Here is a 121,896-nt window from a genome sequence, read left to right as displayed (position 1 = left end):
TCAGATACTAATGTTTCAGCTTAAAACATACCACATTCTGCAGACTGGTCAGCATTGTCTGGCAAGTCATGACAAATTTTAGAGTGAAACAAGTTTTATTTCTCTTATGCAACCACTGCTGTTCCTAACTCAGTAGCGGCAAATATTTCCCCTGAGAATGAAACACTTGTCCCCTTATATCAGACACCTGAATGGCGTTAAGTTCTACTCGTGGTCCTGTGCAAATTTCACAATAAAGATAAGTATCAGATGCGTGCAATAAGCATATTCGCGTATCAGGAATTATTTTCAGCATTAATCTCTTAAACTATGAACATTATTCCCTATCCCCCCCAATAAAAAAAGGCTTTGCTAGGCAGGACAGTTGTATTGAATTCACTTCCTTTTATTGCAGTGACATCCCCCTGGTACAAAGTATTAACTGCAATAATTACGTTAAAACATTAGAAAAGCATTTGTGTGTGACCGTTACAGTACAGTATCAAATCTTACATCTTCAAACCAAGTGGGCCATTACCCACTAACGCTCAAATCTTTAAATTATCTTCAGTTATTTTAAAATGTCATGTCAGAAAAAGCATATAAAAAGAATATATGTAAAAGGAAACCTAATACAAATATAAGTGAACAAATAAATAATTGATTTTCTCCAGCTATTACTGTCTTTCTAAACCCATACAAAGAAACCTAATCTACAGAAGGTATGAATTGCCGTGATTTCATTTTTCAAGTAATTAATAATGATTGGAACATAACTGAATTTGGCGTCAAAATCAAAGCAGAAGTTGGAGTGACTGCCACTAACTGGCATCTGTCGCAAACAATTACCATTAAGTGTTGAAATTTTAGTGTAGCAAATAATCTTGAAACTTGATCACGTGCCTAGCATTAGTGGACTTCTGAGAGTGCATGTGAAAAGCATCCTACGTTATTTCACAGACATTATCTTAACTATCCCCATATGCATATTTAGATATATTTTATATAATTTTATACACATATATGCATGTATACACACACTTCATTTGGTTTCTGTGTTACAGATCACAAGCAATGGTTTCCTGAATGGGCAAAAAACCTTTTAAATAAGTGTACCTGTGCACATTTTTTTATTTTTTTTTTAAGATAGCAGCACTAAGTCCATGCCTTACTGTTCATCTGTTCAAAAGAATGTAACCCACAAAACAAGAAGAAACATGGCAATGATTCCATATTCACAATGTGACATCCTTAACCCTAAAAAACACTGTAAAATCTGTTATAGATACGTTGGTAAGTTTGATCTCCACCCCCTCTACGTGGAAGGAAACAGCACTTTTACTGCAAACTGTCTTGTCTTATAATGTTTATCATAACAAGCTGGGTTCATGCTGGCATCAGTTATCTCACACAGCAGCAAAACATGCATGTTTGTTTTTTTTATTTTTTTTTAAAGTTAAATGATTCAATAGTCTCAAATCCAATTGACAGAAACAGCAAAAAAAGACTTTTTGCAGTTTACCAAGAACTAGACAACAGTGTATACTGCACTGTGTAGAATATTTTTACCTTTAATCACAACAACTTGCCACACAATGATTATGCTTTGTCCTTCAAAAGGAACAGTTACATTTCAATTTGATCTTGTATTTAGCATAAAAATACACCTTTTCTGTGCATCCTTAAATAAAAGTCACTCAACCACTGGTAAACCAACCCAGTAGCATGTCCAATGCTAATATCAAAAGCTTGTGAAATGTTTTTAGGCAATCCTTCCTATCCAAAATATATTAGGAATTTAAAAAACAGTTCACATTACTAACCTTTATACAAAGGCTCAAGTGAAATTGCTTGTGTAGGTGTTCATAGTAGACTAAATTATGAAGTTTTCAAAATATACAATGAAAGGGCACACAAGATTGGCAGTTTCTTTATTGAACATAGAAAATGTATAAAGTAGGATGTATGGAATAGATCTAAATTGCTAGACGATCAAACCTGAGTATTATTTAATAAGACTAAACGTATTTTCTGACAACTCAATGAATTGACCTAAAAACATCTCCCCTAGTAACTAGTGGTCCTTTTAACCATTTGTTGAAAAATGTGAGAGAACTGTAGCTTTTACATTTCATATTGGATAGCAAGACTCCACATAGTGTTTACTGTTTTCTGTTAGATAGCATCACATTGCTTATATTATCCCCATTCAAGCCTTAAGTTGAGTTTTGTCTAAAAATAATTTGAAAGTGACACCAAAACACAATAGGTCAAGAACTAGGACAGGTCTTTTTCTTTTCTTCTAATTTTTAGTGAGATAGAAAGCCTTAGTCAGTAAGATTAATTTGGTTTCATATCAGAGCTACAGAGCAAAGATTGACCAGTATCCTTCACCAAGGTAGCTAATGTAAGCTGTGCATCTCAGACTAGTGCCAAAATAGTACACATTGTCAAATTTGAGAAAACAATCCTCTCTGCTAGTAGAATTAGTTTTTATTTTAACCGTTACAAAATTTAGTAGCATGAAGTCTTGACAATAACATCAGGAATTTGTTTTAGTTCAACTGACCTGCCCCAATTCTCACCTTTAAATCTAACAGATATAATAATAAAAAACCAAAAAGTTTCTGACAATAGAAAACATACAGTACTAAGAACTAATAGCTCAATGGAAGACTGAAAAGCAGCATTCATTTTTATTGTAATATGGAAGAGACTAGAAACTAAAGGAAGTCTAATCTAAGCTCTTAGTTGAAGGCAGATTTTGACATTCTATATAAATTTACAAAATAGGATGTACGGATGAGATTTGGTTAATTTCAGAAGGCACCTCAAGGCTAAAAGGCTTTTATAAATCTATAATCCTTTCATTGATCAAAAATAAAAATTTTATTGCTGCTATTCAAATAGCAAACAAAAAGCTTGTCTTGTTCTTCAGTCTAACAAGGAATCCTCCCCCATTAAGCAAGATTAAATTATAGAAAATATAGAATAAAACTGAAGATGTCACAACTTTAGAAATACAGTGACTTTCCTTGTGTGCTTTCAAGTCAGTGAAATAGTGAAAGAGTCACTTTTTGCCTTTGTGATGTTAATAAACTATAGACCATGTCAGCCACTCTCCCCTGGGGACTGAAGTACCATTTCATCATAGCTGTCCCACGTGCAGTACTCTTAGGAATAGAAGGTAAGAACACTCTGATGATTCCCACGAACAAGGAGAATTGGTGGCAGATCTTTAGAAAGAGCTTCTAACCAGGCCATGTATAGTGCACTAGAAACCGCACCTTTTCGTGCAACTGGCAAACTCCTACAATTCACAAGGGAAAAAAAAGCATTCAACAATTAGAATAACCCAGTGGCGTACAAGTCATATTATACAAATATAAAAGTATGATTCTGTAAAGAGGTAGAAAGTAAGTCAAATTTCCTAACATTTTTAGTTTGTTTTTGTTTTTTTTTCCTCAGAATTCAGTTAATGAGTTGAGAGCTCATATCTTGAGCACCGCAGGACTTTACATCTATTTACCCTGCACTTTTGGCCTCTTACCACCATTTTGTATTCAGGTAGTTTCATGGAGAGCTCTCAGTTGAAGAGAGTTTCTTGAAAGACTCTTCAAGATTTTATAATACAGCTTTTTCTTATGATGCCAGCTTGGTGCAGTCTAATATACCTTCTCACAATCCTTCCAAAACATGCCATACTCTTCTTTTGAAAAAACTACTGTAAGTCTATTTGCTCTACTCAAACTTCACTTGTAGCTGAAGCAGGCTCCTAAAGAAAAACACAGCGAAGAAACCTACATTCTGCTTGTTGACACCAAATGTAGTTCCATGGAAATCCATCAAAAGGATGATGATCTAACTTTATCTAGAGAGACTTCCTAGAAAAAGAACTGAAAGGAAGTATCTGAGAGGGGAATAGTTGGCATGCGGGAGCGGAAGGAATTTGAGAATCCTGAGCTGCACTACAAATATAGAGGTAATCATCTAAAACAGCGTATCAGAAGCACAAAACTACATAGGCCATTTTTCATCACCAGAATAGTAGCTCCATACTTCTCAGAAATACTTTCAGCACTGAAACCTCCTTGATAATTTCTACACTTTAATGCCAAGGCACAGGCTTTTTCCTAACCTGTATTTACATATGTTTATATTTCAAATTGCAGTTCTGTATCAATTAGGATAACAGTACAAATCATTTACTTACATGACAATTATGTTAGCTGTACTTGAATGTTCTTTCAGCAACTCATTTAGCCTAATCTGGCGATAAGTCTGCAATTAAAATGAAACTTGTTAGGAAGAGCTTTTATATAAAACTACAAAAAGTTCAATTATTCAAGAAAAATTAAAAACATTTATTATCAATTGGTATGAGTCATCTAAAGAAAGCATGTAGTTCCACCTCAGTTTGGCAACTTGTTCACTTTTTCTGAAATACATATTGGTGCAAGGCTGGGAGAGAAGAAAGCAGTAAGCTTAAAGTGTGCAAACAAGCAGTACTATGAAGTACTATGAAAGCTAAATTTAAGACAGTTCCTCTAATAATGATACCATCCTCCATAGCTCCTGGAAGCAAGAGCCCCTTATGCTCTCTTCAAGGTTCTTTTAACTTACATAAACTCACAGTGAGCAGGTCTTCCAGAAGTGAAGCCCCATCTTCATTTGGTAAGCCTATCTCTGTAATGGCCCTCCCTTTTTTTTATTACCTTAACCTGTCTTAACGTCTGAGGTAGCTTCCTCAGTAATTTTCAGTTCTCTTTTATATCAACTAACTTTCCAGTAAACATACTAAGTTAACCATTTCTTACAGTTCTGTTGTTCTCAGATGAGTTGAGGTCTAGTTAGCCTGTGGGCTAGTGTCTGCAGAAACAATCAGGCTATCAGCAGACAAAAGAATAAATCACTTCCATTATCTCACTGAAATGAGTTTTGGCAGTGTTTGTAGGCATGAGGAACAGCAAGGCATCAAGCAGTTCACTAACTATAGAGTAACTGTACTTCACAAAAACTTCCCCTCTGGCCCCTTGGTCATATGCAGTTAAGAGATCTCAGCAGCAGCTGCCAGTCAATCTGCACCTGCCTGTTAAAGAGATTCCTGCTTTTTTTTTTTACACTAACAATGCAGAATGACCTACCATTCCCATTTCTTCTCTACTGCAAATCCTCACAGAAGTTGTAAAAACCCAGACAGGAGAAAGAAGATAAGGGTGGAATATACTCAGGACCATCCTGAAGAACTTCAGATCACAGAAACTTTACCCAGTCTTTCTTTAGATACTTGTCTGTATCTGCATCCTGTTAATAGGATGCTACCTGAGTCTTTTCCATACAAGCACTTGAGAAGGAATACCTCTGATGTCTCTACAGTGCAGAACTGCTTGGGAAAACCTTAACACCACGATTAGATGAGGTGTGGGTTTTTTTAATAACAAAGCAAAAAATGTTAGTTTGGTCAAAAAAGTAGTTAAAACAGCTGAATATAGGCTATATTATTCTAAATTAACTTCTGAAATATTGTAGGAAAGCAGTTTACCCCCCCCCCCCCCCCCCAAAGAATGCAGAAACTTTTTTTTTCTTTTTGTTTTTGGTGAACCATCTAAATTGTTTTAGATGCTGCTTTCCATCACCTCTTCATAAAAACAGCTACGGAAGAGACAGAATAACAAGAATGAGCTCATAGATTACACATCCACAAATACAGTAGAAGAAAAAAGTTTAACAACTTTTAACATAACACTATAAAGAATACAGAACCTTTGTTTTGTAAAGCTCAAGTTCATTATCGGTTATCCTCCATGGTTCATCCTCCTTCATTTTATCTGCAACTTCTTGTTCTTTATCATCTTCATGAAGTCGGAAGGGCTCTATCATTTCTTCAAAAGCTGCAATACTGCAATGATTAAGTGAACAGCCATATTAGAACAGATATGAGTCTGTATGTCAGCAATGACTTTCATGGTATCAGAAAGTAAGTTTGATTACCATGTAAAAATACAGTGAACTGAAATTTTTTCACTGCCAACTGCAGTTAGAACATCAAATCAACTACTTGTATACAGAGATATTATAATTCAGCAAACAATTAGGGACATCTGTAGGAGCTTTTCATACACCTAAATAAAGTTTCCACCAGTTTAAAACAAACAAACAAACAAACAACTTTTGCTAGAGTTTTACTACAGTTGTTTGAAAGTTGAAGAGTACTAACTTTGAAAATGTACAGTAACTAACAGTAGCTTCTTGAGAATTAAATTTGAAAGAGAAGGAGTTAATATGTCACACTAAAAAAAAAATACCTATCAAGTCTCATGCTAGTGCCCTTAGGATTTTGGCTTTGGTATTTTTATTTTGCTTCTTTTTAATCTTTCCGATACAGACCAAGAGTCACATTCAAATGCAGATAACCACAGCCATCTTGTTTAGTCTTCCTGTTGCACTTGTTCGAATATGAGGTGTTACTTGGGAACACCCTTCCCTTACAAAAGGGAAAATCCAAATGTGATCTGCTATTTTTTTCGCTGAGCAAAAAGTAGAAGTATTAACAATATTCTGTTATACAGCACGAACTGTTGAAAATACATCATCTTCCTCCACTTAGTTTACAGCTGTTTTTAGTGCCAACTGGTATCTTACAAAGGTTTGGGATATATTGTGGGGAATGTATCCACAGAGACAGAAAAAATGCTCTCGGAAGAAATAACTCATGGATCACTTCTATCAAATAAAAATAATTCCATGTAATTCTACAATCTCAACTTTTTATGCATAAATGCATGCTACCCCTAAGTTTATACATTTACAGTAGCAGGCTCCTAGGAGCAAAGACGTCCAAAAGCATTACAGTGCCAGAAGTACTCTACTGTTTTAGTTGCTTGATATAGTTTATACATTTAAGAAAAGGTGATTAAAAAGCAGGGCATAAAAGAATGCATATTAGCATTTACCATTTACATAAGTGGTAGAACAGTATTTTCAAATTTGCATCACAGTTCAATTTATTCAGATACATGGATATCCATGTAAAAGGTATTTTTACAACTTTAACATATTAAAGAAGACTTGAAGGGAAAGGAGGATAGTTTTTTTAGATCTTGCACATTCTGTTATAAATTTGTACTGAAAGCCATCTACAATTAGTATTTTTTTAAACTTGAAAATCAGAAATATCAGATGCTTGTTCATTCCTGTGTAAATTAAAAGTCCAAGCAATTTACAAAAAGAAAAACTAGATTGGGCTATTTGAAGACCAAGCTTTGTTACACTAAACTAAGACTCCAAGTAAGATAAAGACCATTTAAGTTTTTCTAAGCATTTCTCTTTTTAAAGAAGATTGATCCAGGCAAATGGATTTTTTAAAACTGTATTTTTCTAAATTTAATATTATAGTCTAAGGGCCAGAGATTTAAAAAATAGAAAATTCTATGTTCTTGGATATGGGAGTTATTGCTTAATTTATTTCCTGAATTTTCATGAAACACTGGATGTCATAGGAACTACTCTATCCAAACTGTTATGTAGGAAAGAATGAAGTATTCTACATTCATGAAAGACATCAAGAATTCAACTAACAAACAAGTTGGGGTTTTCTGAGACTTACTTTTCTTTCTTTGGCTTAGTATTAATATCCCCAAGAACCATAATGTCCGAGAAGTCTATCCGAAATTTGCTGAGCAAAGTAGCCATCCTGTGTCAGAAAAACAAGCCTTTATGCATGATAAGATTTTTAATTATTTCACAGATAACCAGGGTAAACAGAAAGGTGTTGGGTAATAAAAACACTAGTTTAAGGAAAAACAAAACAAAACTTAAATGTGATAGGAGAAAAAAAAAATATCAAATTGACCTGGCATATGACTATAAGTCAACAACGTGCTTTGGAAAAAAAAAAAAAAAATTAAAACCATAAAACTAAGAGAAGAGCTATCCCTTAAAGAAAACCTCAGAAAATATTTGAAAAAGAAAATGTTAGTGTTAGAAAATGCTGCAGAAAGTTAAACCTGAGGTATCTCATCCAAAACAATCTGGGGAAAATGGAACTTTTTGGGGAGAAAAGGAATAGAAAATGAATACACCTCAATCAAAGAACTACTGAAAGAAGGCTACCAGGAAGAGAAAGAAATCTACTGTGTAACATGCTCTATTAGCATTTGAAATGAAATTTTTAAAGTTCAACTTACGCTCTTCTATCATGATCAATCCTGTTTATTTTTCCACCAATGAATACTCTGATTTTACAGTCTTTCCACTTCTTCTTGGTTGTAAGAAGATATGGAATCAACAGTGTCAAACCTGCATTTTGACCAGAATTTGGGAATGATTCAGAAAACACAGCATCATGTTAAAGTTTAATAGTATAAATTTATAATCTATATATGAACTGACTGAAAGACATCTATTAACAATTAAGTCAAAATCACTTCAATAATGTTTTTTTCAACATTTGTTTTTAAAGTATAAAGCACATTACCTCCATCATCAAAGAGCCACCAGACATCAATATTGCTTTTGCCTTGTTTCTTCTGAAACTGAGTACTTGCATCAAGAAGTCTTTGGTCAGCCAAGTTTAAAGGAGAAGATGGGCTCTTTGAATCTGGAAAAAAGTAAGATGAAATTTCACTTTTGAAGTGTTTTGCTTAATCAACCTGAAATTCATCAAATGCAGCTTCTTCGTATTTTCTGATATCCCTATGTTTAAATAAAAATTGTTTCTAACCCCCCCAACCCAACTCCAAATTTTGATTGAATAAATATAAACTGAGCTACATTCAGGGAGTCTGAAAACTCCTAACTTCAGCAGTTACAGATTTCAATCTCAAAAGTCATTTAGCAGACATTTGACAAATAAAGGATCTGTAAGATCTTTATAAAGTCATTTGCCTGGACAATTTAACTAACCATGCGTACATACTTCAGAGCATTAGGTCATGCACTGTTGCTACCTCCTGCAAGTGACAAGACTTCCCTAAAAGCGCGTAGGTAGTAATTTACAAGTAAATACCACGTCCTAAGCACTTTTCTTCTTTCCTTAAATCCATTTTTCTTTAAGCATGTGGTGAAAATAAAAGCTAGTTCTGCGTATTGGAATTCTATCTTTTGCAACAAGTACTGTTTTGCACGTGCAAGGCTCTGAAGCACAATATAGACTATTTTATGTAACAAGGTTACTGGATTTGCTGAGAACAAAACAACAATGGCACTTTCAATTAAATCAATATAGGGAAATAGATATTTTTTTTAAGCTACAGAAAAAACTAACCCTTTCCCTTAATTAAAACCTCAGTTTGAACAAGAGCCAGGAGTTTGGTACTCATCTCAGTCCTTATTTTATTAAGAATTTTTTAATTTAGAGTATATCTGTGACTGATTTACATTAATATACTGCTTTACTCCATACTGGGACTTCTTCCAAACTGCCATCTTGTGCTTCAAGATGTAATTTTACATTCCATTATTAAAACACAACAGCTCTGAGCTGTTGAAATTATGAAGAAAATGTCAAAAAAGTTAGATGAATCTTAGTTAAGGAAAAAATACTTGCTTAACTCAAAGTCTGAAACAAACAAGGAAGTGAAAACTGCTCAATTAATCTCTCAAAATGTTGTTTATTTGAATGACTAGTTCACATTATTTCAGGTATTAATCTCATGGAGTGGCTATATTATACCTTAATTTGCAAGCTATTTGACAACTCCAAATAACAGAGCAACAACTATGGCTTTCAAAGATCTACAGAACAGACTGATGGAGCACTTCCACTACACCATTAGATAATATTTCCCCTCACTCCTAAATCAAGTAAGAACCAGACAGATACCTGAGACACAGAGAACTAAGCAAGCTTCTGAACACATCTCAAATGTTACTTAAGAACAAAAGTTTACAACAAAAATATATCCAACATTCATATCTTAGACACACACACAATCCTTTCTCAGTAGCAACTTGTTCTGGGAATTTCCACAAAGTTGCATTTTTCCATAGCCTAATCCCTAAATGTGAAGCACATTCCAAAGCAGATATGAAGAAACAAATTAACATTGCATGGTTCATGTTTCCCTCTCTCTCATATATATGTGTAGAAAGAAGTACAAAAGGAAAACTGAAATTAATAATGTGAAAGAATGATTTAACACAAAAAGGTGGAAAATGCCTGCCTTTTTTCAACAGTGGTTGTGTTGGAGTCTTTCCATCCTCGTCCTCCTCTGGAAGATTTTTAAAGATACAAAATAAAAAGATTAATTTCCTTTGTGATGTTAATGAAAACACTACTAGTGTATATAAAACAAATTAGAACATAAAAATGTAGAATGAAATGGATTTTCATAGAAAGAAAAGCATACAGATGCAGCCTACCAGATCCTGAGAATTATTTGTACTTAAAATAAATAAATTTTAAAAAAAGGAATCACATTGCTTACTTAACTATTAAGTCACTCCAAGCTTTTACTTTAAAAAGAAGAGGAAAGTTCATTATTGTCATGTCAAAGAATCCTGAATGATTTGTGTCTGTTAACATGCATATAATATTCTAGTCTGGGGTGAAAAAAACTTCATAAATTTAGGAGCCTTCAAATCACACATAATATATAGATGTGTGGCAGGATTCTCAAGCAATTTTTAATGCCTGTCAAACTCATTAACAAAGAAAATCCACTGTAGGTCATTGTCTACCACCTGTTTTATTTAGGGGACTACACACGAAAGATTTATTTTACGTACTGGTAAGCTTTAAAACCTAAAGTATTAAGTGATTAGACATCAATGGCTAGAAAAGCATGACACGCTTCTGTTCCACAGACACCAATATCCCTTAAATAATTACTTGATGAGGGGAGAGAGGAACTGAAGAGGGAATGAGAGAGACAAAGAGTGAGAACCCAAATTTCGTTGCTAACTAGCAAGTTACCTTTATGTAGAGTGTGAGTTCTTTCACTAGATGATTGAGCAAAAGCTATCGAAGTGTCTGTCTCGGCCTTCTTGCTATAATCCACTTTTACTATGACATCCTTGGTACATGGAGATTTTTCTTGGGATGACAGTAACTCTTCTTTGAGAAAGCAAAGAAACACATTATAAATCACTTAATTGTTCCAAATGGTATCAATAAAGGTATGTGACTATACAGAGATGTTTCACAATTGGTTAAACTCTAGTGCAACTGTTACACTATGGCAAAGAGAGGGGGGGGGGAAAAGCAGAAAACAACAACAACAAAATCTTATATGAACTGCTTCAGAGTACAAAGAGGCTCCTTCTCTGAGCAGAGCTGTAATTTCCTGCTACTTCCTTCCCAAATTTGGGTGTTGATTGCATTACCACAGGCTACACGTAAAACAGAGCTCGTTCATACTGAGGAAGTATAACCAGGAGGAAAAAAAATTACTTGGTGAAACATTTTTCATTTCCACTCTAACTCCAAGAAGAAGATGAGCCTTGACAAAGCCCAGACCAAGTATGTCTCATAGGCAAGTGTTTTTTCAGGTTTGGCTTCAGTGGAGCTGCTTGGTAGCTGTCAGAGTTAAAGAAACTCACAGTCCCCTGTGGATACTAAGACCCTTCTGACACCTTGGTGTTATATTTCCCAATCTTCTCAGCCATGTTTGTTTTCACGCTGCAGGTTCACTCCTTGCCATTTCTCATACTCTGCCCTCCTGCACACAGTTACAGGCTCTCTGCCTCTCTCCAAATCCTAAGACAGTCATATGTTTCCAGTGAAGGAACAACCCTCCCCTCTTGCAGGAGGATGCCCCCCTAGAGACCTTTGTGTCACAAGCATTCTTCCTCATTGTAGCAATGTTGTATGGAGCAGGCTACAAACAAATTATTCGACATTTTCAACTCAGTAGACAGTTGCCGCCAAAGCTCACAGGCTTGCTTCCTTCAATGTTGTTCGGGAAATTTAACTAAAATTATACCATTGGGCTTAAGACTACTACCTACAATGCATAACCAAGTCTTCTACATGGAAAATAGAAAACCTTTCCAAACTTGAGACAGACTACTGCCGAGGTCTCTAAACTAGTGTGTGTAGGGGTTGGCAACCCACACCAGACCCACAGCCTTCTTGCATCATGCAATATTTGTTGTGATTTTCATGATTTCTAGACTCGGGTCCCAATTACTTGATACCAGTTTGGCAGCCTTTTTCATTTGTTTCAGTAAAATATTAAATCCTTGGGAACCAACTGTATACAACTTACAAATACAGAAAGCTGAAACACACAGAAAGCCAAGTTCTGTTGCTGAACAGGAGTTATTCTTATTTTACATTTCAGACTTGCTAATTTCAGTGATTTTTATTCTGTAAGAAGAGTGGTGGTTTGGTTTGTTGTTTTTTTAATAACTTATCTTCGTTTATTATTTTCAGAAAGCAGTATGAAAAGGGAATTAGAACAGCTATTCACCAGATGAAACAAAATAGATCTTACCTTGGCCCTGAAGGTGAGAAATATCCAGGCCCTCCTTCAGGCGGATGACAACAACACCATACTGAATATCAAAGGCATCACTAAACAAAAGGAACAAAAATAAAATATTCTACAACTTCTTTCCCTAAGGACCTACTTTACGCACTGTCTTTGAACAAATTCCAGTGATTAAACACTGCCATTGAAACTCCCAAATCATAAATTTGTTACAATTTCAGTTTCAAATCCAAATGATCAACGGCATCAGTGAACTGAACACCATATCCTGAAAAACAACCATACAAAGAAGATCTATTCCCTCTCCTCCCTCTCTCCTCTATGTAAACAGCAATTAAATAAAAGCAACATGAACAGGTCAGTCAAGTTCTGCACAGAGAAGTTACACTGAGAAATCTAAATTTTTATCTCCCCCCATCAATGAGGGCATTTATTTTGAGTAATCTCCTTAATCTGAGAACTAAAAAATCCTGATGTCTTGCCCAAACATTTGAGTATTAAAAATACCTATGAAGTTGTAATTTATAATCAAATTAGCTATATGTTAGCTATAATGTGCCTATTCCCATTATATCTGGTGGGGAAGGAACTCAATCCTTTAAAAAATAAAGAGGGAAAACTTCATTATTGTAGAAACAAGCAAAAAGCCTGAATAAATGGCTGAGTAGAAGTGGAATAAAACGAACAACAAACCCTCCCCCCCCAAGATATAAGACAGAAAAACATGAACTTAACCATATCATACTGTTTGCATTAGCCATTAATCACCAGTCCTTTAAATATAAATACCTCATTACAAACAACCACATATCAGAGAACTCCCTCACATGTCATTTCCACAGACAGAAATTTCTCATGATTTCACTCTATTAAACACTTCTCTTTAGAAGTAGTAAGACTTGATTAGAAATGTTCAAAGTATCAACACATTCTATAATAAATGCAAGAAAAATTGAGGTCAATTTAAGAAGAAAATGGTTTGTCCATTCCTGAACATTTTTAATCCATAATTTAATTTGTTAAATCTGTACAGATGTGTTTCTATTGCGTGCTTCAGAAACTTTGAATTTTCCAAGATTTTCCAGAGATACACTTGCCTAGAGTTATTACCTCCTGAGGTTTCTCTTTTGGGATGTGGAGAACCACATGACTTGTTGGCCTTGACAGATCTTTCAGCACAAGCCATTCCAAAATAAAATAGGAAAAAAGTAAAAACCAAGAACTAATGAACATGTTTCCTTATTTTTCACTGCATTTGGTGTTCCTGCTTTTCTCTTAAGGAACTTGCAGAGTGAGGGGGTATGAATTTTTTCTTTTCTAATCTCTGCCTGTAATCGCCCATGCTCTCTTTCTTTTAAATGCACAGTAAATGAGAAGTGTAAAGCACAAACGAAGCAGCTTAAGCAGCACATAAGGAAAACAAAAACCCCTCTGTATAAGTGCAAGAACCAAGTTTTGGTTTTCTTAAGCGTTTGTAGCACAGGTTACTATAAACTTTTTCAGCCAGAACTAGTCTGCCTTTCAGTACTGTCAAATTACACTGGGATTTCCTTTCCCATCTCCTTTTTGGCTACTTTATTACTTCGTGTGTAAGTGCTGTGTATCTTGTAAGTAAAATACTTCTTGTATATGATAGCAAGGTTTAATGAAGATAGAACTTAAGCATAATATTTGATTCAATCTCTATTACACTCTTATCTGTACAGAACTAGTGTAGGAAAAACCCTGCCTTCAACAGAAACTATGCTTTAAAGAATTAAGCAGTGGCACATAAGACCCTAGTTCCATCTCTAAAGAAGTAACTTAAACCTCAGACCACTGCCAAACCCCTTTTTAGATGCAGAAAAAGTTATTATGTTGAAATCTAATCTGCTTAAACTATAAAGATTTGCTTATTAATTTCTGTATCAGAAAAAAACAAGGTATTGAAGACAGCTGGATCAGTAATATGGAAAATCTGAGTCTTCCTGAAAGAGACTTCAGGCAGCTAATACCTTCTTGACTTATTACCAGACATATTGAGATGGAACACAAGAGCTACACCTCCACATTTTCTACTTACTGGAATAAATTGATATAGGTTTCAACATCTCTCATGTCACCTTGTCTCCAGTTTTTCTTAAATCCAACAACAAGAGTGTTAGGTCTCATTCTACCCAGACCAGCAGCCTAAGAAGAACAAAAAGTATTTTTTAAAAACCATGTTATTGAAACAACTAAGGGTTCTATTATTTTCTTAAGCAGAAAACAAAGTATTTTTAATCAAAGTTTTAAGATAACTTTGCAAAATGATACTTCAAACTATAAAAACATTTCCAGTTTTGATGTTCACCTTCACCACTTCCATTAAAAATAAAGTTTGAGAGAAGTGTACCTGCATTAAGTATTGTCCTCCATCCCTCAAGTCCTCTGCATGCACTGGCGCATAGAAAGCCTTCATCTTGTTTTTAATTAGCCATCGCTGATATTTAGCCAAATCAGTTGACAGTTCCTTCATGGCTTGCCTCCGAGGACCCTTTCAAAATAAGAAAATAAAAAGAGAGGGAACAAGAATTAGGAGTAGCAATGCAATACCCCCCCTCTTTTTTTTATTTCACTGCTAGAATCCAATTCATACTTGAAGAACATCAAAACATGCTTCCACACTGTAAAAACAAACCCCAAAACACCAAAATACCAGGCATTATCAGAAGCAAAGAGTGGACCAGATTCTCATTTTCAGGAAGAGGGTTGCTCAAGCTTTAGCAATCTTGTTCCTGCAGAGCACAACCCACTTCCCCAGCAGGTGGCACAAGCTCGTTCTCCAAATCATAAAGTAGTTTTGAAACGGCTTTGTAATGAAACATACACAGATATACGATGACTTAATATTAGGCTTTATGGGAATATTTGTTTCAAGCTGTACAAGTGTGTCTCTCTGTGTACATAATCCTAATCAGAAAGCCTTTGTCACAGTAGCATCACTTCTGCAGTTTTATGTTGCAGTCAAAGTCATCTCCTCTTTAAACACTTTCCTTTTTATTACTTCCACCAGGACGAATCTTTGTGTTCCTCCTAGACATCAAAATGCAGAATACAGGATGAGGTATAAAAAAAAAAAAACAGTAGACCAGTTTTCGCAAATGATACAGTTTGCAAAAGGATACAGACTCTGACCAAATGGTCAGAGTTAGTGAAGAATAAAGTAGTGTCATCCATCTTGCAGGAAAGCAATTTTAAATAGATAGGACATGCTCCCAGAAAATCTCTCTTCAGAATTGCTTCTTCTACAAGAAGGATGACACTACGTTATTCTTTGAAATACACCCCTATTTCTGAAAGACAGTAATTCCATCTGTGATATCTTACCTCTAGTATTACTCAGTTTCTGTCCTTTGCACTCACTGCAATTTTAAGTTTGCATAGATAGGAATTAAAAGAATTAAATTTTCTGAAGACAAAACTGGCTACTATTTGCTTAGCAGAACGTATGTTCTGTGGATTGCATTAACTTGATTCGCTCTTACCTGTTCATTAGATCAGAAGCAAGTCTTATTTAATAACTGTGGTAAATTGAAACATATTTAAGAGTAATCCATCTTTGTATTTAAAGTTACACGTGCTTAAATGTTCTTAGTGATGTGACAGAAAAAGTTTGGCCTTAGGATATGAAGCTAAAGTACACAATCCCAATATGCTAAAACATATTTACCAAAGTTTATCAGAGATGCACAAGTTCTGGTAAACATCATAGTATGACAGCCACCTTGTATCACAGTTGAAAAGCGTGATTTTGAAGAACAGTTGCTTCAAGCTTGCTTCCTTCTGCCCACCCCAAAACCTCTACAGATCTGCCACAGAGGACAGTATTTTTTAACTTTTTTTAAAGTAGCAAGGACTGCTGAAACTATGTCCTTGCAGAATAACCCTCATACACCCCCAACACCTCATACCCTGACAAAAAACTGGGAAAGTTAGTGAAATACTAGGGGCTGGGCAGAAAGGGAACAGGAAAAGAAATACCTGCTCACATTACTGTTTCACCTACCACTGAAAAGAATCTGATAACTGAAGGAATAAAAAAATGCCTGAAAGGTCTAAGAGCAATTTTTAACTATTGGCTAAATTGATACTGAATTTACTGCTCAAGAAGGCTTATTTTAGACCAGGCTTTGTAAGAAATACACACAGGAATACATCTCCCTGAAACAGTAACATTGAGAGGAAATCTAGCTGTATACTGTGCCTCATTTTGATCAACTGCTTTGTCCAAAGCATGAGAGAGTACACAAAACTGCATGACACAAGGCCAGAAAGAGACCCAGGCTGTAATCCAAAGTTCACTTTACTCATACAAAGATTCCTCAGCATTTAAGCATCAAATGATCAAAGGTACTAATTTTTCAAACTTTCCCCTGTACCATACCAAGCTGGAATATTGATGACCCATACAGGAGTGGATCCTACCAGTAAATGTCTTTTTGCACTTCTCAATGTCTAATGATGCTTTCATTTAAAACAATAAAACCAAACAAACACCACCACCACCACAACCCCCCCAAACAAGATCAGGTTAAAAAAAATACAACAAACAAAGTAACTTTAAAGTAAGCACACTTACCATATGTACATGGCCACAGATCATCAAGCCCACATTCTTGGTGAAAGCATGGACAAGGTGAAGCAAAGCTGGACGTGCATTTGGAGCACCTGTCATAATTAAGCACTGAGGTCTAGAATAGTGAATAGATGAGGAGAAAGAGAAGGTTGGAATTCATTTCATCTGGAGTTGAGAATTTTTTTTATTAACAGAGAGAAGTTTCTTCCAAATATTGGCCATAAGAACATAATCCTCACTGGAGAGGTAGTAACCCCATTTACTTTTACAAGACTATGTTAAATTAAGTAAAGATCAATTTTTCCACAACTATCAGCAGACCAAGGATTAATTGGTTCCAAATTTAGTAATCCCACTTGTCCTGAAAATTTACACATTTAAAAAGATTAGAAATAGATTTTAGACACGGCTAGGTCAGAGAGATTAATTTCTTCACCCATTTGTAAGTCACTTCCCTTTGCATGTTGTACCTTAGATTCTTCTGTGCCCAACAGAAAAACTGGAATCATACACTTTTTTGAAAATTACTATCATACAGAAGGCAGAGCCAAACAACTTCAAATAACTTATTCCAGACAACTTTGTACACAATTTTAAAAGATGAAGCATCCAGACTTAAGTATTCACTTCAGGAGATAATTTTTCATATCATAATGGTCACCTAAAGCCATCTGTCTCTATAGCAGCTCCAGTTCATTTTCCATATTAGAATCATATAATAAAATCATAGAATCATTTAGGTTGCAAAAGACCTTTAAGATCATCAACCCCAACTGTAAACCTATCACTGCCAAGTCCACCACTAAACAATGTCCGCAGGTGCCACATCTACATGTCTTTTAAATACCTCCAGGGATGGTGACTCAACCACTTCCCTGGGCAGCCTGTTCCAATGTGTGACAACGCTCTCAGTAAAGAAATTTTTCCTAATATCGAACCTAAATCTCCCTTGCTGCAACTTGAGGCCATTTCCTCTTGTCCTATCTCCAGCCACCTGACAGAAGACACCAGCACCCACCACACTACAACCCCCCTTCAGGTAGTGGTAGAGAGCGACAAGGTCTCCCCTCAGCCTCAACTTTTCTAGACTAAACAGCCCGTTTCCTCAGCAGCTCCTTGTAAGACTTGTGCTCCAGGCCTCTCACCAACTTGGTTGCCCTTCTCTGGACACGCTCCAGCAACAAAATGTCTTTCTTGTAGTGAGGAGCCCAAAACTGAACACAGTACTCGAGGTGCTGCCTCACCAGTGCCGAGTACAGGGGGACGATCACTTCCCTGCTCCTGCTGGCCACACTATTTCTGATACAGGCCAGGATGCCGTTGGCCTTCTTGGCCACCTGTGCACACTGCTGGCTCATATTCAGCCGGCTGTCAACCAGCATCCCCAGGTCCTTCTCTGCCGGGCAGCTTTCCAGCCACTCTTCCCCAAGCCTGCAGCACTGCATGGGGTTGTTGTGACCAAAGTGCAGGACCCAGCACTTGGCCTTGATGAACCTCATACAGTTGGCCTCGGTCCATCAATCCAGCCTGTCCAGATCCCTCTGTGGAGCCTTCCCACCCTCATGCAGATCAACACTCCCACCCAACTTAGTGTGATCTGCAAACTTCTATTATAAATAAATAAATATTAAATTGCTGTGGGTTAGAATGTATCTCTAGAAATCAAAACATTTTTTGCCATAGGTTAGAAACAAGTATCAGGCCAAAAATAGTTCTCCTAAAGCCACTGTGCTTAAAACTGGCTTACATTAAGATCTGTATCTCCTTAGGATAACAAAGTTTAAAACACAGAAAGCTATATACTAATCAGCAGAGCATTTATTTACCATATCAGCGCAAGCAGAAAGTTACATACACTTGATATGAATTTTCCTATAAAGCTTGTTTCTACATTGGAGTTTGTAACCCAAAATAGACTCACCGCAGACACAAGGGAGGTTGCAACACTAATCACAGTTAGGTATTGCAAATTATTTAATGCTAGCCTTTAGATTTGCATTAAGGAAAGTCTGAAAATTGCTGCTCCTGATACCTAAGCAACAAGCAAGTTTCTGAATGTAGGCTGGTTTTTGCTGTTTACAACACAGCTTGATGTAATAGGTAATACAATGTTTGTAAATAAATGAGGGATTTTTAATGTCACTTTAGGACTTAGGACTTCAGAAAGAAGAGCTGTTTCATAACTAAACTTCAAGTTTTCTGGTTTATACCTACAACAGCCAACTCTTTTCAGTTTCAAAGTCAAAAGCCCATTAATACTCATATTAATACATTTGTGATTTAGTTTTACTGTCACATTTTTTGAAGTTGTGCTGGGACCTATAATGACTGGTCGGCACACATAATTTCAACTGTATGTATGTATGCAACACAGACATTTTAAATACCTATCCTGTACTTATTCAAGAAAATTTAGTCACTTCCAAGAGAGGCTAGGGGTCAGAATTGGAGTATTTTCCCAACTGACAGGAAATACCATAGATCTTTTCTTTGAAAAATTGTGTTGCTGCCAGGTTCTACATTCTGGACTTAACCTCAGAGAATGGCATCTGTATCAAGAATCTCTCCCTGAACTCACTCCGTATTAAATTCTGTGCTAAGCACTCAAAGTCTCCCTTCGTACACAACAGAAGATTCTAGTAGCTAGACTTTCTTGCTAATACACCGAGCACAACAGAATACTACTCTTCTTACAGCTGCAAGGGATGATAAGAGATTTGCTAGACTAAGTGTCAACACTATAAATGCTGTGCTGGGCATAGGCAGCATGTAGGAGGTAACTGCTCTATCTGAAAAGAGACAGGTCAACAGAACCTTCATCCTTGGAAATACTCAAAACTTGACTGGATATGGCCCTGAGCAATCTGATGTAACGTCAGTTACATCAAGACCACATAGTGAAGTCATGTTCAATCTATGATTCTGTTTATTTGGAGGAATTAGTTTAAGTCATTACTTTTTGGTAAAATTTTTTGAAGCATCTGTCTTCTACAATAGCTTATTCCAGAAAAGTGGCATAAATACTACAGGATAGATAACTGCCTCCTCGAGTAGGACCTTCCTGGGTAGCCATGATGGCAGACAACAAATCAGTTTTCTTCTTCAGTTGTGTGAAAAACACTCATGTAGCCTGTTTGCAATTACTGAACTGCAACAAAAGAATATGTCTAATGTGAAATAGCTGGTGTTGAGGATAACATCCACAGTATACACATTGTGGGGATTTTAGGTTAGATCAGTTTTATCCCAAGCATGTGGACTGAATGCTCATTAGCAGTTTGAGGCATACCTTCCAATTCAGTTTCATCAGAGGAACGCAATTCTCAGTTCATGATGCAAACCATGAGGCATATAACAATAAGGAGGCATCATCGATAGACTTGCTTCTAAAGTGCACTCAATCAGAAATAAAATGCTAATATAAGCATGTGCAGAGGTTGTCCATGGCGGTGCAATTCAAAGTTGTTATAACCCACAGGAGATGAAGAGGCATTTATGCAAACCATGATAGCAAACATCATGACAGTACCCTACTGAATACATAGAAGTAACTTCCTATGTCTTTAATATTAACTGTTACCTGAAGTTTTTCACATGATCTTCCACTCCTGAGAGCCGAATAGAATGCTGCAGTGCATTCAAGTAAGTCAAAGCTTGCGTTGAGGATCCCCAGTTCACATCTGTTGGAAGATTTGGAGTTCCAGTATTTTATTTAAAGCTGTTCATTGTAAAACTACGTGATCACAAAATCAATGTTGAATACCAACTGAAAACATAGAATATTTAAGCTACATTCTACACAATGCTAGTCAACAAGCCCTAGAGCTAAACAGGCAATTCTATTTAAAGATAACATTTCTGTATAAGTTTTAGCAAACAAGTTAGATTTCAATATTTTACAATTATAGGAAGAAAGAATTGAGGTTTTTTTCCCAACATTTCAAAGATTGTGACAACTTCAGAGTCAAAAAAATAACACTTCAGGAAAAAATGTCATGCTTAGTTATTTTATATCACAACAAAGGAAAAAGTAATCTCAAAACATTGGCTAAACAAAGTCAAATACTTTCAGTGAAAAACTGCTAGTTTAAGCAGTTCCTTTTAGATTATTATTTTTATAAGGAAGTGAAAGGAAAGATCCCAGTATCCTCTCTATTTGTTCCCATATATACACCTTTTGATAGCTACAATGAATTTATCATCCAACTACTTCATAATATTCATAGCCCAGGATGTAGGGCTTTCCTTATTTTCAACTTCAGGAACACTTTTTGGTTCAGTTCTGCTCCATCTTGCATACATGATCATACAGTACTCTTAGAAGAAGAAAGAATGTGTATAAATTGTTGTTTATATCTATCAGAATGGTTTACTGAAAAAAACCCCCCACCACTCAAATCCCTTTTCAATTTGGAAAGGTAAGGGAGCATCCTCTTTCACTTCCTATCAAGACATAACATGCTTTCCTAGTGCCTTTGTTGTTGCAACCCAAGCTCTTTCCGTATGCACCTTTTCCTCCAATTTTCATTCAAATATTCATGTCTAAGGGCAAGGCACGCACCTTGATAATTTGGGAGGAGAACAAACAACAGTAGTGAATATACAGGCATAATTACATTTCAATACAACTAAAAAGCCTGAAACAGAAGTTTGAACTAGTTGGCCAAATGGAAATAAGTTCTCTTTTTTTTCCCTAAAGGCCATCACCTTTTTCGTTCTTCTACATCCCTCTTCCCCAAACAGCAACCAAAAGAAGCCACTATACATACCTGGTTTCTTGTAAGTGACATAAATGTAGAGTCCAAGGACTATGACGTATGTTAGAAGGGCTGCCCACCAATTAATGACAAACATCACAATGCAGCACAGAATAGCTCCAACAAGAGAAATCCACATATTGTAGTATTTGAAAGCAGGGCGCCAACCTAGTCAAAATATAATTTGGAGGATAGAAAAGAGGAGGGAATTAATTTAATCACTACTCCAAGAGAAGGAAGGTGCTATTCCTCTTTTACTTCCCTAGTGTTCTGCATTACATTTCATGTGAATGTGTGACGCTTTCGGTAATGTACAAAATAAAGACTTTGGCACATTTATGATTTCAATTTTCTAACACCTTTCAAATTAATTTGCATCTTTCTTACATAGATATATAAACATTCCTAATTTTGCCCTTTATAAGCGTTATCTCAAAAGGAAAGTTTGAAGATGCTCGTGCCAGTATGTCTATTGAATCAGGCTACAGGAGCCTTTGGCAATAGCTTGCCTGAAAATTGGGTTTTGCTTTTAACAGTAGTGCAACATGAATCATTAGCTCGTGACTTGCTATCTCACATACTACTAATTGTTTCTAGTTGTGTATTTTTACTATATTCACGTGGCCAGAAATTTCCACCTCATGAAAAGGATAGATATACCCAAGTAGAACTTGAACATGTCAAAATACTGGACTGTCACTGTTTTACATCCTTATTTATCACAAGTTTATCCAAAATCAGGTAAATACACATGCATACCCCCACTAACACACCCAAGATTAACAAGTGTATGAGACCTAGCACTGTTGCGTAAACAGAGTTATGCAAATGCTCTGGCAAAATAATGGTAGCTACCAGTTCAGCAACTTAAGAAGCTTTTAAGGGCATTATTTAGTACAAATACATAGTGGACTGGCTACGATACACATCTGTTCTGCAAGTATTGGGTTTTGGCTTATTCCTATAATCTAACTAGCCTCCCACACCAAAGGCTATAAAAATGTTGCAATACCACCTGCAATTCCAGTTCCCTCTGGACTGGAAGATGAAATGTATCAACAGAGAAATCCAAAGAAGACAAAAGGGTAGTTCTTGAATGCCAGATACCTAATTAGCAGGAAAGCTTTCTTCAAGAGTTTCTGAATAAACACTGAATTATCTTGTGTTCCCTCAGCAAAGATGACAAAATTAGTAGCTCCCAAGCTCTACTGGATCACTCAGTCCTCAAAATTTCAAAAGACCCAAGTACACACCATATTATGCTTGTAATTCAGATGCACCAAGAGAGTCAAATAGATACTTATTAACTAAAATAAACTAAACATTCATTATATTAATATCTTTTAAACTGTATTTATGCATAAAGAAATTGCAGGCTGAACTCTCATCCCCAAAATGTAGTTCCTACCTGGAGATTTTGCAAGAGAAGCATGGAATACAGAGAAGTTAATCAAGGCATATGAGGCCAAGAAGAAGTTAGAAATAATTGGAGCAATGACGTTCAGTTCAGCTGTAAAACGGAAAACAAAGGATGCTGTTATGAATGTTATCATCCAATGGCTTTATAGATTCCAGAGTAAAAAAAACTGCTACAGACAACCTTATTTTCTCATGTACTCTAGGGAGAAGCAGTTTGTCCTTTCTGTTCAACAGACAGAGCTATTATCTTAATGGTGTCTTACTTACTAAGTTATCTCCTAATAGTCAGGAAGTGTAACTTTCAGTTTTAAAAAATATAAACATTTTTCCATACCACCAAGTGTTCCAGGACTGCCACTTTTGAAGCACTACATACTTTCTCAGAATAATTAATTGAGAAAATTTCTTTCCCACCATGACATGATAAAACAGGGCACCAACACACTGGGTTCTGAAGAATGTCAGACACAGTAGACAGAGCATTAATTAATCTGCAGTACATCTCTAGCTCAATTCTCAAACAGCAAAGAACAAGATACTAATAAATTTAATACACAATCAACTATGGTGAATGGCAATAGCAGACAAAGTTAGTGTGAGCAATGTGACAAACATGTTCATCTGCCTGCATTTTAAATGAAAAGTTGCATCAATGGTACTAGTATAGTGCATTATTACAGACCAATACCATCACAACACTGATGAGTACACCCTCTTTAGTGAAAGAGATGGAACAACCTGATTCTCTGCTTTTCTTGCAGCAGCATGGTAAAAAACATTTATATGTGTACTTTCACTGTCAAAAAAAAGTGATCAAAATGCAGAATGTGCCATGTTAGCTTGCAAGTTTCTACTTGTATTCAAGCTTCCAATCAGCATGCTGCGGTAGGGACATCATGGGTACACTTGTGCCTTAAGCAGTCTTGGGGGATGGATGAAAGAGCAAACTGGGAAAAGAAGTTTAAAAGCACTGGTACAAGATTCATGGATGGACACAGCACAATTAGTTTGCCATATACACAGAACGTGTGCAATTCTACCTAGACTATCTTTAGCAACAGCATCTGCACTCTTCTCTACAGCACTCATCTCTACTGTTTGTAACTTAACAGAAAAACATACTTTAAAAAGTATTGTTCATGCAAGTTTGCCATTTACTGAAGCTGTGTAATTATTAAAAACCTGAAATAAACTTTCATATTTACAACATATAACATACCTCTACCTCAAGCAAAAGATGTATTTTTATTGATTGACAGTATCTATCTAAAAGCAGATACTTGCAGTTATTAAGAAAAGTGCAGTATTGCTACAGCTCAATGCAAATCTACTGCAGTTCTAGACAGAGTTGTAACTAGAAGATAGGAGAAAGTAACCCTCAAAATAAACAGATTTAGAATGCTGGCTTAGAATTAAGCTGCACATTAGACCTCTAGGACACTGTCATCGAGTCGTGATACAGGATAGAATGCGTTGTAAATGACAAAAAGATATTGAGAGTTATTGTAATTGTAAACTAACCAATTAGTATGAACCCAAGAGCAATTAAAAATGTTAGAAGATATCCTCTCAGTGGTTCATTGTTCTTCCCATAGCCTTTAGCAAACATCTGAAATCCTGGATAAATGTTGTCCTTGCACAAAGCCTAAGAAAAAACAAAATTCAAGAGTCAGCATGCATTTTGTTCAAAATGTATCATTACTAATGCTTACTAATACTGTCTTCCACTGCATATTATCTTCCTGAAAGAAGGTTTATAGCCACCATGTACTAATTCTATTTTCAATTGTCTTTGTATCTTGACATTTTGCTTTTCCAATATTATATCCTTCAGTAATTTCCATCTATAAGAGCAAGCTTTGCTCTTCTGTAAGTAATTGACTATTTTACTTAACTTGGTGTCTTAGAATCACAGTCTTTCTTTAGAAACGAAGTTTTCTCAGAAAGTGGAAAGTTTGCCCAGTGTATGCACTAGTTCTCTGAATCAATACTTGCATTCTGCAATAAAATCCCTTCTACATTTGACTCCCTACTGAACTTTTGGGAAAGAAGGTCATTAGAGGACACTGAAGTTTTATCCAGTTAAAGAGAACTTGTAAGACAAAGAATGAGATTAAATGGTTAAAAAGAAGGTAAAGCGATACACAATCAGGAACACCAACAAAATCAATATAAATAATTTATGCAAGATTTGGTAATTTTGGTAATATATTCCCTGATGTCCTGGGTTCAGCTGGGATAGAGTTAATTTTTACAGGAATCTGGGAGGTGGGGGCATAGCCGGGGCAGCTGACCTGAACTAGCCAAGGAGCTATTCCATACCATGGGACATCCTGCCCAGTATATAAATGGGGAGCGGGCCGGGGGTGCTCTCTGTTTTCGGTGGGGGAAGTGGCGGAGCGTCGGGTCCCGGGTGGTGAGCAGTTGCACTGTGCATCACTCTTTTTGCATACTTTTTTTTTTCTCATTAGTGCCGTTGTTGTTGTTGTAATCTCTTTGTGTTTGTCCCAGTAAACTGCCTTTATCTCAACCCTCGAGGTTCCAGTTTCTTTTTCTTTTTTCTCTCCTCCGTCTCCTCCCCATCCCACCGGAGGGGGGCGGAGGAGTGAGCGAGCGGCTGCGTGGTCCTTTGTTACCGGCCGGGCTGAAACCACGACAGTCCTTTTTGGCGCCCAACGTGGGGCAGAAGGGTTGAGATAACGACAGATCTGGCCAGGGCGTGTTGAAACAAATTTGCCAAACGCATTTCTTAGATATATAGATGTTAGTCACAATGTTGTTTCATTTGTTTACATGGTGGCGTTTTGTAAGCTCTTATATGCTCTATGTATTGCCTGTAGTTGCGTATCTCATCTCTGGGAGAGTGATTGGGATTATCATTTTGCTGTACTGGGCAATGTCGACTTATGAAATGATTACATCACTGGTCATGAGGTTAAGCTGGTATCTGTATGAGGCAGTGATAATATTTCCATACTTTGGGCGCCTTCTGTCGGATTTTATTGGTAATTACACCCAATCCATGGGGAAATTAAGGGGGGGATACCTCCCCCCGTCCGTTCACCTCCCTTTTCTCCTTCCGACTAATTACAACAGCTTTTGAGAATTTTTAATATCCTTGGGATGCGCAAGCCAGTGTGCTGTTAGTGCTATGCCTCCTGAATATGTTTCAGGTCTTCTTTAGGGCTACAAAAAGGCTCTTTAAGAGTACCACTCAGAGATCTCCCCCAAAGCTGGATACTCATGGGTGGCACGGCATGTGGGAGCATATGGGCAAGTATCTAGAGAACTTCTCACCGCCAGTGACTTGGAAGTTCACTCCCGAACAACTACAGAACCCTTATGAAGTGACAGAATATTTGAAAGAAAAATGCTGTGGCTATTCCAAAGACATACAACTCGCCTCGCTGTGCTGGGCCCTGGCCAGTATCTACCAAACACTGCTTGATATTATGCAGCACCCTCGGGGGGAAAAGGGGGAAAAGATGGAAAACAGGACAACATGCACCGTGGCTACCCAAACCCTAACAACAGACACCGTGGCTGCCCCTACCCCGACAACAAGCACCGTGGCTGTCCCTACCACGACAACAGGTACCATGACTACCCCTACCCCGGTGACAGACACTGCAGCTAAACCAGAGAACCAGCCTGTGCCAGTATCAGTCGCCCCTGTACAGAAAAAGAAACACACAAAGAAATCAGTTCGCTTAGCGAGAGATGAAGATGAACCAGGGTCATCGCGAGAACAGGAGGTAGAGGCAGAACCTGAAATAATTACCCGATCTCTATCCATGAGTGAGTTGTGTGACATGCGAAAAGATTTTAGCCGCCACCCAGGTGAGCACGTTGTTACCTGGCTGCTCCGATGCTGGGATAGCGGGGCTAGTAGTGTGGAATTAGAGGGTAAGGAAGCCAAGCAGTTGGGATCTCTGTCTAGGGAAGGGGGCATCGACAAGGCGATTGGAAGAAAAACACAAGTCCTCAGCATCTGGAGGTGATTTCTGTTAGGTGTAAAGGAAAGATACCCCTTCAAGGATGAAGTTCCATGTCACCAAGGCAAGTGGACCACCATGGAGAGAGGTATCCAGTACCTGAGGGAATTAGCCGTGCTGGAGGTGATTTACAATGATCCAGAAAATGCGCAGTCACCCACAGATCCAGATGAAGTCCAATGCACACAACCCATGTGGCGGAAGTTTCTACGAAGTGCACCACCAACCTATGCCAACTCATTGGCAGTAATGTCCTGGAGAGAAGGCTATGGACAAACGGTGGATGAATTGGCTGTCCAACTCCGGCAATACGAAGGGAGTCTCTCTTCCTCCCTACGGGCCTGTGTCTCAGCTGTAGAGGAGTTCTCCCGAGAGTTCCAGCAATTCAAAATGGATCTGTCCTCCTCCTCACCTGTACAGGCCCGCATCGCAGTTATTGGGAGTAAGCGTTCCTCTGCCCAAGAGACAGGAGAGAGAAAGTACACTCGACAGGCTAACCTGTGGTTTTACCTGTGTGACCATGGAGAGGACATGAGGAAGTGGGATGGAAAACCCACTTCAGTCTTGGATGCACGGGTACAGGAGTTGCGAGAAAAAGCAACCAGAAAAGAGAATTCTTCTTGGAAAACTGCTGCTCCAGTTTCCCGTGAGCAGTCCCCCAGACGCAGTAGATGGGCCGATCTCATTTCTGATCCTCTTGAAGGGACTTCTGATTCACGTGTGCAAAAAGTGAGTAATGGACATTCTAACCAGGATTAAAGGGGCCCTGCCTCCAGCCAGGTGGAGGAGAGGGACAACCGAGTCTACTGGACAGTGTGGATTCGATGGCCTGGCACATCAGACCCACAGGAATATAAGGCTCTAGTGGACACTGGTGCACAATGTACCCTAATGCCATCTAGTTATAAAGGGGCAAAACCCATCTGTATCTCTGGTGTGACAGGGGGATCCCAAGAGCTAACCATATTGGAAGCTGAAATGAGTCTAACCGGGAATGAGTGGCATAAACACCCCATTGCGACTGGCCCAGAGGCCCCGTGCATCCTTGGTATAGATTATCTCAGGAGGGGGTATTTCAAGGACCCAAAAGGGTACCGTTGGGCCTTTGGTGTAGCTGCATGGAGACGGAGGAGATTGAACAGCTGTCTACCCTGCCGGGTCTCTCCCAAGACCCTTCGGTTGTGGGGTTGCTGAAGGTTGAAGAACAACAGGTGCCAATTGCTACCACGACGGTGCACCGGCGACAATATCGCACCAACCGAGACTCCCTGATCCCAATCCATAAGCTGATTTGCCAACTGGAGAGCCAAGGAGTGATCAGCAAGACTCACTCACCCTTTAATAGTCCCATATGGCCCGTGCAGAAATCCAATGGGGAATGGCGACTAACAGTAGATTATCGTGGGCTGAATGAAGTCACGCCACCGCTGAGCGCTGCTGTGCCAGATATGTTAGAGCTTCAATATGAACTGGAATCAAAGGCAGCTAAGTGGTATGCCACAATTGACATTGCTAATGCATTTTTCTCCATTCCTTTGGCAGCGGAGTGCAGGCCTCAGTTTGCTTTCACTTGGAGGGGCATCCAGTACACCTGGAATCGACTGCCCCAGGGGTGGAAACACAGCCCCACCATTTGTCATGGACTGATCCAGGCTGCACTAGAAAAAGGTGAAGCTCCAGAGCACCTGCAATATATTGATGACATCATCGTATGGGGCAACACGGCAGAAGAAGTTTTTGAAAAAGGGAAGAAAATAATCCAAATCCTTTTGAAGGCTGGTTTTGCCATAAAAGAAAGTAAGGTCAAGGGACCTGCGCAGGAGATCCAGTTCTTAGGAGTAAAATGGCAAGATGGGCGTCGTCAGATCCCTGTGGACGTCATCAACAAAATAGCAGCTATGTCCTCACCGACTAATAAAAAGGAAACACAGGCTTTCTTAGGTGTTGTGGGTTTTTGGAGAATGCATATTCCAAATTACAGTCAAATTGTAAGCCCTCTCTACCAAGTTACTCAGAAGAAGAACGATTTTAAATGGGGGCCTGAGCAACAACAAGCCTTTGAACAGATTAAGCAGGAGATTGTTCATGCAGTAGCTCTTGGGCCAGTCCGGACAGGACAAGATATTAAAAATATGCTCTACACTGCAGCTGGGGAGAATGGCCCTACCTGGAGCCTTTGGCAGAAAGCACCTGGGGAGACCCGTGGCCGACCTCTGGGGTTTTGGAGTCGGGGATATCGAGGATCCGAGGCTCGCTATACTCCAACTGAAAAAGAGATCTTGGCAGCATATGGAGTTCGAGCCGCCTCAGAAGTGGTTGGTACTGAAACACAGCTCTTCTTAGCACCTCGACTGCCAGTGCTGGGCTGGATGTTCAAAGGGAAAGTTTCCTCTACGCATCACGCGACTGACGCCACGTGGAGTAAGTGGATCGCACTGATCACACAGCGAGCTCGCATAGGAAACCCCAGTCGCCCAGGAATGTTAGAAGTGATCACGGACTGGCCAGAAGGCAAAGATTTTGGAATGTCGCCAGAGAAAGAGGTGACACAGGCCGAAGAAGCCCCACTGTATAATAAACTGCCAGAAAATGAGAGGCAATATGCCCTGTTCACTGATGGGTCCTGTCGCATTGTGGGAAAACATCGAAGGTGGAAGGCTGCTGTATGGAGTCCTACACGACTAGTCGCAAAAACTGCTGAAGGAGAAGGTGAATCGAGTCAGTTTGCAGAGGTGAAAGCCATCCAGCTAGCGTTAGACATTGCTGAAAGAGAAAAGTGGCCAGTGCTCTATCTCTATACTGACTCATGGATGGTGGCAAATGCCCTATGGGGGTGGCTACAGCAATGGAAGAAGGGCAATTGGCAGCGCAGAGGTAAACCCATCTGGGCTGCCGCACTGTGGCAAGATATCGCTGTTCGGATAGAGAAGCTAGTGGTAAAAGTAGGTCACAGAGATGCTCATGTACCCAAGGGTCGGGCCACTGAAGAACATCAAAACAACCAGCAGGCAGATCAGGCCGCCAAGATTGAAGTGTCTCAGGTGGACCTGGGCTGGCAACACAGGGGTGAGCTATTTATGGCTCAGTGGGCCCACGATACCTCAGGCCATCAGGGAAGAGATGCAACATATAGATGGGCTCGAGATCGAGGGGTGGACTTGACCATGGACACTATCACACAGGTCATCCATGAATGTGAAACATGTGCTGCAATTAAGCAAGCCAAGCGGCAAAAACCCCTGTCGCATGGAGGGCGATGGCTGAAATATAAACAGTGGGAGGCCTGGCAGATTGACTATATCACACTCCCATGAACACGCCAAGGCAAGTGCCATGTGCTTACAATGGTGGAAGCAACCACTGGGTGGCTGGAAACATACCCTGTGTCCCATGCCACTGCCCAGAACACTATCCTGGGCCTTGAAGAGAAAATTTTATGGCAACACGGCACCCCAGAAAGAATCGAGTCGGACAACGGGACTCACTTCCGAAACAACCTCGTAGACACCTGGGCCAAAGAACATGGCATTGAGTGGGTGTATCACATCCCTTATCACGCACCAGCCTCCGGAAAAATTGAACGATACAATGGACTGCTGAAAACTACATTGAGAGCGATGAGGGGTGGAACTTTCAAGCATTGGGATACACATTTAACAAAAGCCACCTGGTTAGTTAATACTAGAGGATCCGCCAATCGGGCTGGCCCCGCCCAACCAAGAGTTCCACATACTGTAGAAGGGGATAAAGTCCCTGTAGTGCGCATGAGGAGTATGTTAGGAAAGACAGTCTGGGTTAGTCCTCCCTCAAGCAGAAGCAAACCCATTCAAGGGGTTGTTTTTGCTCAAGGACCTGGGTACACCTGGTGGGTGATGCAGAAGAATGGGGAGGTTCGATGTGTACCTCAGGGAGATTTGATTTTGGGAGAGAATAGCCAGTGAATTGGGCTGTATGATATTTAACTGCTAAATAACCTGCCAATGCATGTCATTGTATCTATAGTGTCTATATGCCATATCAAGGGTATTATTGTGAGAATTATCCAAATGACTACAGGATGGACTTTTGAAACTGAGCCAAGTACAACAGCGACAGAACTTGAACTGGCATCCACCAATTTCCTCAAGATCAACATCTTCGACCTGCAGACCAAGGGCATGAGTTACACCAAATGTACTAGCCACAAGTTCCAGAGGCAGCGTACAATGACCCAACATCTCACACCATCTCTCTATTATCCTGAAGAACTGTTACAACAGATAGAGCCCCAAAATCGATGGACACATTAGAGGGATAGCCCATAGGCTAAAGGAACACCGTGTGTGTGTGTGCGAGGTCAGGGGGTGGAGTCCATATACTTATATATAAGACAAGGAAAGTTGTAGTGGTTGATTGGAAAAAAAAATGTAAGATCTGGGCATGATGTAGATGGTATAGAATAAGGGGTGGATAATGTCCTGGGTTCAGCTGGGATAGAGTTAATTTTTACAGGAACCTGGGAGGTGGGGGCATAGCCGGGGCAGCTGACCTGAACTAGCCAAGGAGCTATTCCATACCATGGGACATCCTGCCCAGTATATAAATGGGTAGCAGGCCGGGGGGTGGTCCCTGTTTTCGGTGGGGGAAGTGGCGGAGCGTCGGGTCCCGGGTGGTGAGCAGTTGCACTGTGCATCACTCTTTTTGCATACTTTTTTTTTTCCTCATTAGTGCCGTTGTTGTTGTTGTAATCTCTTTGTGTTTGTCCCAGTAAACTGCCTTTATCTCAACCCTCGAGGTTCCAGTTTCTTTTTCTTTTTTCTCTCCTCCGTCTCCTCCCCATCCCACCGCAGGGGGGCGGAGGAGTGAGCGAGCGGCTGCGTGGTCCTTTGTTACCGGCCGGGCTGAAACCACGACACCTGAGGATTAAGATTCTACAGCTACAGGTTCTACTTCATGCTGTCTCCTTCTGTGATTACTTTGAGAAATGAACTGATCTGTTCTCTTTGTACATGCTCCATGGTTACTTACAACAAAAATATCTAGGAGGAGTTTGTAGATTCCTATAATGTTAGTTACACCACAACTAGTTTCTAAACTAACCAGAAACACGAGATCCAGAACAAGTTATAGTCTAGCTACGTTTAGTAACAGTAACACAACTGTTTTCTCATTCTAAGCAACAGGTAAACATTAGATCTTGTCAACTGGTGTGAATCATGACGGCAGTAAGTCAAGAGTACCCTTCCAAAAATTCTGATTCAAAAATTCATTGAAATTATTAAAGATTATGGGTTTCCTTCCATTCTTACCTGGAAGATCTTAGGGGCACTCACAAGAGATGCTAATGCAGAAGACAGAGTGGCTGAAAAAATACCTGCAGAAATCAGTGGTGCAAATCCTGATACCATGCTCATCACCTGAAAACAAAATACTTATTTTTTTTAAAAGAATATGAAAAAGTATACTATACAAATGGATAGCAACATTAACTACACAAACAGAAAAATAAAATACTATGTATCCTCCACTTAAGAGCTGGTTGAATATCATGCATTCATATTAATGAATGAACTAGGGACAACTCAGGGGATATACATGGATCCTAATTTCAGAACAGAATGTGGCTTTTCACACAACATATAGTCCAACCATGTAATTCTCAGGTCCAAACAATCAACAGCAAAAGTCTCCATGGGCTCATAAAAGGATTAGAAATATGTCAATGGAAGAAAAATACATTGGAATTTGTTACATATTTTGACTAGTCTACCACTGAGTAATATGGTCTCAGAAAGCCCAAGTGACAAAACAACTGAAATTGGGGAACATCTTAGGAAAGCTGATTGTCTTTCTCAACTTCTCCATCACTTTAAGTTAGGTTTGTTTCCCATTCAAAACCACAAAGATAGGACAAACTTGCTTCCTGTCTCCCCAAGATCACATCCTAGGACATCTTTGTAATCCCAGTGAGTGAAATACAATATGCAATTCCTGGTAGACTGGATGACTAACAAAATGATAAATGCTTAGTAAGCCAAGTGTAAAAACACAATGTTGATAGACATTTAAAAAAAAAAAATAAATCCCAAATTAGAATGAAAGCAGTTTCTGTCTAATTGCCATACAGCCTAAAGACCCTCTTTACCATTCTACCAATTATTTCCACCCATAGCTGGATCCAGCTTTTCATGTGTCAAGTGAATTAAGATACAGAACTGTGTATTTGAAAAACAATCATGGTTTAATAGAGTACTTTTCTTTAAGAAACAAAAGCCTAGCTACTTGAAGACAGCCAGTGAAGAATTTGATACAGTCTTGAAAAAGCTGATGTTTTTAGTCAATGGACCAAACGCAGCACAGTGTCTTTCAAGCACCATGTGTCAGAATGACATTCTCCATCATTTGCACTGATTACTACTTGCCTCTTTCATCCTGGCAACCTTACTGAGAGTATCAGGAAAGAGACTGAACAAAGGCAAGAAAGATCATGCAGAAATGTCCAGTTTTTAAGGTACTGTCACGTGAAGTTGTAAAATCTAGATGTCTAAAGCAATCCTACTAGGTAGGACATGCTCTCAGAAACAATATACAGACTAATGAAGTTTTAGTCATATTCCTAGGGCTAAACGAATGATAAAATTTAGTGGTTTTCTCCAGATCAGACTGACAAAGACTGCTGGGTCTCTCAGTCAACTGAATCTCTATGCTACAACGTTTCATTCATCAGTTCAAGGCATGCCTGGCCTAAAGAAAGAAATTAAATAATTGCAGGTGCTTAAGATGAGAGTGAAGTAACTGTCATAGTAGCGTAACAAATGAAGGAGAGAATCTCCTGAAGCATATTTGTAGTTGACAAGAAAAAAAAGGCAGGACAGGCCTTTCTTTATTCATAGATGAGTAAAACTAATGACACATACATCAGGCTATCCCTCCTATGCCCAGGTTTGAGTCAGTTTTATAATCAACAGAAAAAGTTACAGTTGTAAATGCCAGTTTGCAATAAGCCTACACTATATTTCTAGAAGAGAAGTTAAGGGTGCAAATGCTTTACTGACAAATATTTTAGAAAGAAACCTTTGCTATAGAAAGATAATAAACAAGTATAGAATAATCTTTGTAGAAGCAGTCTGAAAATCTTCTTCCCTGCAAGGATGGCTTGATCAATCTTCCCTGGAACAACTTCTTATGGACAAAATCTATGTACAGGCCTCCATCACTTTTCTTCCCATACAATTTAAAACATTGTTACTTCAAGACCTTCACTTTACTACACTCACATCAACTTCTTGCAATTTAGTTCTTAAAATCTACAGATTTTACATTCTCTTTCTAGGTTCTGTTCATTGCCTCCATTTATTTACACTATTTTTGAATATTACATCTGTTTTATAAATTTGAAAGAAATCTGAGTAAGATGCATGCAGATAATGTTTGTCCATTTTAAAAGGTAGTAAGTTAGGTTACTAATATAAGATACATTAGGAAGCTTCTTCTAAGCTAGAGGAACAAAAGGAGAACCAGTTCCAGCAGAACCAGTATGCCATGATGTTAAACACCCCTCTGCTGCCCCGCCACAACATACACACCATAATCCAAACCTCTTGACCACAAAACCAAGGAGCCCACACATGCAGTTAGCTATAGCACTGAAATTTTCATCCCTGAAAGAAAAGACAAAATTGGAAGGACAGATATCTAGTAAGAATTGCCCTGTTACCACTGGTGTGGTGAGATAGATAAATATTTACTGCTGATAAGGGACTCATTATGTTTGCTTGGCATTTACTGTTTAGACAGTTTCTTAAATTTTAAACACCTGGGATAATGAAACATCAAATTTTGACAACAGTCACAGCTCTTTGGTCCAGACATTGTGGAACAGAAAAAAAATGTCACATGAAACGAAGCAGCAGCTTCTTTAAAGTTAGATTTTTATAATGAATACGGACAAAGCATTGTTCAACTCTCCCTTCCCCTAACTTTTTTCAAATGTTTTATAGCTGCCTTCCTTTGTAAGAGGAATGTTTTAGCAGAACTTTTACACTGTTTCTGGAATGGAGTTTCATGGTACTTTCAACTTTCATCCAAAGTTGACCAAATACTGCATTTAAATTACCCAAAGCTGTAACTTATTCTAGGGAAGTTCCAGGCTGAGGCTACAGAGCCCAAACCAAGTTTCTGAAGTTACCCTTCTACCAGGTGACAGCCTGGGCACAGAAATGTCACTGACTCTGAGCAGAGAAATGCCTGAAGCCTGTGAGGACCTGCAATTCATTTGCATTGACTACAACAGAAACTAAAGATGGTCTTTCCATGCAAGTCTGTCTAAGCCTGTCTCACTAACTGTTCTCATTTTAAGTTTCTTAGCATCATCTAAGCTTTCCATAGGTAAATCATACTACAAGTCATTCATTTGCTGCCCAAACACATTCAAAGCCTGAGCCGCCTAAGCACTAACTTCAAATCAATTCTTTGCTGTAAGAACTGAATGCAGCACAAAGTGTACCAAAGTGGTGAAGTCATAAGGCTGTTCACACACATAAGCTGGCACTTTCAACCTCAGAACCTGCATGCTAACAAGCTGTAAGACAAATACAACAATCTTTGCTCACTTTAGGGATTCATTTATGTTTGTGAAGTATTTGTTCTCAGTTATTCAACCTACAGAAAGAAGTTATGCTTGTATGAAGAGCTTGAGGTACACAAGCTTGGAGCTGCCCCCAGTCCCCCCAACACACTGTGACTTGCATATGTAAAAAAAAACCAAAACAAACAAACCAAAAACAACTCCTTACAGCTACTATTCAGAGCTACTAAATTGAGGGCAGTTCAGTTACAAAATGGACAACAGTTTATCTACAGGCAGACAGCAAAGGATTTCCTACTGACATCTTCTGAGAATCAGACTCTTCCCAGAAATGCACAGCAAAAGCTATAAGGATGCAAGAAAAAACAAACAGCAAGGGAAAGTCCAACTGGGTATTAGAAGAACAAAATTCCACAGAGAAGGTGGCTAAGCACTACAGCAGGTTGCCCAGAGATGCTGTGCAGTCTCCATGATGAAGTTTCAAAACCCCAACAAAAAGGGGGGGTGTAAGGAACACTGCTTTCTCTGTGCAGCCCCTGGCCTTGAAAGTGACTTTTGCTATTCAGAACCCACTGTTTTTTCTACAGAGAGAAGCAAGAATAATTTGGGAGATTGAAGTACTCTTTCAACCAAATGCTAAGAAACTAGAACATTAATGACTAACTTACTAGAAGTACAATCAACAACTATGGTAAGCAACCTTACCAAAGTTATGACTTAAAGAAAAAAGATACAATCAGAGGAAACCAGTACTACACCATTCTCAGCTGTACATTTGATGATACACTGGGCTCTTTCGAGCTTGATCAAATAAGGAAAGTCATCAAATTTTGCAGAATAATTATTCGCACAAAAGCAACTCTGATGTTTCTAAATACAGACTTTTTCTAAAGCAGAACAAAGTAACACCACATAGATACTCAAATTGTTCCACTATGAAAATCTATTTTACTCTAATAGAATGGTCTGCACTGCAACATTATTTCAGCATGTACAAAATCGGTTTTCCACCCAGCTTTGCAGGTAAGGCTGTCAGCTAACATCTAAGTAGTACATATAAGGAGTACACGTACTACATGTACTTCTGATCAAAACCCACAAACCAGACACCTTTTTCATTAGTGGATTTCAGCTTAATCTCTAGTCAACTTTCTGTATGAAATTCAATCAAATTCAATTGGCAATAAGTATGTTTTCCTTGATTTCTTTCAAACCCTTACCAATAGTTCATGGATATCTCAATTACCTGTGAAGTGTAAGTTAAGACTATGAATTACCCCATGACTTCTAGAGAATTTTTAAATACAATAACATCAGGTTTTATGAAAATTCACAACATTCTTAACATTAAAGAGGATACTGTGACAAATAGGTAAAACATTTTTTTAAAAGTCAGCATATTTTTTAAGCAACTTAAATTAAGGAATGAGTCATTGACAGAGGCTACCTATGATTACTATGCATCACTATTGAACAATGAGTACTTCTATCCACATCACTGAATGACGACATTCAGACATCTAAAGAAAGTTGCAGTCCTACCACCAAACCTAAGCAGTTTACTCAGAAGAGGACTAAATATTTATACCACCTGTATATAAACACCCAAAAGTTTTTAACATAGTTACCTTATTCTTCTACATACTAGCTAGAGTGTACCACTTCACTATTCCAGGTAACCCTTGTACTTATGGAGATGGGCATTTTTAGCCTATTTTTCTTAATACGCAATTCAAAAAAAGAACAAACACAAAAGCCAATAAACAGGTTTAGGAGAAAGTTTTATACCTGGAAATTGTTCATCAGCCCATACTGACACCCTGTCTGACAGGATGAGAAATCATAGTTTAATTTGCAAGCTGCAGTAGTACAATTTGTCAGCTCAGTAACAATGGTGTTATTAAGGTTCCCTGTGGCATCTCGAACAACACAGGAACCTAGAATGGACATAGTCACAAAAAAAAGGCATTAACAGATTGAACCTGAACTTAAGGACACATGTCAAGCTCAATTCCCTTTTTATGTAAGCATATTCTCACAGAGCAACATTAAAATATGGCATTTACATTTTTAACAAATTTCAGTATTAAGCACATCTTCACTATGAAGAACAAATACAAACAAGCAAACTAATTGTTCTCTTGCCTGAGATGATCTTCAGTTTTGAATAGATCAGAGTCTAATAAGAAAAGGAAAGTTTTAGCACAGAGGAAAACAATGTCAACAGACTTGCAGAAATTTAACAGCACAGTTTTAGCTCAACATATCATTTCACTGAATCATGAGTTTCCGCACAGCTCTTTAATTGAAGTGAGTATTATGCACCATCACTTAACTTTATAGTTTCTCTTTTTGTCAGCTTTCTTAGAAGAGTGCATTTTTGTAGTGTATGTACAGATGTATGTAGACAGACGTGCACAGTGTTGCAGTTGTTTGTTTTCCAGTCAATATGACCCAGGCATTCAAAAAAATTAAGTAGTTTGTCATGAAAGCCTGCTGCAAGCCATTTTCCAATGCTTAAACAGGCCACCTCCTATGTTACTGTGGTATTTCAAGTTGGTTTCTTGGTGAAAAACAAAGCCACACAGTCCCATTCCTACCATATTTTTTTATAATTAGGTTTATCACTTAAACTGCTGTCTTCAATTCATCTATGATTATTTGTAATTTCACTGGTCAAGAAAATGCTGAAGACACAGCATTTCAGCCCTTAAGTACTAAGAAAAACTGAAAAGTACTAAAAAGCCTGCAAATTCTACTTCAAGGGGTTTTGTCTCATAAAGGACAAAACAAACCAGAGCACACTAAATATTATTTAACTTTCTATGGTTTAATATTTGAGGTAGTCACATTGTTTGGCCACCAGCAAATATTTCCAGGAACAGGAATTAAATAATGAATGGAGAAGAGGAAAGGGACGTCTACAGAGTGGTAGCCAACAGAATTCCCTTAATTTGGTCTTTTAGGAACTTGAATGACAAGGAGGTCCTGGGAGCAGAACCATGTAACTACTGAGGACTTAAATAACTTCCTTGCAAACTAAGGAGGAGGGCACAGATATGCTGCAAGCTTAAGTTTAAGTTTCTCCAATAACAGTCCCTGTTACCTATGTAATTTGTCTCTCATTGGGAAAATTAATTCCTAAATACCTATACCATATTTAGATTGCTTCCAAGCCATTAGAACTTGATTAACAGTCCACAATAACACCTGGTCCTGGTAGGTAGACATTATTTAATCCTTCCATTTTTCAGATTTATTTTTCAGTTACTTATTAGGCCCAAATGGTTAAATTTCAGTAAAAGTTTCTTATATTGATCACCTGTCTTATGCTTTTCTTGCGGGTACATGGAGGGGCTGGGGTTTTTTGTTGCTGTTGTTTTGTTTTAAATGGGATTAAAAGTTCTGTATGAGGAAAAGTTTCTTCTCTTCCACTACACAAGTATTCACCCCAGCCATTTAAGCAGTATATAATGGATGTGACAATATACTTACTAGTTGAACTATTTGTAGATAACATTTTGTTGGTAATAGATGGCAGTGGCAGACCCATTAAGCTTAGCAACCCATTAAATAGCTACAGTGCACTATCACATCCCTCCTCTTCCTCATTCCCTTTTTCACAGTTTAGATCCAACTGTCTGGCAGGTCTTTCACACATGGAATCAAAGTATGACAGAAAGGGACAATGGCACCATGAACAAACTTAATGTGAGCCTTACTATGACAGAATGCAGAACAGAAGTGAGCTGGGCAAGCAGAAGACACTTAGATATAAGTAAAAGTCCAGACATTTTATTTAACCCTCATTCAGAAAAGTTTTATTTATTTCTAAGATTCTGGCAATATTTTCCCTAAAAACCTTTAGGTCTTCTTTCCTGTAAAAACAGGATTTCACCTTTTCATAGGCATTTATAAGCATGTTCCTGCCAAAGTAAAACAAGGTTTTACCATGCTATAAGCCTGAGAAGGTTAACGGACCATCTATACCAAGTTATCTCCTAGCTACATACAACCAGCAAGAATTCTAGAGATACTACCCTGAGTCCTTCAGACTGCAGTTGGGAGTGCTTAACTTCTCCAGTCCTACAAGCAGCTAGTTAGGTTCTCATTAATTGTTTTACTTCCTGGTGTACAGAAAGCACATCTGAACCCTATTCAGAAGTTTGGGTCTTTTATTAGAGCTTCCCTTGGTTTTAAAGCAATAAATGTTATTCTTTGAAATATCTTTCAAGAATTTTGATATAAAAGTTCTTATGCAATCATCCTGCCACCTGCACATCTGCATTAGTCCCTTGCTAAAATATGAAACTGCACACTTTCTTCTCACAGCTGTTTCTTTTTGAAATAGGCTGCCTAGCTCTAGCAGTAGGACTAGTTATTCTTCTCTTCTAAACCTTCTCTACTCAGTTTCTTAACCTCTTGCTTTCTGCAGAGCATGCAAATACTGAGCTAAATTCAGAATGTCATCTCCCCCTTGAGACATGATTACTCAGTGACATTTACCAGCCCCTTCAAAGTTTTAATGACTTCCTTATCACTACTCTGGAAACTTACAGTGGGGAACAGTGTGTGGGGAAAAGAATAAAAGTATTTGTATTTGTCTGATTCCTGACCCAATGCCTCAAAAAAAGCTGAATTTCACTCATGCCATAATTTCTGACTTCTGCAATAGCACTGGCCTTTTCTAACTAGCACAATTCTAAGTGTAAGTTATAGGAGGCAACTAAGGCAGGACATTTCTGATGCATCAAACAATTTCATGTTCAGTTAGTTTTGCAAGCTGTTCCTTTCGCAATATGAAAAATTAGGTTTTTCATGTTTGAAAGATGATCAAAGTATTCCATTAACAAATTAATATTAATGAGCATTTTCCTCTCATGTGGGTTCAAGTTCTAAAGTATTCAAATTTGGTAGCAGAGGTCTATGCGGTCAATCTAATTAAGAAATAAGTGTAGGTCATTATGCTGCATAGAGCACAATCACTACAGAGCAACTATTTGGCAGAGCTACAGTACAATGTAAGCCAACAGAGGCAGACTAGCAAGATTTGTATCTTTGGAAAGGAAGTATCATTAGTGGCAAGATCATTGGTACTCCTATAAATGAGAATTTCATTCAAAATGCAGCACAGCTAAGATAAGGCAAGGTTTTTCCAACAAGAAAACTGATTACTGCTGCTGGAAACTAATTTATGTGACACAAATAAAAACATTTCCAATCATAGGCAAGAAATATGCAAGATATGATTAAAACTTATGTTCTTAAGGTTACTAGAATAGAATTATGTTATGGGAGGGAAAAATCTGGTTGATCATTAGTGCTCTAGAGCAAAACTGATAGAGCAACAAACCCCAAGGCAACTTCTAGAGAATTTCAAACCACTGTGCGGTGAGGAAGACCAGAAAGAGAGGTTATACAAGTCTATGATTGTTTTTCCACTTTTCACATTAAAATAAAACTACAGACAACGCTTCTGAACACGGTAACACTTCCAAAAGTGGGCTGGCCAGATGAAGGTACCACTCACTCTCCTCCCCCTACTGGGGAATTACTGCTCATGCACCCTCACCAAAGGGCTGTTTGATCATCCCACAGTTCACTTCAGATAAGTAGCTGACTACCATCAGGTGTTTGTTCAGTGAGTATTTTCTGAAAACACACTTTTCTAATCCATGGATTATCCCACTGCTAAATTGTAAATCTTTCAGTATAAATAACTGCAACAAATGAGGAAACATCCATGTTAAGTCTTTTGTCATCTTTAGTCTGAAGCAGCCACTAGTCTTCGGAAAACTATCACTCATTTTAGGAAATTATAAAATGAGCTGAAAATTGAACCTCCAGCAATAAAAATTAGAAACCTCTGGCTATTACTTTCCCATGCGTGAAAGTCAATTACATAATGACTTTACATAATGAATTACACAAACTATATCAAAACACACCCTCAGAATGAATGTGAAAGGATAAAGTTAAAAACATGCTCTATTTACCTACAGATACTGCAATTCCTATGTAAACCAGTGTAGTAATTAAGATGGCCAACAGCGTTCCTTTAGGTATGGCTGACTGAGGATCCTGAAAGAAAAATATCAGTAGACATTGACGACAGTGATAAATGTACACTCAAGTGTTTGTGAACAGTATTTGCTAATTCACTACTCACCGCAAGATCACCTGAGATATTTGCACCAGCAAGTATGCCAGTTGCAGCAGGGAAGAAAATAGCAAATACAGAAAAGAAAGTTTCCTCGTGTCGGAAATCTGGTCCAAAATTCTCCATAAATATTTCAGCTGTAGAAGAAGATTTAAGTCTATCAATATTCATATAGAAGCTACAGTATTAGCCCATTCCAGCCATTATTAGCTCCATGAAAAAGCTGAAAGTCACAGCTGTATGACCTTCTAAAAATTAAGCGTAGAACATTTGAGTCCTAATTCATCACTTCGACTCAAAATAAAAGTCAACACAGTAAACATAAATAGCCTTTAAAACCAGAAAAAGTACCTAAGAGTATTATCCAGCTTTCTTAAAATTTAATATAATCGATACTAAGCAGGCAGGACCAAGTTTTGGCCCAATAGCTTTAAGAAACAGTACTGCAGAAGTTTGAAATAATCAGGAAAAAAATCTCTATAGTTAAATAGGACTATGAACTATTTTAGATGTTTAACTTAATTATGACAGCATGTCTCCTCTTTGTAAAAATATTATTTACAATTCTAACTGTTCCAACATACCTTTATAACCAAAGAAACCTTTAGGCTTCTTGCTGTCCAGAGGAATAAATGTTCCTATGACAAAGTCTCCAATAGCAAGTATAAGGATCACCAGTAAGACTATCTGTGCCTGAAACATAATGATTCCAGTCAGACAGAAGAACTTGCTCTTTTTCAGTTTCAAGCTTCAAAGTTGTGTTCTAAAAAGTCAGTATTTACTTGATTCCAAATTCAGTTTAGCCTTCTCTGTTTTCTACAAATAAATAAGGCAAGCTGGAGAGAACAGGTACCAGGATTTTACAAAGAAATAAGAATAATTTGTAAGTTTAACCTCCATTCAAAAGAGAATTTATTACTGTAACTCTCAAAATTATACTTCTAAAGACAAAATACTTAAAAGAACTATTTTCTCTATAAGCCTTCCAGGAGGAATGGATTTGTGTAGATTGAAGAAAATCACAAGGAAAAAGCTAAACACACACAAATGCCAGGAGTATTGCCTTATTAACCATGATCATAATACTTTGCCTTATAATTTAGTATGCGGTATTTACTTCACTAAGAATTTGTTTACATCAGGAATCAAAGAGCCTTTGTTTGCTATTTTATGCAACAGACTACATTCTCAACCCTTATTTATGAAATTAAATCACAGACTAACACAATTACTTGTTAATTTTCAGTTTTCTGGAGACTTCTTTCATTACAACCTAGATTTTTAGCCACTGTTCAGTAAAACCAATATAAGCCCTACCCTTGGAACAAGAAGTACTTCAAACCATCCCATGCCTCAAAAGTGTGAGCAAAGATAAATCTAAGCATTGAAAAGATGGTTCAGGTTTCACATTTAAATAAGCAACGACACTGCCCTGTTATCTTTTGTGTTACTTGATTCCTTATAAAGGCATATGCCAGTGGCTCAGGAAAAGCTGTTAGCAGTTTGACTTTTTTTTAGACCTAGGATCAGAACTTAATATGCAATAGCACTGTGGCATTGCTGATTGTTACAGAACAGTTTTCAGCTCCACACAGCCTCGCAAGAAAACAGGGTAGTACAGTGATAAACAGAGCATGACAGCCAAGAGCAGAGTTAGAAGACTACCTGAAGAAACCAGTTTGTGCATCATACTTAGATCTCTCCTTTGCCAAGCCTAGACAATAGGTAAGAGGTGTAAGGATGCAGCTAGGTGCTTACAAAAGTCTTCAATAAGCCCAGAGAATTCAACATGAAGTTACCACAGAGCAATTGGCACAAGTAGATTTATCCAGTAACAAACCTAGGCTTCTCCCTGAAGCTAAGAGCATTTCCTTACTATCTTCCTTACATTCAAAAGTCTCAGACAAAGAAAAGGCTTCTACAACACAAGGAGCTGAGTCGTAAGAGATCACAAACTCTGAAAACCCATTTTTTAAGCAGGCTTCCCAGGTATCCCAGTCTCTCTTAGCTTTTAGATCTACTTCAGAGGCATTATTATAGACTCCCCTTGTCCCATTTTCCAAGGCATTCTTGTAAGTCATGGGGAAGGAGTAGGAGAACATTGTAGATACTTTAATCAGGGGGAAGTATTAGTGTTTTGCTATGCTAAGCTGTTAACCCACATGAAGTGCTTGTCTGACAGGTTCAGTTGCTTACTATCACTCCTACCTGCCTTCTTCCATGATGAAAAAAGCAAGTCAACAAGCCTTGATTTTTGCATTGAGCACCCGATTTTTGAAAGCTACCTATTTCCTAGTAAGGACAATGCTGCAGTGATACCACATTCAGGTTTGATATAGAAACTTTAAACAACAGGGATATTTCTATGCAAGCTATTGTTACAGAATTGCTCATGCTACAGAGCAAAACCAAGGTATTTCTTGTGACTTTAAGTGACAGTGGCCAGAGGGTTAATAACAATTTATTCGAAGGAAAAACTAAATGGTTGAGATTGAGGACAGTATTGTTCGAAGTCAGATACATAAAGATATCACTACAAATTGAAGTTACAGACAGTGAAGGACTACCTGAGAAAGGTAAACAATTTTTACAGAAGTGTGCTGTTCGATTTAAAAGTACGTGCCAACGTCAGTTTCTGTAGATTCTTTTCTCCCTGTGGTAGATACAAGTAATGCAATTGATCTTCACTTCCTTCTTCTCCAAACTCTATTTCTAGGGCTGGAAGCAACAATGAGAAAAAACCCTCTCTCGTTTTGATTATGAATATCATCATCATCTTGATGCAGGAGCTTAAGAAACTGTTATAACACTTACATGAAGAAGCTCCTTCAGCTGCCTCTCACTGCAGAAAATAGGAGCTACTGTGAACCAAATATCAAATGGGAACGGAGACCAAGTGAGGCTTTTCTCAATTATTTTTAAGCATACTATGGATGGATATTCAGAAAAAGCCTACCAGGTGCAGGAAAACAGTGAGCAAGCTGCACTGCTAGTAATGCAGAGCAGAAAACTAATACTGCAACCTCTGTATTAAGGTATCCTATGATCTGTACATGTTTGTTTCCACAACCAGAGTTGACCTAAGACCGTGCAGCCACAGCAAGATGAGGAAAGTAAGTTCCCCCTTCAACACGTTCATTACCACCAATGTTCATAACCCTCCTCAATGCTGGGCCTAGTGACTGCATCACACTGTCTGGCTGTTTCCAAGTGAAAGCAAAACCAGAAAAGAATGGAAGGGAAGGTAAGAATACTGGTTTTGAGTTAGCAGAAACTACATAACTTTAGATTGGCTTCAGGTCCAGCCCTGTATTTTTCATCCACAGAGCTCATGTGAAGTTCCCAGTGAGGGAAAATTCCTGTGCTAATGCTCTTATGTTCTCCTGTTGTGCTGTAGTTGCCCAGAAGAGGGTAATACCGCCAACCTACTTGACAGTGTCATTAAGAGTAGATTATGCTGGTTTTTAGTTTCTCACAGATGCTTAAGCATCCAGTAGAGCAAAGTGATCTAACGTCTGAAATGCAGCTAGACAGACCTATTACATAAAAACTGCCCACTGACTGATTTCTAACATACCATGCATGCAATATTGAGTACACTAAAAATATTAAAAATAAATCAAACAGCTAAGGTGGAAAATGGAATCAGAATTATGAAGCAGAGAATAAAAGGAAAGGTGATAGTTCCTTACTTTTGCTTCCCATTCCATTCCAGCAACAGAAATACCCAGCAATATAACCACTGTGATAGCCCCTATGATTCTGATATCATTCATTTCATCAATCATCAACGTTCCATTTTCCTAACAAAACAAACAAAACAATACACAGTCATATTCTTTATCAAGTACTTATCTTCCCCACTACAGAATAGCATTTTATTGACTGTAATTTATTAATAGAGTTAACCTCTATACCACAAATTTACCCATTTTAAATTCCCTGTATGGACACAAGTAATTTGGGTTTTGCCTTGATTTAAATTACTGAATCTTCCAAATTGAAATGATCGTTCCTATTCATAGCCTACACCCAGAGAGAACAGCTTGTCTTCAACTGCCAGGGAATCAGATTTATCAGCAAGGCAAATGCTACCATCTTGCACCAAACTACATGTATTTTACTTGTTGTTCACTATTAATTCTTTTAAGGTATTCCAAACTTTTTCCCATCTACAAAAAGTATGGCTGAGTTCTTCTCAATATTGCATTTAATCAAAATATTACACTTAATCAAAAAATCCAACAGACAAATAATATTTGGTTGTGTTTAACTTAAGGAATAGTTTTTAATACGCAGAACTCCTTTGAAAATGAGCTTAATATAAATGACTATCATTTACAAGGAACAGTTCACTAGTAAGAAAGTCAGCATTAAAAACTTATGATTCTGCGTCATGTACCTGTACTGCCACTCTTCTTCTCAACAGACACCTTGGACTTTAACACAAATTATACATTTTATTTTTTCAGGGAGGTAAACAGTATGGGAAGTTTCCATTTGACACCAATGATAATTTGTTTTTTACCAAAAAGCTACTGAATTACAGTAGTATTTTACTGATAGATCAGTAGTAACCTTGTACCTCATTCCATGTCTTTGAGCTGGTCAGGGCAAGCCCTGGTATCAATACAGGCTGGGGCATGAAGGGATTGAGAGCAACCCTGCCCAGAAAGACTTGGGGGTACTGGTGGATGAAAAGCTGCACACGAGCTCCAATGTGCACTCACAGCCCACAAAGGCAACCGTATCCTGGGCTGCATGAAGAGAAGCGTGACCAGCAGGTCAATGGAGGTGATGCTGTCCCTCTACTCTGCTCCCATGAGACCCCACCTGGAGTCTGTATTCAGCTCTGGAGTCCTCAGTACAAGAAAGACATGGACCTGTTTGAGTGGGTCCAGAGGAGGGTCACAAAAATGATCACAGGGATGGAACACCTCTCCTATGAGGAAAGACTGAGAGAGTTGGGGTTGTTTAGCCTGGAGAAGAGAAGGCTCCATGGAGATCTTGTTGCAGCCTTTCAGTACTTAGGGGGACTTACAAGAAAGATGGGGACAGACATTTTAATAGGGCTTGTAGCAACAGGACAACAGGCAATGGTTTTAAAATAAAAGAGGGTAGATTCAGATTAGATATAAGAAATTTTTTTACAACGAGGGTGGTGAAACAGCGGAACAGGTTGGCCAGGGAGGTTGTAGATGCCCCATCCCTGGAAACATTCAAGGTCAGGTTGGACGGAGCTTTGAGCAACCTCATCTAGTTGAAGATGTCCCTGCTTATTGCAGGGGGGTACGACTAGATTACCTTTAAAGGTCCCTTCCAACCCAAGTCATTCTATGATTCTATGATTAGATGACAGCTCAAACTTGCATAAAGGACAGTCTAATCAATAGAACTACTATTATCCATATACCTTGAGCAGCTCCACAACTGTCTCTGCAAAGCCAACAACATACATTGCTACTGCAACAGCATTGGCAAATGCAAAAATTAGACCTATGGCACCACCAAACTCTGGTCCCAGACTTCTGGAAATTAAGTAATATGCTCCTCCTGAAAGAAAAAACAGAAAAGACAAGAAAAACATTACGTGAAAGAGCCCAAAAATAGACAATCACCAGCAATTTAAAGTTTACACGAACAAGATGCTATTTATTCTTTCATCTTCCCTGTTGTATTAGAAAATAACCCAAAACTCAGTAGTTTAGGAACAGGCATGATGAATTTTCAGGAATACATTGCAAGTTTTTAAAAGACACCAGTTGGAAATAATCACCTGACTCATGTACCACACCATATTATTCAGCTACGCTACTAGTTCTATGGTTAAAAAAACAAATTGTGAAACACAAGCAGCGGTATTCCTGGGTTCTTTATTTCAAACTACTTAAAGTATTTGTGCATAGTTCTACTATTACACATTTTCATTAGCTATAGCTCAGGAAACTGGCAAAGTAGACTAATAAACCCACTCAAGTTCCAAACCTCCATGAACTGTTTCTTAAAGCTCTGTTAAAGGAATTTTCTGCCCTCCAATAGGACTCAAAACAATCACGAGGCCGCTCTGTTTTTCAGAACCTATTATTTGTATTTTTGAGCTTGACAAATACAACATCTCAAACTCCACGTGACAAACAGAAAACTGAGTATCTAAAGCATTAAAGAGTAAAATTTTAAAAATGTAGCAAAGGCACATTCCTCCAATTTAAGGCTAAGCTTTCTAGAAGCAACAAAATCCAACAGCTCCAGACTGAAGTAATGGAGTGCATATTAAAAAGTTGCAACAGGAAATCCTTAATTTCACTGCTTTACAGTTCTTGTGCAAAATATATGTAGGTACCCACCTTTAACATAATTTGTAAATAAGAATGTTAACATACAAAAAACATTACTGTAATATAAGATTTTCATAGGAACAACTGTGATTTTATGCTACAGTTCTTCCCATTCCGCACATCAAATTTTCTAATGAAGTCTTATTTTGCAAGAGTGGCTTTAAAATAATAATAAAAAAAAAAAAAAAAAAAAAAAAAAAAGGCTCTTATCCGAAAAGGAAAATCCGATATGTATAATGCAATTTAAAAAAAGAAAGGGCATTTAGAAACTAAGCTTGACATAATGCTAAGATTCATAGGTGATCCTTCCTGTTGGGTCTGTTTACTCTGTGATAGTGAGGTTTTTCTCTTCACTCCTAACCAAGAGAATTTTATAAGCTTCTATTTTAATTCCACCACATCTACTGCTAGTAGCACTCTTGTAATGTCACGAAGCAGTTTGAGCATGTCAAAGGCACCAGCCACTTACAAAACTACTTTATAGGAATTGCTGACAACAGCACACAAACTGTGAAAGAGAATGAAAACCATCACCCTCAAGGAAACTGGAGATAATCAAGAGTTTGGAGAATTTCTTTTGTGTTCAAAAAAAAATCGTGACAGAACAAGAACATGTCCTTTTGTATGCTCTCATATACATAAAGCTTATCCTTTTACAGGATGTATTTTTTCATTACTAAGTTTTATTTCAGGACATGAACACATACAAGCACACATGCACACCCTTAACCAACCAGATGCCAGAGAATATTAAGACCCTATTCATTCCTGGATATGCGTCTCTAAAAACGTTTGTATTTCAAAAATTAAGAATAGATGTTTCATCCACAGTGGAAAAACAAGCCACTAGTCAAATCAAATTAGCAGGCCAATTATTGATTTTTCATTAATTACATGACTGCCTAGTCAAATAGAGATCACAGGGTAGGCTCTGCTCCTCAGAAAAATAACTCTTCTCTATATTTTATCCAGGCCGGTTTTTTCCCTGATGCTAAGAAAATGTAAAATAAATTAGAGGTTCCATCCTTAAGGTGTACACTTCAGAGTGATGAAAGCTTTAAAAGTTTTATGGAAGTATGTTTACCTCCTCTTACAAACCCATTTGTGGCTATTGCTGAAGTAGACAGTCCTGTAATAGTTGTCACAACAGTGGCCATTCCAATAACCAAGACAGACAGACCTTTTTGAAAAAGAGGGGGGAAAAAGGTGTAAGATCCAGCAGTATTAAAATGTACAAATCTTCAACTTAACTTGGTTTAAAGAATTAGTCTTGCAAATAAACACAAATTTACTGTGTGTGGTCCCGCACATTCAAGCAAAAGGCTTCTTCACTCCCCTTTTGTACAGAGTAGTTTCCAGGATACAAACAAAACTGGATAAATGTTCTCTTTAATCAGCAGGGTAAAAGCTGTATCCTAGAGCTTCAAGGAAACACATGCCTTTTGTAGATGAGAGATCTTCTGCAGTCCAATGCTAAGTTAAGCCTTTGAAGGAAATTGTTTCTATACTACAGATTCTTTATGCAGATTTTAATAACCAGACATCAAAAGTTTATCTCTACAGTACACTGAAGACTTACAAATGTCAATTTTAAATTACATACCTTATAGCTAAATGAAAAAGGTATAAGTAACTTCATAGGGCTTAAAGTTTTTTAAGGTAATTTACCCTTATCAAACTGGCAATACTATGGTCATTTTAAACCCCTGTTTAAACTGTAAGCTCAGGATCACCACACTGGTTTTGGACCACATTTAAAAGTCACTGAAACATAATTATAGCATTAGTACACATACCTATCCCAGCTTGTCCTACAATCCATGATAGTCTGATGAAGAGCATCACACCCCAAATATTTAACATACATCGTACCTAAGATAAAACAGAAATTTTACACAGGTTAGGTCTTACATGTGCAGTCACTTCCACTAATTCTTCATTTCAGTTTTTAATGTTGGTGAAATTATCTTGCCATCTTTCTTCACCGCTTTTCAAATTATTTCACAAGAATAGATTTTTTAATTAGAAAAGTTTAGGTTTGATTAAAAAAATAATCAAGGGAACCTACATATGATTAAAAAGTTACTACCTTGAACACAGATAACGTTACAGTACTTCAGTATCTGACACTTGTAGTATGTCTTGACCAAACAATAAAAATAATTTAGACCCCAACCTTTAGGACCCAAAATTCATACTAAAGAATACATGACTAAAAATAAGATTGTGAGCTCTACAAGCCCAGTTCAGATCTCCCAAAAATCTTCTTCCAAAAAATGCATTAAAGCAATACTCTACTAAATAATTTATTCTTTTTCAAAAAACCAAACATCCTCCACAACTTCCCAGTCCTAGAACTTTTCCATCTTACAACACAGATGCACACTAACAGGACAGGGGGTGGTTGGGTTGGTTTTTTATCCTTCTATTTTAAACTCTTAGTCCTCAATAAAATAGAGTTTGCACTGTACAGAATTTAGACAGAAGACTTAACAGTAGGTCTTAGGTTTCTCTCTTACCTAAAGAGCACGGTATAAATCCTACAACAAGTTCAGCTGGCCATTAGAACTACAAGGGAGACAAGGCCTTCTCCAAACCACGAAAGTAAGAAGCTTGGGGAGGTTCAAAAAGTCTTTGGGAAAATGTAAATTACCTGAGCTGGAAATACTCACCCAGGGAGCTTATGTCTATGTGCTGGTGTTGGCTGGGGTAGAGTTAATTTTCTTCATAGTAGCTAGTATGGGGCTATGGTTTGGATTTGTGCTCAAACAGTGTTGATAATTCAGGGATGTTTTCGTTATTGCTGAGCAGTGCGTACACACAGTCAAGGCCTTTTCTGCTCCTCACCCCACCCCACCAGTGAGTGGGCTGGGGGTGCACAAGAAGTTGGGGGGGGGAGACAGCGGGGACAGCTGACCCCAACTGGCCACAGGGATATTCTAGACCATATGATGTCATTGCTTAGCATACAAAGCTGGGGAAGAAGAAGGGGAGGGCGAGGGGAGGACATTCGGAGTGATGACATTTGTCTTCCCAAGTAACTGCTACACACGATGGAGCCCAGTTTTCTCGGAGATGGCTGAACACCTGCCGGCCGATGGGAAGCGGTGAATGAATTCCTTGTTTTGCTTTGCTTGTGTGCACGGCTTTTGGTTTGCCTATGAAACTGTCACCATCTCACAACCCAGGAGTCTTCCCACTTTTACTCTTCCAATTCTTTCCCTCATCCCACTGGGGGGGAACTGAGTGAGTGGCTGTGTGGGGCTTAATTGCTGGCTGGGGTTAAACCATGACAGCCTAACGAGGAACTACTAATTGCAACTTTCAAACCACTGAAAAGGAGATCATCCTTCTTGAAACTTTTAAATTGACTTTGGAAGAAAATGGTCAGCAACATTTACCCTGTAACTCTTTAATACTTAGAATTGCTTACAAAAATAGTCCAATACAGCATTTGAGTTTGGAGAAATTCAAAGTCAGCTTCATACCTGCTTTAAAATTAACAACTCTGTCCTTGGTTGGGGTACATCAACAGAAGTCTGTAACAGCTGCTTCACAGCTACCACAGGCACTCTCCTTCTCCCAAGGTAGAGAATATGGCTACTTCAAGACTTGTAAGGAAGTTGCTAATACACCGTGGAAGCTTGCTGAACTAAAGTTACGTATTCTGAATGCTCAAGTTCAGCATGTTTTAACCAATTGTTGCATTTCCAGCCACCACTATAAATTCTTATAGCTTTGGAGAGTACGTATTAATCATGGTACCTCATTTCCAAAATATTAAATTAGAATGTACTTGTAATAAAATCCCCCATGTCACCTTTAATTTTTCACTACTCCAAATGGGGACAGACTCAGTTTTTTCCACCATTACTATATTGTATTTAGTGTTAAGACTTCCACAACTTAGAAGAAGATGACTTTTTGTAACAGGTTCAACAAAATTTAAATACTTAATCCTGGTCAAGTTTTGCCATATACAGGTAGGTACCCTCCTCAAGACTTTTTTTTTTTTTTTCCTTACTTCTCTATAAATAAATATATGTTTTTCTAATACTTCAGCCCAAAACTTTACAGATCCAAAGTGAGCACACATTAAGTGTATTCTCTCCATTTGCATTTGTCTTTGTCACTTAAGATTAATATGTAGTTTTTCTACTACATATGAACACTTATATAACCTTTTTCCTTCTTGGAAATCACACAACTTCAAGACTGTAAAACCTGTGCTAAGAAACCATGATCTCTTCAAAACCTGAAGTCCTGAAGTATCTACTTCTTTAAAATGCAGTACAAGTAAGAGCAAGTCTTCCTAAAATTATGGTATTTTTCACATCTCTCACACATATTTTCTTTATGCAGCGCTATCACAATTCCTCTCAAAAAAGCTTATTAGAAAGATCATATCTGTAAGAAACTGAGGCACAATACATCAAACTTACCAATACACCTTTTATCCAGCCAAACTTGACCACCCCTTTGCTATCAGGTGTGTAAGTGGCAGCTGCTTCCCCAGCTGGTGTGCCTTCCTCACCATTTGCATAGCCATCTTCAAAAGGCTCCTTGGGGGTGGAAATAAAGTTTGTTTTATGTGATTAACAGAGTAGAGAGGGCATTTCATATTCATGTTGTTAAAAAACCCATCTGCTCGTGCAAACAGAAAAATTAAAGAATGACACGGCACAAGGTTTGAACTTTTCCTTTATGTTCCTTGCATGAGGCACATCTCACAGATTTCAAGGAATATAAAACAAACTTACACAGATGACTTGGGTATTCTGCTTCAGTTAGAGCAAACCGTTAGCCGTCAAAGTAATAAATATTTTTAAGAATCACTTCTACAGCCCTAAGAAATAAACATCTGGTCTTTTAGAAAAAGAGCTACAAGATTTCAAATTCAGCTACTTCTACAGCCCAGAAAGTTTTACTTCTTAATCTGAAAGTGCATATAGTTCTACCACAAGTTACTGGTCTCAGCTATAGCATTTCCTGTAGTTCAGACTTAGCTGTCATTTGATCAATTTTTCAGGAAATAAATTATTCACTTCCCTGCAAACTATTCTACTATTCATTGTAAGGTGATGCTGCTAGAAAGGAGGGTGGGAGAGTGGCATTTCAGAGAGAAGGAGAGAAGTCTCTTCCCAAACACTCTTCCCTGTTTAAAAGAAGGGAAGGATGACAGATGCAAAAAAACATCAGCCCCATGAACAAAGACCAGCTTGTGGATTTTCTTTACAACTCTCAGCCTTACAATGCAGAAATCTTAATTGTTTGCTATATATTAAAAATGTGTATATGAACATACTTGTTGCATGCTTGCTTTTCAAAAGGCAGTTTTGTTTTGCCAAGCCAGGAAAACGCCTAAACATTTAGACTCAAATATTTCCTACACTTGCTGCAAGAAATCTGCAGGAAGCACTCTAAGCAAAGTATGTTAGTTATCCAAGGCAACAAGTGTAAAGAATGAATATACCAGAAAGACCCTGAATACCATTCAGAGAATACTATTCAGCAAACCAGCTCAAGCAGTATTTGTGAGGCAGCCTGCATCCCAGAGGGCTTAGAAAACATTTAAGCAATTAGAGGTTCAATCCCAACGAGGTAAAGGGCAAAACTCCCAATTGCTAAATAACACACAAAATAGACTGGACCCACATTATGCTTTCAAGAAGTAAGTTCCATGGTGAAGATACACAGTAAAAAAGTTTATTGTGAGATACTGTATTAAATTCCTCCTCCTGATACATTAATACCAAATACACCATCAGCACAGAGTCCAGAGGAAATATTTATAGAACTATCACTTAGGAAGAGTGTCATCCATATCCCCTTACAATTGCAGTACATATACAAACAAATAAAAAACCCCAAACAGATTATGTCAGCCTTATCTGAAGGTCATTAGCACTGATTCATGGCAGTGCTTCTCTCACTGACTCTGTATTATGAAATTCTCATAAAAACAGCTGTAACTGCAACACATCTGGAGAACCTGTATGGATGGGCATAAGCTTTCAACCATTAAGCAGAATCATGATCAGTTTGCAGATCATTAACTTTAACAGACAGCTTTCTTAAATAGTAGGTTTTCTTGTTTCCAAAAGGGATTAAAAAAAAGAAGATAGTTATCTACGTGTTATATACATATATAAGAATCTATTGATTTGCTGATTATTTGTATTCATGCACTCAAACCAAATCAAGCAAGTAGTGGTATGTGATCCACTTAGAGTGGTAAGAAGAACGGTGAGGACCAAAAAAGAGAATTACCATGCTGCTACATTTCAGATTTTACACAGAATTAACTCCAGCATCTCTATTTCAAGAAGCAGAATAGTAACTAACTAGTTTTAATTTAATACATACAGCTACCACTCATTTGCTGAGCCTATGCTGACCTGCCTAAGCCAGAACTGAGGAAACAGACAGCCCTCTAACAAGGGTCCTCACCCAACTCAGACACACCTGAAGCTCATGACAGAAAAGAATGAGCCTACATACGGCCCTGCTCTGATACCCTTGAGTATCCGTCCTTCAGATGACTTTTCTAGAAAGGCAGGAATAAATCTCAAAACTCTTTCTAGGTATTTAGGTCTATCTATGTCTCCCTCATCAGATTCTGCTGTTTCCAACAGCACTTACTAGAAGTTTCTCCCTGCTTCTCCCCCACCCACATTCAAAAGTGGGGAGGAAAAAAGAAAAAAAAGATAGATTAAAACAAAGGACAGATTAATAAACATGTTCACAACCATGGCAACAAAACCTCTAATCAAGCATGCAACAGTGTAACTATATATTATTATTCCTTCATACAAAATACATTCTTATTTCTCATAGAAGAGCATCACATTGTACTTACAACAATTTTAAAGCATTGCATAAAGGGAGTCACATTTATATTATCCAAGCAGATTTTATGCTCTGGCCAACAAAACAGCCAACATTTGATAACATCTTCTGGTATTATAAAAAGGCACGTCATGTCTCTATTAAGAAACAATAAAATTGTTTTTTGAAAAGACTGGTCAGGGAGGATCAAGGAAGGGCTGGTAGAAATCTGTATCTTCATGTCCTAAAATACTGAAACATTATATGCTACTAAAGTAGTTAGTGCTGTAATACCGAGTCACAACACTTTTTTTTTTTTTTAAACAAGCTGGAAGTTTTCATTTACTGCACGTTTAGGTTTTAAGAGAAGGTGATGAATATCCTAATATCTAGTGTAAGAGACAATTATATACTTCAGCATATGACCATGGCTGGCCAGGTACTGGTAAAACCTGCATGCATCAACAAGATGACCCCCAGAGGTCACTTCCAACCTCAACCATCATGTGATAGCTACACATTTTCTATAGTGCTCAAACAAGCCCATAGCTCAGCCCGTTGTGTTCTGGGAAGGAGATAATGGCTCGCAACTGATACCTTGAGTTATCAGTTACCAGATCAGCTCCAAGATACACACACTATGAAAACAAGAAAGTTTTGTTCTGTGTGTCTTGTCTCTCCACACTATGCAATATTTCTTAGGAAAGTATTTTGAAGCACGCGCAAAATGTAATAACTGAAAGGTTACTGCTGGTTATTAGTGCTAGTGGGTGCCCAATAAAGCACCAGTCAGAACAGATATTAGAGTGTGGGCACAAAAGAATTCCACTACACAAGGCTCCAAGTTCAGCGTTTTAATGTGAGATTAAGAGAGCACCACTGTGGTCTCAGCTGTAAATAAAGCAGGCGTACTATTTTTCATGCTTGTGCTCATGAGGAAACAATGCTTCTTCTCAAGTCACATACTGAATGGAAAAAAATGCACTAGCACTATTTTAGAACAGCAATACATGTACGATAAGATCTTCATCAACAATAAAAAACACTAACACACTGTGGATTTGGAGGGGGTGTAACAAAAAGGGAAAGAAAAGAGAAGGTTTTAGCATTTCAGATAAAAAATGCTGTTACTAACACAACTTTTTAATCAAAACAGTGTATTTTATCTAATCAGTCCAAAGGACACTGAGTTATGGTGTTCAAACGCACTGTTAAAGGAAAAATAAGATACATTTACATGTTGACAATTCTATCATACACTGATAGGAATTCAGCCAAGAAACAGTTAAATTCTGTTCCTACACAGAAATTTCCATTGCTGTATCACAGTGCACTGAAAAGTACAGATAATCTACTATTTCATCTCCAGTACTGGATCGTAACAATAAGTTATTTGTGCCAATTGTGAATAGCCTCCACATTTATTAGAAATGGATTAGTAATGAGAAAAGACTTGTTAGCCAGAAGACATCTAAGATTTTTCACACACAGCTTAAAATACAGTGGTGCATGGAAATTTTCTCATCAGTAAAAACTGCTGTTTAGTTTTACTGAGAGTTCTTGATAGTGGTCTGTGTCATGCAGCACGTTTATCTGTGGTGAACTTATCTAGATCCCATCTTAAAGGCAACATCGTTAGGCTATGTTGAATGGTATGAGATGACACGAGAATAGATGATGCACATGAAGTCTTCTGCTCTTTGTTCAAGTATCACAACATGGAAGCCCCAAGTAAAGGACAGGACAATCAGCAAGTTTGTATCTAAGACTATGTGGTTCTTCAGACAGACTGCTTACTTTGCAGTCTGCCTGATTTGGCAAGTCTCAAGTAGTAACTTCTTTAACTAATCCTTCCTATTGCCATTACTCTTGTGCAAAGGGAGAAGGCCAAAGAAGCACCTAGGAGTAGAGCATTTATTTAACTGTTCTTTCTCCATCTCTCAAATGTGATCAGTTACAGGTTTAGCACATGGCATATAGTATGGGCTTCTCCTCATACGAATTCCTTAGAAAGGTTTCAAAACAGTAGCTTTTTCTTATCTTAGTAGGATATAGTACTGAAGCTGATTTAAATAGCTAATACTATCAAAATCTTAAAAGAAAATCAAGAACCTAGTCTTTTCAAGCTCCAGTTGCTGCAAGGAAATATAAAAATGGCATTCCACTATATTTAATCAACAGAACAGCTGCTTATATTTCAAACTGCTTTGTACTTACATATTCTGACACTAAGCACGGTGCTCTCATCATTTAACACACTTACGAAGGACAGGAAATAAGGGAAGCTGCCTGAGAACCGTATTTTACCAACAGAGGTACCAACAGAACAATTCTGTTCAGCAATGGGTCTATGTCCTCACCAGCTACAGTCGAAGCCTCAACAACAGGATCATGCTTTTACCTGCTAGGAGCTTTGTGGTTAGGGATGTTTGCAGCAATCATCACGGACAGTGGAACCGTTCTTCACAAGAGCAAGATACCTGCACACATCTTCAGCACTCCTTCACTGTGGCTTCCAGCATTACTACCAAGCTGTTCACTACACCTTACCATAACAATTTCTTGTTTCTCCCAAAGGTTATCTTCATAGGCATCACCATTTTTAAGAATTTCTTTTTGTGGAAGGAAGCAACCAGTAATACGTATTGATCCAGATGTAGCATGCCAGCTGTCTCAACAGTGGAAAAATCATTACTTGTAGAGATGATACTCCTAAATAGCCCAACTCTATAGCTGCACACAGTTAAGACTATGGCTACTCAAGTACAAAACTTGACAGTACAGAAGATTTTCAGAGTTAACACAGCTCAAAACATACATCGAAGAAAGCTTATTAACATTTGGGTTTGCTTTTCTAATTCAAACATACTTTACCCAGAGTGTAGATAAAATAAAAATGACAGATTGAAGGAAGTTATCAACAGCAGCAGAATTACTAAACATTCTTCCCAGAAGATGCTAACACTTCCCACGATTTTTAAAGACTACAAATCTTTTTTTGGATAAGCAAGCATTCCACTTTGCCTCCTGGAATGAACTTTTGGATTCTTCCTCCCACCTCACCTATGAGACTTCTAATGGCCTGAATAAAAGGTTTAGAAAGTGCTAGATGTACGGTATGCATAGAATAATCCTGCTGGCATAGGTGTTTACCTCTGATGCAACAGTGACAACTTCTGCAAACAGTTTGTACTGGTACAAATACATTTAAGTGTGATACTGTACTACCAAAGAATAAGCGAGCTATTAAATGTTGTCTGTAGAACACTAAACTGTATCAAACACATGTGTTCTTTAAACACTGCTTTTGCAGCATGCTAATGTTTGCAGTCATAAAATTCCCAGTTTGTGCCTAAGAGTCTTTGATAAGCTGTTTTTATGTTTTCATGCTTTTATCTAACCAGTGCTGAAAGAAACCAAGAGCACTGAGTTTCCTTTCCAAAATGTCTAAATCTCTATGGAATGGTTTTAAGCATATTGTTGTCCAGGGACACAAGATTGAGTCCTGTGATTAATACTCTATCAAGAAAAGTCTCAAATTTGATTGTCTGAGAATACAAAGTATTTCAGTACTTAAGTATGTGAGAGGAAAAGTAAGTTCTCACCAGTCTTTGACTTGATCTGGTGACACTAACTATTGTTTGTAAACTTTTTTTTCAATGTACCACTGTTCAAAATGGCTGAGATACTCTTCTTAACTTTGCTCTGTAGACTAACAACAAATCACAGCAAGTTTTTAAACCTAAGTTTGGAAAACACCTCTGCCAGATCTGACAGTTTTCAAGTGTTTTTTGTAAGGGAAACAAACATCTCTAAGAGTGAGTAAGTACTGTAGGTAATTGCTTTCAAAACGTCTTACTCTACAAAACACTCTCTTAAAAGACGGTCAGTACTGGCATGGACAGTCTATTTTGTAAACTAGTAACACTAGTAATACTGTTGTTGACAAACAGCTATTTTCATCTCTATACTGATCTATTTCACAAGTGCTAACTTTAAAACTTTGTTAGATAGCCTCATTGCTTTCATTTATGCCACAATGAATATACCTAAGCCTCCCTTCCATTAAAACCCCAGAAGCAGACAACAAGTATCATAGCCAAAACTGACTGAAACAGCTATTCCTTAAAAAAGGCAATTGGCTACTTAGACCTATCAAACAATGCAGAAGAATCTTGTTAGACCTAGGAACTGGAAACTCAATCCCTGTGAAAGCAAAATAAGGAAAAAACCCATATGCTGTCTACATCTCTCACTACCCTTGAAAGAACTCTTTTTCTGGCCTATCCTACATATCTTCAGAAAACTATCACCTTGTTACACAGTAACAATTTAAGAGAAATGATCCTAAACTAGAAAAACAATTCTGTAATTTTAAATATTGCATGCAGTTCTAGTTCTTCATCACCCGTCCTCTGCTGGGATAAGGATGGCGATAGGGTTATCATGAGTTAGTAGGAAACTAAGAATTAGCGTGCCCCACTCTCGATTAATTCTTCATAATAGCCCTCATTCTGATGAAAGAGCAGTGAAAGTGCAAATTCTAAAACTGAAAGTAGATTTTCACTTTCTACATCTTAATTACATCACTAACGTACATCTTACTAACAGATGTAATAGTCTGAATCTTTGGTCCTTCAAACAGGGTGATTATCCAAGTAAACACAGATTGCTACTCATTAAAAGAGTAGCTTCCACGGACACCTAGAGCTGTTTACAATTCACTAGTAATTCGTTAGTTAAAAATAAACTTGCCAAGTTAGCAAAACAGATTCAGGTGTTCAGGTTTTTCATGAGTTAAGTAAGATAGGAAGCCTGAGTGATTAGTATTGCTACCAGTGGGAAAAACCCACTCAGGTAGCACATGCAAAAGAAAACATGGCAGAGGACACATTCAAGACATCTCAGTCTGCCTGAACACCTTCTTAGCATTTTCTTTAAAAAACAAACTCAAAAACCACACACTTTCAGGGAACATTGCTAGTCATTGTGCAATGACTAGCTGTTGACAGCAGTTCAGAAAAGTCAGCAGTAATATTAGGTACTTCACTGTTTGGTTTTAAATCAGGAATGAATTATAGCAGATTGGCTAACAGAATTTATAATTCACACTCCTTGTTTGAAGCACATGTAAAATGCTGCTACTGTACTGTGGCTCCAGTATCTTTACAGTCATGACCTAAAAAAAGCCTACTAAGCCATTAAATGTCACCCAGCAGTTATCTACAGCAACAGGAGATAAAATTACCCAGATAATACATGATCTGTTCTTAAATCTCAGGATACCTTGGAATCAAACATGAACAGCTTCAACCATTGGTTACTCACCTCAAAGGAAATCCTTTTCAGGTTTGCAATCAAGAGACCAAAACTTAAGTGCTTTGGCTATATTACGTTCTCTACAGTTACGAATTTAAAATATAGCAGCAAATGCTTTTGGCATCCACTTGCAGAGATTTTAAAAGAGACTGCATCAAACACAAAACGTTAATGTTATCTTAAGCTGAAATTAAAGTCTGTTGTACTTTGATTACAGCAGAACCATTTTAAACAGAAGAAATTTATAGTTACAATGAACATGTCAACTGAAGAATTAGCCAGGTACATGCCTCTGCCATCAGCTTGTATTTCAGTGTCTTGCAACCCAATACTGCTTTTAACAGAGAAACATTAAGCAATTTGTGTGTGCATGTGTATTTTCTGATTTTAAAAGCTATTTTTACTTTACTTCTTTTAAAGGGATAGAGAATCATCCATACTTCCTCTCGAATCTTACAAGTAGTATGATGTACTAACCAGGCTAGCAAGACTGTTAATCAAGAGACTTACTCAGGTATTTGATTTCAGCTTTGGAGCAAATCATCTTTTTTTCAACATGGTATACTTACAAAGGACAGATAGAAAAACCTTGTTTATAGAGCTCACCACCACTTAACATCTTACATGCATACAATGTTTTTTTGACTGATGTCTCAGCTTACTAACCACACAAAGGCTATGGACTTTTCTCTTTAAGGAGGTGATTATGAACCTCCCCTCCTAATACAGGATGGGTACAAACTGAAATCTGGTAGACTTTTGCTTGAAGGGAAAAGCCTGGAATGAATTCAGAAATGAAGAAACAGCAAATCTGCCCACACTCAGGAGTACTTTCATGAAAATAGACAGAATCTGGTCCTTGACTGATCTTGAAGAACTTAATTGTCACAGCAGTATCCCACCGCCACTAACTCATCATGTCACTTAAGTAATCCAGGCATTAGAACATCATGTAATATTCTAACAGTGATCTTATCCCCTCCTCTACCTGCCTTCTCTACTGCATCACCAGGAATTTTGAGTTATCAGCCCTTTATAAGCAAAAAAAAGTTGTAATGCTTTCCTAAGCATCACATCAAAATAAAGCCTCTCTCAACGTAGATTACTAATCAGTGACTCTGGAAACAGTGACAGTGTCAACACCGTTTGATCTAGTTGTCACAACATTAGCATAGGAAGTTCAGATTCAAATCTTTGCATTCCTAACAGAGAAGGACTAGCTGTATTTACAGAAGAAAAGTTCCAGAGGAAAGCACTTAAGTCTAGATAGCCATGCAAAGGCTGAGATTTGAAAGCCGGCAGCCAGTATGGTGTGACCAGATGGAATCCTTTCAAGTGGCTTTTACACATGACATGGCAGCAAAGTTTTGTTGACATATGCAGGTCTGCAAGAGCGGTATCCTAGCTGAAATAGAAATAGTATTTTTCTTCCTCCATACCAAAAACAGCACTTCAAGAACATTTTAAGATAAAGAAAACTCTCTACATCTTCACAACTTGATTTATACATCCCTCCGTAAGTACAGGATGACATGAATACTCTCAGCAAGCTGATCATGAGAATTAGAGACCAATGAGAAAAGAACTCTGTTCAGCAGCTTTGCAGTGTAGCTACCCCATGGTAGGCCCACAATGCTTATGTTCTGCACCCCCAGAAACACTGTAGGCAAAGTGAAGCCTTCCTGTCAAGGAATAGTCAACATGGTCTGCCACCATAAAAAAAAAAAAAGAACAATCTTCCTTTGCCAGTCTCTCTAATTCTTCTAGTTAGCAGGAAATTGCACCATTAACATCTAGTCACAAAAAAGGAGGCATGACTTCCTGCAAAAGTGTAGGGGCAACCAATCCAGCCAGCTTAAGAGGAAGAAATACATGTAGTCTATTTCATGCCTCAAGAATACACATCAGTTCTGGTTTTGATGGATCACTCCTTTCTTGCCCTCTCCAGAACCAAGATATTAGTTTCCCTAATGCATCAATGTATTTGGTCCTTTCCAGAAGAACCATTGTACTATAAATGATTATCAAGGTAATACTTATCAAATTAATTATTTATTACTGTACAATGACCATCATATTCCTTTTGAGATCCACTGGCATGAAAAGAGGAATCATACTTCTCAGGAAAACAGATCCAAGGCTCTGAACGCAGGTAGTTTTCACTTGATTATATTAAAAACATAACTCTGATACACCTCTAATGGTTAGAGACCTTTTAAGCGTTTCATGTCATTTTCTTGTTCTCCAGAATGAAGCAGATGCAGCATCTGATTGCATAAGAACTGAATTAAGTCCTATTAGCAAGGCTCTTGCATAGCAGTTTACATATTCAAGTATAGTCTGAGAAATACAATGTTCTGTAAATAAGTACAAAAGAGAATCCATTTCAGTCTTTCTCAAGAACTTGTTTTCAGCACAGCAAGTTCCCAAGTCTTCTACACTCCATCCCCCCAAAAAGGTTAATTTGAAGCATTCTTGCTTGTAACACCTTCCAGTTTTCATCCACTTTTGCAAAACAGAATGATGCACTTTCCATTCAAGAGGTGGAGGATGGAGAGCAAGTGTACCACACTATGCACCAGTAATCTTTAATAAAACTTTCCATTTTAATTAGAAGTCTAGTTCTAAGTGTAGTAAGGTCATAAAAAATTACATTTAACCTATTTTCTTACAATAGACTAAACAGCCCATTGAAATAATCTTAAAAATCAATTAAATACTGATTGAATTTTTAATGTCATGCCATGAAGTGATGGATACAGCTACAGGCACAGCCCATGAGCAAGCACTAAGCAGGGCTGGTACATCCATGCAGCACAGCACTTACTTGTACTGGCACAGCACTACGTTCAAGCCAAAGCTGCCAAATTGCTTACAGCTCAAGAGCAATGTTACTTGGAATAGTCTTCAGAGTCTCTCTACCACTACACCCTCAGGGTAAGTTGAAACACTAACCTAGCATGACAGTTTCTTTACAGCTGAAACTGACATTGCTGTTTTCTTTGACTTAAAAAAAAACCCCTGAATAATGTGAAATAGAAGCAATTCATTTGAAGAAAAGTTAACTAGCAAAATGAAGATGCAAGAGATAAGCTTCCTTGTCAAAATGGAATTTTAGGAATTTTTTACTTTTTTTTTTTTAAACACCTCATCCTTAAGTCAGTTAAGTTTACCAGGCACAGATAACGCATCTTAGTTTTTAACGCATAAAAAGAAATTTTCTTAAGTTGATCAGGCCTAATCAGCATGCTGAAGTGTAGAAATAAATCAGAGATGTTCCATACACTCAGGCTGCAAGAACTGGATAGCTTCCAAAATACTGAAAGGCAAACAGTTTGAAGTCAACTATTTAAAAAAAATTCTCAGAAGTGAACAAAACGACCATATTGTGATTGCCATTACCTATTGACTTTGGTTTGTGTGGTGGGGTTTTTTGGTAGCGGGGGAGGGGGCCGCAGGGGTGGATCCTATGAGAAGCTGGTAGAAGTTTCTCTGGCTTCAAGTCGGACCTGCCTCTGGCCTGGGCCAACCCAATCAGCAACAGTGGTAGCGCCTCTGGGAGAACAGATCTAAGAAGGGGAACCTGCAGTGAGTAGTGGTTTGGGAATGAGAGGAACCCCTCTGCAGACACCGAGGTCAGTGAGGAAGGAGGGGAGGAGGAGCAGGGGAGGAGGGGATGCCCCTGCAGCCCCTGGTGAGACGGCAGGCTGTGTCCCCCCCAGCCCGTGGAGGGGAGCGGGGGAGCAGATGCCCACCTGCAGCCCGGGGAGGACCCCACACCAGAGCAGGGGGATGCCCCCGGAGATGGCCGTGACTCCATGGGAAAGCCCACGCTGGAGCAGCCTGTGACTGAAGGACTGCAGCCCGTGGGAAGGACCCACGCTGCAGCAGTTCATGGAGGACTGTCTCTGGTGGGAGGGACCCCACGCTGAAGCAGGGGAAGAGCGAGGTGTTCTGTCCCTGAGGTGGCAGGAGCAACAGAGACAACCTGTGATAAGCTGACCCCAACCCCCATTCCCCTTCCCCCCACACTGCTGGGGGGGGGAGGAGGTAGAGAAAATTGGGAGTAAAGTTAAGCCCAGGAAGAAGGGAGGGGTGGGGGGAAGGTGTTTTAAGATTTGGTTTTACTTCCCATTACCCTTGTTTTTATTTCATTGGTAGTAAATTAAATTGTTTCTTCCCCAAGTTGAACCTGTCTCTTGCCCATGACCATAAGTGACAAGAGATCCCTCCCTGTCTTTGTCTTGACCCACAAGCTTTTCTTCATATTTTCTCCTTCTCATCCCACTAGGTCCAGGGGGTGGCAGGGGGGGAGAGGACAGAATGAATGGCTTCACGGTGCTTTGTTACTGGCTAGGCTTAAACCACAACACCTGTACCACAAAGAGGGGGAAAATGTGTGTGTGGTTGTTGATGTATAAATATTATATGCAGCTTTAAGAAAAAAATCTAAAGGACGCAACAGAAGATGTAGTACACTGGTTTGAATTACTTCAAGATACCGATCTTGCCAACCTCCTCCTCTGCAAGAATGTTCTTCAAGAATGAAAATCATCTAAGGTCTAATCAAATGCAGTACCAAAAGGGAAAAAAGTTAAGATGAAAATTAATTCTGCAGCACCTTCCTCTTTAACCAGTTCTGAAATAGCTTACGCTGAAAGAAAAGCTGCCCAGCTAGAGAGAAGTTATTGCTATCCTTTCAGGTTCTGGTCTTGAACTAGTCAGTGATACTAACAACATGTCAGCAAAGAATGGTTTATTAAAAAAAAAAAAAAAACAAAAAACAAAAAACCTCCAAACAGGCACTCCCTCCTTCCTTCCCTAGTTGTACTCTTCCAGCAAATTACAAAGCCTTTTCTTCCGACATGAGCACTTAAGGCGTTCATAGTACACTGCAGTGCTCTCCAAGGGGTGCACAAGACAGTCCACGGGGAGTGTGGGAAGAAAATATTTTTTGTAATATTAATAAAGTACAAAAAGATTCCTGAAAATGTTTATTTCATCTTTATCTCATCCTTTAATTTTTATTTTGTACCATACACAATATCAGTACAGTAGCACAAGTATATAATTGATAAGCAAATAAATAAACATATATTAGGTGTGCATCCTGAAAAATTTTTTTTAGATACAAGTGTGCAGCCAAAAAGATTGTGGAGGCCACTGGTGTACTGGATCAGTGAACTGACTCACAACATCCAGTGCAAGATTTTCCAGTTGGAGGGGCGTGTTTGCTTTCTGTTAAAGCACATCAGTTCCCAGATCCATCTCAAAAATACAAACATCACTATAAGAGAAAGCACAAGAGTTTACCCCTTTCAACAGGAGCCCACAATTTTGCTGTCAAACTACAACCCATTAACAGTTATTTCCAGCTTCTCTGGAACAAAATAAAAACAAAGCAGTAAGAACAATGTTAGCAGTCTGCTGAACACAGTTCAAGGGTTTCAGTATTCCATAGGTGTTTTGGACTAAAGACTTACTGCAAAGATCAGATAAGAGATTCAAGCATCAAAGGATGTAAAATACACATGGTCCTTATAAAATATAAGCTCTGAAGGACTAATGAACAATTTACTGCTGCAAACAGAACAGTACAGTAATTTTTTCCCTTGATGAAGATGGTGGTAATTAAGCACAGTATCAGGATAAACAAAGTGAGAATTCTCCACACAGATTGAAAAAAAGCATAAAAACACCACTTTGCATGATGCTAGTAAAGCCTCATCTGAGCACAGGTGCATTGAGCTCACTGTTTTTCAAAAGCAATGAACAAGAGCAGTTACAAATTAAAGGCTTCTATGACATCCAAGAGCACAGAGACTAAAACTAAAAGAGTTTCTCTTGCTTTATTTTAGTACAATGAAGTTCCGAAAGAAAACTTTAAATTCTGCTTACAAATACAAAGGACAGCAAGAAGGAAAAGAAGCTATCCAAATTAAATCACACTGACTCAAGAACTAAGAGACCTACTGATTGTAAGCAAGATTCAGCAAAGTAGTACAATAAAAAACTATCTGCAAGAGGGTCTCAGTCTTCAGCAGAGGGAGAAGAGAGGAAGGAGGTTTTAAAAGATAGACCTTACATAACACGGTCAGCTAACTTGATAGCCAAGAATCATCTGGAAACATCTTTTAGCCTTTTATGCATCTTTAGCTGAGCTGTTTTCTTTACAGCCTAAGCAGACACAAACCAAGAACTGCAAAAAAAAAAACCAAAAACTTAGAGGTGCAGCAGTCATTCAACATTTTCAAGAGAGAATACATTCTTTGTTAAAAAGGAGTGCCACATACAGCCTTTTCACTGTGATTAAGTTAAACATTTTAAGTTATCACAAAACTGCAATGCTCAGGAAAACACAAATCAAAGCCGGAAAGATAGTTTAAAAGAATTATAGCCATCCAACTTGAGTAAAAACAAACAAAAAACCTTAATTCTGCATCAAGACTATCAGTAATGTGTTCTTTCTTATTTCTGTCTCCAAATTCAGAGGACAGGTGCATGAATTTCTGTGTGGGAGGAAGAAAAGCACACTTGTGTTTTTAAATGCCTTTGGGGCTTTGTTTGTTTTTTTTTAATTTGGGCTGGCACGGTGAGGGTGGTGTAAAAATCTGTCTCCGAGATGTCTACCATCTAGCCTGTCAAGGGAATCAACTAGTACTTTCAGCAAGTGTTTTAACAAACAACAGAACAAGGCTACCAGCAGGGGGCTTAGCTGACATAATATCTGCTTACCAAAGCTTAAGTGACTGCATAAGAGACATACCAAATCAGGATCACTCACGTACTGTGAATTTTATTCCTCAAAAAAATATAAGCTTCCCAATTAAGGCAATGCTATACACAAAAATTATAAATTAATGCATAGCAGTGGATTACTAAAACACAGTGCAATTCTGAATACTTCAGAAGTATTAGTCCTCCAGAACCGTAAGGTCTATGACATTACAGCATGGTAATTTTTACATTGAAGAAGAGAAAGGCAGACAGAATGTCTTCGACAGGCTATAGCTTTACTCAGAGGTAGCTGACCTAGGCAAAAGAGGTATTACTAAACTGTGTGACAGAAAAAAAAATAAGAAGAAAAGCTAGGACACTTTTGATCTTGCTACTGTCTGAAGGCAGATCCCCTCAAGAGGGCAGGGGACACCACTGCAATTGCAACAAAAACCTACATATGGTGGTATGCTGTTTCCTTCCCACTTCTTTGTTCCTAACCATCCCCTCACCTCTGCATCTCTGGAGACTAATGTTCCTGCAAAGCATCCCTTTTATCTATGAGATTGGCAACTGTAACAGCATCACCAAATTCCCTCTGTCATCTCTATAAAGAAGAGTAAAACTAATGCACAGCATTGGGTAATGAAGACAAGACCCCTCACTCGAAATTTACCATGACAGACCAAGATCAGTAGTATGCAATTCATCCACTTCAGAGTACTGCAGCATTACCCAGCTGTGTTTCCACAAACAGCTTCAAGAACAAACCCTTTCTTTTCTACTGGGAAAGCCACTGTTGGAAACAGCCACATGAAACCTGAAGTGGTTAGACACCTATCCTACCAGGACAGCAAGACAAACCCTTAGCAAAAGGCACCCCCTCTATATGTGAATGCGCATCTTCCTCAAACACTGCATCTTCCTCCAATAGTGTTTTCTTTTCTGTGTGAACAGAATCAGTAGAAGAGTTAAGACAGATGAAACCTGTAAACAAAACTAAGGAAAAAAAGAATCTGTTCTGTAATTGGCACTAGCATCAACATTACTGCAACACTGCCTCACTATTTATTTACCTTTTAAAAGGAAAAAAGAATAGCACAAACTAACTGCAGGATGAAATTACTACATTCAAAGCAGTGAACCACACATCTAGTGAACACACTTTTGGATCAGCCTTAACACAAAATAACTGCCAACCTTGATGCACTGGGTCAAGAAGCAGGGGCATAACAATAGGTCTTTACAGAGTGCAAATTTTATGTAAAGGTACTAGGTAGGTTGTTTATACCAGGTGCCCTAAGTCTTTGACATACATGCTGTACAAGATAATTTAGTACATAAGCCACAGCTAAAGAGCAAGCTTAATTTTTCAAGTTCTTGGAAGTCAGTGAAATATCCTCCTTAAAGCATAGTATTATTCAACACTAGAGACCATTACTGTTAGTCAGCAGGTACTGAAGTAATTTTGGGAATGGAGACACTAAGCCCCCTGAAACACAATGGAAAAAGCACAATGGCTTTGTGAACATCTTTCATATAAAAGTATGGCACCATCATGATTTAAAAGTTACCAGCACTCTGTGGCCAGAAATCAAGCACATAATCATAGATGTGGTATATTTTATACTCCAGAAACTGGGAAAAATATAAGTATCCAATGTTACTAGAATGCAGGACACACCCTTATTAAAAGCTTTTGTGTTCTCGACTTTATCTTGCAAACTGTTTTGCTAAAGTCTGAAGTGAAAACAATTGCTTCCCTTCTTCATGTAAGCCTAAATGCTAACACGCTAATTGCTTTGGAAATGAAACATCCTCCTACAGAACAGCTGAGTTACTATGCAGAACTTCAACTTAACTTCTTAAGTTTATACTATGAGTTTTTAAAATTTATACTTAAGTATAATATCAAATGTAACTGAAATTGCATATTCCATCCCCAATGTTGGGTGGTTTGGGGGGAGGGGAGGGGGGCACAGCAGACAGGACATGGCTAAAAAAAAAATCTTCATTTAGACACCTATCTATACTGCAGAACAAATTCATGACATTTCAGGACATTTGAGAAATTAATGCTCACAATGAAACTGTTCTGATAATGATCCTGTAATTAGGTCATCTACAGCTCCTCTATGCCACAACCTACCAAGAAAATAGCTTACCATGCATTTATCCTTTATGAAGAAATTAAAACTTTTAGAAACTATAGTTCCAGAATAAGTTAGATTCTGCAATATCTTAATGGGGTCATAAAGAGCCTTCTTGACTGCTGCAATATAAACACACCAAAAACATATCTGCTAAGCTTGGCAATTCAAGTAATGTTCTGCTTACAGAACAGAGTATCTAACAACCTGGTCATCCCATCATGGATCAGGACTCAGAAACTGGGGGGGAAGGGGCGGGGGTGGTGTCAAAAAAAGAAAAAAAACAAGTATGTTTTCACATATGCTATGTGGCTTATTTATAGCATATCTAACTCCATGCACAAGACAGTAATTGCCAACTTCCATTCCATACTAACTTAGGATCAGAGTATAGAACATTATTTAACTCCATTCGGAGTGGACCTGAAAGGCAAAAGTAATTTGCTGTTACAGTTAGTAATTATTTAGATATCTAATCTTAGATGTTGCAAGGAAGTATCTCTATAGCACACCAAGCAGTTATTTCTACCAAAACAGATGAAAAATCGGTTTCGAAAGACACACTTCAAGAATCACCGAAAAATCCCCACAGACCAGTGCAGATGCACTGAGCTGCCTAAAAATGGCGTGAAACAAGACAGTCTCAAAAGAACATATATTTTCTCATGGAACTCCACCTATAAGGAGTAAAAGGTGGGATGAAAAAAGTTCTGGAAACAGAATATTCTTTGCTTCATTAGGATGTGGCCCACGTGTTCCTTTATTTCCCTAAACCCAACAGAAAAATCTATATAGAACACAGACTTCTTAGAGCGCAGCTGAATACCAAGAGGCGGTTTTCAGACTGCAAGAAAACAGCATTGCAATGGTTTGATCTGGCTTTAGTTTAGTCATGATAATTTAATAGCTTAATCATGATCTAAAAAATACATCAAATTAATTCCAAATTCAGCTAAAGCTTGCCTTTAATAAAGACTGCCTGCAATGCAAATAAGCTTTCACTGCAACTTGTCTCCAGTAACATACTGCATAGTTCAAAACAGAAAAAGCTTGACATGCACAGATTCAGAATTTCTGAAGCCTTGACCGTGACGCCCTCACACGCAGGGCTACTCAGCACGACTGAAAAGACTCCTTAAGGAGAAGGAGCCTCGGCTGTATCTGTGCAGCCTTCTGCATCACGCCAGAAGGCGGTTTGGTTCGGCACTGCGTGCACAGGGAAGAGGCATGCGTTTCCAGCTCTTGTCACTACCGAAAGTGAGCGCATCCTTCTTTATCCCACCCCCCCACCCCACCCCCCCGCCCCCAGAATCTCTTCCAAAAATTTCATTCCCCTTCCCAAACTAGTACTTCTTGCAGATCCCGAATTCCCTATCTGGTGAAGGCGATATGGACCAGAAGCAGAAAACCGCTGCGTCTGTTTCAGTTACAGCAAAAACGTTTGCCCCGCAGATCTCCAGCTGTAACTGCCTCTCACCATGGGGACCATCTCCCAGAAATATGCGGGGGGGGGGGGGGGGGGGGGCCGGGGGGGGGAATGGACACGACACCTCACTGCGTCACGAAAACAAAACAAAACAAAAAAATAGACGCAAGCGACCCGATGCATCCGCGCTGTTTGCGCCTCCTCGAGGCTCAGCGAGGTTTCAGGTTTTTTTACCTCCCACCGCTGCCGACCTGCACCGAGCACCCGCACGGCCCGGGGCGCACAAGCGCCGAGCGCAGCCCCAGGGAGGCGGCGGGGGCGGACGGGACACACAAGGCCAGAGCCGGGGCCGGTCCCCGCCCGGCCCGGGGACCGCCGGGGATTTGGCGGGGTGATGGTGGGGGAACGGGACGGGACAGGGGGGGGGGGGGTAGGCAGCAGCCGCTCACCTTGTCCAGTTCATCGTGTAGCTCGGCCAGGCTGGGCCGGAGGAGCTTCTCGCCCAGGTCGGCGGCCGTGTGGCGGTAGTGGTCGATGCGGGGCACGGCGTCCATGGTGTTGTGGCCGAAGGTGCGCAGGTAATAGGTGTTGGTGTGGGTGTCGTAGTAGTAGTGGTGGTGCCCGCCGGAGTGGAGGCTGCCCTCGCTCAGCACCGTGTCGCCGCCGTTCTGGAAGCTGACATTGCCGCCCTCCGAGCTGCCGCCCCCCGGCTCGCCGGGGCTCTCGTCGCCGGCCGCCGGGTCCACGAAGTTCACCCGAAACCTGCCCTTGGCTTCCTCGCTGCCCTTCCCCGCCGCACCGCCTTCCCCGCTCGCCTTGCGGGGCTCCTCGGCCGAGCGGCCGGCGCCCTCGGCCACCAGGTCCACCTGGAAGCGGCTCTGGCTCGGCGTGGGACCCAGCGGTCTGCCCAGCGCACCGCCGCCCGCCGCATCCTTGCCCTCCTCCGGGCGCCGCTCCTCGCCAGCGGCTCCCGGCGCGCCGGAGGCGGGCGGCGGCAGCTGCTGCTGCTTGCCCTCCATGCCTGCTCCTCGCCGGACGAGCACTGCGCGCGGCGGCGGTCCCCGCTGCTCTCAACGCCCCTCGCGGCGGCGGCTCCGCTGCTTTAAACCGCCAACCAGCGCCCGGGGCTGCAGCGCCGCAGACAACGCCAGGCGCCGCGCCGCGCCCCGCCCCCCCCGCCCCCCGCCGCAGCGCCAGGTGATGATGCCTCCGGTGCGGCCACCGCCCCCTGACCAGGGCCCCTGCCCCGCCGCGCGCCCCCTCAGGGGAGGACCCGGCCCCGCCGCCGCCGCCGCCCTCTCGCCCCGCACCGGCCGCTGGCTCCCGCCGCTCCCGCCGCCTTCCTGCCCCCGCTCGCCTTCCCCCGAGCGCGCCCGCTACGCCAAGGCGCCGCCCGCCGCTCTGACAGCGACACGCGAGGAGGAGCGGCCGCGCCGGGCGAGCCCACCGGGGCTTCAGCAGGAGGGAGCGGCGCGGGGCCGGCGGCCGGCGTGGGGTGGCAGATCCGAGAAGGAAGCGGCCCCCCGGTGCCCCCCGCCTCCCCGCCCCCGCCCTCCTGCCGCTCCACCTGATCCCCGCTCGGCGGAGGCAGGAACTCGGAGGCGAACCGGCCGGCGTCGCCTCGCAGCGCCCGCTCGCTTCCCCGCTCGGGCGGAGGCGAGATGCGGGGGGGGACCGTCGGCGCCGCCCGCTCCCCAGGCTCCGCCCGCTCCCGGCGGCGGCGGCGCTCGCGGCTCCCCGGCCCGCCGGCAGCGCTCGCGGGGAGGGCGGCGACGGCGGCTCCTCCCGGCCCAGATTATGGCCGCCGCCGCCGCATCCGCCCCGCGGCGGCCCGGGGAGGGGCGGGGGGGCCGCGGCGCTCCGGCGCTCGCCCGCCTGTCAAAGCCTGTTAGCCCGCCGGCCGCCGCCGCCACATCTCGCGAGAGGAGCGCCGGCTCCGCGGGCTGCGGGTACGCTTGCGCTTCCCCCCGCCCTGCTGCCGGTCACCCCCGCCCCGCGCCCCCGCCGCCGCGGCGGCAGCCTAGCAGCCCCCCCCACCCCCCGGCCGCTCGGGGCGTCGCGGCAGGAAGAGCGTCCCGCCGCACATGGCGGGCGAGGCGGCTGCCCGCTCTCCTCCTCGCCCTCGGTCGCAGCCCGAAGCGCTTCGTGGGCGGGGGCGGCGGTCCACGGGATGGAGGGTAGGCGGCCGCGGGGCTCCGAGGCCCGGGTAGCTCTGGGGCCCGCCGGGGGCCACGGCCGGCGGTGCTGGTTCCTCGCCTGCTCACAACCCTGCAAAAACCCCAGTCCCGCTGTGAGCCGCCGCATCTTGATCTTTGTCGTACGCCACCTAGCTGCTCCTTGACGTTGTCCGGGTGTAAACCGTCCGGATGCGCGGCTCGGATGAGCAAGTGTAAAGACGAGATGTCTGCCTGCGCGAAAGCGTGGACCAGTAAATGCCGGGGATGCACAGGAATGCCTGCCCACCGGTACCTTGAAGGAGGAATAAACGAGGAGAGCAAAAGTAGGTGGTCGGTTGAGCGCTGTTCCACCTTCCAGCCTCCAGATCTCTCCCGAGGGTGCTGTAATAATGTCTGCCGTGCGCCTTTTTCTGTGTCTCTGTCGCAACTCTTCACCCCTGTTCTCTTAAATTTTACTCTTTCTCCAAAAGTATACGTGGTTAGTTCTTTTAAAAAGGCAGTCTTCTGCCTCCCCTCTCTTAGCGGAGCCTAATATGTCTGGATAATCCATTAAAGCATGGGAGGTTAGCCCTGACGCTGTAGAAGAGAAACCTCAGATGCAGGCAAAATCTTTCAGCTCCCATAGCAAGAAATCAGAAAGGGATCCACCAACAGTTTTTCATCATGCTTTTTTATTGTCTTTATACTTGAAGGTAGTAGCTCACAGAATAGCAGGAGAGGTGGGCAACAGTTGCCAAAACAATTTTACCGTACTTAGTTGCTAAATCAAGCATTCACTTAAGTTAGTCCTCTCAAGCAATGGCATTTCTTTATTTCAAAACATTTTGGTTGGTAATTCTGGGTTCCACATCTTTTTTCCTAATGATGTGCAGTTTTGTATATTTTCCCCCTCTGTCTACCAAAGTCTGAGTGCCAAAACATCCAGTTTCTAGCTCAACACCTCTCAACTGTTTTATTTAAATTAACAGCAGACTTGGCGACATAATCCAACAGAAGAGGACCGGAGTTATAAAACAAAGCTTGCTTTTTCTTAACAGTTACGTAGAGGAAGAAGCATTTCAATTTTGGGGATGTGTACATGCATAAAAGAGCTGAGGATATTTCAGTAGATTGAAAAGATGGGTATGCTGATCATGATTTCCTGTTCAAACACTGTTCTAGAAAAAGAACAAAAGTCACATACTTCAAAATTGTTTGGGAAATTCCTTGATGGACTCCAAAACTGCCAAGAGTAACAGATTAAAAAAGACAGGATTCAGCAAATTTTCAGAGTGTGAGTGAACTGGAAAATAAAAGATTAAACCATGGTGAAATTTTTACTTTTGTCAGGGAGCAAGGACTTGAAAAACAGTGGATGGTAAAGAGAACAAGTCAGAATAAAGGATTTTGGTTCAGAATTGAAAGCAAACAGCACTAGAACAGCAGATGATGTGCAAAGAAAATCTTCCAGTGTACGTTTTGCATAAGCGGACACTGCATGATCAACACCTGCATAGAATGTCATATGGTAAGGTGTTTGGAAGCAATTTGGATTTGGAAATGGTTATTTCTGTCAGTTTCCTGTATAAATAAGTAATAATGGGAAAGAGGAGGGAAGCAGTTTGTGAAATCCCACACTCATGATACAGTTGATGGTGGGATTGTGTTATGATGTTTAGCTATTTTAAATGAAACAGCATTCTGTATGTATGGCTAGGCATGTATTGGCTACATCTGCAAGGCCCACACCACAGCCTGCCTGATGTCCGTTCCTCTTTCATCTTTGTTTGTAGTATTGCAGTGCAATGCTCAAACATTCAACATGTCCCGCAATTCTACATCCCCAGAATCGGTGATCAGCCTGGCCACACTCATACTGAGGGAGGCCAAAGCACTGTTTTGAGCGTAAGAGGTGGCAGTTGGAGCCCTTGCACTTCAGGCTTCAAGAAGAGGTTCCTTCTTAGAAGAAGGAAGAGGGAACTGGGTGGGAAGAGTATACTAATAGGAAGAAAATGGGGCACAGAAAAGCCCAAAGGGAGAAGAGTACATCATCCTAAGTGGAAAGGCAGCAGGGGCTGGTGATTCTGCACGAGGAAGAACCTTACAGAAATGAAAGAAAAAGATAAGGTGTTGCTTTCATAGCAAATAAATTTTGTGATGTGCATCCATCTAATGTAATGTGAGATAATGCTAAATACTGACTTTGAAGAAAGCAAAGAATTGAGAATGCTACCACAGTCCCCATGAAAGACAAGGAAATAGAGGCCCCAAGAATGAGAAGATGGATGAGGAAAATGCAGGCCTCAGAACCAAAAGGTTCAAGGAGGTTAAGAAATGGCACTCTATGGGAAACTGAGAAGAGTAAGAGGAAAATGGACCAAGTCTTCATAAAGGTCCTGGGACTTCACATGGCCTGTGAGAAGGGTGAGAGAATCTGTAACAGTAAAGGAGAATAAAAGAATTACTGCCAAGTAAAATGCCATTGATACTAAAAAATATAGTTTGAAGACCGGGGGGGGGGGGGGGGGGAATAATAGTCACTTTAAGCTGTTAATTTAATGGTTTCTGACATACCGCTACTTAAAATATTAACACAGTGGAGTCTGGGTGTACAAAAACATAACACATTAACTGAAAGTAAGCGGTAAATTACTCCAATTCTAGATAAGATTATTTACAGTAGAATGTTAACAATTATTTTTTTTTTCATTACAAAGTGTGGCAGGAGGACCTGTGGGTGGTTTCGGCGTCCTGTCAAAGACATAAAAGCACTACTGAAAATCCCAATTTTGGTTTTGGTAGTTTAAAAACTTAGGAACATTGGATCTGCATTTATTTATACATGTATAATATGTACACTTACTGGAGAAAATATGAGATGGCTCAATGGCTTACTTGCCAATATCAGAGGTACCTTTCATCACCAGACATACCCTCCTGGCGCTGGGGGGCATCAGAAGGGTCTATGAGAATGGCTGTCAGCATCGGTAAGAGGAGTTTAACATTTGTACGAACCTCCACGTGACAAGATTAGAACAGAACAGCTGTTTGGGGTCAGACAAGGAGTTTGTTTAGTCCAGTAACCAGCCTGCCACCAAGCAAAAGACTGGCTAAGAACGGGGCAAGTACAGGTCTTACAATTACTTTCCCAGCCTCCAACATTTTGCAGCTAGGGCATGACTAAGCAAGCCAGAGGGGCTTTCTCTTCCACGAACTTGTCTGTTTTCCCCCTGACATTATGCAGCTTTCCTAATGTCCTCTGGCAGGGACTTCCTGGTTCCTGGTAAAACTTCCTGGTAAATGTGGTGTGAGGAGCTGCCTCCTTTTTCTGTTGTGAACTTGCTATTCGCCAGCTTCACCAGATACTCCATAGTGCTCATTTGATACGTAACGTGAAATTTTGAAAAATGCAGCCACTTTATGAAATTGTGACTATCGTGGCCATTTAGACCTTGACTAGGTCTCCCCCATTTGCCTCTTTTCCAAGCAGAAGAACTCTAGTTAAGTCCTTGCTCCTGTGGACACCGTTTCACACATTCTTGCTCCTCTCTGGTTCTACCAGATCCTTTATGAGATGTGCACACAGTGTTCAGCTTGTGAGTGCTCTGTGCATCTCCTTTCAGTGTGTAAACAGACCCCTTAGTCCTATTCTCTTTCATGTGTTTAAATCAGCTATTTATGAAAACACGGACCTTCCCTCTTATTTCATTGATCCTTAGTTTCCTTAAAAGCCTTTGTCAAGAGATCTTGTCAAAAGTGTTTCAGAAAACCATGTAAATAGTTTCAACTAAATCTTACCTACTTGCTTGTGAATGCCTTCAGAAAACTCTGGTGTACTCATAATGTACAAGAGCTGTGCTGACACTCCCAAAATCATATTTGCCCATGTGTCCACTGATTCTATGCTTTGTTATAGTTCTTCATGATTTGACTGATGACAGGCACCAGACTTACAAGCCTGTAGATTGACAGCTCTCCCCTCAAATCATCAAAAATAGGTATCTTATTTCCAAAGCTCATGTCCTCAGGGACAAAGCTAGCTTTAAGATGCTGTGCATCAGAGTTAATGCAGCAGTTTCGTCCTTGAGTTCCTTTACAGCTCAGGGCTGAGTGCCATTTGGACCTGTTGCCTTGTTACTGTTTGGGCAGACCCCTCCAATTTATGCCTTGCAAAGAAGGGCTCCAGTAGAGGAACATCTCCTGCCTCTTCCACAGTGCGGGCAGATGACAAGAACTCATTTTGCCTGCCTGATAGGGCCTTATCTTCTCTGAGTGCTCTTTTTATATCTTCGGCATCCATTGGCCTTAGACTCTTGATGGATTTGCTATTCCAGATACATGTAAAGGATGATTTCTTAATCATTTTTTGAATTTTTCTGCATATTCTATTCGGGCAGTCATCTCATGCTTATGTTCTGTTTTGGTTTGGGTTTAATATATTTGGACACAACTTCAGCTTTTCGAGGGAGTACTTCTTTCTTCTAGTAACTTGCCTTGTTCCTGCTGTTTATCTGTACCTGCTTCCTCTCAACCGTTCTGAAGTCATTCTTGATTGGTGGTGTAAATTTGCTCTGTCTTTCCAAAATTATATTTTTCAGCAATCAGCACCTGTAAGAACCTAACTCTTCTTGGTCTTCTCTCCAGCTTTGTCTTTGACCAACTTCCTCATTTTGTATTTTTTTCTGTTGATCATACATCTGGTGGATTTGGGGGGTTTTACATACTTTTAGTTTCTGCGAGGCAAGATAGTCACTGTTGCAATGTGGTTCTTCGGTGCTAAAATTTTGGAACAGGTACTGTGTGTGGACTGCTTGAACCATGAGGGTTATTTCTTTCCTTCCTTCTTTTTTCCTTCTTGTTTCATAACAAATAGAGGCATAGTTAATATTGGTATTCTACTACTGTGCTGTTTATTGTGTCCTTTATAATTATTACAGGTGTTAATCCAAATCAGTGTTTAAGTAATACTGTCCTTTTCCCAGAAATCTGGATAAAGTCCTAACAAATGCTGTATTGTCATGTGGCAACTTACCTGTATTTGTATTATACTAATCCTAGCTTACAAGAAAAAAACGTAATTGCAGCAACACTTCTGAAAGGCTGCCAGATAAATCCTATGATTAAGACACTTAGAAATGAAACCCATTTGCTGGCAGCTGGATGTCGTGGTGGAACAATCTGTTTCAGGGGCCTTTCTTGTTCCAGCCATGCTTTTAATGTGTCTGTGTGTGTCTTCAATATTCCTCTGTCCTAATACAACACTGCCTTGTTTTTACTGACCAGGTGGTAATGAGAGTACCTCCATAATGACTCTAGTTATTTCTAATATTTGAGTATTTCTAACATTCTCAGTTTTAAGACTGACATGCAAGGTAAGTTTTTGATAGCTTCTTCAAAGGACTTCAATTTTCAATACTCTCTTAGCAATGTATTTATTTAGGAGGGAGGTCGAAGTATATCTCATGTCCATCCAGAAATGGAAGTTTTTACAAGATGCTGTGCTCTTTTGGTAGATGGAGGAAGAACATTCAGCACCTGCTCCCTGCCCTGAGTTTGTGAGTTACCATGTCTAGTTTTAGGATGCTGGTTTATCTTTAAGGTTCTGCCTTTCATCCTGTGCCCCTATCAGTCCAGTTGAGACCAGCGAAGCCCCACAGGCTCTAGAAACCGTTGCCAAGGTCTACATGTGACAAAGTGAAATTAAATGTAAAGACCTTATAATTATGGACTTTAATTATCACATATCAACCAAAGCACTTAATGTCTGACTCATCCCTTTTTTTGCCCAGCATTTGAAAATTGCAGTGTGTATGTACATGCATTAGGAAGAAGAAATCGTTCAAAGGGGAGATGGAGTTTGTTATCTTAAACTGCTGTGGTTATAGGCAGTTACATCAAGAAAAACTTGAGAATATAGATGAACATATTTCAACAATTCTGGAAATGTAAATAAGCAAACAAACAAACAAACGGGCTTTTTGTGCAGTCCAGTGTATCTTCAAAGGAAAATGATACTCTTCATTAATTCATTTTGTTATGTTTCTAGTTTTAGTCACTTCTAAATGTGTCTGAATCTCTCTCTAAGAAATTTTATGGTAGACAAAGCTGCAGGGTAGCACTGAGGTTGCTGCTCAAATGTAAAGTGGACAGCCTGAATGCTCAGTAACTGTTCAGTCCAGACCACAGACTACTAATTCTGATTCCAAACCTTGCATGCAGATTGCAGACAAGTAGCTCAGGACAGAGCTTACAGTGTCTCTCTCACCTGAGATCCTCCTATCTAATTTCTCTGTGAGGTAGGAACCTGTTCTGATACTTCCTTCCTGACTTCTCTGCATTAACTGAGTCCATTTTGCATGATTCAATTCCTTCTTAAGTTCATCTCTTTGCTCTGTAGAACTATGTGCAAGAAGTCATCTCAAACATTAAACTTCTGGAGATCATTCTCCATACATAGACATGAGATAGCCAGAATACAGGGATGAGGAACTACTTTACGCTTCAGGGGTGTATCTAAGTGATTTCTGTTTCTCGTTTTTTCCTTTTCAAAGTGCTATTTTTTTTTGTTTGGTTACTTAATTGTTTTTCTTGAAGAAGAAATAACTTCCACATCTTTGTATCCCATTCAGTGGCTTCTGAAGTGGATGTCCTTTGGAGTAGACATCCACTATAGAAAGAAGCCTAATGAAGTAGGTTGGCCAGCAGCCCACCAGTGCCGACAGACAAGATGTGTATATTTCCAGAAGCTCAAGCCAGCTAACCACATTCTACTCATACAATTAATTTTCAGTCCTTTTATTTTCATTGTCCTTGTATTATGACAGTCAGTCCATTAAATTATTTTTAGAGTTTTTTTCTTTAATGTTCTATAAACCCTCATTATCAAAATTGAGTGGAAGTTAGCAATAATTTATGCTGTAGTCATCCTTTTGGTTTTTTTCTCACCTTGCCTACTTCATTTAGCATTTGGAAAACACTTAGTTTTTGTTGTGCCTTTTTATAATATGTTATTTTAGAATTTTTTTTTTTCCTGAATATTTCTTATGGGAAACCAGAGCAAATATATCCTGCTGGATCCAAGATCCTGGGAGAGGCGAGGCTGCTCAGCTACACATCCCCGGGTCCAACCAGCAGCAAGGCTGGAGGTGCGTTCCCAGCAGGCAGACGCACGCAGAGCACACGTTACATACCACATAGGTACCTGTACATGTGTCCGGACACACGGATCAGACAGACACCCGGAGCACTTGCACGGACACAGTCTGCCCCAAGGGCCTCATCCTGCTCCCCTCCCCAGCAGAGCAGGACAGGGGTCCACAAGTGACAACATGCACATACGTATGGATGAGGTGGATCCCTCTGGCAGCCCGCTCAGACTGTCAGCCTGACCAGGAGCTGCCCCTTGATCCCAGTCTCCCCAGTTGCTGGCACTGGGACATAAAATCGCTGAGGCTGCAGCTCTAAACCAGCTGCTGCGACAGACTGTTGCACACGCATACACACACATGCGCACACGCATACACACACGTGCACACACATGCACATGCACACAAAGCTGGCTGTGCCTGTCTTGTGCCATAGCCAAACCCCTTGCACTGTTGCCGGCAGGCACCCCTGCACCCACACTCCTGGCCATTTCACCAGCCCAGCACCCCATCCAGCACAATCCTCGCTGGTGCTTGCGCACCCCTACCCACTGTGGTCGCTGCACCACGGACATGGGACTCCCACCCACCCTCTGACATCAGCCACTGCACTCGGACCCCATATGTGTGCACACATGTGTACATGTGCACACACACACACACGTGCGTGCACACACACGCGTGCACACACACGGAGCCATCACCCAGGACAGAGTGAAGAAGGACTGTGGTGAGCAGCCGGGACAGGCTGCGCTGGCCGGGCGCAGGGCATGGCTGACAAGCGTACCCACCCGCCAACTACTTAGCTGCCACCGGCCCTTTTTGCCCCCTTGCCCCTCGTTGTGCCACTCCTGCTCCTCCCCAGATCACCTCAACACCCTTGTCCCACCTTTGGCTCCTCCCCCAACATCCCGTAATAAATCCCGTGGGAACCCAATCTGCTCTTCCCCTGCACCCACAACGTCCCCCCCAGCTCTGGGCAGCAACCCTCCTTAGTCCAAAATGATTTGATTTTTATTTTGTCAGATCAAAAATGAGTGAAATACATAATTTAAACATTGATCAACTGTTGTACATCTGGATGATTACAACACAGTTTTCTCCAAAAAAGGAAAACAAGAAAATCCTAGGATTCCAAAGTAAGGTTATACTTGTAAACAATAGTCCAGAACTAATGGAAAGTACAGAAATCAACAGAACATTTTGCATTCACGGCCTCTGTAGTCCAAGTGATGTTGACAGGTTTGTGTAGACTTACTTTACTGGTTTTTGAACATGGCTGTTCAAACAATTTTACTACCTCTCATGTTCCAAACTGTCATGATTTGCTTGTAAAGTGTCACTACTAGCTTGAGTGTTTCTTAAGGAGTTTTTCACTGTTACTGCTTGCTGTTACTTGATTCCAGTCATAGCTCGATACTTGCTTTGCATTATATTCATGTGGAAACAGTAGACTCTATATGCAGCACCCCAACAGCTTAAACTTGCCAAGTCCTGTATGCTGTCCTTATAGAAGTTAAGTCAAATTGAGTTAGATCTGAGATCTACCACTCATCAACAGAAGTTCTAACATGCATTTTAACAACAGTGAGAACCTGAGTAGGCACTGCCAAAGAGATTCATGTGTGCTACATGTTCCTGCAATGCAAGAATATTTCATTCCTTTCTACTACCAAATTTATGCCAGGAAGATGGTTACTCATTAATTCTAGGATGCTATTCAAGATGGTTAGAAATCTAAGCAGAATTTTGCTCCAGGCTCTCACTGATAGGTGCTATAAAGGTATTTGACAAAGTAGAGTAAAATAACTGCTTAAAACTGAGTAGTTCAGACTGGAGGAAAAAGTCTAATTGTTTGAATGGAAATCTTTGTACCCTCCTCTGATATGGCAAATGAAACATCTCCCATATGCCAGCAGCATAAAATGTGATTTGCCTTCTCATTATACTTTTTTTCATGTTTTATGAGTTTAAAGAGTTTACCTGTTCAGGAAGTTAAGGTTATGGGAAAGGAAGATTACACTACTTCTATCATATGTCACCAATATCCTCTCTTACTCATTTAACATTAATTCATATTCAAATACTTGGAGAAGTATGGTATATAATTGTGATGCTTATGATTTTTGGTAGGCATCAGAGGATAAGATGCTGGGTGACTGCTCAAGGATGATAGACTTTTACGGCATCTGTGAGGATGGCTGTATAGGGGTCCCCTGTTCCAGCATGTGTACAGCCTTTGGAGTGATAGCAACCTAGGAGCACAGCCACTGGGAAGAAATCAAGTAAGCTTGCTCATAAGCAGTTTTAATAATGATTTCTCTCCTTTCATCTTCAGAAGAGGAAATAAATATGGGAACACAAGGGGATTAAGGTGGTTTAATAGTGGTAAAAGAGCATATTCTGACTTGAACCATTTTATAAATGGGAAAACTGAGGCACGGAAAGATGACAGCTTGAATCAAATCTACTCTGTGTGAGTGGAGGTGGTTATTTTGAACATACAATACCCTCTCAGTTTTCATTTCCACATTTTTGTTCCACCCACAGATTCATTGGGGAAATTACTAATACCAAAGGCAGTCAAATCCATTATAATCTTCTAAGTAGTGGGAGCTGAAAATGCAGGTTTGTAGTAATGCACTTGTTTTTCTCTTGCTTTCAGTCTTAGAACTACAGACTGCATTATAGATATTAGTTTTAGGTCCTTTGTGTGGCTTTTTAAGATATGTTGACAGGATAAATTGCTGTATAATTTGTTGTATTCCTGAACAATGCTAAATATTGTGGTCAAGTGTTCTTTTTTCTTGGGGTATTTTTGTATGTACTTTTGAAGTCTTTAAATGCTTAATAGTGACTCACCTGCATCCTTTCAAAGAGTTTGTCACTAAGCTCTGAAAATCATTACACCAAAGTTCTATAAAAAAATGTAGCCCCATGTCTTTATATTGGGTAGAATCCAATCATTTTTCTTCTTATCCTTAAAAATATTTTTGAACTTTTTCCCTGGGATAAGTTCAGGGTGACCTGAATGAATGGTCCCTGGGAGAGCTAAGGAAATTTAATGCTGATGAAAATTCACTGGAAAAGATAGCATGTACATGGTACTTCTAAGTAAACATGAATAAATCAAAGAAAAAAAAATCTAAATTATGTTAACATAGCTTAATGAAAACCCCTATCATGGTGCAGCAGCAGTTAAAAAAGGAATAAAACCACAGTAAATTGTTATAATAATAGTTAATCGGTCACTCATCTCCATTTGAAATCACACAGTTCTGATTGATTAGTCTGCGTAAAAAAATACAGCAATAGACAAAGATTTCCAGTTTTAGAGGAATAAAAATACTTAGAAGTGGGGAAATGGGAGACTGAAAAGGCTGTGGTTCTTCAGAGAGGTCAAATAGAAAGGGTCTTAGTATGTGTGTGCAGCATGCTGGGAGGCAGTGGAAGAGAGAAAATAGGGAGCTACAGTCTACCTTTCTGCTAGAATGAGACAACCAATTAAGTTAAAAAGTAATGACACACAGCATAATGAACTCGTTGATGCTGATGTCATAGACAGGTAGGTGGGAAGAAAAGATTACCAATTCAAATGACCAATAAAAAACATCAGCAGTTTTCAGGTAGAAGAAAATTTTGAAGATCTTCATCTGTTTCTGTGAAAGTATAAGTGAACTCTAACAAGAATTAGAAAGAATGTCTCCGCACATCAGTGTATTAATTGCTGCTCTGAATTTCCTCATGTCACTCCTGGCACCGGTCACTGTTAGGGACTAGGTTTCCAGATGATGTTTGCATTATCTCAATTTATACAGTGCTTTTGCTCCTGGGAAAACACCCCTATTCAAAGGCAGCTGGCGGCAAAAGTGGTCATCAGTTACCTTTATAAATTCTGGAAAACTAAACTGGCGGTACAAAATCTGATGCAATTCTGGTAGGAATGTTCAAAACAGAATCTACTCTTTTGATTTTCTTCCCCCTTGATGAAAGGTAGATAAAACTCCGGCAAAAGAGATACCAACTTGCTCCTGCCTTGACTGGTTAACCTGTTCATATTTTCAAAACATCCTGTAAACAGTTCATTTAGACCAAGAAGGAGAACTTCTGCTGTAACTATAGCTCATTTCTATCCCACTTGTCATATTGTAACATTTGTTTTATTCAGTTTCAAAAATAGCTACTTCAACCCTGTCAGAAAACATATGGCAAGCATCACCCCTACACATTGCAGTCTATTGTCATCATGCATTTATGTCAAAGGGAATTAATATCACAGGCACTCCTTAATCTTTCAGAATGAGCTGGAAGGAAATGCAGTAGAAATACTTCCCTGCAGCTGTCTCTGCACATGCTCTAATTGTGAGATCTGGTTATCCTTCTCAACTAGAATATAAAAATGCAAAAATATCTAAATTTGTCTCTTTTCATTCCTCAATATTTCTTGTTACCTCTTTAGTCTGGAGCAGTTGTTTTTCCTCCTATCCCTGCATGGTATGATGTCTTAAAAGACTATTTTTGTTTTGTAATGGAAATGAAACTGATTCTTCATTATTTTTGTCCTCTTGGTTGGCCCTGAAATGACAAACCTCACAAGGTTGATCTTTGTGTAACCAGCTACCTCCCATAGCAAAGACACACCTAAGAGGAGAATTTGTCTCCATTCTGTCACTGTCTTGTCTCATTGACAAGTGAAATTTTGAATCCCTATCTGATTATTTCTCCTAAAGCTATTGCTAGTATTCTCTTTTATATTTCTTACGTTGTTTTGCTTCTGTCTTTCTTCTTGGTCTTTGTCCAGTAATAACAGCTTGGGTCTTAGCAGGCTGAAGGGTAGCAGACCCCAGATTATAGTTGTCAGTATTCCTCTAGGCCACTGAATTTTAAAAACTGCTTAATGACCTGTATGGTATTGAAATAAATGGATGTATAATATAGCTTTTTAATTGAATAGCTATATTTTATACATAGCTAGACACCCAACTTAGCAAATTATGTAAGTGTGTGTTTATGTCCTTTGCTATTCAGCAAGGCACTGAAGAGTGTACTTAGCATTAAACTTGTCCACGTCCACTAAGGTCAAGCAGTTTGTTTAAGCCATGCCAAACAGAGGTAGATTGCTAAAAGAAATCCCTAATTAATCATTATTTTGCAGTTTTGTCCACAGAAAAAATGGTAAAAAATTTTTAAAAAAAAGGAAGCTAACGAGGAGTTTTAGAGTTCCAGATTGAAATATTTTACCTCTCACCAGCCATGTTTAAATATTTTCACTGAGGGTATTTATTTAGTTGCTCTTTTTTGTATGGAAGTGTATTTAATAGAAACTGGAAATAGCATTGAGTAATGACACCTACATTGAAGTTCCTTGGATTTATTTTTCTAGCAACTGAGCCTAGCTGTAAGCCACAGACAGTGAAGTCCATAAAAGATTCATACAAGTTTTTCTATTTGACACTATAACTCCTCGTCAGATGAACATACACTGTCATGTGCAACAGAACTGTCCATCCATAGGCATTGTAGCTTGTTCTCATATTAAATATAAGGAAATCGTCTGCATATTATTTGGGGGAAAATCTTGGTAAATTTTAAATTCTAATTACAGATATTGCAGGAAATAACAGCCTATTTTGTGTGAAGGGGAATATAAGCTTCAGAAATATAATATTAGGCCAAAAAAAAATTTTTTTTCAAAATTTCTACTTCTGTTAGAACATGGATGCCACCATTACTTTGCTAAATTGACAATTGTATCTATTCAGTTAGACTATTAATGTACCAATTTCATGTTCCAACAGGAGAGCAGGTGTTTTCTTGTTTTAGCATATCAAATAGATAGATGCTGAATATGGCATTTTGGAAGGCAGTGCTTGTAACTCCACTCGTTCCTTGATTCCCTGTCAATAGGTTGATCAAGTGTGGACATCTCAGACATTTGGCAACTATACACAAATAAATGGCCTTGACAATTTATGAAAGATTACCATGGTATTTTGGTACTAAAATGTAGGCATTATTAAATATATGGAAGACACTAGAAAGGCCTTCCCTAATAAGACTATCTGAAAACTTATACTTAGCAGTGCTCTGTGAAACCTGCAACTTTTATTTCATAGTTGAATCATCTTGCGTGCATTCATATCTTCTCTTCAACCAGATTTCTTACGCTATTTCATTAAACCTTTTTCAATTAAAAAAACCACAATATATCAATTTATTCCCAAAGAAAAGGGATGAATTTTCTCAAAGGAACCAGGGTGACTTTAAAACATCATATATTGTAATGATTTTACCACTGAGGACAATGAAATTAGAAAACAACTTTACATTAAAACTGTTGTTAGCTGTGAATACTTTGCATAATGTAGTCCGTCCTTTTCTGGAAAAAAAATAGTCTTTTGATAAATAATATTCTTTTGGTGGATGAATGAAAATTCTTTTAAGATAACTGACTTATAAATACAAATATGATTCGCTGAGAGTTCTGCAGTACAAATTTTATTCTTTGTTTATCCAATATGCACAGGAAGGAAAGGTCAGGGCCAAAGGCAGAGAGTTTAGAAATCCAGGACGAAAAGTCACGGTACATAATATGTTTTAAATTTTTGCAGCTGTTTCCATTCCTCTTTCTGTACTATCCAGATGTACCAAAATTCATGGTTTTAATCAGGCTAATGTCATATTGAACATTAAACATTTCAGACTCACAACTGAAGGCACTCTTGATTTCTTCACCTGTATTCTGACTTGGACATAGGTCAAATTTCAGAACTATTTTTTACCAGCGCAGTCATTCTGCAGATACTGTGAAAAACACAGTACTGAGATAAAACATAGATTCTGCTGGCTGATTTTTTCTATTATTCTGTAGTGAGATTGTTTCAGTTCTAACTTACATTTATATTGTGCTGCCTTTTTTAACCTAATTGATAAAAATTGAATAATGCTGAAATCCTTGGCTAATTTATTATTTAAAAAAACCCACAAAACCCAAGGTCAAAATTTATTATCAATCTGTTTATTTCAGTCCTGCCCTGTCTGTGAAATATTATCACCTCTTTTCAAATTCTCGTCAGGTTTGGAGCCTGGTTTGGTAGTAGATACCCTTTTGCCTTGTTCTGAATCTGGTTAGTGGGCCTGTAAGTTGTTATCTTTATGCCAGGTTTATTTTCCTAAGATTTATTTTCTCAATATGAACAGCCATTTCTTCAAAATAGTGATTTTTCAGAAATAGCTGTAGAGGTTCATCACAACAATACACTAGCTGAAACATATGCCAGTAACTCATAGGCACTATGGATAAGTAAGGAAAATAAAATATCAGCACTTCTGCATTAAAACTTTGCTCGAAATGCAAACTGAGAAAAACTATTATTTATTTATTATGCAGGAAAGTAGGGATTCTTCAGTTAAATATGAATAAATTATGGCAGTTACTCTGATTTGGGCAGTACAGTATTAGAAAATTAAATATGTACACATATATATTTGCCCAAAACATTATAAGCCATGTGATTAACTGGGTCTCAGTCATTTGTTATCTTCTTAATTTCATGGCAGAAATGCTGTACTTTGTTTTTTCATGCCTGGTAAATAGAGGTCTTACTACCTTGTATGTCAAATTATTGCCAAAGATTCTAGGGTGCAAGCGGCCTTCAGAGAACTAAATCAAATAGATGCTTCCTCAGTGGTATTCTGACTTGGGAAAACATGCAGGGAAAACTCTTTCCCATTTCTCTCCCAAGTCTTTTCTTGCTAGCATAAGGCTGTTCCCTTTCTTCCATTGCTTCCTCTCTCTCCCTCCCCACAGTCAGTTAGAGCCAGGTCTTCCTTTTGCTCCCCACTGCCGGGCTTACAAAGATATCAGCATAAACATAACTTTTAGCAGGCAAAGAGCCATTCTCTGTATATAAATTTAGTGCTTTTATTCTTCATTTCTCCTTGTGGGTAGTGTGCATTGCAGGACTAGTCCAAGTGGGAATTGCCCGAAGACAGCAGCAGAACAGCCTCTTCCAGAGCTTCCATCTGAACTGCCTCCCAGTGCCAACATCCTACAGCCTGACTGTGCCAAAGCACCTTCTCTTCCACTTCTTACAGAAGCACTGGGAACTTGCCTATCCTTGGTATACACAACACTGGTTTAGCCATTCAAGTTAAAGGTTAACTCCAAGAGTCCTTTAGTTTTGCAATCCCGTTCTCTGAGGAAATTTGTTTATTTTACTGCACAGAAGCCTCAATTCACATGAAATGAATGGATCCATTCAGATTGGGGCACCTTGTCTTCCCAGAATCAGCCTGAAATTGGTGGGGAGAGCACTTCTGGAAGGCAATTGTCCTAGCCAGGGTCTAACCACCCCCTGGAGGGTCATAACTCCTTCTGCTAGCTATGGAGAGCAGATAAGCCAGTCAAGTTCTTAAAATTTGTAAAATTAGGTAGCTGGCACACAAACCCAAGAGGTGTGTTGGTGCTTGCATCAAGACCTGGGATTGCACAGACTGTCAGGCAAAGATAGGAGAGGGCAAGTTTTGTCACCCGGTTTGTGGGAAGAGAGCTGTTTTACACAGGATGCTACCACTGGAAAATAAAACTTTTGCCTCTGGATTCAGTGTGTCCAAGTTTCTTCTTGATTCTTTTTCTCTCTTGGAAGGAAGCAGTAGAGTTATTACAGCCCAGAGTTCCAGTGGCTGAAGATGACCTGGAGAGGCAAATTTGACAAAGAAAAAACCACATTGGGCTAAGATCATGAGAACAATAACGGACAGGGTGGGGAAGAGAGAAAACAGATTTTGAGCAGGTGTGTAAGTTTTGCTTTGGAGTAAGACAAATCAACTGCATCAGTTATATTCATGATACATATTTGTCTAGCCTGCTAATAAAACCTGCAATGGTAGACTTCCCACTGGCTCTCTTTCTTCTGGTGTTTAACTAGCTTTGATGCTGTGCCCTTGGAGAGCTCATTTGAGCAGACATTTCTGTCTGCCCTACCCTCACACCACATAGTTCTCCAGCTCCTCACATGAAAGCTTCTTTGTTAGTGTTTGTTCTGCCTTTTCATATCTAGACAATCTTTCACCTAGCCAGGGCAGGTGTAATGTCAGGCTTATTCTGTGCCAAAAGTAGCAGATACATGTTCCTGGATTGGTTTTTACATTCTTATCCAACTTGTCAATACGTACGTAATATGTTTTTATGGAATTTTTTTTTATCTGTACCACGAGTTGCAACATGTAAATGTTTGTGTCTGCAGTGAGTATATACTTTTCAAGGACATTTTCGGAAAAAACAGGGAAGACTTCTTAAGAGGCTATCTCCTGGTTATGCAGAAAGAGAAATTAATTTAATAGTATTACTTACACCATAATTGTAATAGTTTATGAATAAGTACTGTAATTTTTAAAATATATGGTTTTATCATAGCAATGTTACATCTCCTCAAGAGATCATTCCGTAGCATTTTCAGGATTAAATCATTGTTGCTCTCATTTACATCTTCTTACTTTTCAAAATATATCTTACATTTTCTATTGGAAACACTCATGGGGAAGTAGGTACTTCATCATCTTTTTCCTCCTCCTGGGTGTAGAAGGAGATGGGAACTTAACAGTGATGGTGGGACAGAGTATTTGAGCTCTTGTAATATGGACTAGTTGTTACATTCTTAGTGGTCCTAAAACTGAGGAGAAAACTTGCATACCTTTTGATTTAGCCAGTTCAGTAAAGCTGAAGAGATAAAACAAAAACAGACCCAAGCTTTTGTCAGAACTTTCTGAAATTCAATAGTCGTTATCAAAACATTGTGTAAATGTTATAGCTCCACAGTTCCAGGTTTTGGCTCAGACTCTGATTGCACTTGAATTGTTTCCGAGTGATCAAAAGAGAAATTAATAGATGCCTAGTAAGAAAGCTCACTTTATGTTATTTACAGTCTAGTCTAATCTCAAGACATTTAGATAACTACGATAAACATCCCTTTGAACTGAACCTAACCTCTTCCTGAAGGATTACAGAACATTGAAGTCTATAAAACCATTAGAAACAACTGCTGCTCAAATTAATTAGTTTTCCAGGTTTCTTGAGTGCTCACAAATGGTTTCACAAAACGTAGAGGACTACACATCATGCATTCACATGGATATTCCATATATATTATGGGAGAGCAGCAGTTTGTTGTATTTTATTGAAAGTAGATGATCTAAAAGAAGGGGACTTGCTGTCTTAAGTATAAAGAGGCTGGATAGGACAGAGGGGTTTTTATGCTTTCCAAAGCAGGCATCTATTAATAGAAATCAGAGCCTGGAATATATCCTCTAGTGTAGCCATAAGGAATTCAAAAACATAATTAACAAATAGCCAGCGGATGTCATTTGTGTTTTAGGTTGTTAATGCCAGAGACTATTGTTAGGGCTATGAAATACTTCGGCAACTTGCACTTTGGGGAATACAAGATTTTCCTTGGAGTTTGAATTGTGCTGCTTATTAAGTTTTGGTGGAAATTAGATTAAAACATTATCATCTCCATTGTTAAAAGTTAGAAATCTGCATCAGACAAAACCTGTTCTTTTAATGTAGCCCTCACTGTGGACTGAAATACGATTTTTATTCTTTTTTTTAATTTAAAATATAAATCTAACCCTCAAGAGTAATTGATAGCAAAACTGAGTCATTTCAGTAGAGCAGCATCAAACTAAGTGCTGTATGAGTAAAGTTAATTTGAAAGTGATCTATCAAAAAAATCCCCAGAGTGAAAGAAGTCTGCTTCTGTTTAATTTATGGCATTTCTGTTCAGGTGACGTAAAATTCCACGTTTGCTTTGAGCAAAACATTTAGACTTCTAATTTTCATGCATATTTAATTTCTGTTAAAACTGACTAGATGTTTTTGTGAGCAGGAATAGAATAAGTTGGTGCTAAAATGTTGGCATATACTAAAGCACTTTGTGGCACAGGAGGCTAAGTGGCTCTGTACTGAAACACTGATTTTAATAATAATAAAGCCAGAGGCAGTGCCATCTTTTCCACATGTTCATGAACTGATAAGCACTTTCACATTTCTTTTCACCTCTGGAGTGCTAAGTTTACATGTTTTGTACTAAAAATGTTAAAAATGGAACAAGCTATCACACATCCAAACAAACCACTTACAAATACCTGCCAGGCAGAATTGTTAAGATTTTATATGGATTCTGCTGTGTTCCGAATATTGTGTTAGATTTGCTGTATTGCTGTGATCCAAATATGAACAATTCACTTGACATATCTTGATAGAATTTTATATACTTCAGCAGAGCTTAAAGTTACATTGTCTAAGGTAAATGCAGTATAAATATTTCCATGCATTGTTATATTTTTATAATGTAGGAATATCTTTTCTGTATGCCCAATTTCTGTAAAGTGGATCGCTGAATTTTGAGAATTTAATTTTTTTAATATATTTTTTCTTATGCATATATTACATTGCATTTTAATTATCAGACAGTAAAAGATTGTGATAATTGTGTGGATTTTTGCATATCTTTGTGAAAATACCCAATATGCTGCACAGTGATTTTTCTGTGATACAAAATGTTTAAAAGTCTTCTAAAACAGAATTAATGAAATATTGTGTGTCTATAAGGTAATGGAAATGCAGACACCAGGATGTGTGCATGCTTGTGTCAACTGGACGTTATGCTGTGAACCAGTAATTAAACATTTACAGAGGGAGACAAAAGAATGTACCTTAGGCTGAGATCTTTTGAAGTTGTATATGTAGTAATATCGAGAGTACTAAACTATTCAGAAGATGTCCATAGTGGAGTAGCTGGAAACAACACTCATGTTTTGATAGTGATATTGACAATAAAGTGGTCTTAGAGCCTTGCACCCCTGGACAGATGGTTCCCTTGCAGCCGGTTGCCAGTACCAACATTTCTGTAGCTGTGCAACTGTCTTTGCTTGTCAAGCACCATGAGTCCGCTCCCACCACGTGCGCACAGACAGGGCCATTCAAATGGTTACCACAGCTCTCCAAACTAATAGGTGAAGCAGCAGTAGGAGCAAATACTCTGAAAATTTGCCTGAGCAGAAGTTAAGCGGGTTTTTTTTTCCTGTTGCAGGGACCCTTCCCAGGAGGATCAATTAAGTGTTCATATGAACAAGGTGGATCTGGAGAATCACATCACACAAGGTGTTGCTGAGCATTTTAAACTTCATTTACCCTGACCTGTGTTGAACAGAATGATTCTAGTAATTTAGATTTTGTCCCAATCTTCATACCATCTTGCTTCCACATGAACAAGATCTTTCATATTTCAGGATATGCATGTTTGTGCACTAGTGAATTGCTTTCAGCCTAATGTTTAGAAGGTGCAATGTTACCAGAATAGCAGTTTTGCATAGCACAGAATGCTTGTTCATCTTACTGACTGGCTGCAAGCAGGACAACATATACCTCAGAGAGCCTCCAAATGTACTTTAGATATAAAGCACTAAAAAAGCAACAATATACATTTCTGCATATTTAACTTTGTACCATGATAAGTGAGGCCTTGTTCATGTTTACTCTTTAGTCATTACTGGAACAAACACAATTAATAAAAAGGCTAAGAGAGGCTGACATGCAAGTTATGATAGCAATTTTAGGTTTTGTTCCCATCTTGATCCAGCACAAAACCTCAGAATTACTCAGATGACTGTCTGCTACCATTTGGTTTTCTACCTTTTCATATTTAGAAGCCACTGCGTGCCTCCCCAGGGCTAAAACATTATGCAGAACACAACCTCAGAAAGTCCCAAGGCCCCTGAAGTGGATTATTTCATTAGACTGAAAATGTACAATTCCTTAAGCCAATCTTCCTGATGTTATGAACCACCCATCAAAATGTTCACAAAAGTTGGACCTCAGAAAATGCATGGAGGGGCCAAAAGGAAAGAGCTCTGGGAGTTTAAAGGCAGATGACAGGAACTTCCAATGGATTTAGTTTGGATGTTGGCTGGACTGGATATGTCTGACTGTGCAGCTGGGTCTCATGATGACCTAGTTCCTGGCACAGCTGAGGATTAGGACTATCCAGGAGCTTTCAGTCTAGCATATACGTCCATGTGAGATAGATTGTTATGGGTGCCACAGTTGAACTATTCACAATGTGAGCCTCAGGCAGCCTTTCCTTATCATTGACAGTCCTACAAGGACTGTCCTACAAGTGCCTGATAACTTTTACCTAACCGTATCATGATAGAAGACGGGTCCCTAGTAGGTGAGAGACAACACAGGATTCATGCTGAAAACACTTCGAATTTAGGGAATAAATGGGAGGAAGCCAGCGTGAGTGAATGATAGGTACTGGGGTTTAGCAGGTCCAAACTAAGTTTCTTGAATGATTACTACCACCAGGAAAAGATTGAGGGCTGATTATCTTTAGAAGGAGACATGCCTATCAGCTGGCTGAATCAGATTAGTCATAAGCTCCCTTCCTAAGCTTTTCTTTCAAGCTCTGTGCTCACTTTATATTCTGAAAGGCCATTCCTTTGAGAACCAGCTCTCCCAAGTAGTATGTAGGAACCTCAACCCTCAGCAGAACATGGAAACGCCTGTGCCTGTGGGATCGCCTGGAGTTTGTGGTGCACGTTTTAGCTATCCTTACTCTGAGCTGCAGCCTGGAACATAAAGGCATGAATTTTGGAAACAGCATCTGAATATCCGTGGCCAAGATTTTGAATAATAAAAGGCTAAAGCAAAGGTCTAAACCTGTACTCAAGTAGATTAACTAGAAACCTACTAGCTGTTAGTGTTCTAATTTCTGAAAAACAGGCCATAAAAATGCCCGCATATATAATTATCTTTGCCTTTTACAGGAGGTACTGATGTACAAAACATCAGCGAAAGCCTGTCTAGTGTCCAATGCCCTCCCACTTAATGCTTCTCTTTGGGTAGTGGCCATATTTACACAATGCATATATTTAATGTATTGATTTGGGCCCGTTTCCAACTTCTGTAAGTCAGTCATGGGAAACATAAACAAGAAAATATTTAACTTTAAACAAATCTTCAAGTGTTTGATGTTACACACATCCTCCAGTTATCTCTCCTCTCAATAACATTCCAGACAAAAAAATGACTCTGACAAGTGTAAGGCAATGTGTAAATTAACTGGAAACACGATTGCTTGTGAAATGTCATGAAAGCTGGAAGGCAGAAGGGAGAGAGCTACCAGGTTAAGAATAACTGTGTAGTGTGCTGATTCTCAGACAAGTGCTTTGCATTTTCCATGGCATCTAAACCCTATGTATGTTGGAATAGATGTTCTATTTTAAAACACTAAGTAAATATTAAACTTCTACACTCTCTGTCTTATTGTTTGCATTCTTTGACAGTTGGCTGTAACTCGTTGCAAATTTCTCAGATGAAGTCACTTTTGAGCAAGATGACAGATAGCTCCAAAGTAATACAAACAATAAAAACTTGTAAAAAAAAAAGACATTTCCTAAATGTTACAGTGCTTCTCACTTAGTGCACTTTTAGGGATCAACTGATGGTAGTAGCATCCTCTCAACTGCAAGAAGAAAAACATTGCTGTGCTCTCTGGGTCTAAGCTCAAGGAATCAGTCTTTCTCTTGCTCTTGCCTTATAGAAAGGGGGGGAAACCTGTGTCAAAGCACATGCTTTTTGATGGACTGAAAGGCCACACTGCAGAACTCACTGCTGAGGCTCTTCCTTACTCATTTTATCTCCCAGCCACTTTCTAAAGAGACATGATAGCTCTGTGAGGCTTTCTTTTCTTTGGGTCTATGTACATGTTTTAGTTATGTAGCCGTCAGCTTTTGCTTTGTTACCTGAGCAAGGTCATGAGTCAAAGTCATGATCAAATAATGTTTGCTTTTTTTCAGTATTGGTAAGAAATGAATTCCTTCAGTTAATGATTTACAAAAAAAGAAAATGTGTGAACTATGGAGGTAAACAAAACCAAGTATTACACTGATTTGTGGGTGTCTCTGGGAATTTCATCTATGCATCCAGGACTCCCTTGAATACACACTGCATTTAAGGGACAAGATGTTGGCATTTTGTAATTATAATCGCTCCAATTTTGTGGTAGAAAGCTAATCCTAGAAACCAGAAAAAAAAAATTTGAAACAGCAGATTGAGAATAAGTAAGCTTTGTTTCTAGATTTGCTGCTGTCTTTGAGGGTAACCTCGAATAATCATTCATATCAGAACTTTCAAAGGCATCTCCTGATCCTGCAAAGTCAATTATAGATATCTAGGAACTGATTTTCCTGTGATAATCAAAGATCCTGTGCACTTCAACAGGAGTATCAGAGCTCAACATAGGAAAATTAAATGGCATGTATCTCAAACTGAGCACTACCATTAAACAGAGCTTTGATTAAAAATTGTTGTATTCCCCTTTCTAACTCTTGCCGATATAGGCAGAATGGTCCTAATAATGACCAGAAAAAAAATTGTCAAGTCAGTGTGTTCTGAACATCTTCTGGACATTAATGTAATTAATGGTAAATATCTTTAAGAAAGAGTGTTTGGCCACAATGTTTTTTTGAGACATTACAAAAGCTATTCACTCACAGACTGATTCATTTGAACTGCTGATAATACAATATTATAATATGTTTATAAATTAGGCTCACCCTCCCATAATTAACTTCAGCAAAACTGAGTTCTAACCAAAGCTCCAAACACGTATTTCTTCAACACTAAGCTACTATTCAATTAGTATCTGCAGCTTGAAAACATGGCCTCTTCTGTAACACAGCAATCAGGTGTGCTAAATTTTGTTAGGAGATTCAATCTACAGAACAATGCTAATGAAGTTTAAATATCTCCCTCTGTTACAAGAAATTGCCCCACATCAGTAACAGATTTCCCTTCTGTCCATAAATGCCATTAAAGTCTTCCAGGGAACAAAAAAAAATTGGCTTGCTTTTTCTATTCTCAAGGAATATTTATAAACTAGTTTCACATCTGATTGCTTTGGGATCATCTGCAAGAAATGTATGGCATCAGCAATTGGAAACATTCCTAAACTGTTCTCATTTGGAAATAAGAGAGAGAGAAGTGTGACTTTAAGTTGCTGTTAAAGTCTTTAAGGGTGGGTCTTGTCACCCCTAACTTTAGCCATCTAAATTTAAACATCAAGTTTAAATTACTTGTCTATTCTCACCCTACACTAATGGAGAGAGATAAGCACCTGCAGTGGATGATTCATGCCACTTTAAGATAGAAATCTAAGACGGATGGGAAGTGCCTGTCTTTCCATTAGAGAAGTCACCTAGACAAGGAATTTATACAAGACATCTAACTTTCAAACAGGTAAAATTAGTTGAAAGAAATCCCAAGAAACAACATACTCCAGAACAGGAAAACCATAGAAGAATTTGGCAGGGAAGACAGGGAAATTACTGTCACCTGATTATGAGACTACAAAACTAAAGCAATAAATTAAAAAACAAATCCTTAGACTATCCTTGAGGAAAGAAGAAATATTAAGAATCTTTGCCAGCTTTCTTTAATAAATACCCTGATTTCGGTGTCTAACAGTGAAGTGCTGGAAGGAACTGTATTCATTATAATTTTGTGATTGCTTTACTGTATTCCATGCATTTATTCTTAGTTTGAATTTTATGCATATACAGTCAGTGGCTAGAGACACAATGCAGTCAACTGCTGTCAGCCATCTGCCTTGGACTTCTGGCCCACATGGAGGAGTCACTATGCTGGAAAGGGATTCAGACAAGGCTAAAAAATCCTGCATTGCTGGAAGAGTAGCCAAGTCAGGTGTTGAAGGGCAACAGGACTGACACCGAGCCTCAGCACTAGAACTAAAAGAAAAAGGGGATGCTGCAGTACTGCTTCAGTTCATTTCCTGACAAAAACAGTCGTAAAATTTATGAAGCTGTTACCTCTGGCACGGAAGGGATGCAGATAACAATAAAAGCATCATATAATTTGAAAATATATTAGCTTGTCTCTCTTTTTCTGTATCTAACTTCAGAGGCATTCCAAAGAGGCTTTTGGATCTAGACAGACTCCCCATGATTTCTTCTCCTTTTTTCCTGCTTCTGACTTTCTCAGAGATCCTGGCTTGTAATCTGCTGTCCTCCTACAGTTCCTTATGGCACTGTCTTAGTGCTATCCAAAAATATATGTGTTCCATAAAGAAACCGCCTATTTGCTTGGAACTGGTATCGACATCCTGGGTGTTGCTAGATTGTACCTTCAACTCATTAATTTCCTTCCAGAACAGTTCTTTTCCAATGTAATGATCCAGGTTCAACGAGTCATTTGGACAGCTACTTTAACCCAAACTGTGCCAAATTACAGAGTTCAGGTAGAATTGAATCTCTAGGAAATCTGTGGTTGTTCCCCCTCCCCCCCCCCCCTTCTATGAGTTGTTACACATGGATGCTCATTTGCTTAAACACCCAATTAAGTTATAAGAAAATTACTTCACAGATGTACTAAGGTGTGTTTTGGAGCCAAGCTAATATACAGAGGTACCAAATTCTTTCCCTGCTACCCACTTTTAGCAGTACTCGGGGCTACATGGTATATTCAAAGTCACAGTTTGTGTGTAAGTTGCACCAGACTGCATTTCCTGGTGCCAGTGCTTTATAGTGTGGAATGGCATTGACCAAAGATGCACAGAAATTTTATTTGGAGTTATAGAGGAGTTTTAAGATTTCTCATGTTTCTTTTAGTTTCAGACACTATTCTCCTTTTCCTTTGGCGTTATGCATGCAGACAAGCGCACTAATACCTTTATTACATAACTGTTCAGAAATGCTCCCATTTCACAGGAAAGATGCATCTCATTCACACACCTTATGCAAACAAGATATAAATTGCTGCACAAGTGAGGACACGCAACGTTATGCTTGAAAAGGCTATTCAGGTGAAGTCGTCATGGCCCTTCCCTTGTTTTCCTCTCCTTCTGGGACTGACAAAACACTGCTTCTTCATCACTAATGAGGAAGAGCTGTGCAATGAAAAACAATGCCCCCTTCACGTTCAAGGTTGGGTTGACCCCTGCCGAACGTACTCTTATGCAGCAGATTCGATGCCGACTGGACAGTTTTTAAAGAGATAACCCAAATGATGTGAATCACATGAATAAGCATATGGGTTAGCTTAAGCTCTTGTAAACCTTTATCATCACCCTCACCTTTGCCACAATCTAAATGCAGCTGTAGAAAAGCAGACTGCTCAGCAAACAATAGGATGAATGAACTACAGTGGATGCTTGATTTTGATGTTTAAAAAGGTACTTATTCTTCCAGCTGGAGGCTTCACACAGCTGGGACACATAAGCAGTTTGTCTCAACTGCAGATCTGTAGTCAAACCACAGGTTTTTTCCTCAGCTGGGGATTCTGTCCTCTCAACAACCCATTTGCAAAGCCTTTGAGAAATTAGTGACTGAAAGAGCTTTTCTGACTGGTAAACTTGTGCAAAAGTTACTGGGGTAGAGGAGGTAGGCAGATGGTACGATTATATTTTGACAAGAGTCTGGAGTGTGATAATTGCAGAAGATTTTCCTGTACTTAGTACCTAAATGATAGGAGTTGAAACTAGATCGTATTCCTAGATTTTTAGACACTGAAAGACTACAACCTTTAATTACAGTCTGAAAAGCACTATTTCTCAGGAGAGCACTAGAGTGACAAAAAATTGTCTCAGCCATCAGTGGTCTTGTAAGCTATGAGTATTAGCTCAGGCTAGATTCCTGGCAATGAACGTGCAAGTTGAGAGAGGAGCAATCTTCATTAGTAGTTCACTATTCTTAATAGTTCATTATTTCTAAGCTCTTCAAGTTCATTATTCTAAGGAAGTTTCTATATGCAGCAGAAGATATAGTGATACTCTCTAACTTAATTAAGTCAACTTTACATTAAATTTAAGTCAATTTTACAATACGTTTCTTGAAAGGAAAGAGGAAGTACACTGAAGAATGGAGAATAGACATAGCAGGTAAGATGCTGACAGCTGCATTCCCCTATTCTTTCCCTATTCCCCCTCCCCCTGTCTAACTCTTGTACTTTTCCTATAATGCTCCTCACTGCAGGGCAGCTTAGGAGTGTTTTGGCAGGGAACAGTCTGCTTATTCTCCCTGGAGACTGCGCAGATCATAAATCCTTTTGGAGTTCTTAACCCTTATATGTAACTGACAGCTTTAACGTTCTGCATTACTAAATTCTACCAAGAGGCAGTGCCAGCGTGTGGAGAGAAGGCACACATGTTCGAATTACTGGGTAGCCAGTCACAAACTTTCTCCTATTGTTATTTAATGGATTTTGCAAGCAGAACCTACCGTGCACTGGAAGTACTCCATTTGAGACACACCAGTGTCATAATTAATACTTATGATAGAAATAGGTCACTGAACTTTCTTTTGTTAAGGAATTCCTCCTTTTAATCATATTAGTGACTTCTGTCCCCTTTTCCCTCAAGTTGTCCTTTGTGTTACACTCCTTCCTCTCTTTTTGTTCCTCTTGGCATAACTGTCACCTCTTTCATGCCTTTTACTGTTAGAGTAAGAGGGAACCAGGTGCCAATGTTAATAATTATGGCAAGGTGATATGTGAATGCTGATGATTTTCTTCTAGAAAAAAAGGAAATAATGACCTGTTAAGCCAATCAAGTCAACTGTTTAGATCATAGAACATTCTGTGCAAATCTTTTTTTCCAGCTGGCTAAATAAAATATAAGAGAGAAACCTACCCTTACATACCTTACTTCTCACTTATCTTTAGACAAGTATGATTATGATACCATTCCAATAATGTTTTTTACTGACACAGCACTGCTCCACATATATTTCAGAGCATTTTAATGCACAAGGAAACATTTATCCTGCATATAAAACAGAGAAAATAAATTACACGTTGCAAGTGGCATATGATTTTATTGTTAGTTACGGAGCAGATTGATGTCTTGTGTCTTCTTGTCGCAGGAGTCCAAAGCTGCAAGAACCATTTGTGAAAGACACTGGAATGCTGACGTATAATGCTTGGGGTTTTTCCACTGTTTTAGCATGCTTGGCATTAGTGTTTGACTGACTGTGTGTTTCTGAAGATGACAGAACATTGTCTCTTTCTTCATTTACAGGAGGTTTTTGCCTCTTTTACATAAGGATTGCTTTCACAGCACTGATTGCTTAAGGCAAGTGCTATCTAAATGTGTGTGAATGTATGCAATCATCAGAGGCATGTTTTGCAACTTTCTGTCAGAATCCAATAAATATACAGCAATTAAAAGAGAGTTTATGAGAATCTAGTAGGCGGGCAAACAAGTTTCTAAAAAGAGCACTTTCCACACTTAAATATTTGCCAGCATAATTTTTAAAAGAATCCAGCAGTTCATAAGCTGCTGTGAGGCTCTATTGTCTGTTAGATGCCATAAAAGCACATTTTATTCAGATTTCAGAACCAGAAACAACACGTGAAAGTTGGTACAGTGGCGATAAGGTTAGATGTGACAATTTTACCAAGGCCCAATATTTCATTTAAACGCATGATACCCTCTGATTATCAACAAAGCAAATCCAAACATCATGACATTTAAACAACTCAAATTCCTTCAGTGACAAGCTAGACTGGCAGTCAGTAGTACCTAATGAGGGAGCAATAAGTGGTATAGTTATAAAGCTTGCCCTCTTAGGTACTCAACAGATCAGCTAGCTCTCATATGATTTCAAGTGAAGGTTTTATCTTCCATGGTATGCACAGGGAAACATACAAATAAAGCATCTATTCCTGATTCTACAATAATTGGCTAAAGCAACTTTCCCAAGCACAGTAAAGATGTAGCAGAGCTGTCATGGTTTAACTCTGAATGTCTGTAAGATTCTCAGAGTTTGGCTTGATTCTGTGTAACTGTCCCCACTTTTCATGGAGTGTTAGTGATGGGAAATTGCTAAGCAGGTCCAGTTGTAGCTCAGTGGCAGTTCTGGGATGTATTAAGTGCTTTGAGAGTATTTCATTCTTATTCACTTAGGGCTTATATCAGAAGTTGAATTCCAATCTACAGAAACATGTGAGTAATGCACCATGTACCAGAATAGCAGTGATTTCCTATGAATTTCTTAGTTTTCTTAGTAATGTATATGGTATTAGGATGGTGCCTCCACCTGTTCTAAAGATTTTAAGTTCTTACTAGAAAAACAGTAGAAAATGCTATATTATTTGCCATGCATAATCAGGCTCTTGTGACATGAAGACAACAGGTTATCAAACAGTAACTCCAGAAAATGGGTAGGATATTTAAGATGTAGATATATATTTATAAAGGACAGTTTTTTCCAGGTTGTATGTGGGAGGTTTTGGATATTATCCAGAATGACTCAGTTTGTCTGGTTTTTCAGAGTCTGTGACAACCGACGTGACGTAAATATGAATTACAATCATAACAAGCCAATGCTGCTTTTTAAGGTCTCCAATGTGCCCTACAACACTTACTTTCCCTTAAGCAGCACAAGTGTCCTTAAGATACTATTTCTTATTTTATTAAACAGCTTACTGATATGACAAGTCAGAAAGCTTGTTTGCCCATTGACAACAGCAATGCAAGCAATTAAATCAATCCTATTTCTTGTCCCAGAATCCTCGCACCCCAGTTCATTGAGCTTTCTGAAGGTGCATAGATTGCTCTCAGTTTATAAGGACCAGTTTTAAAAAAACTGTTCAGTAAATGCCTCTCCATCCATATAACCAGAATGAGGGGGAAAAAAAAAAATATCTGGGAAGTATTCCAACCCACATACACTACTTAAGTTGCTCCAGGAAAAATCAAGAGTAAGTAATAATATTGCTTATGACTCTCAAGCTTGACCCATGGGAGGTTCTGGGAACAAAAATGTCAATCCACAGTATTAATATTTCCATGATCCATAACTTGGTGTTATGAGAAAAAAATTTCCATAAAATGTTCTTAGCCTTCTACACCATGATGTAAACACTGACATTGCAGAGAAGCTATTTCTTTAACATCATCTTACAGATAATTACCCCTTCTGAATAATGACCATGAAAAATTAAATGTCTTCATCTCACTTTATTAAACAGTGAGTCTGATGGAGTTACGGAGTTTGGAATTCAGTTCCTGAAATTACAATGTAAGGACAGACTTTTCAAAAATTTGAGTTAAATACTCAGTTCCCACTCAGTCTTTTAAGGTATTACCAATATCCCTGTCGAAGGGGCTTAGACTGCAAATTGGGTTCCTTCATAATTGTCATAAGTCTCACAGATTAAATGGACTGTGGAAATGGTCATTTAAGGGTGTACCTATGAAACTGCAAAACTAGTTTATGAAGCAAATGCTGAAACAAGTTGGTCTCATCTGTGCTGGTGCAGAAATAACAATGTTTCAGGCCTGTTCTATAATAAACACTCATGTGGAATTGAGATAGACTTTAAAACACAAAATTCAACCTCACCCTTCCACTCTCTGCTTTGTTTCAGGCAGGGACGTTTCTGGTGTACTCCCTGGGCTGGAATGAAACTGCAGTTTGTGTTTGGAGATTTTGCCTTGAAATCTTTTGTCCTTTCCCAGCTCCCTTTCCTCTTCTCAATGTCATATCTGTAATGAAATGAGAAGTTGAAAAAGCTGGTGACTGACAGTTTCTGAAACAGGTGGCATTTATGATAAAGGCCTGGTACGTTGTTTTGTCTCTGGTATGCCATATATCAGCAGTCAGTAACATGCCTTGAGTCAGACATGCAACTGCTCTTAATATTTGAGAGAAAAAAAAATTCTGTGATGATTTTTTGCATGTAAGGACTTCAAAGGAACATAAAAGAAACACAAAACTGTTCACCACATGTGAAATGTGAATTTAAGACACGAGATGGGCTTTTCAGTAAGTTCATTAAGATGTTAATAGAGCAGTGCTATTTATCTTTTCAACACTCGGCATATTCTGAACATCAGGAATCCAGCTCCCCATTAGAGAAAAAACATTTTTAACCTTGTGTGCATTCAAGCTACCAAATGATGTCAAGTAAAAGAACTGTTTCTAACTGGCAATGGAAAGCTGTCTAGGATGCTATAGAAATGGCAGTCTTTGGAGAGGGATTTGAAATACTTTAGGAAACTTATAATGTTATCTTTAGTCTTCTAATTTTTAGTCTTGACACAAAAAATGGTAAAAAAGGTACACTAGACTCGCAGACTATCTGAGGAAAGAATCTGCCTGCGATGCTTATATTTTCAAGGTAGTGATAATGCTTGGGGTTCTGTATACATGATGGGGTGAAGGAAGATCTGATGGAAGTAGGCTGTTGCTCAACTCCAAGGAGCCTGTACTTTAACCCACCAATGCAGCAAAAGACGGCATTCTGGACAACAGTTCAGGAGCCTGCAGGCCCCTGGATAGTCATCTGAAGCCATTGGCAGAAAAAACTACATAGCATTTCTGTCACCAAGTTTATACCAAATAGGACAGCAGTAGCTGCTACACACATGATTTGTACAGTGAGTCAGGTATATTTCCTGCATGGTAACTATTGACCAATTTCATCTTTATTTCAGAACTTTTTATTTTTTTTCTCCTTATGGGACAAAAATTTAGAAGAAAACCATTGAAAACAGGAATAAAAACCATGAGGCAATTAAGTTTTTGATACAGAAGAGGTAGGAAAAGAAAAGCAAAATCAAGAAACTCATTAAAACAAAACAGGATAGCGTGGTATGCTAACACACTGTAGCTTTGGAGCATCCCAAACACACTGGAATTCCACAGTACAGCCCACTTGACAGATGCCCCTATCAGTGTTATCGCCATGTTTAGGGACATCACCGAAGAGCACTCCTATTTGTAAAGGAACACAACATTTAGTTCAAGTTGAGTATCTCAAGACTTTGCACAGCTCATACCTATGTTATATTCTAGAAACTCCACACCTTCTGTAACTGGAGTGGTTAAAAAAAAAAGAAAGAGAAGGGTTTTTTGTAAAAAAATGTTCTGATTTTCGTTCCAGAATGCTATGATTATTTTAATGCAAATGAAATTTTCTCCTTTTTTTGTTCCCTTTTGCAACTTAGTGTGGCAGAATAGGTAACTCCCAAGCTACAAAAATATGAAAATTGGAGGAAAAATAGAAATAATCTGTTTTTCTTTCACCAAACTTTCCTCACTTTGGAAAAGATTCAAATGGAAACTGGAACACAGGCCCCCCACCCCCACTTAATACGACATTGCATTGTCTTCAGTGGGGGGGAAAGAATAATGGGATAAGACAGAAAGAAGAGAAGAGAGAAGGAAAATGTATCTGAAGTAAAATATATCTAGCTCTTTTCTAGTTAGGTTTCCAAAATCTCCCATTTATCAATGAAAGTTTTTGTCAAACCATCTGATTTTCCTAAAACTACCAAAACCACACCTCCTTATTCCCTCCCCTGGATTTGATCATCTTGCCTGCCAATTTATCACAGTAGCACATATTCTAAAAATCAAACAAACACCCAGACTGTCATATTCATTTCATGCTACATGAAAGAGAGGTCAAATTGAATGTCAGCTGTGAATCAGGGCCTTCAGGTATGTCTTTCTCTCCCTTTCTGCAGAACACCAGCAGGACAGCTTGATTCATGGAAGACTGTGTATTAATTCTAAATAACTGGCTTCCTGGGTGTATCTCACTCAGCCATGCACAATCTATTGTGTTCTCTGTAATGAAACCCACAGTGATTATATTTAGAAAGTTAATAGGTTCAAGCACTGAAGCCATTCATTCCCATCCAAGAACTTAATCAATGGGACACATTTTCTTCAACTGTGATGCCTCATGAATTAATTAATGCAATTCAAGATTCTTGTGTGTTGAAAATCTGCTTGATTATTTACAGGCTAAAGCCAAACGCTTTCAACCAAAAAAAAAAATTATTTGCTCTGCTGATCTCGGGCATGGTTAACCCAGTGCTTAGTTGCTGAAAACAAATACCATTCTAATAACTTTCTGTGCTGGGGGTCAAGAAGAATATCACATTTTCTTTTTTGAGCCAAGAGTATCTTAATTCCAAAAGCACAGTGTCTTGTAGTCCTGAGAGAAAATAAAAGCATAAAAAAAGGTGAAGCTACATCCTTCATGAATCATGGATTCTCTTTATTTTGCTATCCTAATTTTGTGGAAAATTCATGTTGCCAGACTTACTTTCTCCTTAAATAGACAGAAGGCCAAAGAGAACCTAAGGAATTTTCACTTCTTCTATTTTTTGTAATTTTTACCAGCTGCACAAATTTGTCTGGTTTACCTTGTATGAGAAATGAAACTCTCATGCTCCAGTCAACCTGCTGCAGCAATGTGCGAGTTAACTGCTAATGCATGTTGCAGAATTCATACAGTACTACTTTTATTAAGGCAAGCATTTAAACCTGCCCTCAATGGTTTCAGGCTTTTTTGTAACAAGCATGGATAAACATATTTTAATTAGTTATCTGTAAAACTGCTTATTTTCTTTGACAGTCGTTGGTGATGAGAAGCTCTGTAACAGCTCTGTAACACATAAATAAAAATTAAGCTAATCAGACGTATATAAACACATTAAGATAATCAACAGCTGGCTATATAACAACTAGATACCACATTTTTTTCTGTGACTTTTTATCTTCTCTTCATGATACTGCTATTGTCTCAGGTTAGACCAGAAGTTTTTCAGTGGACAGGCTGTTTCTTGCTATGTTTGCACAGAGTAAGAACTCAGTCCTGCTTGCAGTCCTCAAATACTGCTATAATATTAAAAAACCCCACCACTATAAGCAAACATGAATCAAGAAACTGTACTAGTGCTTATTTATAACATTAAAGCTACAATATAGCTCTCTCTTCCCCTCTCCTTCCTCACCACCATCTTTAAGCCATACACAGTTGTTGGGTTGATCAGCTGTTGTTAAACAGCTTTCTGGCTTTCAAAATAAACTGGTAAACCAGAACATGTTCTCAATTCAAAGGTGGAAGGAGAAGCCTGGCATCCATAGCAATTAAGACTGAAATGTGATTATACATGGAAATTACCCATTTTCAAAGGAGCTTTAGAGAAATTATTCTAAAACTCTCTAGGTTTTCACCAATCAATAGCTAAAAAGGCATATATATTGGACAAACAGGACTTTAAAATCAGAGATTTGAACTGGATTTGGCTGGTGGGAATTCAGAGGGTAAAATAAATTCTTTTCTCTGTGGAAGAGAAATTTCACCAGTACATGACCTTTAAAATGAAAACTGTACCCATTTTGCTCAATCCTGTATCCTGAAAGTTCACATGGTGGTAAGAGCACCTTATTATGACTAAACTCTTGAATGTATTTGTTGATAAGCTGATTCTTTTCTTTCTTTTCCTTCTCATTAATTAATGAGACCTACTGTTGTTTCAGCTACATGGCTGAAAGAACAGCATAATCCATTATGTTAATTTTAGGAGAAGTTTGTGAAATACTTGGCTTAAACAGGTGTTTCAGAGACCAGGACTTTGGCTCCATACAATTTCATTTGCATCCAGATGTGCATAGAAATATACATTAAATCATTTTCAGTATTTAAGAATCATACATCACAGAATTAGAGATGCAAACTTAAGTTTATTCAAACTCAATTATCAAAATAATATACATTACTAGTCATCCATAGGCAGTCACTGAATTGTCAAAGTTTTCAAATGTGTTCCAATAATGAATAACTAGCCTAATAGCAGAACTAAATTTAAATTTTATCCGAAGTCCAACATGTGAAATGATTATTCAACAAATAGTAAATCTGTACCAGTATACATAATGCAAACATTACATTGCTAATATCATATACTTGTGTTAGTCTTTCAAGCTATAAGAAATCTACAGTCCTCCTGTGTAACTTACTGCATGTAATCGAAGGTGGGTAACAAATCAAGCAAAAAAATTCCAGGAAAAAAAAGAAGTTTCAAATTCATGGTACTTGAATATCACCTTGAATAATAAGATGGTATGCAGTGCTGGCCAAGTCATGTTTACCCAGATACTATGCATTTCTTGCATTCTGGGAGCTAAACTTAAAACACATAGGGTCTGATCTGCAGTTGAGTCAAGCAATGACTGTTGCAGTTGAAGTCAAGAGTTTGACTGTTCAATGATCATGCTAAACATTCTGAAAAATAATACCTGTTAAGTATTATAAAACTTTCAATTCTGAATAAATTTTAAGTTTAATGTTTTCCTACCCTCCTCCCCGTTCCCAGTTAGGAAAACTACAAACTAGCTTCACAAGATATTATTAAGCAACATTTATAAACAACAAAGAGGCAGGTCATTAATGGTAATAAATACCCAAAGATGAAATAGTCATATTAAAAACTTGCAAGAGCAAACAGACACAGGACCTTGGAAAGGTCATTCAGTCATGTTAAAAGAAGTCCTAAAATCGTGAGACTACTAGAAGAAAATCTAGAAGGAAATTAATCTTTGTGTACAATGTAATTTCAATGATGGGCAGTAAATAATGCACAAGGTCTCACACCAGATGATAGCATAACAATACTGGCTGGCTATTCATTTTGTGATCATCACCCATTCTGGGAACAATAAAAGAAGGGATTGAGCTGTTCTAATATAAAAATATTCTAAGTACTTATTTTCAATGAATAATATTTCTAAGGGAACACTGACTATCTAAAGTATAGGTTACATATCTAAAATACTTTTCTGCAGTTTTGGAAAGACTGAAATAAACTAAGAAGAGTACAGAGAATCAATTAGGTACTTTTCTGCTTGTTTTGCCAAATCACAATATGGGACCATCACACAATGGAAGATAGTTATTCTGTCACAGTCAAAGTTGGAGATATTTTTAGGCAAGAGTAACTCTGGATTTAAATATGCATGTAACTCAATTATTGATGCTGCTTTTGGGGAGCAGCAGCAAATATAATCTTAGTAATTTAACCTAAGCAAACCTGTGTTAAAAAAACCACCAAACTTCACTGGGAGCATTGGGTGCATGGAGCTCCACCTGGGGATGGATGAGGAGCTGACCAAGAGCTTATGGGTCAGGATTAAAGGGAGGGCAGGGACAGGTGACATTATTTATAGTGGGGGTCTGCTACAGGCCACCCAACCAGGAGGACCAAGCAGATGAGGCCCTCTGTAGACAGACAGGAGCAGCCTCATGTTCACAAGCGCTGGTCCTCATGGGGGACTTCAACCACCCCGATAACTGTTGGAGGGACAACACTGCAGGGTGTAAGCAATCCAGGAGGTTCCTGGAATGTGTTGATGACTGTGATGGGTTGACCCTGGCTGAACACCAGGTGCCCACCAAAGCCGTTCTATCACTCCCCCATCCTCAGCTGGATAGGGGAGAGAAAATATAACAAAAGGCTTGCGGGTCGAGATAAGGACAGGAGAGATCATTCACTATTACCGTCACGGGCAAAACAGACTCAATTTTGCAAAACATACTCAATTTATTACAAATCAACCAGAGCAAGGTAATGAGAAGTAAAATGAAATCTCAGAACACCTTCCCACCACCCCTCCGTTCTTCCCGGGCACAACTACCCTCCCGGATTTCACCACCAAGCCCCCCCCAGCAGCACAGGGGGACAGGGATGGGGTTTATGGTCATCACACGTTATTTTCTGCCGCTTCACCTCCTCAGGACGAGGGCTGATCACACTCTTCCCCTGCTCCAGCGTGGGGTCCCACCCACGGGAGACAGTCCTCCACGAACTCCTCCAACGTGGGCCATTCCCACGGGCTGCAGTTCTTCACGAACTGCTCCAGCATGGGTCCATTCCACAGTGTGCAGTCCTTCAGGAGCACACTGCTCCAGCGTGGGTCCCCCACGGGGTCACAAGTCCTGCCAGAAAACCTGCTCCGTGGGCTCCTCTCTCCACAGATCCGCAGGTCCTGCCAGGAGCCTGCTCCAGCGCGGGGTTCCCACGGGGTCACAGCCTCCTTCGGGAACCCACCTGCTCCGGCGTGGGGTCCTCCACGGGCTACAGGTGGATATCTGCTCCACCGTGGACCTCCCTGGACTGCAGGGGGACAGCCTGCCTCACCAGGGTCTTCACCACGGGTTGCAGGGGAATCTTCGCTCCGGCGCCTGGAGCATCTCCTCCCCCTCCTTCTTCACTGACCTTGGTGTCCGCAGGCTTGTTTCTCTTACATGTTCTCACTCCTCACTCCGGCGGCAGTTTCTCTCTGTCCCAACTTTTTTTTCCTTCTTAAAAATGTTATCACAGAGGCGTTACCACTATCACTGATTGGCTCGGCCTTGGCCGGCGGCGGGTCCGTCTCAGAGCCGGCTAATATGGGCTCGCTCTCTCTCGAACACAGGGGAAGCTTCCAGCAGTTTCTTACAGAAGCCACCCCTGTAACCGCCCCCCCCCGCTACCAAAACTTTGCCAAACAAAACCAATACATTGACAACTTCCTTCTCGAAGTGATGGAGGAACCAATGCGGAGAGGTGCTGTGCCGGACCCTGTTCTCACCAACAAGGAGGGGCTGGTGGGGAATGTGAAGCTCAAGGGCAGCCTTGTGACTATGAAATGGTGAAGTTTGAGATCCTTAGGACAGTGAGGAGGGCACACAGCACGTTTGCTACCCTGGACTTCAGGAAAGCAGATTTTGGCTTCTTCAGGGATCTGCTTGGTAGAGTACCACGGGACAAAGCCCTGGAGGGAAGAGGGGCCCCAGAAAGATGGTTAATATTCAGGGATCACCTCCACCAAGCTCAGGAGTGATGCATCCCAGCAAAGCAGCAGTCAGGCAAAAATGCCAGGAGGCCTGCATGGATGAACGAGGAGCTCCTGGACAAACTCAAACACAAAAAGGAAGCCTGCAGAGGGTGGAAGCAAGGACAGGTAGCCTGGGAGGATTAAACAGAGAAATTGTCTGAGCAGCCAGGGATCAGGTTAGGAAATCTCACGTCCTGATAGAATTAAATCTGACCAGGGACATCAAGGGCAACAAGAAAAGCTTCTATAGGTACGTCAGTGATAAAAGGAAGACCAGGGAAAATGTGGGCCTTCTCCAGAAGGAAAGAGGAGACCTGGTTATATGGGATATGGAGAAGGCTGAGGTACTCAATGACTCTTTTGCCTCAGTCTTCACCTGCAAGTGCTCCAGCCACACCACCCAAGTTGAAGAAGGAAAAGGCAGGGACTAGGAGAATGAAGAACCACCCACCATAGGAGAAGATCAGGTCTGAGATCATCTAAGGTCCATCAAGGTGCACAAATCCATGGGACCTGATGAGATGCATCTGTGGGTCCTGAGGGAATGGGCAGATGAAGTGGCTAAGCCACTATCCATCATATTTGAGAAGTCATGGCAGTCCAGGGAAGTTGCCACTGACTGAAAAAGGAGAAACATAAATCCCATTTTTAAAAAGGGAAAAAAGGAAGACGCGGGGAACTACAGGCTGGTCAGTCTCACCTCTGTGCCAGGCAAGATCATGGAGCAGATCCTCCTGGAAACTGTGCTAGAGCACATGGAAAATAAGGAGATGACTGGTGACAGCCAACAAGGCTTCACTAAGGGCAAACCACACATGACAAAAGTGGTGGCCTTCTGCAATGGTGGTTATAGCATTGGTGGATAAGGGAAGAGCAACGGATGTATCTACCTGGACTTGTGCAAAGCATTTGGCACTGTCACACATGACATCCTTGGATTGCAAGCATGGATTGGAAAGACATGGATTTGAGGGATGGACCACTTGGTAGATAAGGAATTGGCTGGATGGTTGCACTGAAAGCATTGTGGTCAATGGCTGGATGTCCAAGTGGAGACCAGTGACAAGTGGCATTCCTCAGAGGTCAGTATTGGGACCGGTGCTGCTTAATATCTTTTTCCATGACATGGACAGTGGGATTGAGTGCACCCTCAACAAGTTTGCTGATGACACCAAGCTGTGTGGTGCTGTCAACACACTGGAGGGAAGGGATGCCATCCAGAGGGACCTTGACAGTCTTGAGAGGTGGGCCTGTAGGAACCTCATGAAGTGCAACAAGGCCAAGTGCAAGGTCCTGCACATGGGTCAGGGCAATCCCAAGCACAAATACAGGCTGGGCAATGAGTGGATTGAGAGCAGCCCTGAGGAGAGGGACTTGGGGGTATTGGTTGACAAGAAGCTCAACATGACTCAGCAATATGCATTTGCAGCCCAGAAAGATAACCTTATCCTGGGCTGAACCAAAAGAAGTGTGACCAGCAGGTCGAGGGAGGTGATTCTACCCCTTTGCTCTGCTCTCATGAGACCCCACCTGGAGTACTGCGTTCAGCTCTGGGACCCCCAACACAAGAAAGACATGGACCTGTTGGAGCAAGTCCAGAGGAGGGCCATGAAGATGATCAGAGGGCTGGAGCACTTATCCTATGAAGACAGGCTGAAGAAGTTGGGGTTGTTCAGCCTGGAGAAGTCTTTGGGGGGACCTTATAGCAGCCTTCCAGTGCCTAAAGTGGGCCTACAAGAAAGCTGGAGAAGGACTTTTTACAAGGGCATGTAGTGATAGGACACAGGATAATGGCTTTAAACTGGAGGAGGGTAGATTTAGATTAGTTGTAAAGAAGAATTTCTTCACTATGAGGGTGGTGAGGCACTGGAACAGGTTGCCCAGAGACGCTGTGGATGCCCCATGCCTGGAAGTGTTCAAGGCCAGGTTGGATGTTCATAGAATCATAGAATCATTTAGGTTGGAAAAGACCCTTAAGATCATCAAGCCCAAACATAAACCTAACACTGCCAAGTCCACCACTAAACCATGTCCCCAACTGCCACATCTACATGTCTTTTAAATACCTCCAGGGATGGTGACTCAACCACTTCCCAGGGACAGCCTGTTCCAATGCTTGACAACCCTTTCAGTAAAGAAATTTTTCCTAATACCCAATCTAAACCTCCCCTAGTGCAACTTCAGGCCATTTCCTCTTGTTCTGTCGCTTCTTACTTGAGAGAAGAGACGAACACCCACCTCACTACAACCCCTCTTCAGGTAGTTGTAGAGAGTGACAAGGTGTCCTTTTCTCCAGACTCAACAACCCCAGTTCCCTCAGCCACTCCTCATAAGATTTGTTCTCTAGACCCTTCACCAGCTTCATTGCCCTTCTCTGGACAAACTCCAGCACCTCAGCATCTTCCTTGTAATGAGGGGCCCTAAACTGAACACTGTATTTGAGGTGTGGCCTCACAAGTCCCAAGTACAAAGGGACAATATCTTCCCTAGTCCTGCTGGCCACACTATTTCTGATACAGGCCAGGATGCCATTGGCCTCCTTGGCCACCTGGGCACACTGCTGGCTCATATTCAGCCGGCTGTCGACCAGCATCCCCAGGTCTTTTTCTGCCGGGCAGCTCACCAGCCACTCTTCCCCAAGCCTGCAGCGTTTCATGGGGTTGTTGTGACCGAAGTGCAGGACCCGGCACTTGGCCTTGTTGAACCTCATACAGTTGGCCTCGGTCCATCGATCCAACCTGTCCAGATCCCTCTGTGGAGCCTTCCTTCAAGCAGATCAACACTCCTGCCCAACTTGGTGTTGCCTGCAAACTTAAGTCTTAGAATTAAGACTTGCTCTCACTTGTTTAGCAAAACAAAAATGCCTCATCAAAGGTATCCTTAGTATTCCTCTGTCCTTCATTCACCTGAAATATCTGACTAGAAAGTAACTTTTCCAACTTGGTCTTAGCAAGAGTCTCATAGACTCTTTAGTATCTTTTTGATACCAAGGAAAGGGAGAGTTCAGAACGCAGGAAGACATCCATCCTGTGTATTGCCACATGTGAATGGCAAGTCATTCCAAAAGAATGTACTGGATGATGCTATTGAAATCTTCCTTCCCTCAACTAGAAAGACATTTCTTTGAAATATCTAAGTTTAAACAGTGTTACTTAGTGATTGTATGCCCTGATACCTTCTTTAGAGCAAATTGAAGAGTACAAAGTTGCCTTTTTTTCCAGCCTTCAAACTTGCTCCTACACTTTTAACTCTCCTTATTTTCTGCATTTTATTTACCAAGATAAAACCTAGAAATAAGTAAATATTCTTTTCATGAACCTTCTGGATTCCTCCTAGCATGAAAAACTATAGTCACTACATACCAACTATTCTGTTATTTTGCTTAGCATAGGAAAATGCATTCTGCATTGCATATGAAAAACTCCTGAAGCAGCTTTCAGAAACCTTTTCTGTGCAGTGCTATTGATATTTCCAAAGAAATTCAGAAGCAGAGCAAATTACTTATTCAACTTTTATTCAGTGTCTGCATCAAGGAGTCTTTAATATACAGAATAAAGCCAAACAATTTATGTCCTTTGCCTGTTTTACCCCTTGGTGCCTAGCACTAGAAGTTTAAGACAAAGCTGGTATGCAGCTAAGAAGGAAGTTAGGAATTTGTGATTTGTAACTCCTATTGATACATTTCCCCTTCCTTTCTCCATCTGAAAAAAAAACCCAACCCAAAAAATTTTGGACATTTTTTCAGATGCCTGTAAGATAGCTATTTTTTTCCTGAGATTCTGACTCATTTCCTATCTTCCTGTAAATAATTTTACCCAAGAATTTTTCATCCAGTATTCTCGCTACTAACAAACCTTCAGCCTGTTTACATTCAGAAATATTGCAATATGCTTAGGCTTGAGAGTAAAAAGATAATGAATATTTAGAGATTCTTTCCAAAGTATTCTATTCTATATGCTTTTCTGAAACTGAATAATTCAGTCCTGGAAAAATAATGTACTTAATGAACCTTTCAGTATATATCAAGATAGGCGTTCTCTCTGCTTACCTGGCTTATTGTCAACACTGTCAGAAAGGAAACGATGGAAAATAAGAGACTGCACTGTAAAGTTTAACTAAGGTCATGGATGCATTTAAGAACATGTATTACATGGCTGTCTGCATGAAATGGAAGATAAGCTCTGTTTGGATTAAATGTGTGTGTATATATATAATATTTTTTTTAAGGAAGTGGATGTTTAGAGACTAATCATATTTGATCTAGAGATGCCAAGTAAGTTGTTTTACACCATTTTTAAAGGAGAATGCAGAAATATGGAAAATTCCCTGCAAAGGAATACATGTTTGCAATATTTCTCTTTTGTGATAAATACCTGTCAGAACTATCATTATGTATTTTGGAAAGTTACTCATGAAAAGCAGCTTTTAGAAATAGAAAATAAATAAACCACAAAATATTACCTGACTGTACTTTTTGTATTTTAGTTCTCTATGTTATGTTTAGGAAAAACTACCCCAAAGAAGTTAATGTCTTACCCAGGATGACACCATATCACATTTACTGCCTTGGCTTCTGCTCTTCATCAAAACCCTTGCTAGACTGCTGCAGCAATATTAACCAATGTAAGTATTAAGTCACTTGAGAGCTACTTGATGAAATAATCCCAGTTCATATGCAGTAAAGCAATGCTGGATCTGCTTTAATTTACCCTAGGAATTGGGTTTACCTCTGTTATTCCCTGAATGGGGCTGAAAAACCAGAAGGTAGCATTGGACCAGCTCCTTGCATGCTATGCCATGGTTTAACTGGATATATGGAAGTAGTCCTTAGTACAGAGGTCTCCTTTAAAATATATGATAAATTTTCTTACAGTCCAGATACTTAAAAGCAACTTCTTTAAATTAGGAATATCAACAAAAATAGCCAAATCAACTTCACAGTTAAAAAAGGAAGTGTCCTCATTTTTTACACCATGTCTGTTTGTTGGTCTTATTTTGGAAATTGCTTGTGAATGACTGATACCAAAGCCACCCAGAATAAATCTGATAAATCTGATTAATTCAGAGGATTATACGACTTAAATAAAGCACAAGTACAGATTGCCAGCAATGTCATTAGTTTTAGAAAAGGCATCTCTAAAATATGGCAAAATTCGCAAGCATGCAGACCTAACTCACTTTTGTAACTACCAGTTTATTTCAAATTATCCACATGAAGTTACATGTTCTGATATCCTTTTTAATGGTACAGGACAATTAGAGGTGTTACTCTGTATTTAAAGTATGCTGATAATGAAGATCACAGACTGGACCACAGAGAAGATAGAAATATCAGCATGATTCACATGAATTAGAAAAATCCTACACTTTACATCTGTCTCAAACATGATTTAATTTCACTGATATGCAACAGCTGTTGCATTTAAAAAAACAGGCTCAGCACAGCTACGATCATAACAAACAATGACCTTGGCTTATATCTCGTAGCCATGGTAGCAATTGAAAGGACTCTTCCCACAATGTGTTAGGAGGAGGGTCTTAATCGCTGTTTCCCATGATTAGGTGTCTCAACAGCAGAACAAGGCTGAAAAAGAAGAGTTCCACAGTAAAGGAGGTTATTCTGAGGCACAAGATAATTTGTGATCACACCATAGGAATTTTGCTTCCGTCCTGTGGGGAATATGCATGCTTTAGAGGCTCTGCTTGCAGCTACTTTTGGAATCATAAAACTGCACCTATAAATGGTGGTGAAGTTTTACTGTATTTATCTATATTTATGTTTATGCTTATGTTTAATTTTATGTTTATTTATTAAAGGAACAGAATAATCTGTATGTGAGACCATTTTTCAGTCTTTCCTCTTAGTTTGGGCAGGGTTGTCAAGTCAAAGTCAAAACTCTGGAGCTTGTTCTCAGTCTGACTTCTGGAAATGTCTTTCTGCCCCTTTCATTAAATGTATAAGAGGAGCGCTATTACTCTATTTACAGGAATGTGGAAAAAATAATTCATCCCCTTCAAAACCAAAAGAGTTTCAGGAGGCTTTTCTGTCTTTCCCCCAGCAGGTAAAGTGAATGGCTCACTCTTTTAAGTGGGCTAGCTGGTGCATTTTTTCCTTATATCCTCAGGATCTGCAAAAAACACAAAGACAATGTCTTCAGCTTGATTACCATGTTCATAGATGGCAAAGAAAATTTAAAAAATGGGAAAATAGCAACTGGGGAGTTGCACAAAAGTTACATAACATTAAATGTAGGATTCACTTCTGTTCCAAAATATCAAAGCACTGATCTTGAAGCAAGAAAAATTTCACCTCAGTAGATAGTTGGGCTACAATACTGCATATACTACAGGTTAGCACAGATGCTGGCATGCACATGTTGTACTTGAAAAACTTAGACCCTCTCCAGTCACCTCGGGCACAGTTTCAGAAACATCCCCCTAGCCTTTTGCAGGGAAGCTCAGAAGAAATCTGTGTGCCTCCTCTGTGGATTTATACTCACTAGTTTTTGATGTGTGTGTATGGGAAGTGCTCAAGGCTCCACCATGTAAGCTACCTGACTTGCTTATTTTGGCAGCTGCCACCCTATTTAATCCAGCTCTTGGGTCCTTCCTCTTTCCATTGGATCCAGGGCTCCATGTAAGCACTCAGCTGAAGTCAGTACCAGCAATAGGCAGAATTTTCTACTTAATTACAGTTGGTCTGTCACACAGCCCTCCTCTTAGCTCACTGTAAAGCGGCTTACTTAACCTCCTTGGCCAAATAAATTACTAGTGTTACAATAAATAACCAAGTTTAACTGGACTGAATTCCACAGTAGCCTCTCAAGCTGTGGTCCTCCAGCCTGCGAGGAGGAGAAGCTGCCAGCAAGAAGCAAGGAGCCGAGTTCTGCCTGATCCTACCTGCAAACAGGAGAAAACCCACCATGTAATATGTACATAATCCCTAAAATGTGTAAGAATAAATATGCTAAAGAAATTCAACTTGATTTATTGTGAAGGGAAGCTATTATGTAACCGACAGTTCTTGACTGTAAGGCATGCCTCACTGATTTTGCTAGATAAGTATAAAGCAGTCAAATTTAGCGTATCGAATGTAGCAAAATGAGGAGAGAAATGGGGACTTCCCAATTACCCTGAGGGATGAGGACAGCTATTGCCAAAAGGCTAGAGTGAATCAAACCTGCACTGTTGGGAATCCCTCCTGTTTGGAAAAGAGTTTTATATTTAGTATACCTTCAGTGACAGAGTGCTGCAATCACCCTGACAGATGCAGTGATACTTGTGGAAATTAAAAACAATGACAGCAACAAGCAGCATCAGTGTTGTCGTTTCAAAATCTTCAGAGAAGCACAAAACCAACTGGAGTAGTGAAGAGTGTGCAGGAAATGGCCGCCAACATCAGATGCCTAAAATAAGAACAGAGGACACTAACATCACTTAGTGATAATACTTTCCCAGAAAAGTCACAGTCTCCAGTAACTGCCACTCCAAGGACTCCCACAGTATATTTAACAGACCTTGCTAGATTTTTCTTCCATTATGTTCATATGGTCACTTTGTGATGACATGAAAATTTTCATCGTTCTCTGCTTCCTGTGGCAAGAAGTTACCTAACATCCCTCCCTTTTGTTTTAGCTGAACCCGTCAGACCGTAGTTTTGTTAGATGTTTCCTAATTCTTGTGTTTGAAGAGGCAATCAACAGCCATTGCCTACTTGCCTTTTCCCTGTCCCTAGTGATTTTTATGGACCGCTGTCTGGGTCCCTTTCAGCCTTTTCCAAAGTGAGGAGCTCCAGTGTACCTGTGCCTGCATCCATGCCACTCCTGCTCGTGGATCATCTGCCTTGCTTGGATTATGTGAACCTTTTCTGGTCCTAGTGCTTCTCAATATGGAGCACTCAGAGCTACATACAGAATTCAGTATGTGGCAGCTGCTGGCTTCACACCGTGCCACCACAATGCTTTCCATGAAAGCAGGGGCCGGAGGGAAGGGGGGTGGGGGGCGAAGACTAATAATCCTAATGGTGTATTTTTAAAATCATAGCTATGATACTCAATTCCTGGATTCTGACTCTTTGAGAGGTTAATGAGTGAGTAAGCAATGCCACTTGTAAACATTTGCCCTTAAAACTGGTTTTACAGCCAGTCTTGCCGAACCTAGCTAGGCAGGACTGTGCATTGTGGAACAAAACTACTGAGAAAGCTAAATGACATGTCAAAGAATTTGTCTTAATTCCTTATTGGGAAATGCACAGAGAGTGTGTAGTAACTGTTGTCAGCATTTGGGGGTGGGTGGTCTCTTGAGAATGGAAGCTGCATGGAAATTCCCATGTTTTAGGCAAAGAAGGAAAAGAAGGAAGAGGGACCTATTGCCTTCTAAGACATGTAGCCAAGAGGGGAGTGTCCTTACTGACTGCTGTGTGCAATTGAACTGCATGACACTGGTGACTGAAGTGAAAATAATTTCAAGTGCATTAGGGCTAAACTGGGAAATGATCATTCATTCCAAGTGCTGTTAATATTCCATTAGTACTTTCAGGTTTAAAACTCAAAACGTAGAAAAACCATAACTTCTTGAACTTCATCTGGGGAGAAGTTTACAGAGAGACAAGATGTCCTGCAAATTGCTGGATTATTGCAGATCCACAAAGATGACAAGCAGGAATAAAGTTGTCACTTGATGGGAGCTGTTATTTAGTTAGCGTTCCATCCTACAGTTACAAAAAATATTGGGCAAAAATGTCAGTCTGAACTTTTCTTCTTGTGAGAGTTAAAAAAAAACCCAAAACTTAACTATCTTTCTATATGTTCTCTGTATATTGCCACACTGTTTTTATTTGAAGAAATGATAGTGTACACAGTTCAAATTTTTATGTGGTAGCAATGCTTCAGTGCTTAGATGTTAAACCACCTCTGAAACATACACTTTTTGTTTTCTACAAAATCTGCCAGAGTTTGTAGCTCTCATACCAATGTATTTGTTTTCCCCACCCTGTAGCTTGAAATGATTCATTTGTTGTTTATATTAGTAAGCATGTGCAATATAAGAAACAGCAGAAATAAATTAGTTTTCTTCTACAAAGAGGGCATATTACTTACTGGAAGGATGTCCCTGAAAGCCTACATTGATATTTATCAAGGTGCTGGTATTTAAAAGTATTAGGGTATCCAAAGATTACATACCTATGCAGAACTTGCAAAAAACCTCTGCACATCTAATTCATTTAAAGATAAATGTCAGCTTTTGAAAGTCCCACTGCGGCATCTATCCACATCTTGAGTTATTTCAGTGACTTAAAAACAACATTGTAACATCCTTAGGTGACAATTGCCTTGAAGGAAAGACAGCAATAAAGCTGGCTGAAGTACAGGTGGTTTGAGCTACTGTATTGGCTATTACATTGGCAGTTCTGCAAAAGATGCCTACTTTTGTACATACAACAGTGAGGAGACTGCACTTACAGAAAATTATTGCAAACACTTGCATCCAGAAGAGCATGCAAGCCCCTAAAACAAGTTGGAAATGGTCTGGGAGAGAGCCTGTATCAAGGCCCTTTTTCTCTCCAGCTGTCAAACAAGGCCCTGCAATTTGTATGAAGGTCTGCTTTTCTATATTTGAGATACACTGAGGCAGTTTGTGTTAGAGGTCCCAGTAGTGCTGTTTTTCATTTCCAGCATGCCTGTGGAAATGAGATGCTAGCTTTTGTGTCAGACTTCTTAGTGAGCTTTAATGATAGGCAAGATTTGAAGAAAACAATATGGTCCTTTAAAAATGCTGGTTTGCAGTTCCTTCTCTGTTTAGCACCTCAGTTTCTGTGTCTTTTTCTTACACTAAGCTGAAATTTCCCTCCTTTGAGACAAAGTGTATCTTGTTTCTGTTATATAAGATGGCTACTACCTCCTTCTGTAGTCCTCTCACGACCCATAACTTCAAAGGAAGGCTAAAGATTTAAGATCCACCCCCCTTAACCAAAGAACATTAAGGCACCTTGAAAACATGTCCCTTTTCCCATGCCATTTCCAAGCTCAATCGTCATCTCCCTTTAGACGTTGCTGCCTTGTTTCTTCTGAGTGAGCACCAGTATGCCACCTGGTGTAATGGACATACATGGACACAGACAATGACTCCTGACCTTTCATCCCACTTATTCCAGTGAAGACAACTTCTGATTGCAGTCTCCTTTTCACTGTCATAGCCTTCTAAAGGCACATGCATAAAGCATTATAAGTTATGTTAACAACAACTGCTGAATAGATGATACTGTTCATAACTACTTTTTCTTTCCAAGGTATGCTGTGAAGATTTATAGTCAACTGTCCCACACCCTAGATTTACACACTGACTTTCCTGCCAGGGAACAGCAAGAGTGGGGCTGCTCCACAACAGACAGTGAGATGGGAGCCACACATGCCCACTCAAAACAGCTGCAGTCTGACCGTACCTGGGCAAGGTAAGCAGGGCAAGCTAGTGACACTCCTGGGCCAATGGAAGCAGATTTTGGAGGCTGGATGCCTGGTAAGGCTGGTCAGGGCAACTGAAGCTTCAAGGCCCTTCCCTGTTCTAGACAGGTTTATAAGAACTCCTTCTGAAGCCCCATGTCCTCTGTGCAGCAAACTGACATCCCCCTCACCCCCTCCGCCGTGAGACATATAACACTCCCTCTCAATAATTGTTACCAGATCCCATGTATACAAGTATTTGCTCTTCTGTCCTCCATGAGAGGGATCCAGTGAATGCAAAGTAAAAAGGGAAAACTTTGCATCAGTTTCAAAAGTCCTAGGATAGGCCTCATTTCCTTTAATACAAATGCATAAATATAAATAAATAAAATAGTAAATAATCCATACCATCAGTGGTGAGTAGAAATCCACCAATATGAATCTGGTGTTTTGTATACAAACAGTTCATTTTACACATGTCAAAGCAATTATTAGGTCTCTTCTTCCTTCCTATGTTGATTTGTTCTGTTTTCTTACAACTGATATACACTCATTATACTTTTCTTTAGAAGGAACCAAAACATAGTAAAGTGCAAAGTTATTTGCATTCTTGTACAAACATATCTTTTCAGTGATATATTCTTTAAAAATGGACAAAATTTTTTTATTCAAGGTTTAGGAAAAGCTTAATTATTTACTTTCTGCATAGTCCTCACACATATCTGACAAAACATTTTACAACTGTAATATTAATGACAATGCTCAGTTTTCAACTCAGACAACAGCTTCTAAGTTTCAGGGAGTCATAGACCATCCCTATTTCTTTTACTTGCTTGTGTGTCTCAAATCCCTTTCCCATAGATCCCCTCCGCATACCATTTATTCAGTAGTTACATCTTTGGGAAATAGTGCTTTTTTATTATGTTTAATTCAAGAGAACTAGTTGTCATGAGTAGTCTAATTTATTTCCCAGGTCACTGATAAAACACTCTCATTCTCACTCTTGCTCTTGCTCTCACTTATTTGTAAACAACTTGGAATGAAATTAATGTGAAAAACATTCCAATCATAAGACAAGTATTGATGGAAAGTGGTTTTTTTCCCCAAAACATATTCATAGCTACATTGCTGTACTTAAGACCTACTGCCAAAGCCTCTTATTTTTGAGCAAAGTTTTAATTTGAGATTTTCTTTCTCCAAGTGTTGAAACTAGTCATTAGCATGTCTGTATGTATGTGTGATCTCATCTCACGCTAAACATTACTGAGTCAAAGAGATATAAAAAAAAGAACTACATGATTAAGAGTAGAGTGCAATCAGAACAATTACTTATGCTAGAGACAAGCTCGTATCATGTGTTCAGCTATTTATGCTGTGAAATAAAATAGTGGTAGACCTGCAGAAGTGCTCAGCTTAACTTTTAAGATGAGTTCCTTGTGAATACTTTTTAAAGATATTTTCTAAACATCCTTCTTGGTTGAAGTATGTGTTTTCTATACGAATTGTACAAATAGAGGGGATTATTTTGTGGGGTTTTTAAACTGTTTATGTTAAATAATATTTAGCTTACCCTGCTGAACTTTCTTAAATAAAGCAAATGTTACACTAGACTCTATTGCAGAAGCAATTACAGTCACAAACTTATACATTTTATTTCTAAATCACAGGAAGAACTGTAGCAGAATGTACGTTTTTGCATTTAAGTAGAATGTTTCTTTCCTATAACTGCTCCAAAGAGATTTCAATGTCTTTAGCTCCAAAGAATAAGTGATGT

At 39.4% G+C, this 121,896-nt stretch overlaps 1 protein-coding gene across 4 annotated transcripts; it reads right to left on the bottom strand.

The window, feature by feature from the left end:
• Positions 1 to 382: 382 nt before the first annotated feature.
• On the bottom strand, positions 383 to 71,832 carry SLC12A2 (solute carrier family 12 member 2). 4 transcript variants are annotated; one of them, XM_049796457.1, is made up of 27 exons: positions 71,132 to 71,832; positions 52,685 to 52,804; positions 50,039 to 50,114; positions 49,327 to 49,422; positions 47,321 to 47,460; positions 45,600 to 45,710; positions 42,492 to 42,600; positions 41,917 to 42,044; positions 41,744 to 41,828; positions 37,536 to 37,684; positions 32,470 to 32,577; positions 24,708 to 24,831; positions 23,176 to 23,277; positions 21,780 to 21,935; positions 20,591 to 20,690; positions 17,014 to 17,125; positions 14,788 to 14,928; positions 14,476 to 14,582; positions 12,417 to 12,496; positions 10,895 to 11,035; positions 10,143 to 10,190; positions 8,456 to 8,578; positions 8,166 to 8,277; positions 7,586 to 7,672; positions 5,743 to 5,878; positions 4,193 to 4,260; positions 383 to 3,289 (listed from the first exon to the last, which is right to left on the bottom strand). In XM_049796457.1, the coding sequence occupies exons 1-27, from the start codon at positions 71,699 to 71,701 to the stop codon at positions 3,154 to 3,156; spliced, it is 3,465 nt and encodes a 1,154-aa protein (XP_049652414.1). In that variant the 5' UTR covers positions 71,702 to 71,832; the 3' UTR covers positions 383 to 3,153. The 4 variants fall into 4 exon arrangements, 3 of the variants coding, with proteins under 3 accessions (XP_049652414.1, XP_049652415.1, XP_049652416.1); XM_049796458.1 differs by having other exon boundaries at positions 10,895 to 11,032; XM_049796459.1 differs by lacking the exon at positions 10,143 to 10,190.
• Between the last annotated feature and the right edge of the window lie 50,064 nt (positions 71,833 to 121,896).

Source organism: Accipiter gentilis, chromosome Z, assembly GCF_929443795.1.
Source record: "Accipiter gentilis chromosome Z, bAccGen1.1, whole genome shotgun sequence".
NCBI classification, from domain to species: domain Eukaryota; kingdom Metazoa; phylum Chordata; class Aves; order Accipitriformes; family Accipitridae; genus Astur; species Astur gentilis.
Note: the sequence above shows the minus strand (reverse complement) of the source record. Positions and strands in the feature narration are given on the sequence as shown.

Bases quoted from the DNA above. Each gene is read 5' to 3' on its own strand.
- SLC12A2 (XM_049796457.1), bottom strand. From the start codon at position 71,701: ATGGAGGGCAAGCAGCAGCAGCTGCCGCCGCCCGCCTCCGGCGCGCCG. The intron at 50,115-52,684 runs GTAAGTTTGATG...GTTTTATCTTAG, and splicing joins GCTGGATAAAAGGTGTATTG to GTACGATGTATGTTAAATAT. The intron at 23,278-24,707 runs GTTAGTTTACAA...TCCGTTTTACAG, and splicing joins TCTTGGGTTCATACTAATTG to CTGAACTGAACGTCATTGCT.